The sequence below is a fragment of the Bolinopsis microptera genome, chromosome 2, assembly GCF_026151205.1.
Source record: "Bolinopsis microptera isolate Bmic1 chromosome 2, MBARI_Bmic_1.0, whole genome shotgun sequence".
Classification (NCBI taxonomy): Eukaryota; Metazoa; Ctenophora; class Tentaculata; order Lobata; family Bolinopsidae; genus Bolinopsis; species Bolinopsis microptera.
The window spans coordinates 5,144,549-5,254,769 of NC_087073.1; the positions used below are offsets into that span (position 1 = coordinate 5,144,549).

Here is a 110,221-nt window from a genome sequence, read left to right on the forward strand (position 1 = left end):
CGCCGATCTGCATCTGTGGTTGAGAGAAGAATTGTTTGATGCGCGGCGCGACCCAGTAGTGCATCGCGCTTAAAAGATTGTTCTAATATACGGATCCGGAAAAGTCAATGCGGCACTCGGGTCTTTGGTATTGTCGTCGGTATATTGTCCATTATCTACGTTCTGCTTTCATAGTTTAAACAATATTGAGTTCTAAATATACAGCTTTAAACCGAATAAGTATGAATGAATGAAATACCTGACAATCTACACTCCTATAAAAATTTTAAAAAGCATGAGTTACTCGTAGTAGGGCCTGTCGTGATATCATGGATCGCTTAGGTTCCACCAGGATCTGGTAGTCCTCATAATTCTGCGGCCTCTATGTGTCGTCATCTCGCACAACTCCGAAAAACCGTTGTGAGTTTGGCATGTGAAAATTTGCAGCCTTCCAGACATCGATTGGGTTAACGAGTTGTCGTACGTCACCTCAAGATCGGGTGACAGGGGGCTGAACAGGCCAGAACCCAATTGATTGGGTCTGAGGTCACGTGATTATGAGCCTGAGGTCACGTGACTATGACGTCACCAGAGCTCGTTCTCCGTTTCCCGCTCTTTGGACCAGGTGAGCTTGCATGCATGTGAAAGTGGGTGTAAGTACAGCTGTACTGTAGTTACATCCAATTACCCCTAATAGAACGAAGATTTATTTTCTGACAGAAAGCTAGAAATTTACCAAAATATCGAATTTGTTCAAAATTTATTTTGATGACCACTCCTGACCTAAAATTGCACGAGAAATCGATTAAACTTGGTTTCAGAACTCAACAATGCTTCCTTATGCCTTAAAATCCATGTTTTATCGATACAATAAACATTTTGATCCTGTGGATTAATTAGTAACAGGTAACAAATGCACAGAAAAAACCATCGTACTTACATTGCATTCTTAACGGGTCGATTTCGAGTGACCAATAATCGTCGTGATGATATTTATACGTCATGCGTTCCTGATCATCATCAGCAATCAAGAGACAGGAGCGGCGGTTGCTTCAAATCAATGCCTCAATGGTTTACGTTATTTTGGTGAATTCGACCCCTGTTTTAACGGTTATCAGACTTTGTAATTGAATGTATTGAGGATATCTTTACAAATAAGAGGACCAGTAAATAAAATTGCCACAAGTGTTTCTCTCACTCACTTTCGATAAGACACAATGAAAATTCTTACTTAACCATAAGATTCGGAATTTTTCAACCGTTGAAGAATATCGGAATTTTATAAAATCTAATCACACTTATCAACCTTTGAACGGTTAATCGAAAAATTGTGAATGATACCGCTGCAATTGTCTTATCAATTATATGTATAAAAACCTTGCGTTAGGTGGCAGTTAAATGAGGAATGAGTTGTTAGAATGACGCGACGGTTATTTCCAATGATATCTTTGTATTGTATTGCAATTTGTGCAATTTCATTGTGTCTTATCGAAAGTGAGTGAGAGAAACACTTGTGGCAATTTTATTTACTGGTCCTCTTATTTGTAAAGATATCCTAAATACATTCAATTACAAAGTCTGATAACCGTTAAAACAGGGGTCGAATTCACAAAAATAACGTAAACCATTGATTTGAAGCAACCGCCGCTCCTGTCTCTTGATTGCTGATGATGATCAGGAACGCATGACGTATAAATATCATCACGACGATTATTGGTCACTCGAAATCGACCCGTTAAGAATGCAATGTAAGTGCGATGGTTTTTTCTGTGCATTTGTTACCTGTTACTAATTAATCCACAGGATCAAAATAAGATAAGATTTAAATTTATGCCTCTCTGGGCATCTCATATACAAATATAATTACTTCAAAACTGTACAATTTACGTTTAATTATTATATTAAAATATAAAAATTAAAAGAAGTTAACTGAAAACTTGGCTGATAAGTGCCTAAGTAAGGCCTTTTAAATTGACCTTCTTCCTCTTAGCTATTATTGGATTATCTTTCATATAATTTACATAATTACTCCTGTGAGCTACAGTAACATCAATTCTATCAAATATATCATATGAAAGTTCCCAGTGATGACCAAGCTTATTAGCTCGATATCCATGAAGCCGAAAGGCATCTAATCCCCTCTTGAAACCAGTAACCGACTCACTAGCTTTCACAAGTGGTGGTAGACTGTTCCAATAGCGCAAGACCCTTTGGGCAAAGAAATCAGTCTCATTTGTGGTGAATCTATGAGTCTTTGATCTAGCAGCAACAGTCCTACCAGAACGACCAAATAAATCGGAACCATAACCCACAAAGCCTTCCTGGATCTTGAACATCTCAATGAGATCTCCACGAACCCTGCGTTCAAGCAGGGTGGTGAGGTTCAGCTTATCCAGTCTCTCTCTGTAAGTCATGAGTCCCAATCCATCAATCATACGGGTGAACGATCTCTGGACACCTTCCAATTCAAGAATCAGTGACCAGTTTCCATGCCTAGCCATCGGAGCCCATGCCTGTGAACAATACTCTATATGAGGCTTTACTAAAGACTTATACAAGCCCAGCATAACGCTTGTTTCCCTCGATATAATATTTCTTGTAAGCCAGGCAATGGTACCATTAGCTTTAGCAATGCACTTTCTCACATGATCCTCAAAGTTGAAACTGGTGTTAAAGACCACTCCAAGGTCCTTCTCGCTTTCAACACATCTCAAAGGCAAACCACCAAACAAGTACTGATTCTTAGGATTACAAGAACCAATTTGCATGACCATACACTTATCTACATTAAAATTTAAACACCAACGAGACTCCCAAAGTTCTAGCAACTTCAAATCAGCTGTTAGATTAATAAAAGGATTAACAATCATTTTAACATCATCAGCAAAAAGTTTGATGATAGCTTTGATCCCTTCTGGAAGATCATTTACAAATAAAAGAAAGAGCAATGGTCCCAAAACACTGCCTTGGGGCACTCCTGAAAGTATATATTTAATCTCAGAAAATGCATCTCCTACTTTAACTTTCATAGACCTCCCTACTAAAAAGTTTTCTAAAATACCAATAATCTCCTCAGGAACACCAACATTTCTTAATTTAACTAATAAACGGTGGTGTGGTACGCTATCAAAGGCCTTAGAGAAATCAAAGTATAATATATCAGCACAGCCACCTTCAGCCAGCAAGTCATTGACAGCGTCAATAGACTCCAATAGGTTAGATAAGCATGACCGACCCTTCATGAAGCCGTGCTGTGTGCTACTAAGCACCTGTTCAACACCGTCGAGAATATACTCCCTAAGAAGCTTCTCATAGGCTTTGCATAGTATACAAGTCAGTGACACAGGCCTGTAATTATTAGGACTATGTACTGACCCCTTCTTGTGCAAGGCCACAACAGTGGCAGTTTTCCATACCTCAGGAATATACTGCTCAGAAGCACAGGCACTAAACAGCAACACAACCGCATCCACAAAGGAACTGTTCTCACTTAAATACCTCAGGAGTCTAGGATGAACACCATCAGGACCCATAGCTTTACTAATATCTAGTGATCCCAAAATCTTGGCAACACTTTCAGGGTGCACCATAAATTTACTCCAGAAGTAATCATTATTACATTCTGTGTAACAATCTTGAGGCAGAGGGCCAGAAGGTTCAGGTTTGAAAACTGACTGGAAAAAATCAGCTAACACTTCTGCAGTCTCAGAGGGAGACTTGGTCTCAGAACCATCATCTGTTTTGAGTCTTTCTACAGATTTTCTTAAAACACTTTTAGATTTAAGATAATTAAAAAGAGGTTTACAATTTAACTTAAACAATTTAGTCACTTTATTCTCATATTTAATCTTTGCCTTAATCTCAGCGTTCTGGTACATCCGCTGCTCGTACTCGGCTGTGTTAAACATCACCATCGTAGGATTCTCGTCAAAATCCTTCCATGCCAGGTCCTTGCACTTTCTTTTCCTAACCAGACTAGAGCAATCCCAGGGTAACCTCTGTAAGATCTCCCCACCTTTAGTTGTTTTAAGGTGGGTGGTTGGGACACGATCTGAAATGACACTAAGTTTTTGGTGTAATTCTTCCCACATCTCTTCGACCTGAAGATCTTCTCTTGAGTACCCCCAGCTGATGTCTGATGACTGTGTGTTAACGAAGTCCTGATCCACCTTATACCAGCTTTTCTTCTTAGATGTAAGGAACTCGACATTGTTTTTAACTTTCAGCTCAACCAGTAGTGATACATGATCGCTTTTACCCAGAGGAGCAAGGATATCAACATTGTTTACAAAACAATCATTATTGCAGAAGACCTGATCAAGCAAGGAGCATTGAGTAGTATCACCAACCTTCCTGACGCGTGTTGAAGACCCAGTGACATACCACTTCAAACCTTTCCTGGTAAAGACATTCAAGAATTCTGATTCCATCAGCAACCTTCTGTCACATGAGTTTGGTGGGCGCTCGACTATACTTTTGTCCCAGTTAACATGAGGTAGGTTCACATCACCAACTATCACCAACTCTTCATCCGCATTAACTGGTAAACGTTCAAGAGCACCTAACAGGCCAGCATTGTCCTTCATATCAACAAGTGAAGTAGACCGATACAGACAAACAACATTGAACCTAACAGAGTCGATAACAATATTTACTGCAAGTGATTCAAGACCAGTAAACCAATCCAATCGTTCTACCCTCAATGCTTTGTGGACATAGATAGCAGATCCCCCAAAACGTGTATCATTAGGTCTGTCTGCACGAAAGAGGTTGAAATTAGGAATAGACACTTCAGCGTCAACAATATCTGAATTTAGCCAGGACTCTGTCACACAAATGATCTGAACATCGTGAGTCTCTGACAAAACCATGAGTTCCGTCATCTTATTGTACAGGGAATTAGCATTAGTGTACAGCATCTTGATACCCTGTGATTCCTTCACGCAACTCGCTACTCGTTTTTTGACTTCACAGCATTCTGGACAACATCTTCTTTATTATCCACATGCTCTTCATTTGTTACAGGAGCCACATCAGTTTTGAGTTCATTCTTTATCACTGGTTTAGGCGCAGCTACTGGCTTTCCCTTCTTCTTGAGATCAGCCTCGGCCTTTCTCTTCTCTCGAGTATTCCATTGAACATCTCTGTCTGCTTTGATCATGTCAGGGTTTATCCACACGTCATCTCCTTGCTTGCTACCTCTGTATACAAAGCCACGTCCATTATTGTGCATATAGCTTGCTCTCTCTTCACTCTTTAGAACAGCTATAACCATCCTGCCTCTGAACTTGTTACGATTAATACGTGAAAAATCTCCAACTCTTTTTGCCGACTGAATATCACTTGTTGTAAGGTCAGTTGCATGCTGACAAATGATGTCCTTCAGCTCAGCCTGGCTCTCTGTTTCCTTTCCTGAATCCGGCAGATTAGACACAACTATGTGTTTGACTCTCTTCAAACGTTGCTGCATGTTTGCATCAATCTGTTGAGTGATTGTTGACAAAGCAGGGCCTGATGCTACCTGGACTACCTCAGTTATCAACTTGGTTTGATCTCCACTGGCTATTCTAGCCCAACTCCTCGTAATCTCTGCATTAGCTGCACCAACCAGCGTACCAACAAGGGAGTCCTGCAATGACTTCTGGACACAACTACTCACTGCCTCTGTCACAGAAGCTAGACCCATCTGGATCTCTCGTGCAACTGTTTGACCAACTTCCATAGACACTTGAGTCTCCTTCAGTCTCACTGGCACCTCGAAACAAAAGTGACAATTCCACTGGGTCAGTTCCTTGACTGTCTTTGTTGTTAGTCCTTGCATCCCAGCGCAACTCACGTGCCACCACATTTCACATGATGAACAGCCTATCCACACATCTACTCCCTTTCCTCTCATCGTCTCACTCTCCTCAACTCCACATCCGTGACACTTGTCTGCGCTCATTTCGTTCGTCTTATCATTTTCAGAACTGGCTGGGACACTATCAATGTGCCCCGTTTGCCTGTCATTACCATTCATCCCTGAACTCAAATTATTTGTTATATAGTAGTGTTGAAAGTATTAAAACTTTAAAGTATTAAAATGTTTATTGTATCGATAAAACATGGATTTTAAGGCATAAGGAAGCATTATTGAGTTCTGAAACCAAGTTTAATCGATTTCTCGTGCAATTTTAGGTCAGGAGTGGTCATCAAAATAAATTTTGAACAAATTCGATATTTTGGTAAATTTCTAGCTTTCTGTCAGAAAATAAATTATATAGGGGAATTATTCAAACAATATACACATAATATAGCGAATTGTCAGAAAATAAATCTTCGTTCTATTAGGGGTAATTGGATGTAACTACAGTACAGCTGTACTTACACCCACTTTCACATGCATGCAAGCTCACCTGGTCCAAAGAGCGGGAAACGGAGAACGAGCTCTGGTGACGTCATAGTCACGTGACCTCAGGCTCATAATCACGTGACCTCAGACCCAATCAATTGGGTTCTGGCCTGTTCAGCCCCCTGTCACCCGATCTTGAGGTGACGTACGACAACTCGTTAACCCAATCGATGTCTGGAAGGCTGCAGATTTTCACATGCCAAACTCACAACGGTTTTTCGGAGTTGTGCGAGATGACGACACATAGAGGCCGCAGAATTATGAGGACTACCAGATCCTGGTGGAACCTAAGCGATCCATGATATCACGACAGGCCCTATACTCGTAGTGATGTATGATTTCTTTGTATCACTATAGTGGAGTTTGTATCACTATAGTGGAGTTTCTACGATACAGGGGGAGCCGCGCACTCGTGCACGGCGGGTCATACAACGTATGACAATGATTTCTAGAAACTTTAAATTAAATTTGGCGCTCACAGGTCCTCATGATCATGTGATCGCCGCATGAGGTTCTGTAAATGCGCAGGGCACCTTCAAGCTTAAATTGTTCACCTTACTGAGGCAGTCAACCAACGCGCGGCCTAATTTTTATGTTTTATGATATGATATGTTTTGATTTATATTAATAAATACCAAAATTTAAATTTGTTTTCCTAAAAAATTTGTTTTCCTCTAAAAAAGGATCCCCAACAGTTGTAATCAACTTCAATCGATGTATTTTCGGACGCTGATTCCGAATCACCCCCATGATATTTGTATCACGCGGTGACCCCCACTGTCGCTTCACTATAGTGTATCGACACTGTATCGTCTTCGACGATACAGGGGGAGCCGCGCACTTCGTGCGCGGCGGGTCATACAACGTATGATAACATGATATAAGGGTAAAATGCTCCCCTGACGAGATATTGGCGATAAACTGTCTCGATCACGTAATGTGACCGTTTAAGCTAAGGAACTTAGTTTAATTTATCGTTAGGCTCAGGGTTTCAGCAAATGCTTTTGCTAAGGGTTGGGTTAGGGTTAGGGTTGGAATCAAATTAGAGGGTTCGGTTTTCGAATAGTCGTTCAGGACCAGCTAGAGAACGAATTGAAAAAGTAACATGACAGTCGAGTGTAGAGTGATTAATCATCATGCACTATTCTCCGCTAAATTAATAAGCTAGCTTCCGCTGGCTTTTGTATAACTTAAATCGGGCAATACGGACCACCTGTGTAACAGGTGATATCCACACAATAATTGCAAATTATTTGAAACTGTTTAACGGTTGATACTCGTAAAATATTTGTCCAACTCGGAGCGCGTCCTTTGCTCTATCCAGATCGCCCTTGCGCTTGCAGTAGCGCGCGCACGCCTCTTGACTTGTAAAACAAGCGCGCAATCAGCGGCGCGAAAGCACATGTGACATGGTTAGGTGAGCGCGTCCTGGTAGGTTATAAACCTACAACAATTAGTTGTAATATTGTGATCATGTTATTAAATTAAAAACACAAAAATCTGAAACTACTGATAATGCATATATAGTAAGTGAAGTAAAATAAAGTAAGGTAAAATTTATAACATCACATGCATCACGCACAGATGTTTACAAAATATCATCGCACTATATATGTAAAAACTATATAACAAATATTTCCCCATCATCATTAATTATTTATTAAATGCCATATTTTAAAAACGTTTATCAAAACATTATCCTATTTTAATAAAATTAAAAATTATTTAATTTCGTCAAATTTTTTTTTTTTCAGATATTGCTTAATGGAATGATTATTTTCATAATGTGCATTTTAAATATTTAATATGCATTCTCTGCTTCTTTTTGTTCCCCAGTGCAGCGAAATAAATTTGTTACGTTTAGCGGTATACACTACAGTGTATAATAGTTAAAATTGAGGCGTGCCGCGCGTAATTTTGCCATCTTTCGAAAAACTATTAAAATCGAGCGCTACAGTACAGTTTTAACATTTTTAGTGTAATACCATTATACTATTAGTAATATTGTTTGTCTATAAGTGTCTGTGGTCCTTGTTTTATATTCAAATCAAATTCGGCTTCTTACGATGTAACCATTATATTTTATACTTGGAGCCACTAGGCCAAGGGTAATTTTTGATTGTTGACAACAGTGATTTCTCTCCGTGGAGACAGAGGTGCGAGAAAAAATATTGTTGATATAAACAGTCTAGATCTTAACTTGGAGCCACAAGGCCAAGGGTAATTTTTAATTGTTAAGGGAATTTTTCTGAATTCTTAAAGGGTTGATTTTATATAGGGTCATTGCTATATTATGTGTATATTGTTTGAATAATTTTATTAATTTTTGATTGTTTAGGAAACTTTTTTAATTCTTAAAGGGTAGATTTTATATAGGGTCATTGCTATATTATGTGTATATTGTTTGAATAATTTTTTTAATATTTTATACTTAAGCTGTTAGAGTAACAGAGTTGCTATATTCACGTTCATGAGAACAGATTAAAATTCAAAAGCCAGCCGGATAATTGATTTCAATAAATTCTCACAATTATTTTATTTAGCCTGATATGAATACTGTGCAATAGCAATTGCCGTTCACTTCTAATACAGTAGGGATGAGTAACTGGAATACGATTTGTTCCTTTTTTGTCTACTCTTCCTGTCGTAATTCGTACAATTTCTGCCACTCTAGAAATAGTTGTCCTCATTAATTTGTTTGAGCTAAATGAGTCATTTCTTCTTATTATACTCTGGTTGTATCAGGCGTGATTGAAATCGTAATTGAATTTTAAAATGTTCAGAGTTTTCATTCAAATTAGTTCTTAAAATACTAATGTATGGATTAAAATAATATTTTTGATATTTTTGTGCGGTGGTTCGTGTAAGGGAACTTGTTCTGATTGTGTAATACGAATTCTCCATAGTCCTTCTCCCTTAGTTCTTGACACATTTCATTAAGATGACTGTCTGTTTTACTACTCTTTATAATAACATAAACCCGCCACTCAAAGGGTTTATATAACAGATCATCCCGCGCTAGCAGGATGATCTGATAAACACATACGAGTGCGCGCAGCGCACGAGTTTTGTGTTAATATGTAATCCCGAAGCGCCAGCTGAGGGATTACATTTATTTAGCCCTGAGCGTGAAGTGTTTATGGATTATAATTATCTCCGGCGATTTCGACAAGGGATTTATACTTTAGAAGAGAGTGATAAAATAGTTTTTATTTCTGAATGTCAAACCGATCTGTCATAGTGGAGCAATAGCTTGAACGTTAGCAGGAACAAGAGCTGGAAGGAGAGCAAGCAAAACAATACTATTTTTAGGGCACGGACAATGGTAGCTGGCTAGTCGCCAACTTCTCACGCCACGCGTTGGAGAAATTCCAAGAATTAGCTGCTTTGGCAACGTTCCCAGGAATTTGCGTGTAAAAGAAGTGGACGGTTACGATGTTTCATATCACATGGTGCGCTTTCGTGTCACGTGGTATAGACTCGGCGTATGCTATTGGTGGCACGTGGTACGCACGTGACGCGCCCACGTGATCGCGCGTCTAACTGTTCTACTATTATCGAGTTCTAATCAGCAGTATCATTGATTATTTTAAGTCGGAGAATTGAATGATAAACATCAGTTACGACTAAAAAGCGGGCCGGGTTTGTACAAATTTCCGGGGCGGGATGATATTACCTTGAGATGTTTATCTAACAGCGGGCCGGGCTGAGTGATAATATGATCCCGCGTCGAAATCCCGGAGATATTCATAATGCATTGTGGCGTATATTGGTCTGAAGCACGGCAATGAACTCCTTTATTATAATCCAAATTATCAGCCAAGTGAAGGATGTGCAATCTGTAGTTCCATTTATGTTCCGTGCATGAAGTTTAGGTGGTACAGCAAATTTTGTTTATGTCAATGGCCTGTAGTTGAAATGAAATGTCCTGTAGTTAAAATGACTGGAATTGTCTAATTTATTGTTCATAAATTGATTGTTCTATTTGTGACTTTGTGAGATTGTGTAACTAGTATAATAAATCAAGAGGCTTGCATATAATGAACATATTGACACGGGTGCAGAGTTGAGTCTGTACGGAACCTAGTAGTTTCAGATCCTTGTTTAACTTGCCGTACAGCAAGGTCATCCACTACTTTAGCCCGGCGAGGCACATAACTCCCTCTACAACTCCATGACAAATGTGAAAATAGTAAATTTTTACTTTCTTTATTGTTATTATTAGCTATTTTAGATTTAATAATAATTACCTTCTTTGTGTTTGAACATTCTTTTTAGTTTGATAGTATTTTCAATATTTAGCATTAATTTCTCGATCTACAGTTTAGCAAACAGCTACAGAGTTCATACATAAATAGGTCATAGTTGTTTAATCCTTCATAACCACCTCCCAACGCTTCTTATTGGTTGATGAGGAAGGTGGATTTTATTTATTGGTATAATGACCGAGACAAAACTTATACAGCAATCAAACAAAAACTCTGGTTTTATGGGGGCTGGATCATGGCAATTGATTTTATGATCATTTGTTAAATAGTGGGATATTTATTAGTTAATAACAAAAAATATAGGTCTTAGACAAAATCGTCCTCTTAAAGGTTTGCAATAATAATGTGTAATTCTATTACATACATGTTACATGTTACATGGTAAGGTCTCCTCCTAGTCATTGGAGTGGCCTGCATCACACACATCGCGTTGGCGGCGTAACATATGTCTCTTCTGTTGTGTTGTTGTCGATGTTTTCAACACCTGTAAACTTAGCAGCATCTTCGAGTACGCAGGTCTTCCAGTTCTTACGGGGTACGGTCTACCCCTTGACCTCTTTCCATAATTTGGCTTCCAGTTCAAGAGAAACCTTGGTAGTCTAGAGTCTGGCATTCTAACTACATGTCCATACCAACGTAGCCTGGCAGCACTGATAAAAGTCTCAACTGACTTGATTCCAGCCCTCCTAAGAACTTCTTCGTTGGTCACATGAAAGAACCATTTAATCCTAAGGATCCCTCTCAAGGAGGTCTGATGGAAAACCTCGTTCAAGCGTTTCATCTGATTTTTGGTGGTGTTCCAGACTTCAGCTCCATACAACAAGATGGTGACTGGTGAGGACAGCAGCCCTATAGATCCTGATCTTGGTTGGAGTCTTTATAGTTCTGCTATTCCAAATGTTCCAGAGCTGATGAAAGGCGCCATTAGCCTTCTGGATACGGACATCCATACGGACATAATGTGTAATTTTATTACTCACAATTACCCATTTCATTTCACACAAAATTATCAATTTCAAACTTTTTCTCAGAGTGTTCATGGGATTGTTTTGAAACTTGGTAGGCTAAAACTGAACATTATTTACATAATTTCAGTGCAGAATTTTAACTGTGACAGAAATTCATTGGGTATTTGTTAACATTATTTATCATATTTACTTGCTTATATAATATTTACTGACCGTTTTGCTCACCTAGGCTGTTGTCATGGCAGTTGAAAAAAGTACGAAAGAAAGAACCAAAGTAGTCCTCAGACACATCCCTCCTGGATTTGATTCTGAAAGTTTGCTTGAACTATTGGTTGCAACTGTGGTTCCATTTCCTGAGCATGACTTTTACCACTTTGCCCCGGCTGATTACTCCCTGGCACCTTATCTCTCATGTCGGGCTTACTTCAACTTTCTTACTCCTGAGAGTGCTTTTTTGTTCAAGGATAGATTTGATGGCCAAAAATTCATTGACTGCAACAAAATTCAGTCTGTAGGAATTGTGGAATATGCACCTTTTCAAAGGATACCAAAGCGATTTAAAAAAGATGTCAGATCAGGCACTATTGATAAGGACCCTGAGTTCATGGAGTTCTTAAAAGAATTGAAGATTGAACCTGAGGCTCCCCCAAGCATTGAAACAATCATAGAAGAAATTGAAAAGCAGAGAGCTGATAGGGCTGAACGACAGAGCAGCACAGCATTATTGGAGTATATAAAAACTAGACGTGAAGAGCGGGCCCTCTCACCTCATAGCAAACCTCAGTATGTTCGGAAAGAACGACCCACGAAGGTTGAAGACCGTGAGATACACCGACACAAAGGTGGTCGGCCTCGTGGACGTAGTAACAGTGAAGAGGATGGCTGCCAAGGCTATGACAATCGTGAAAGGCATAGAGCAGCAGAATTCAGATCAAGAAATAATGTAAAACCTGAACGCAATCCTAAATCAGATACCAAAGGAGGTAGACCTGAAAAAGCAATTTATGTTCCAGGCAAAAAGAAGTCAGACGAACCAGCTAAATACATCCTATCATCTTCAACACGGGAGAAGAGTGATGTATCCAAAGCAAGCAGAGATGATGAAAGTGATAACAAACGCAATGAAGAAAGACAGAGTTACAGACGGGACCGGAATGATGCAGACAAGAAGGAACCCACTGCTGAGGCAGTTAACACATCCTCAGAACATGACAAGCGGGAAAGACGAGAAGTGGGTAGCAGTGACAGGAGAGGACGGCGAGGAGATGATCAGCATGACCAGGATAGAAACCAGGATAGAAACGGTTACAGGAGAGGAGATGATAACAAGGAGTACCGAAGAGATGAGTACGATTCAAGAAACAAAAGAGGCAAGGATTACCGACGTGATAGTTATGATGACAGGGACAGAGATTATGATAGAGGAGATCGAGGAGATCGAGGAGATCGAGATGATTACTTTGACCGTAAAGGGCGTGGTGGGTATCGTGGTGGATATAATAGAGGTTGGCGTGATGATAGAGGTGGTAGAGGCAGAGGCAGAAGCAGGGGCAGAGGTCGTGGATCTTCTCGAGGTCACAGTGATAGAGGTCACAGTGATAGAGGTCACAGTGACAGGGGTCACAGTGACAGGGGTCACAGTGACAGAGGCCACAGTGACAGGGGTCACAGTGACAGATGAGAAGCATGAATAGGCGTCAGCCATGCAAAAAGCCAGCATCTCTTCTGTAAAGTAAAGTAATATGCTAGGGACATGAACAGATAATCTGAGGTGTTACCTATTTCCATAATTTCATTATCTTGGTTTAAAATGGAATGGTAGTATACTTGTTTTAAAATAAATTTGATTGTTTAACTATTGACTGTTGTAATGTTTGGACGATTGAAATAGATAATATAACCGTGTTTATCAATCCCATGATCATCATATAATATGTTTATTGAATTTCGTAATCTTACCTTTGATCAATTTAAAATTTCAATCTTGTTACTCCTTAAGAAGCTAACAACATCAACAATTACGATTTTATATACAGATCTGTCATCTGAGTTATTGTTTGCTTAATTTCTAACGTCTCTCAGTAGAGATGGCGCAGTGTGATACGCCACAAACTGCCAACAGTTTTGAGGTAAAAGGCCAGATATTTGATGTTGGTCCACGTTACTACGACTTGAACTACATCGGAGAGGGTGCTTATGGGATGGTTTGGTGAGTAAGCTTATATTTTAAACCTGGTAGTTTTGATACTGTTAATTGAATTTTGATTGGAAATCTCTGTAACTGTAAATTTATGATCTGAAATGTTAAATATTCTGTTTGCAACCAGGAAAATGTTTCAACATGTTTACCATTCTTTACAGCAAGTTTTCTATCTGTTAGTGATACTATATTTTGATTATTTCAGCTCTGCGCAAGACCGTGAGATGGGTTCAGTAGTTGCTATAAAGAAAATTAGCCCGTTTGAACACCAGACATATTGTCAGAGAACCTTAAGAGAAATAAGAATCCTCACTCGATTTCAGCATGAAAATGTAAGTCTCATTGTCGTGAGTTGCTTTAAATTAATCCGTCATGGAATTTATTAACTATCAGCTGTAGACGATGTGTCAAGAGTTATGATGTAATGACGTTCGGCAGAATTATAAGCGGTCCAGGATTCAAGGATATAAATGAAAAACCATGGTTTCGGTTATAGACTGGGGGGGGGGGGTCCAACTACATTTTTGTACATGGCCACCAGATTTTTGCCAAATGTACATGTACAAAAATGTACAAAATATGTTTTTTGAGTGAGCTAGCCTAGTTTTTTCCTGTTTGGCCACCAGATTTTTGCCAAATGTACATGTACAAAAATTTACAAAATATGTTTTTTCCTGTTTGGCCACCAGATTTTTGCCAAATGTACATGTACAAAAATGTACAAAAATGTACAAAATATGTTTTTTCCTGTTTTTCCTGTTCCGTTTCCAGGGATTTCCGATTTTTTGTACATTTTTTTGACCATTAATGTACATTGCCAAATGTACGCTAAATTAGTGTACAAAAATGTAGTTGGACCCCCCCCCCCATAGACTATAGAGTTATAATACTAATTTTAGATGTTACGTAGTGAAACACTTGAATGTTAAGCCGAATTATAAGGATATAACTGAAATAAGATGGTTATGTTGTTGGCTGTGGAGTTATTGGAGGTGACGTTATGTTGAGCACTTTATTCCTTTTAAAATAATTTATTTTATTTCAGATCATTAACATAATGGATATCATTAGAGCAGAGAAGATGGAGGCTATGAAGGACATGTATCCTTTTTGAATCTGCAAAAATTAACAGCTAAAATATTAACGATTGCAAATATGAAACGTCATAATATTTTATACCAAATTGTGATAAAGCGAAATTGTTGATTGATTCATAGATGTAAGAATTTTCCTTAACTCCAAAAAAACAGATACATTATCCAGTGTAAAATGGAAACTGATTTGTACAAGCTCCTTAGAGTTCAGAGACTGAACGTAAGTATTTTATTTATCCAACAATTTATTTTTGAGATCAAACAACTTATATTTAAAGTTCCATAGCTGCAAATTCTTTTCCTATTAATTGACTCGGAACCCCCCATTCGCATGCAGTATGATTAAGATTATAACCCGTTCGCGTCATATACTTAACAATAACTGTTTATATAAATAAGGTAACAGTTTGATTAGTAAGAACGTCCCCCGGGATCAATCAGCCTGAATGATAGCAATTATATAATACATTATACATGTTCAAACTACGTACGTTCGTAACGTCTATGACGTATCACCTTTTGTTAGGGTGCAGCGATATGATAGCCATAATTAATTACATATTCATTATTCCAGGGCAAGAGATAATAACCACAATTAATTAAATATTCATAATTTCAGGGACAAGCGCTGAGTAATGACCACGTGTGTTATTTCTTGTATCAGATTCTGCGGGGTCTGAAGTACATACACAGTGCTAACGTTCTGCACCGGGACCTCAAACCTTCCAACCTTCTGCTCAACACTACCTGTGATTTAAAGGTACTTTATAAATCACAATATCACGTGACTAACATTTTCTCGTTTTTAACACTAAAAGTGGTCAATTACGGGAGAATTTTCATGAAGAGAAAGTAGTCATTATCAAAGTTCAACTGTTGTGGGATGATGTCGTGTGGGGAGAGCATACACATCCGGTCTCACCGTTTCGGTCCGTATTATATCCAGCTTCCTTTTAAAGTTTAAAGACACGTACACGGTACAATGAAGGTGCCTGTAAGCTCGTCTCTTCACCTTACGTTCTCACACACTGTACAAATATTTAACAGGTGATATTTTCACGTTAAACCAAGTGTCATCACCTTATCGTGGTGACAGCACCGCTGTATGCCCTCCCTCTCTCTCTCTCTCTCTCTCTCTCTCTCTCTGCCTCGCCACTACAGCACCGCTGTATGCCCTCCCTCTCTCTCTCTCTCTGCTTCGCCACTACAAGCTCGCGTTATACTTGAAGATATAGAAGCGTCCTACCAAGTAGTACTACTTGGTAGTGCTACTAGCTAGTAGTGCCTTGTAAGGGCTCAATTTCACCAGATTAACACAGGTCTTTACCCTATCATTATTATTATTAAAATTATCATCAGTAGTCACTAGTTATGCACACAAGGTGACACAATCCGTCGCACTGTAATCTCGTAAAGAGGTCTCCTCTCTGAATAATGGTGTTGTTTAATGGTTTAATTGATCTTATTCACCAGCTCCCCAGCGGCAGCATCATGGTGGGACACTGATCTGTGCATTAAAAACAGCAACTCTGATAGTACTTTCTCTTTCTGTGGAATTGAAGTATTGCGCTGTACAGACTGTGCAGCACAATAGTATCTCTATTACATTATACAGGTTTTAAATTCAGTTATATGTCATGTTGCACAACAAGAGAGAGAGATACTATCAAGGATTCTCAGCACGACGTGACTACATCTTAGATTATGTATCCCAGCTCTGTGAAAGTAGTAGCGCAGGTCCTGATTATTTGTGTAACTAAAGCAATGATATTATAGGTTCGACTTTATCTCATTTGGAGTGGAGCCAAGTATGGTATAACACAAAGATGATTATAAATCATAATCCCCTAATCGCGCCCGTGTCTGTGTGTGTGTGTGGTGTGTGAATATGTTATTAAATGAGAGCTTGGTGGTGCCTCTTTGTGAGACTGTGATATTGTACTTCTAATTTGTGAGGTATGAGAAGTTTCTAGAACATTCCTCGCTGGCAGCACAACTACTCACATCTACTCAGGTCACTATTTCAATTGGTACACTAGTAATAAGAGATCGGAATGCTACATTGTGTACTTGTTTACACTCAGTCATTATGGTCTGTTTTTGAGCCTCACAGACACAATTGATTTTCAACGGGTCTGAACAATGGAAAACTTAGTTTGAACAATTTGTATCTTATCGGCTGCTGTAACATCTAAACGACAATTACGACTTTTCTTTCATTTACGTAAAATTATAGTAATGATGGGTGGTACATTAATCTACATGATGAAATGTACAGAACAGTGAATGGTCCGTTTTAAATTGTCAGATTTGAGTGCTCGATGTACATTATCTCACAGCACTATAACATAATTGGAACGATGCCACGTTTAGTATATATCCAACATTTAACGTCATGATAATATATCGAAGTAATATTAGAAAGTCAAAATTATGATCTGATTTGAAATTACGCTCAGAACGTTCAAGTTTACCAATATCTTTTAAATACCCTAGCTGTTATGTGTCTAGTGTGTTAAAAATTATTACAAATTGTGTTAAAGATTATATAACTTAAATATATTATGTGTGTAGTACGAGAGTAAGGTATTATCACTCCTACACACTTGCTGTTCTAGATGGAAAGTTCTGAGAGAATATATATTTAACTTCCTGTCATAGTGTCATAATGACAAAGCGAGAACAGAGGCACATTTATTTAATACTTTTAACGGAAATATATAAATTGTGTATTATGTTTAGTAATAATGTGTATATAATATATTGATATAAAGGCATTGTAAACTTTAAACTGTATACACACTCACACTCACACTCACACTCACACTCACACTCACACTCACACTCACACTCACACTCACACTCACACTCACACTCACTCACACTCACACACACACACACACACACACACACACACACACACACACACGGCGAGGAGTGACGAGAGAACATGTTCTTGTAAGGGGGAGCGATTATCCTATAAAAAGGTAGGCTACAATAGCATTACAGATCGTACTAATTATACCTCCCACTCTCTACATATATTTACCTTATATACCAATAGTCAGTGTAATAATAGGTGGTGTATTCAGTTTGAAGGGAATTCAAATGTAGCAGTTCGCATTCCAGCGAATTACTGTCCATTAAAACTCAACTGTGTTAAATACAGTACATAATAATATGTTAACACTGTGGGATGCCGGTCTCCGGTCAGCATACACTCATGTCTGGAATCTGCGTCAGTGTGCAGAGTCACGTCATCGATTACTTATCAATACATTAGCGTGTCCAGTGTTACACCTGCAATGTTATTAATAAAAGCCATTTTGGCGAAACACCCTCTCGTCAGCCATGAGTCACGTGGTTGATTGATAAATGTTACTAACTAAATCCAAGGTGTTATCACCCTTCACCATATTTATCCCGCAAATTTTCGTTTTTCACCATCCAAAAATAGCAAAAACGCATACCACGTCACTTTGGTCCCTAAGTTGAGCAACTTCCATGACAAGAATCGAGTTGAGATGATGACCTCAGACCCACTCTCAGTAACACACCTTTTTCAATGAGGGGCATTAACACTATCATTTTAGTGAACTACAATTCATTGCCAGTAATTAAACATGACCTCACTAATTGTACACAAAGTTGCGTGGTATTAAATCCTAGAAGTGTCTGTCACGGACAAGGGCCGAGTATAGAGCGTAACAATAATGATATTTGTAGAGCGCTGTGTAACAATAATGATATTTGCAGAGCGCTGTGTAACAATAATGATATTTGTAGAGCGCTGTGTAACAATAATGATATTTGTAGAGCGCTGTGTAACAATAATGATATTTGTAGAGCGCTGTGTAACAATAATGATATTTGTAGAGCGCTGTGTAACAATAATGATATTTGTAGAGCGCTGTGTAACAATAATGATATTTGTAGAGCGCTGTGTAACAATAATGATATTTGAAGAGCGCTGTGTAACAATAATGATATTTGTAGAGTGCTGTGTAACAATAATGATATTTGTAGAGTGCTGTGTAACAATAATGATATTTGTAGAGTGCTGTGTAACAATAATGATATTTGTAGAGTGCTGTGTAACAATAATGATATTTGTAGAGTGCTGTGTAACAATAATGATATTTGTAGAGCGCTGTGTAACAATAATGATATTTGAAGAGCGCTGTGTAACAATAATAATATTTGTAGAGTGCTCAAGTGCTGTGTAACAATAATGATATTTGAAGAGCGCTGTGTAACAATAATGATATTTGTAGAGTGCTGTGTAACAATAATGATATTTGTAGAGCGCTGTGTAACAATAATGATATTTGTAGAGTGCTGTGTAACAATAATGATATTTGTAGAGTGCTGTGTAACAATAATGATATTTGTAGAGTGCTGTGTAACAATAATGATATTTGTAGAGTGCTGTGTAACAATAATAATATTTGTAGGCCCCTGGTGAAAGAGTTGTAATATATACGGTGTAATTGTTCCGTTTTCTCTTACAAATGTGTGATCGTTTGTCTACATTTAAATCTTATCAGCTGCAGCTGGTACACACTACACACTACACATGATATATTAATTTATGCACGGTACATTCATTAGCTGAAACTTTTGCTCTAAGGTTTTTGCTAAAGGACTACAAACAGATGATCGTCATTCTTGTGCAACTGTTCTCAATCTTATTACCTAGGTTTTAATGGTTATCTAAAAATAGCTGTTATACCAGTGATTTGACAGTTCACCAATTTCATGAATTTTTGATTTGACAAAACCAATTTCAGATTTGTGATTTTGGATTAGCGAGAGTAGCGGATTTGACAAAACCAATTTCAGATTTGTGATTTTGGACTAGCGAGAGTAGCGGATCCTCATCATGATCATACCGGGTTCCTGACAGAATACGTCGCTACCAGGTTAGTTCAAAGTAACATTCACTCTACAAAGAGAGGAGAAATTGCTTTCAGGAGGAAGAGGAAGTCACTTCCTTTTGGCTGAACTTGTCTCCCGTCTCCCCTCCTACGCATCCCTTCACCCTTGAACGGATAATGAAGTGAACATGATCCCCTGTTTCTTTCGCCCCCGAATATTAGTTTTATTCAGTATAATTTTCTTCAACACCAATATTTACAATGCGGCTATTTTAGGAAACGTTAACAGTTATCCCCTTCCCCATGGTAACTAGAGACAGAAGCGCAATGACAACCAGAACCCCTATCTGTGCAGCTGGTATTAAGTACTCCTTATTTTACAACTTTTACACTACAACTTAGAGTTTGTTACACAACTTGTTTCTTTCAGGTGGTACCGGGCACCGGAGATCATGTTAAACGCCAAAGGTTACACTAAAGCTATCGACATTTGGTCCGTCGGTATGTACAACATATTGAAACACTTCAAACCCAGCTGCATAGTCTTATATTGTTGACTTAAAATTTCATCGCAATAGTTGTGACATTTTTCTTCAAATTGTTGCACTTTTTAAACTTTGGAAGACAGTTTGATTACTCGAATGACCATCAAATGCGATGAATTTCTCACACATTTTAATATTAATATTCCTGATAAACTCTACCCGATAAAATATGTCAACTCAGGTAAAACGTACTATCTGGTTTGAACTTTGAAGTGAGGTATTACATACATTACATACCTCACACTCAGTATTAACATACATTACATACCTCACACTCAGTATTAACATACATTACATACCTCACACTCAGTATTAACATACATTACATACCTCACACTCGGTAGCTCGTATGGACGTATGTTGTACACATTCCAAGCTGAATATATTACGCTCAGCTAACAATATGTCATCACACTGAATTACCACACTTCTTTAAAATATAATCTGACTTATCATCTCCCTGTGATCACGTGACTTCTCCGTGATCACGTGATTTGTACCACGTGTGAACCGCGTGGTGTGGATCGGGCTCGGGATTTATATAATCCAGCACTTTTAGTGGAAGTTGCTAGTTGTACACGCGAAAAGAGAAATTGTGGTTCTTCAAGTTTGCTATAAGTTGAAGGGAGTGTGTGGATGTTGTTGTGTCACTACTTAAAATACACCCTGTAATTACTGACTACCCGTTCAGACGTGTGTAGTTCCTAGTGTTAAATGTGTTGGTTACAATCTTGTAACACGGACATGGTTACTTTCCTGTCTGCTAAAAGTAATGAATTTAACGTAATCAGCTCATTAACAGCCAATTAGCGCTCAATTAACGCTGTAAGACAGAATCCTGAGTACTGTACATAGTGTTCCATTATCAATAACTGCAACCTTAAAATATCTGCTGGCCGTGCAATGCGGGTATTGACCCCGGGAGATATAATATTAACAGTGTTATAATATGTACATAATATGTATTTGTGTGCCCTAGAGTCATGGGGTATCGAGAAAGTTATTAATTAAAATTGGTATTGGATCGTGTGTTTCCGCACGCTTTCTTGTATACTAGTTGAATTGATAAATAACTGGGTCATTTTGTAGACTTTGAAAGAGGAAATTAAGTTCCATTCAGATCAATCATTAGCTGAATAATTATTATTTGTAAGTCGAGATATGTGATGATATATTATGTAAATCGTAAAAAGTAGTAAAAGTGTCCTCTGATTCATTACACAAGTCTCAATATCCCGAAATTAGACAACAACAAAATACAAGTTTCCGACAATAAATTCCGCAAATATATAATTGTTCTCCTCCCCGTATATTGTCCAGATAGTGCTTTAACTACTGCTATTTTCAGGTTGTATCCTAGCTGAAATGCTCTCTAATCGAGCCATCTTCCCTGGCAAGCACTACCTCGACCAGCTCAATCACATTCTTAACATTCTGGGATCTCCCAGTGCCGACGACTTGATGTGCATCATAAATCACAAAGCCAGGAGTTACCTGCAGTCACTTCCCCCTAAGGGCAAAGTACCCTGGAGAAGACTTTATCCTAACGCTGACTTACAAGGTACTAGTTCTAGAACATATTTCATTAAATCTTATTAACGCAGACTGAAATCTAGAAGTTTTATGTTGAAAATTACTGTGCTAGAATGAACGAGAACAGCTGATGCCACATTTAGCCTCCTGGCCCTTACGTCCCAGTGACTCTCTGACGAAATGCCGGATGGAGAATTCCTTATAGTACCATTTATTGTCGGATATTATATTACATCACCAAACCATTCTGGGTGTTGCCCATCGGCTTTAAATTCTATAAAAGGGCTTGGTGACCTCAACCCGGTGACCTCAGCCGCCCACACAGCACTGAATTACGATCCAACCTGTGAAAGGTCTACATAATCTAATAATCTCGGATCATTGTGCAGGATGAGCTGAACGTTATCAGAAGCTCTATCACGCATTGTTTAGATCTTATCCAAACTATGACATAAGTTTGTGGAAAACTGGTTTAAAGCCAGTGATACATTGTTTGTTACCTAAAAAGGTGCTTCATTGAGGGTGCGAGCCCCAGCATTACTGTGTGTAGTTATGATAGCCTTCCATTTGAAACACATTGCCTTGAATATTTAGGATTACCTGATATAGCCTAACGAAAATCTGGTTATTTTCACGACAAAAAACTAGAATAGCTGTAGATGATTAGAATAAAATTTGTTGATGTCTCTAAATTGGCTGCTCTCTTGTTTGCGTAACGGGAACGCGCGAAGCTTTTAGTGTTGTGCAGCGCCAAGAAGAAAAACGTCGCGTTTCTCGATTTCATATCACGTACGCTGTGTAGTTTTTGTCCTGTTATTCAGAACATGTTGTGACTGGATTAGGGTATTTAATCCAGGGCTCCAGAATCATACGATCCTAACTTGCTCTGATGAGGCGATAAGGCGCCAACCCTTATTTTATCACTGTTTCCAAGTGTACCTTAGCCCCAAAAGTCATTTCATCGAGATTTCAGGGTATTTATGATCCTCGTTTCAGCTCTGGATCTACTTGACAAGATGTTGACATTCAACCACCACCACAGAATTAATGTTTGGGATGCTCTAGCTCATCCTTACCTGAGACAATACTACGACCCCCATGATGAGGTAACCGGAATTGGAATCTAGTGTCCCAACTTCTATACTTCTATATGATATTGGTTTCACTGACAACTAACAACTAACAACTAACTAACAACTAACAACTAACAACTGACAACTGACAACTGACAACTTGTCTGTTGAGATCAGTGAAATTTTCACCCACATCTCGTTTTTATGTGTACTGTGATCAAATGAGATGGTTGTAAGCCGTTTTCTAAGTGCCCGATTTATACTGAGTACTGACCACACGGCACACTATCAAATAAGATCGAGATTATTATTTTGTAACACGCTACCTTTTAACAGCCAGTCGCAGATAAGCCATTCACTCTTGAAGCGGAGGTAGATGACGAGCCAAAGGAGATTCTGAAAGCCAAAATATATGAAGAGAGCTTAGGCTTCCCTAGCACCTGTTATAACGGTACAATATTAAGTTCTAGGTTGACTAATGATCATTGTCCCCTCGCTCAGGGACTTTTATACATCAGCTTTTTACAGAGTGTCAAGTTGACACTATCTTCATCTTGTGTACACTATCTTGCAATGGTTTCTCCAATGGTTAGAGATTCCCTGTTTCACTAACTTTCACTTCAGGTGAAACACCTTCGAAACCTTAGACGCGGGAAGCAGATAGTAGAGATTTTAACCGGCGGCAGAACCTCGTGGTGGGCAGATAACTTATTATATCACGAATACAAAGTTGACAGACAGTTCACATTGTTCCTAGTATCAAGTAATCGTCGTCCACGGCTCTGCTCTATTTTTCATAAATATTTTGTTTTATTGTCATGAAAATAAACTTATCTAAGGAATATACGGACGCATTGTTAGGTTCAATATTATTTGACACCTTGAACGGACGAATATTTAAATTGGTTGTTGGTGTGATATAATCGGGGTGAAAAAGCCTATTTTGAATGAGAACCTTTCTTTTCTATATAACTATTAGGATTCTAATGATGATGATGTTTGTTAATTCAACGTGTCCCGGGGCGGGCATGAAATTTGTTTTTAAAGGAAGATCTTTGGCGGAAAGATCGCCATATTATTCGAATGTTAATTTTTCATGCATGTTTGATGACACGTTCATAGTGCAACATCCATTTTTACCGCACAATTACACACAGAGTTACACATTTAGATTTGAATTGCATACTTTATTTTTTATACGATTTCCTGAATAGAGAGCTGCAGCCATAATAATATTTTACTAACCTACGTAACCTGGTAATAATCCGCTTTAAAATGAGATTGATTTTAGAATAATCATTAATCTACCTAATATTTTCTTTTAACCCAATCAAATATTCAAATTGCTGTGCTGACTTTGCAGATAAAATATGTTCAAATTTGTGTCTAGTAGATTGTATAGATAATTAAGATGTGTTGCTCAGTTGCTTGTTTCAGTCATATAAACATGGCCTAAAGCTCAAGCAATTCCAGATAGATTGGCTATTTCATTAGTTTAAACTATTATCATATATAAGTTAACGACATATTTGGTTGGCGATAAGTCTGTGGCAAATTTCAACATAACCTATTTTTAACCTCACAAGATTTCGAGAGTAAGGAACTTCTTATCATATCATATGGAGCTTGTGTTTGAAACGTGAAATATGCCACTAAGCTTTATCAGCCTCAATTGTATATACTTTAATGAGATTTGGTAAAAAAGAGCTTGATAAAGTGATATAAAAGTGATAAGATATGCACAAGTTAAAACATAACTCATAGCAAGTGCTCCTTAATCGGTTTTAATTTTATATTTGTTGAATATTTCTCTGAATCTCAAAACGGCTTTAATTCTTTGTATTAATGGCAACAAATTGTGATGAATTTTGAAATGAAATGCTCCTTTTAGGTTGTTATCACCTCATCAACAAACAGTACTGCGCCCATCGGTAATAATCGTAGAACGATAATACTCTAAGGAAATCCTCGTTCCCTGAACCTCACTATAGCCAATGCACTGATATGAGTTGATATGAAGTGTTACAAGAATGTACTGTGTAGTCTAGAACCGTGGAGATCTTGTAACTGGATATTATAGCTGTGTCCCTACTGATCACAATTCACAGCTGTGTTACTAGTTTACTGTTATCCACTTTCTGCAGTTCCTTCTGTTCGGATAGTGAGGTGATGGTAACCACCACCTCGGTGGAAACTAACTGGCTGTATTATGGGTCGTACTAACTACTATGTATCATTATTTCTTTTACAAGCCATTTTCTATCGATTAGGTCACCAAAATTAAACAGTGTAACTTCACTTAATGATCAAATAGTCTTGTTATTAAACATTTTGACCATATAATATTATAATTACACCAGACTGTAGAGTGTAGATACGTATCAGACAAAATTTAAACCCCACGACAAATCACCAACTTATCGTCTCGTTTGTTGACCAGATGGCGGCCCTCTTGACGCACATTAATTAGGATTAGAGTGGTAGGGTATCCGCATAGGGGCGCCACTAGAATGTTGCAAAGGCCAGATTACGATAGATTACTGATAACTGAAACATACGTCATACGATAGATATACTGATACATCGCACACCTCTATCAAAATATTACCATCCGTCCAATTCCATGCCATAATGAAGAACGAAGCTGGCCATACCAGGGCGTATAGTACTGATAACTGATAGAGCGGCACTATCAATTACTCCACTGATTGCGGAGTAATACAGTCTGGAGAAACTGAAACATTACTGTAACCTGAACCTCGGACCTCCTCTGACATCAGGTGGCATGAGTATGGTTGTTGGCAGGTTCTTTCATGCCATGCCTCAATCGCTATTGTACCCCATCTTCCTGTTTCGGTAGTCTTGCAAGTCCTCCTTCTAGACTCCCGAGGTCTGTTGCGTTGATATTAATTGTTATTTTAATGTTAATATGGTATCTACTTGTGGAGTCCTTGAGGGTAGCTAACAGGAGTTACCCTCTGAGGACATGGCGAGAAGGCTTACTGCAGGAGGCCAGCCACCGTCGACCTTGGCAGAGAGAGAGAAAGATAGAAAGAGAGAAAGAGAGAGCAAGTCGTCAGTCTGAGTGGGAGTTGTATCGTGCTAGTGTCGCCCTGGAAATGGTTTTTACTAACACTAACGGAACCTCACATAATCTGTTGAAAAACTAATTTGATGAGAGAGTGATTAGTCTACTTGAAACGAGGCTATTTTGTGGCTATTTTGTGGATTAGTAGTTCGGTATTAAAAGAATGCGAGAAATTTAGTTAAATCTAATTAGACATTAGAACGAGCTGAATGGCTGACGTCATCATGTTAACGTTACGATACAGTAGTGTGTTCTCGCATGCTTCTACGTCATGAATCTTCCTTAAATGTTTTGAATATGCGACTATTTTAAATCACTAAGCAGTGCATAATTTCGATGCTCATTTATTTTTAAAGTTTTAAACACTTGCTCCGATGACTTTTCTGCTCACGCCCTTTTTCCAATATTTTCAAATGTATTTAAAATTTTATTGAAATAGCTCAAATAGCTCAAATAGATTCATCGGTATATCATTTTGATTCATTGGTGTTTTGGATTTGTCCACTGCTCGCTCTAGCTCAATTTTTCTCAATTTTTCTGAATATCAGCGCCAGTTAAAACTTAAAATCATTGTCAAATGTCAATGCCATTCTTCCTGTATATAATAAAAAAGACCACATCTGCGACAAAATTACTACAATTGCTCCTCAGTACAAGTGTTTGCAAGATAAGATAAGATAGATCTCTCCCGGTGGCAAATGTCATATTTCCACTATTAGCTACCAATCAACTGGAGTACTTATCAAGCATTAAGTATTGCATTAAACCATCCACTCTTACTTTTTATATTACTGCTACTACTACTACCTTAAAGTTACTACTGTTAAAGATTAAGACCTAATTGTAAGAACGTGCAGGAGCGATGCATGGTGGCATTATGTTCGTTTAGATCAGTCTGCTGTCGTCTTCAACATTCCGCCAGAGCTCCGCACTTGAGACAGTTATAGCCGTCAATTTATTGTTCCACGAACATTCACTGCCATTTCTTGTTTGATTATGTGTCCCTGTTTAGGAATAAGTTTGAATATGCAATATTTGTAAGGAACTAAAAATATTAGACTATACATACTCCTCTGCAATTCACTCATTCAGCTGTAAAGTCAGAATCGATTTCTAAACCAGAAATTCCCTTGAGGTTTGACGTGCCATGGAATCGTCAGTTTAGGAATAAAAGGCATTGTGTCTCGTCTTGGTAATTTCTCATCTCCTATATTTTGTTTATATCGAACATCTTTTTAAATGAATAATGCGACTCGGCCAACAAATTGCAAAATCGATTTCCTGGAAGCACGGCGGCCATGTGCCTTTGTAATTGTACCCTTTACCTTATACTCAGTACGTAGTACAATGTACAATGTACAATGTACAATGTACAATGTACAATGTGTACTATTGAGATGCTGATACGTACTCTAAGTATGTGATCTGGACTATAGTATGTAATACTCGCTATGACTTCTCGTCAACTGCCAACATATTATACTGTACATTGTACAACAAATCACCCGACAATTCACTATATAAGTATATATACTAGCAGTTGTATACTCTGTCAGCTGCTGTAATCTCTCTGTGTATTTCTGACCGTTTTACTCCCCTGTCGTCACAATACTGTACTTACTGACTCTCGTGAACCTTCGTTTTGGTATTGAACAGCCAGCCTTGCTCGTTTACAGCTTTACTTCTTCGAGAGTTTATTGCATAATATTTCGGGTGAAAATTAAGTTAATGTGATTATGTTTAAAGCTGCAAAGTACCTATTTGACCACATTCCTGAATTAATACCTAATTTGTTGAGACACTTGTCTTTAGCCTTTATTTTACCAGTTTTGTAGTTGCTTGTCTATCTTATCACTCTGCTTTCCTGTCCAATTTTAATGAAGTATGCATCATGTTTCTGATTCTGCCCTTCACTCCAGAATATAGCAGATTCTTTTAGCAGTGGTTAAAGTAAGAAATGGCCGATGCAAGTGATCGGTTATCATTTGGGGATCCGTCCCAGAATACCAAGATGTTCGGAGGTCTCTTTGTGTTGCTAGCATCTTGGGGTCTAGGAGGGAACTTGCTGCTCTGTGCTCTGATCTACCAGGGTAACTTGTGGACCATGATGAACAGGGGACTGATGGCTGTTAGCGCGGTGAGTGTTAGTGTTATTTCCTTATTGATAATTGGTTGTCTGATTACTATTGTACCTTGTAGGGTTCACATATTACGTCAGCATCCTAGGGTTTCGAATTTAGCCGAAATTTAATTTTGACCTAACAACCATGAGTAAAATAGTTGACGGAGGGTCTTAGAAAATTGCCAAATATTTGATATTGCTGACGTTATACTTATATGTAATATATGTAAATAAACCCTTGTCCGGTTATCCCTTGTATGCTTTGTAGTCGTACTACTGACGGTGGATGGCAGTGGTATCGTATATCACTGTTATCAGTAACTTGTTGTTATTTTCATGCCAGAATCTGTAAATTAGTATCTCAGCTAACACGCCATATCATGCCCACAGTTGGGGATATTCCAGTCTGTTTTCTGTCTTCTACCAATCGGAATCAGTGGTATTAACGAGGCGTGGGACTTTGGTGATGTGTGGTGCTCAGCGTACCCCTACCTCTATAGATTCTCTCAGGTTAGTACTTGTAACAGGACTCTTCTCATCGATGTGCTGGTTTAAGAAGGAAATTATCTTATTTTGAATAACATTTTCAAGATAAATACCATCTTTCAAATTTAAATCTCTATTACTTGTGTAATAAAATCCGGATTACTTGTTTCATTTAATTTCTAAAGTGAATGTAGGAGTTACTTAGTCAAACAATATTTCAGATAAGTTTGACTTATATGATAGCACTCTTACTTTTCTACAACATCATGGCCCTACGGACCGACAACAACCCCTCAAAAACGCTTAAAACCTCTTCACTGTGGGCTCCTGTTGTCATCTTCCTTCTACCATATCTCATCCTTCTACCTCCTGCTTTGGTACGTCGAGTTATTTCGTTTTTATGTATAATACCAAGTATTAACTTTTTCAACAATGCATAGTGCCACTGTTAATGCAGGTGTTGACTGATCTCTCATTTCTGAGTGATCAGCCACCTCTCACTTACTAATCATCATGCTACTGACTATTCACTGATTATTGCTCACTATTTTTACTCACCAGGTGTTTCTGTTTGCTCACTGTTTTTACTCACCAGGTGTTTCTGGAGGATTTTGGTGTGACTGATATCCAGGAGGACAGATCTAATCTCCACGCATGTACGATTGTTGTTACAGATGAATCCGACGGTTACCAGAGTTTTAGGGCTGTCGAGGTAAGTCATAACCCTATACCAATTACCAAGATACTTGTACTTCAATCAATTTCTACCCCAAATATTGAAAAAATAAACGAGTTAGTTACTTAGTCAGGGACGTTTAGTTTGATATGCCTAGTGTCTTATCGACTATGTTGCTAACATTGTGAAATAACTTTGTTAAAATTGAAACATAATAGCTAACTGAATTGTCATGCTTCTTACAGGTTGACTTATCAAATATCAACAATGTTTAAAAGTTGTTGTGAGCGTGCACAGTTTTACAACAATGATTGAGCTAGTGATGAAGTCCATTGTTAAACCAACATACTGCAGACTGTGTTCGGGTTGATAATACCATACATTGGGGTGATCGTGCTGTTTGGGTATCTAGTAGCCCTTATTAACCAGAGAAAGGATAGCAAAACCTGCAATATCACTGACTCATACGAGTTTAAAGAATGTGATTTACCTACAAGAACATCTACAGAAGTTCTCAGTGATAACAACTCCGGTAAATTTTATGTATTTTTAGTTTTTCTTAACTATTTGATCGCGGTTCGGTTCATCAGTATCAGTATAGCTCAATTTATTAATTTCACTTGTCAATATTATGCATAATATATAATTGTCCATACTAGTACTCCATAATTTATATTACTATACTGCAATTTTTCGGACCGTTTTCACTCTGAAGGATTTCAGACTCTGATGTCCTGCGATCAAGCTTTGAACTCATCTTTTTGAAGCGTAAATCATCTAATTGTTTGAAAAGTTATGTTTTTGTGTTGGTATTTTATTGCCTGTGTTTACACTTCACATGTAGTATCCCAAAGTTATTATTCGTTCTGTCTATGTACACTTCTATCCCATTTGTATTTCGTAAAAACTGCTGACTGTTTTGAAATCTGTGTGTCAATGATAGCGGTAGTATTATTTATAATTTGTTTTGACACTTAACCTTAAACAGAAGCGGATATACCAGTGCACATAAACTACAACGGTACACGAGATGAGGCTATGTCCCCCGTACACACGATGGAGAGTCTTGCTGCAAGATCAGATAAGCATACTGAAGTAGTCATCTACGTCCTGACGGGCACTTTCCTGCTGGTCTTCGCTCCTTACGTTAGTATACTCATTTTTCATTAATGGTTACCATCTTTTAGTTACCCAGTATCATAGTATTGAGTGGAAGGTTTGTAGGTTAAACTTTTTGAAAACACAAATTATGCCTCGTTGAATAGCTTACACGCTTATATCTGTCCCTGATATGTAGTCCTCCTACTTACCAACACTTCTCCCTGCAGTTGTATCAGACCCTAAGTGAACTAGCAGATCCGAACAAGATAAAAGAGAACAACAGTCTCTTCAGATTCCTCTCCCACTTTCTCTCGTACATGGTGGTCCTAGTTAACCCCACCATCTACACTCTGCAGTACCCCACCATCAAGGAGTCCCTTATGAAAAGAGATCTTCTCAAGTTTAACAAGTGAGGGAAATTCCCCAAAGAACAGCAGAGCTGAGCTGATGAAGATGAAAGTTATCCAAGCAGTTAATATGACAAGACTTTGTCTGCAACTGGACTTTGTCAGCAGTTATTTTCGAGAAATGACCGACTGATGAGTAGGACGAATTTAAGTAGAGGATGCGGAACAAGATCCCAGAACATTCAATATAAGGACAATTAATTTGTCATGAGAACCTTGCTATTTAGTAGATAGTAGTGAATTTAAACAGTTGTAGAAGTTTCGTTGACAATTGACAAAGAAAAGAGTTTCATAAATTTTACTAATCAAATCAGCAATCCATTTACAAACAGTAACGAACATTATTTACAAATAAAAATCTGAACCTTTGAAAATGTTTAGTCAAAACGATCAAGAGTCAAAATTTATTGGACCTTCGACTTTCACATGCTTCAAAATTTCAATCACCATAAATTTAAATCATTTAATAATACAAAAACATGAAGATAAACTAATCCATGTCTAAAGCGAACTCGTCATCATATACTAACTTATATTTACCATTGTCCCTAACTTCCATCCCGAAAAACTCTTTAACTTGTTCGATAAAGAACTCATCCCCGAGATCCCAGTAGAAAGTGAGCACATAAAACTCTGCTGCCCACACAGCGGTCCACTCACTGAAAGCAACCTCCCAGTCGGTTCCTTGATACCCGAACGCAAAGAGAACTCCTAGTGCGAGGCTGAAGGTCAGGTTAACGAGGGATAGGAATTGGCGGACGGTAACCCAGGCTGTTCTCTTCTCCTTGGTCAGCTGAGGGGATTTAGTTTTAATTACATTGTCTGGTGGTTTATGTAATATCAGTAGAATGGTTGTTCGTTAATTGTGATTGATCATCTTACACTGATAAAAATAACGTATGGTGCCGGTAGATTATGTAATTTAGCGTGTCGGCTTTTTAAAGTTTCTGACATACTCAGCAGTCAGCTACCGCCTAAGTATTATATCTCTCGAATCAAACCTAAAAGTTCGGAACATGATGTTGACTGTAATGTGAATATGAATATGAATAGTTTGTTGGCAACCGGTACTAACGAAAAACACATAAAACCGCTAACCTCTCTCTCCCACTCACTTAAACATCATCCTCCTCATCATTACTAAGTCTCTTGTAAGTATGCTTCCTTGACCACTTGTCCACCTTGACTTGCTCGATGTAGTAATCATCTCCCAGGTCGAAGTAGAAAGTACCGATGAACAGTTCGGAGCAGATGCAGGCACCCCACTCACACACGGGTATCCTGCCAGCATCTACCTTGTCTTTCACCACCAGAAGAGGAAGAGCATTGTGAAAGTGAAAACTGCGATAATGACAGCTAGGATCCTGCGGATCTGGACCCACTTATCTGCCTGGGCCCCGACTAACTGGAGATGTGGACTTGTCAGGAGTCAGGACAGAGATAGTTTGGAATTTGTATCAGTGTTTTATGTGTAAAAGGTGGGGCATTATGGACGCATTTGAAGGAAAAAAAAGTGTTTACTTACAGGAATTTCCTTAAAGCTGCAGACGATACACCAGAGAGCAAAGCATACGAAATACATGATGGCACCAATGTAATGTATCGTCGGTTCTTCTTCACAATTACAGATTGCTAGTAGCATTAACCCGATCGAACAAGGGAATCCTAGAACCCAAGCAGTAACTTTGGACGCGTAAATCTTACCAGAGGTTTCTACGGATTATATATTGGTGAATTACAAGGTTTCAAAGAAAAGGGGCTTTAAATTAACGATTGCTCCATAATCATCAGCCTGTCACATGTGCAGTGTACATGACTTACCGTGCGTCCTTCACATATTTTCTAAACAATTCTAAACAATCTAAATAATACAAGAGAACGCTATTTTCCTTACCTACAATCCACACAAAGAGAAACATGACAGAAGCAGCAACAACCAGACCGATAGAGAATACGTACTTTTCCGGGACACCCACCCCACAATGGGATATCATAGGAATAGGCCACAGTTTAACATGGCCGTTGTAGAGGGATATGGCCCAAGAGGCCACGGTTGTGGCAAGTACTAAGAAACATTGTATTGCAGCCACGTATCTTGATTGGAACCAGTTTCGTTCAGGGTCAGGACCGTAGTCGCTTGTCATGGCTTATTTCTCTGTTTTAGGATAGCGGGAGTTAGCAAGTGTAAGACTGAGCCTGAGAATGTATGACACAGTCGATAGAATAGAAAATGCGTTTCACTGACATGGTCAAGAACTCCATCCCAATGAAGCCGTGTATTTATAATCAGTCATAGCTTTTGGATCTAGAAAATGTAAATTATTTTTTCGATATTTGTAAATCACTATCAGGCTTTCACAAATGTTTAAAAAATGGACATGTTTCAGCAAACTAAAGAACTCTTGGCGATAACTGGCGAAACCTGCTTGAAAGTAACCTAATAAGCTGATGTAGAGATAAGAAGTTCACAAATCTGCTTCACATGACACATTCTGTGACGTCACAAATACACGAGATTAAAATATTATCGCTCCAACTCAAAGCACATGGTTTATATTCACATCAACTTCGCCCTTCGCTACAAATAGATAAAATCCAGGCGAAATCACAAGCTAGGCTTAACTTGTTTACAACGGCCTGTCTCACATACAAAAGTGAAAGCAAAGCTGTCCTCGTAAACAGGTCTGCTGATACAGATAACCAACATTGGATTAACTATTCAATGTCGACCCCCTGCCACAGAACAGCCCACCCACCACTATGATCACGTGATCAGGCCATCTTTCTCTCTGGCTGATCTTTCCAGTATTCTCACACCGGTCGCCATCAATAAATTCGCTTGAATGGAATGAGTTGATAGATGGTGATTGGTGATAGTTTGTATAAAATTCATGTTCCCAGTTCCGATGTCACGATTGTTCCATAATTCTTATGTTATACAACATGTTCATAATATATAAATATAAAGAATATTCATTATGTTATGCGAACAGTGTAAAAATACCCCTAACTAGCTACTCACGTTGAGTTCCTTGAAGCTGCAAAGTAAGCAGTAGATGGCAGTTGTGAGGAAGTAAGTAATAGCCCCAATGTAGTGAAGATTAGGTTCCTCCTCGCAGTTACACACCGCTAATACCATCAGACCGAGGGAGCTTGGGAAACCGAGCAACCAGGCTGTTTTTCTTGAAGAGTACACTTTACCAGCACATTCTGAAAAAGTGCAATTTTAAACGCCTGATTTGTTCGACTGTTGATACAAAATTCGTTTTTATAAGCTTGTTTGTTTGTTTGGGGAGCAAGAGGGGACAATTATATGGAACCAATATTTAAAAATGTTTGTCACGGATGTAAAATGATGGCGAGACTACAAACCTCGTATTAAAATATCTCTGTGAACGAGATCTGCTTTTTAACAGTTTAGGTAGATAAATAAGGTAAGGGCACAGAATTGTGTAGCAGCCCTCTCCTAAAGATTAATAAAAGTACTCACCAATAATCCAGATGAAGAGAAACATTAGAAAAGCGGAACACACCAGACCGATCGAGAAGACAAACTTTTCAGGAGGGTGAACTCCGCAGTAGGAAATCATAGGAATAGGCCACAATTTGACATGGCCCATATACAATGCTATTGCATATGATGCCAGGGTTGTTCCAACTGTTAACAGACATTGTAGCAAAGCAACATTCTTGGAGTGAAACCAATTCTTGTCTGGGACTGGTCTCGGATCAAAGTTCTTCGTCATATCCAAAATCTTAAGAAGAATGTTTAATTATCAAATATCAACACTAACTTTAGTAAATCTGAGTGCAGATTAGACAAGAAATCGATAAAGAAAGTTGTAATGATGATTAATTCGTTGAGGAGAGAAGATCGAACGATTATATTGTAGTAAATGTAAGTAAAACAAAAATATGTATTATAATTATTATTAACAAAAATCATTACGATCCCTTGCGCTTCATTAATACGCGGAACCTTAAGTAAAATTAAATTCATGATCGAATTTATATTATCATATTATATGACAATCGCTATCACATAGGGAAATTCGAAGATTAAAACGTGATAAATTCTTCGAACTGGAAAATCATCCGTCATTACTGAAAACTGATAGCTAATTCTAGCAAGTTAAGGGTAATAATATACACAACAGAAGAAAAATTGAAAACCGGTACCCGCAAATAACCCAATTTTAAGAAACAAAAAGGAGATAAGACTACATAGCATTGTAGCACTTTCATTAGATCAGCCTGTAGTGTCATATGATATCGTGCGAGACATGGTCACATGTCACACGATATGTTGCAGAATGCACGTACAGGTTTCTTCAGCCACGATTTACTTTTAGTTCCATTACTAATTCGATTAAATTTGATACAGTAATGTTCAGTGGGCCAGTAAGGCTTAATCCTATCTGTTTATTAAGTTACCAACTTACATATGTTAAGTCAATTTGTGCGTCTCTTAGCTTAGCGTTACTAACGATCTCGCTAAGTTAGTTAGCCGTGAGCTTTTCCAGAGGAAAAATATGATAAGAGACCATCCCATTAACCAATTAATCATCATCAATTAACTGATTTATTGGTTTCTGGGCAAAAACTTCATCCAATCTGTCAAATTTGTGTTCAGAAAATTTCATATTCGAAAATGGGACAGAATTTTGGAAAAACAACTTTTCGTTTTGTTTCTGCTATGGCCTTCCTTCGACCGAAATCAAACTTTTGGCACCTCAATCGTGTCATATACCATCTATAGTTGACTTACGAATTGGTTGCGGGTGAAATAATCAGTCAAAACTGTAAAATTGCGGTCATGGAAATTTCATCTCCAAAAACCGAAAATAGGACAGAGATTGGGACAATATGATTTGAATTATAACTATAAGTAAGATTATCCCTCCACTTTCCACAAAAAACATAGGATTGTCACTATTACAGTCAACTGAGTAACTAGAGACTTCTGATTTTCTGTGTTTGACCACCAAATATGCTGTTGAGCAGTAATTTGGGTAACTTATACATTGAAGCGAATGAAATCTTGCTGTAAATTATGTACATATATATGATATATCTTATCATCCCTTGACTCTACGTACCATTTTCCAAGTCACTATTTTAAAACGTTATTTCAATGTTTTAATAAGCAATAACGATTGCTAATTACTTACCCTGGCCCTGGAAGAGAGCCAATTGAACGATGACTTCAAACAACTACACGATATTTGGGATGCACAACAAAGCAGAAAGATACTCCTGGGCAGCCTACCATATCTTCGTGCTTCTCTCATCCCTTATTGGAGATTCTCTAATCCTATACGCTTCTTTCCACAAGGATGCTTTTAAACTGAACAAATTCATAATAACTGTGATCCAGCATATCGCAATTTCTGATCTCGCATACACTATATTCAGTGTTTTTCCTGGAGCTGTGTCCCTGATCGCTGACGACTGGGTCTTGGGAAGTGCTATGTGCTATGCTAGAGTTTATTTGGGATATTTTATTTATCCAACGGGAATGTTTCTTATTGCTGTCTTAGCAACTAGCAAGTTCCTCCTTCTAAAGTATCCTTTTCGATACTCAAACTGGACCAAGAAGATGGCTCATCAAGTTTGCTGTATTGCCCTAATTCCACCTCTTGCTTTTCCAATTCTCTTCCTAATTGTCTGCATCATTGCTCTCCTTCTCCCCATCGTTGTCATCATCAGTTCCACTATCCCTACTCTGAAGTATCTACTTGTTGCGAGGAGATCTGCACGACGAGTCAGTGGAAGTGTTCCATGGCAAGGAACTCTAGCGTGGTTCTTACTGCTGTTGTCAACTGTTTTTCTACCATGCCAACTCTTGTTTATAGTTTAGGTGTAAGTTTTCGTTTTGTCCAAGAAGACCTCTCAAGCTTATTTTGTTTTCGTTTTTTCCGAGTGGCTAAGTTCCTTCTTATGATAAACATTATGTGCAATCTGTACATCTACACCCTGACGATTAAAAGCTTTCGGAGGTTCTTGTTCACAAGAATTATCTCCGTTCTACAATTTTCCTTACAAAGTGAACAAACCCACCGGAACATGGAACATATTACAGGTGAAATTGATATGTAATCTTCATTCATTATTTAAATCCTAAAACATAAATTTCGTTCGAACAATCACAAAACATTGAGCATTGAACTTGGGAGATTCCATGCGTAAAATCCAACAGTTCCTCCGAAGGTTGGGTCGTATATAAAACCGGTCAGATTTAGATTACGAAGACAAGATATGTATAAAAGACTAGATTTTAATCCTTGCAAATATTCAGGAGCTGACGAATATGAACAGGGGAAAAGAACAGCAGAACGGAGCAACTTACAGAGAAACGAAACAGTGGTTTAGAGAAGACGGGAAAGAGCTCTAAGTATTGAACTGTGGCCTTGGGAAAAACATTTAAATACATTCTTGAGTCAATCAACTGCCATGAATGGTTATAAGGTGATAACATTTCTTCTGAACATATCCTATAGTACCACATCTTTGAGTAGAATTTTAAGAAAATGTTACCATTTTTCTTAATTGTTGTCTTATAGGAATTTTGTTGGTTGTCTTATAGGAATTTTGAAAATCTTATCTTTTATTCTTGGATATTGATTTCTAATGTTAATCAAATGATTAGATCTTTGTCTGTAGACTCACCTCTACAGCTTAGTCATAAATCAATACATATTACAATTTTCTATTTAGTTTTCTTCATAAAAGCCGATAATCAAGGACTAAATAGCTAAATAGATATCAAGTTTTTATTGCTAGGCGAAAAAACCACTTCTTGAATAATGAATATACAATGTATATGAAATTAGTTAGTTATTTATTCCAACGGTGTGTTGCAAGTTGTTAATCATTTTTATCCAATTTTGGCTTATACTTGTAACTTATTGTAACTATTCTATTTCGCGAAAATTATAAAATTCGATTGTTGGAAGTGGAAGCCACGTCTATTCAACCTTAAATTTATTTTACATACCTTGGCAAATAAGCTAGAAACCCCATTCTTAAATATTTCAATAGGTCGTTAAATGTAGCATATGACCTTAAAAATGTAAACATGTAATGACTCATGCAGTAAATGTATTATGTAATATACAGCAGCAATATTGTACGGTTCATGATTTAGAGGGTTTAACTATAGTTTTTATGATTAAGCTCTGATAAGCTGACGATTCCCCACGTACTTGATTTTATATGCGTAGGAGTTGATTATTGATAACAAGTAAATTTTTCCTAATGATCAATCATAAGATTTACGAAGTATTGAGAACTGTGTGACGCTTGATAGTCGGAAATCTAGATTAAAGTTCCATGCTCAGATCTGTACAAATCTTATCGTGATTTAACGGCTTGAGTATTTTTAGTTCTGGCACGACAGAATGATTGAGCGATTTTGCAAAACGGAGATTTAAGTACTTTGATAAATTTTAAAGATGGACGGAAATATTTCTTGATATATTGTGTATCCCGGATATGAATGATGAATGATAGAATTTTTAATTAGACTAGAAGTAGACAATTATTATAGACAATGAAGATTTTTGATAACCAGTAGGAAGGGTGAATTTATTTTGATAATTTGAAGGACCGATCCCATCTTGACACGTGACGTTTAAATATACTTGTTTTGGAGCGGGAAGCTCAGAGTTCGTGAGAGCAGTTCAGAGTCTTTGAGAGTTTCAGGATTTCCAGAGCTTGAGAGCTGAATATTGTAGAGTCCCTTTGTTGGTACACTATTCATTGATTTCTTGTTGATTATTTAGCGAGTTTCAGTTGTTCCCCAAGATTCGACAACCTACTAAAACTAAACAAAGATCCCAATAATTTAGCAAAAGTTCCTCTGCCTCACTACAATATACAACAAGATACAACCGGAAACGATTCTAAATCAATCTTTTTTCGGTTTCCAGTTAGCCGGCCCATAAACGGCGTGTAGAAGAGAACATATTAGAATTAAATACTGGATTTTCAAAGTGTCAAATTTTCTGAACACAAATTTTACAGATTGGATGAAGTTTTTGCCCAGAAACCAATCAGTCAGTTAATTGATGATGGTATGAAACCAAATTGAGGTACTGGGAGTCAAAATCCCGAATAAAATTGCAAAATCATATTGTCCCAATCTCTGTCCCATTTTCATTTTATGAAAATGAAATTTCCAGGACCGAAATTTTACAGTTTTTACTGATTATTTCACCTGCAACCAATTAGTAAGTCAACTATAGATGGCATATGACACGATTGGGGTGCTGAAAGTTTGATTTCGGCCGAAAGAAGCGCACAGCAGAAAGCTTAACAAAACGAAAAGTTGTATTTTCAAAAGTCTGTCCCATTTTCAAATATGAAATTTTCTGAACACAAATTTGACAGATTGGATGAAGTTTTTGCCCAGAAACCAATCAGTCAGTTAATTGATGATGGTATGAAACCAAATTGAGGTACTGGGAGTCAAAATCCCGAATAAAATTGCACAATCATATTGTCCCAATCTCTATCCCATTTTCAGATTTTGAAGATGAAATTTCCAGGACCGAAATTTTACAGTTTTTACTAATTGTTTCACCTGCAACCAATTAGTAAGTCAACTATAGATGGCATATGACACGATTGGGGTACTGAAAGTTTAATTTCGGCCGGAAGAAGCGCACAGCAGAAAGCTTTAAAACAAAACGAAAAGTTGTATTTTCAAAAGTCTGTCCCATTTTCAAATATGAAATTTTCTGAACACAAATTTGACAGATTGGATAAAGTTTTTGCCCAGAAACCAATTAGTCAGTTAATTGATGATGGTATGAAACGAAATTGAGGTACCGGGAGTCAAAATCCCGAATAAAATTGCAAAATCATACTGTCCCAATCTCTGTCCCATTTTCAGTTTTTGAAGATGAAATTTCCAGGACCGAAATTTTACAGTTTTTACTAATTGTTTCACCTGCAACCAATTAGTAAGTCAACTATAGATGGCATATGACACGATTGGGGTACTGAAAGTTTAATTTCGGCCGGAAGAAGCGCACAGCAGAAAGCTTAACAAAACGAAAAACTGTATTTTCAAAAGTCTGTCCCATTTTCAAATATGAAATTTTCTGAACACAAATTTGACAGATTGGATAAAGTTTTTGCCCAGAAACCAATTAGTCAGTTAATTGATGATGGTATGAAACCAAATTGAGGTACCGGGAGTCAAAATCCCGAATAAAATTGCAAAATCATATTGTCCCAATCTCTGTCCCATTTTCAGTTTTTGAAGATGAAATTTCCAGGACCGAAATTTTAAAGTTTTTACTAATTGTTTCACCTGCAACCAATTAGTAAGTCAACTATAGATGGCATATGACACGATTGGGGTACTGAAAGTTTAATTTCGGCCGGAAAAAGCGCACAGCAGAAAGCTTAACAAAACGAAAAGTTGTATTTTCAAAAGTCTGTCCCATTTTCAAATATGAAATTTTCTGAACACAAATTTGACAGATTGGATAAAGTTTTTGCCCAGAAACCAATTAGTCAGTTAATTGATGAAGGTATGAAACCAAATTGAGGTACCGGGAGTCAAAATCCCGAATAAAATTGCAAAATCATATTGTCCCAATCTCTGTCCCATTTTCAGTTTTTGAAGATGAAATTTCCAGGACCGAAATTTTACAGTTTTTACTAATTGTTTCACCTGCAACCAATTAGTAAGTCAACTATATATGGCATATGACACGATTGGGGTACTGAAAGTTTAATTTCGGCCGGAAGAAGCGCACAGCAGAAAGCTTAACAAAACGAAAAGTTGTATTTTCAAAAGTCTGTCCCATTTTCAAATATGAAATTTTCTGAACACAAATTTGACAGATTGGATAAAGTTTTTGCCCAGAAACCAATTAGTCAGTTAATTGATGAAGGTATGAAACCAAATTGAGGTACCGGGAGTCAAAATCCCGAATAAAATTGCAAAATCATATTGTCCCAATCTCTGTCCCATTTTCAGTTTTTGAAGATGAAATTTCCAGGACCGAAATTTTACAGTTTTTACTAATTGTTTCACCTGCAACCAATTAGTAAGTCAACTATATATGGCATATGACACGATTGGGGTACTGAAAGTTTAATTTCGGCCGGAAGAAGCGCACAGCAGAAAGCTTAACAAAACGAAAAGTTGTATTTTCAAAAGTCTGTCCCATTTTCAAATATGAAATTTTCTGAACACAAATTTGACAGATTGGATGAATGTTTTTGCCCAGAAACCAATTAGTCAGTTAATTGATGATGGTATGAAACGAAATTGAGGTACCGGGAGTCAAAATCCCGAATAAAATTGCAAAATCATACTGTCCCAATCTCTGTCCCATTTTCAGTTTTTGAAGATGAAATTTCCAGGACCGAAATTTTACAGTTTTTACTAATTGTTTCACCTGCAACCAATTAGTAAGTCAACTATAGATGGCATATGACACGATTGGGGTACTGAAAGTTTAATTTCGGCCGGAAGAAGCGCACAGCAGAAAGCTTAACAAAACGAAAAACTGTATTTTCAAAAGTCTGTCCCATTTTCAAATATGAAATTTTCTGAACACAAATTTGACAGATTGGATAAAGTTTTTGCCCAGAAACCAATTAGTCAGTTAATTGATGATGGTATGAAACCAAATTGAGGTACCGGGAGTCAAAATCCCGAATAAAATTGCAAAATCATATTGTCCCAATCTCTGTCCCATTTTCAGTTTTTGAAGATGAAATTTCCAGGACCGAAATTTTAAAGTTTTTACTAATTGTTTCACCTGCAACCAATTAGTAAGTCAACTATAGATGGCATATGACACGATTGGGGTACTGAAAGTTTAATTTCGGCCGGAAGAAGCGCACAGCAGAAAGCTTAACAAAACGAAAAGTTGTATTTTCAAAAGTCTGTCCCATTTTCAAATATGAAATTTTCTGAACACAAATTTGACAGATTGGATAAAGTTTTTGCCCAGAAACCAATTAGTCAGTTAATTGATGAAGGTATGAAACCAAATTGAGGTACCGGGAGTCAAAATCCCGAATAAAATTGCAAAATCATATTGTCCCAATCTCTGTCCCATTTTCAGTTTTTGAAGATGAAATTTCCAGGACCGAAATTTTACAGTTTTTACTAATTGTTTCACCTGCAACCAATTAGTAAGTCAACTATATATGGCATATGACACGATTGGGGTACTGAAAGTTTAATTTCGGCCGGAAGAAGCGCACAGCAGAAAGCTTAACAAAACGAAAAGTTGTATTTTCAAAAGTCTGTCCCATTTTCAAATATGAAATTTTCTGAACACAAATTTGACAGATTGGATAAAGTTTTTGCCCAGAAACCAATTAGTCAGTTAATTGATGAAGGTATGAAACCAAATTGAGGTACCTGGGAGTCAAAATCCCGAATAAAATTGCAAAATCATATTGTCCCAATCTCTGTCCCATTTTCAGTTTTTGAAGATGAAATTTCCAGGACCGAAATTTTACAGTTTTTACTAATTGTTTCACCTGCAACCAATTAGTAAGTCAACTATAGATGGCATATGACACGATTGGGGTACTGAAAGTTTAATTTCGGCCGGAAGAAGCGCACAGCAGAAAGCTTAACAAAACGAAAAGTTGTATTTTCAAAAGTCTGTCCCATTTTCAAATATGAAATTTTCTGAACACAAATTTGACAGATTGGATAATGTTTTTGCCCAGAAACCAATTAGTCAGTTAATTGATGATGGTATGAAACCAAATTGAGGTACCGGGAGTCAAAATCCCGAATAAAATTGCAAAATCATATTGTCCCAATCTCTGTCCCATTTTCAGTTTTTGAAGATGAAATTTCCAGGACCGAAATTTTACAGTTTTTACTGATTGTTTCACCTGCAACGAATTAGTAAGTCAACTATAGATGGCATATGACACGATTGGGGTACTGAAAGTTTAATTTCGGCCGGAAGAAGCGCACAGCAGAAAGCTTAACAAAACGAAAATTTGTATTTTCAAAAGTCTGTCCCATTTTCAAATATGAAATTTTCTGAACACAAATTTGACAGATTGGATGAAGTTTTTGCCCAGAAACCAATTAGTCAGTTAATTGATGATGGTATGGAACCAAATTGAAGTACCGGGATTCAAATCCCGAATAAAATTGCAAAATCATATTGTCCCAATCTCTGTCCCATTTTCAGTTTTTGAAGATGAAATTTCCAGGACCGAAATTTTACAGTTTTTACTGATTGTTTCACCTGCAACCAATTAGTAAGTCAACTATAGATGGCATATGACACGATTGGGGTACTGAAAGTTTGATTTCGGCCGGAAGAAGCGCACAGCAGAAAGCTTAACAAAACGAAAAGTTGTATTTTCAAAAGTCTGTCCCATTTTCAAATATGAAATTTTCTGAACACAAATTTGACAGATTGGATGAAGTTTTTGCCCAGAAACCAATTAGTCAGTTTATTGATGATGGTATGAAACCAAATTGAGGTACCGGGAGTCAAAATCCCGAATAATTGCAAAATCATATTGTCCCAATCTCTATCCCGTTTTCAGTTTTTGAAGATGAAATTTCCAGGACCGAAATTTTACAGTTTTTACTAATTGTTTCACCTGCAACCAATTAGTAAGTCAACTATAGATGGCATATGACACGATTGGGGTACTGAAAGTTTAATTTCGGCCGGAAGAAGCGCACAGCAGAAAGCTTAACAAAACGAAAAACTGTATTTTCAAAAGTCTGTCCCATTTTCAAATATGAAATTTTCTGAACACAAATTTGACAGATTGGATAAAGTTTTTGCCCAGAAACCAATTAGTCAGTTAATTGATGATGGTATGAAACCAAATTGAGGTACCGGGAGTCAAAATCCCGAATAAAATTGCAAAATCATATTGTCCCAATCTCTGTCCCATTTTCAGTTTTTGAAGATGAAATTTCCAGGACCGAAATTTTACAGTTTTTACTAATTGTTTCACCTGCAACCAATTAGTAAGTCAACTATAGATGGCATATGACACGATTGGGGTACTGAAAGTTTAATTTCGGCCGGAAGAAGCGCACAGCAGAAAGCTTAACAAAACGAAAAGTTGTATTTTCAAAAGTCTGTCCCATTTTCAAATATGAAATTTTCTGAACACAAATTTGACAGATTGGATAAAGTTTTTGCCCAGAAACCAATTAGTCAGTTAATTGATGAAGGTATGAAACCAAATTGAGGTACCGGGAGTCAAAATCCCGAATAAAATTGCAAAATCATATTGTCCCAATCTCTGTCCCATTTTCAGTTTTTGAAGATGAAATTTCCAGGACCGAAATTTTACAGTTTTTACTAATTGTTTCACCTGCAACCAATTAGTAAGTCAACTATATATGGCATATGACACGATTGGGGTACTGAAAGTTTAATTTCGGCCGGAAGAAGCGCACAGCAGAAAGCTTAACAAAACGAAAAGTTGTATTTTCAAAAGTCTGTCCCATTTTCAAATATGAAATTTTCTGAACACAAATTTGACAGATTGGATAAAGTTTTTGCCCAGAAACCAATTAGTCAGTTAATTGATGAAGGTATGAAACCAAATTGAGGTACCGGGAGTCAAAATCCCGAATAAAATTGCAAAATCATATTGTCCCAATCTCTGTCCCATTTTCAGTTTTTGAAGATGAAATTTCCAGGACCGAAATTTTACAGTTTTTACTAATTGTTTCACCTGCAACCAATTAGTAAGTCAACTATATATGGCATATGACACGATTGGGGTACTGAAAGTTTAATTTCGGCCGGAAGAAGCGCACAGCAGAAAGCTTAACAAAACGAAAAGTTGTATTTTCAAAAGTCTGTCCCATTTTCAAATATGAAATTTTCTGAACACAAATTTGACAGATTGGATAATGTTTTTGCCCAGAAACCAATTAGTCAGTTAATTGATGATGGTATGAAACGAAATTGAGGTACCGGGAGTCAAAATCCCGAATAAAATTGCAAAATCATACTGTCCCAATCTCTGTCCCATTTTCAGTTTTTGAAGATGAAATTTCCAGGACCGAAATTTTACAGTTTTTACTAATTGTTTCACCTGCAACCAATTAGTAAGTCAACTATAGATGGCATATGACACGATTGGGGTACTGAAAGTTTAATTTCGGCCGGAAGAAGCGCACAGCAGAAAGCTTAACAAAACGAAAAACTGTATTTTCAAAAGTCTGTCCCATTTTCAAATATGAAATTTTCTGAACACAAATTTGACAGATTGGATAAAGTTTTTGCCCAGAAACCAATTAGTCAGTTAATTGATGATGGTATGAAACCAAATTGAGGTACCGGGAGTCAAAATCCCGAATAAAATTGCAAAATCATATTGTCCCAATCTCTGTCCCATTTTCAGTTTTTGAAGATGAAATTTCCAGGACCGAAATTTTAAAGTTTTTACTAATTGTTTCACCTGCAACCAATTAGTAAGTCAACTATAGATGGCATATGACACGATTGGGGTACTGAAAGTTTAATTTCGGCCGGAAAAAGCGCACAGCAGAAAGCTTAACAAAACGAAAAGTTGTATTTTCAAAAGTCTGTCCCATTTTCAAATATGAAATTTTCTGAACACAAATTTGACAGATTGGATAAAGTTTTTGCCCAGAAACCAATTAGTCAGTTAATTGATGAAGGTATGAAACCAAATTGAGGTACCGGGAGTCAAAATCCCGAATAAAATTGCAAAATCATATTGTCCCAATCTCTGTCCCATTTTCAGTTTTTGAAGATGAAATTTCCAGGACCGAAATTTTACAGTTTTTACTAATTGTTTCACCTGCAACCAATTAGTAAGTCAACTATATATGGCATATGACACGATTGGGGTACTGAAAGTTTAATTTCGGCCGGAAGAAGCGCACAGCAGAAAGCTTAACAAAACGAAAAGTTGTATTTTCAAAAGTCTGTCCCATTTTCAAATATGAAATTTTCTGAACACAAATTTGACAGATTGGATAAAGTTTTTGCCCAGAAACCAATTAGTCAGTTAATTGATGAAGGTATGAAACCAAATTGAGGTACCGGGAGTCAAAATCCCGAATAAAATTGCAAAATCATATTGTCCCAATCTCTGTCCCATTTTCAGTTTTTGAAGATGAAATTTCCAGGACCGAAATTTTACAGTTTTTACTAATTGTTTCACCTGCAACCAATTAGTAAGTCAACTATATATGGCATATGACACGATTGGGGTACTGAAAGTTTAATTTCGGCCGGAAGAAGCGCACAGCAGAAAGCTTAACAAAACGAAAAGTTGTATTTTCAAAAGTCTGTCCCATTTTCAAATATGAAATTTTCTGAACACAAATTTGACAGATTGGATGAAGTTTTTGCCCAGAAACCAATTAGTCAGTTTATTGATGATGGTATGAAACCAAATTGAGGTACCGGGAGTCAAAATCCCGAATAAATTGCAAAATCATATTGTCCCAATCTCTATCCCGTTTTCAGTTTTTGAAGATGAAATTTCCAGGACCGAAATTTTACAGTTTTTACTAATTGTTTCACCTGCAACCAATTAGTAAGTCAACTATAGATGGCATATGACACGATTGGGGTACTGAAAGTTTAATTTCGGCCGGAAGAAGCGCACAGCAGAAAGCTTAACAAAACGAAAAGTTGTATTTTCAAAAGTCTGTCCCATTTTCAAATATAAAATTTTGTGAACACAAAATTGACAGATTGGATGAAATTTGTGCCCAAAAACCAATTAGTCAGTTAATTGATGATGATATGTAACCAAATCGAGGTACTGGGAGTCAAAATCCCGAATAAAATTGCAAAATCATATTGTCCCAATCTCTGTCCCATTTTCAGTTTTTGAAGATGAAATTTCCAGGACCGAAATTTTACAGTTTTTACTGATTGTTTCACCTGCAACCAATTAGTAAGTCAACTATAGATGGCATATGACACGATTGGGGTTCTGAAAGTTTGATTTCGGCCGGAAGAAGCGCACAGCAGAAAGCTTTACAAAACGAAAAGTTGTATTTTCAAAAGTCTGTCCCATTTTCAACTTTTCAAATATGAAATTTTCTGAACACAAATTTGACAGATTGGATAAAGTTTGTGCCCAGAAACCAATTAGTCAGTTAATTGATGATGATATATGTAACCAAATTGAGGTACTGGGAGTCAAAATCCCGAATAAAATTGCAAAATCATATTGTCCCAATCTGTCCCATTTTCAGTTTTTGAAGATGAAATTTCCAGGACCGAAATTTTACAGTTTTTACTGATTGTTTCACCTGCAACCAATTAGTAAGTCAACTATAGATGGCATATGACACGATTGGGGTACTGAAAGTTTAATTTCGGCCGGAAGAAGCGCACAGCAGAAAGCTTAACAAAACGAAAAGTTGTATTTTCAAAAGTCTGTCCCATTTTCAAATATGAAATTTTCTGAACACAAATTTGACAGATTGGATAAAGTTTTTGCCCAAAAACCAATAAGTCAGTTAATTGATGATGATATGTAACCAAATTGAGGTACTGGGAGTCAAAATCCCGAATAAAATTGCAAAATCATATTGTCCCAATCTCTGTCCCATTTTCAGTTTTTGAAGATGAAATTTCCAGGACCGAAATTTTACAATTTACAGTTTTTACTGATTGTTTCACCTGCAACCAATTAGTAAGTCAACTATATATGGCATATGACACGATTGGGGTACTGAAAGTTTAATTTCGGCCGGAAGAAGCGCACAGCAGAAAGCTTAACAAAACGAAAAGTTGTATTTTCAAAAGTCTGTCCCATTTTCAAATATGAAATTTTCTGAACACAAATTTGACAGATTGGATAAAGTTTTTGCCCAGAAACCAATTAGTCAGTTAATTGATGATGGTATGAAACCAAAATGAGGTACCGGGAGTCAAAATCCCGAATAAAATTGCAAAATCATATTGTCCCAATCTCTGTCCCATTTTCAGTTTTTGAAGATGAAATTTCCAGGACCGAAATTTTACAGTTTTTACTGATTATTTCACCCGCAAGAAACCTAATTTTGGAAAAGCCATTTCTCGGTAATAGTAGTGTGAATGATCAGATTCTCATCTCACCAATTATTTACAAGAAGACAGCTGCATAAACAGGTTTACTGAGCTTGTGAATTTGTATTATATTTTGGATGTTGGAGCAATAAAACGATAATTTTGGATAAAAATTAAAACAATACAGAATTTACTTCAGCTTCTTCTTTACTCTCAAGTCTGAGTTATGTCCGCATTTCCTCTTCCTGCAGTTCGTGGCCCTCGGGTGGAGACGAGCGTAGCACTTTCCTGAAGTATCCAGTATTATTACAGATACGTTTGTTAGTGATATTTGAATGTGCATCTCCCCTGTTTTTGTTTTAAAGTAGTATTTTATCAGCTTTTTTAAAAGAGAAGGTGTTAGTGGGACTAGGGTGGGACTACTAAAAATCTGACAAAAACCAAATTAACTTACGGCAAATCATCTTTTCGCAGTTGTACTTGCTAGCCAAGGCACGCATTGAGGGTTCGATGATTCCTGAAAAGATAGCAAAAGTTATGATCCATCTTAGTTAAATAACAATTTTAAACCTCGACATAAAAGTTTATTTATAAAATAATGAAATTTGTTAGTTATTAAAACAATGAAATTCACTCTTCGGTCCAAAAGGAGAACACGTGACCAGTCTAAGGGGGTGTTTCAACCAGAAAAGATAGAAACTAATCTTACTGACCTCCTCTAAGTCTGAGTACCAGATGAAGGGTGCTCTCCTTCTGGATGTTGTAGTCACTCAGAGTTCTACCGTCCTCAAGCTGTTTGCCAGCGAAGATAAGACGCTGTTGATCTGGAGGGATTCCTGGGGAGGTGGTATATTGTCAAACAACGAACTTGTAGGTCACTTCCCATGAAAGAAGAAAGTGATATGATGATTTAATTATTTGAAGACGATAAGAATGTGCTGATAAATTTGAAATTTCATTGCATCATAGATCAACAAATATTAGCTGGATTTTAAGAATAAATAAAAGCTTACCCTCTTTGTCTTGGATCTTGGCCTTGACATTCTCGATAGAGTCGGAAGGTTCGACCTCTAGAGTGATCGTTTTACCCGTGAGGGTCTTCACGAATATCTGCATGGCTAGGTTGAGATTGGGTTAAGTAACGGAGTAATCGGTGACTAGGGGGCTGTTCGACAATTTGTTGTTTGATATTGAATACAAAGTAAAAGAGTCCAGACAAATTTCAATACCAGAAATCAGAATACAGTAAAATCCACTGCATCTAAATTGTACATGATTACTCATTTAAGGAAAGCACAACGAATGAAACGCAAATATTTGTATACGATAAAATTGGCATACGATGAAATAAATTATGCTTTGTATCCTCTGCTCTTCCTCTTGCCTCTTGCCATCTCGTGGTTCCTGCTCCTAAGCCTCACAAATGGTTTGGCATGAGTTTTGGGCAGACCTGGTGCTCCGAAATGCCTATTAGCTTCACGTCTGGTTCTGCGACCCTGCATGATGATGGTGTTCTGACCGAGAGGTGCCTCCACGGCCAGCTGCTCGAAGGTTATTATAGATCCTCCATTCTTTACAATCCTAGAGACGGTTTATGTTAAAATTAAATTGATTACATTGTGTAATTTTATAATAGATAAATCAGCGATCTGTGCTGTTAGTAGTATCAATCACTAAGACAGAATCTCTGGGGAATGAAACACCATAATATGGTCTGAAAGTTACCAAACGTACCTTGAGCGAGCTCCCTCTGAGAGGCGGAGAGCACAGACCTTCAGACCTTGAGGAATGTCAAATACCCTCTTATCGTCAGTGATGGTACCGACCACAACTACAGTCTTTCCTAAAGGTTTAACAACATGTTAGATTATTATTCCTTTTTAACGGACGTTATTCAACGCACGGAGCTATCAGTACCCTAATCAAGAAAGCACAATAAACAACTAATCTTATTTAAATAGACATATATCGAACATCTATGAGTGTAAGGAAATACCTTCTCTTCCTCGACACTTCATCTGTCGGGTGATTCTAGCGAGAGAGATGGCAGGTCTGTTTTGTCGAGACATAAAAAGTCTTCTCAAGATAACCTGAACGAGGGTTTGATGAATTAGCGAATAGTGAAAAAGGAATGATTTTATTAGAGGGTCCCGCTTCCAAAGAATCAACCTCTATGAATAATAACTAATAACCCCCCCCCCCCACCCCCCTCTTCACTAAGATGGCCATGGCTTGTAAACATACCTGGTTGAACTTGGCGGCTGTTCTCCTGGAGAGGAAGCGGTATAACTTAACCAGAAGACGGAGATACACGTTCTGGGAGACTGGCTCCTTCCGGTGTACCTTCCGGTCCTTTTTATGGTTTATATCGATACCCATATTGAGCTATTGGGAGGAAGATAGTGAGGATAATTAAAAGATAATTTCGAATTAACAAATTTGATGTGTAAACAGTAGATAATTGTGGAGCAGAACTGATCAAGATCACATCATACAGACTTGATATAGATAGTGGTAGCTGGTCCATACTTGTTTAGACACGTGGCACCGATTGACAAATTTGATTGGTAGTTGGTGAAGATATACATTGATATTTCATACCGACCTCAATTAAAACACAAGAATAAGATCAGTTAAAATAATAAATTAAATATATTTAATGATGTAAGAAAATTGAAATGCTATCCTCGCGACTAGAGAATCATGAAAGCCACCAAATAATAACAAAGCTCGAAAAAAAGTAAAATTCAACGTTCGTTTCATGTTCATCTGTTACATACTGTCAGTTTCGGTTGTAAAATTTAGGCAGCCGAAAATGTTCGGCGCGATCCATTCCTGACTCTGTTTACAGTACAACCCGATAAAAAGGATTAAACATCCCTGGCCCTGGTGGAGCGGTTTTCAGTATTTAGGAGCAGGCTGCTGGGTGAGAAGTATTCCGAACCTCTGCTTGGTCAGGATCCTGTGTTTAGAGTATTTGTCATCAGGGCTGAATCTGGCTGGGTGAGCGGACAAGGTCGGTTTTCCGGAGGGAGCTAACTTCTTCAGAGTGTACACCCTCTTACCCTCTTCGTTTAGATAATACTGCAGATACATGCTAAAATGGTGAAAAGATCAGTTCGAAATAATTTTGAATAGTTCAATCGACTCAAAAATATATTTAGGGATTTCATTTTCTGACACATAGTTGTACGAATTTCCACTGTGACGGGATTCACGAAATAAAAGTCTAAGCTTGTAAAACGTACAATATGCAAAAAATAAACGACCAATTTGCCTTAAACATTCAATTACCATTCAAATAGATACGGGCTTCAATTATCTAAAATCATTATCATCATCACCGGAAATTCGACCCATTTTGCCGGACGGGTTCCTTATGCTTAACCGTATCATCTTTTCCATTTCACATAAAACAGGTACATATCTCATGATAGCACAATTCAGTGTTCGCTAATGTAGCTATCTCACGACTTAGGTTGCAGACGAGAGTGAAGAGAGTTGACTAAACCAGACATTTTCCCGATGATTCCGGACATTTCTTCTAGTGACCACTCCAAACTGCTCGTGATCCTACTGTCTACACTGTCATCCTGCGGAGAGATTGTGTATCAGAGTAACTAGGAGCACTATCTTTATTTGCCAGTAGTAGAGTGGATATAGTTCACGAGGGATGGGAAGTACAATTTTGGAAATATTTGTATAAATACCTTGTCGATGGTGAGATTGTCGAGTTTGTGTTTCATTGCAATAGAGTGACAGTCATCGCAGAGCAGTTTTATGTCAGCTAGAGTACTCTTCAAAGAGCTCATTACTCCTTCCACTATGCCGCGTTTCTTGCGCTGAATTCGCCCCGTAACTCCGCAACTTAGACACAGAACAGCGAAATATGCAGTCTGAAAATACCGTAAGTTATACTCTTTCCCTATAATGATAATGTGAAACCACCTTCAGTTCAATTATAAGAAAAGGGGTAGTTAACTATATCATTAAACTCAAAAAGACGAATTTTCTGGAAACCTGAATGAGCGAGGAGAGGAAGGGCAGTTTGGAGCTGTTAATCGTATCGTCCACTATCAACTCTTTCCTACTTAGCGTTATCAGCTCTGAAATGTTTTCATCTTATCATTTATTTGATATACATACTTTTAGTAAAGTGACAATACAACCAAGCTTGAAGAGGGAATGTGATGATATTTTCAAACCACAGATAACTGAAAGTTGTGAACAAGAATTACCTGAGATTTTGGATGTGACATTCTCTAGGTTGAATTGTGCTTGTTTGCCATGAATGCAATGCCGAATCAAGTTTGTTGCTTCAACAACTGTAGATGTTAACGTTTCTAGAAACAGCTTCCAAACGTTCATGCTCTGAGACATCATGAGATAAAGTGGGTACCCCTGTAAAAATTTATATCACATTAGGCACCCTTTCTGTAAAAATGTTAGTTAGAAAATTTCGAGTGGAAATAAATTCATATTGACTCCTGCAAGCTATGATTTTAAGTTCAATTATATATTTGAAAGTTCCAGAGCAACTTAAATGGATCGAATAAAGGACATCTCTAACCTCTAAAACAGGTAATTTTCCAGCTTTCTCCACGACATCAGATTGAAACAGAGCCACGAGCGTGTCTAAAGCTTCACTTTCTTTGCTGGTAGTCGCATCCTGTAGCTTAAGAAGTGAAGATAACATGAAGTGTCGCATGCTAACGTAGAGTGTGTCGTGAGAGTAGCTGGTTGTGGATTGAAGTGTCGCTATTTCTTGGTGTCTCGAGTCGCATACCTCGTTCACAGAGTAGTCACGGTTATCTACCAGATTATCTGCCTTCACACTTGTTATTTCTTCGCGGGTTGCCTCTAGTAAACTCTCTGAAGTAGTTAATTCTAGTTTAAGCCAAAAAGAATAAAAAGCCTTATTCCTTTCAAAACACAGCAACTATTTCCGAATCAATCACCGCATTTACTAGATAGTCTATAGTGCGTAAAAAAGGTATCTTTTCCAATTTTTCGAATTACCTATTTGATCCCAGGAGTTTGCGGAGGAAAGTACAAAGGACAGCCATAGTTTGTCAAGTAAAAAGACCGACTTAGACATGCTGTAAACTAGGCTCTTGTGCAGGTCGAAGAGCTCGGCAACTTTGTTGAACTTTCCACAGAGATACGACTTGACGATGTACTCCAGCACCTGAGAGAGCGTTACTTCATGACAAGTACTACAAAACCAATCCCTGATAAGGGTTACTGGACAGTACATAGTATTGCACATTCCATGAACATAGTACAATCTGCACAGAAGATGGGTAAAGATAGCGCGTGAGCCGCGCATGCGCGCGAAATTTGTTAGGTCAATGCTTGTAGGAGCGCCGTTATGAATAGAGAATGTCGCTGCGAGCTACAATAATGCAGCAAAATCTGAGAACCGCAGAACATGGCAAAATGCTGGAAAGGATCAGTTTTTGGTACCTACTTCTCTCTCATTGGTTCTATAAAAAGCTTCCATCTGTCTGGCTTGTTTGTCGGCTCTATTATATGCACCAAGTGGCATCAGACTAGAATACAGTATGTGTGCCAGTGAATCTAACTGTATAGATTTCGTATCCAACCCTTCGTAAACTTCAACCTGAATGAGCACCAATAAATATATGCAGCGGTTACCAAATGATTCAAATTGCACTCTAAAACTTTCAATTATATCCAAAAATAGAAGATAACTTACTTACTGCTGGGCCAATAGCGCCGAGATATTCGTATAACCGAGTAACGAGAAGACGACAGGCCGAGGCCTCTGGAAACTGCTCTAACTTGGTCATCAGCAACCTGGACAATAATTTTAAAATAAGCTCTTTAAATCTGAAATTAGTTTCCCAATCGGGTAAATTTAAATGAAATAGTTCTTTAAACTCTCCAGATGAGGGGAATATTTACTGATAATTGTTAACATCTAAGGATCTAAACTGTGCAATTCAGAATAGACTTACTTGATTGAGTCCACTATGTCAGGTTTGTTGCCCGAATCACATTTCTGCCAGGAGTAGAGGAGAACAAAAGCGTCTATGTAAGCACATCCAAGATCCCCTGATAAGAATTGGTAAACTTAACAATTAGGATAGATATGAGTATTGAATGATCGAATCACTTACAGATCGTATTAACGTAATACAAAACGAGGTACACAAACTAAAACCATGTAACAGGACTGGTCATGGTTATATCCCCTACCTGCAGCGAGGGGGAACAAACCTCTTTAATCGTGAACAATAACATATAAACAAACCTTCTAAAGTTATGTTATGAAAGTTCTTGATCTCCTCCAGCGCGATGAACTGCTGCTCGGATTCCAGAGCTTTATACTTGCCCACGTGATGGAGTAACATGTGGAGAGTGGCTAGTCTCTGCATCGCTTTAGTTCCGTTACTTTCCTTTACTGATACTCTGTACTCTTCTAGTATCTGTATCAACTCTTGTTTCTCCGCGTCCTTTAGTCGGTCTGAGAAAGTTCCAGAACTATGAGAATAATGTTGTAATCACAAAGATGATTTACTTATTAGATAAGCATGTTATATACATCATACATGTGACACACATGTATCAAATGAGACTAACGTGGCCAATTAAAACAAACAGTTCTCACCAATAATCACTCTGAGATCATCATAACAACAGAGCTTGTGTCCGAACTTCTGCACGTACTCCAGCACGAGCAGAGAAGGCGACGCAAACGCGCACATTTCAATATTTTGCTCCTTGAGCCTGACCACCAGCTCCGCTTTAGCTAGCTCCGGACCTCGCACTGGTCCTGCATCCTCGGCTACTTTCAAGAGTAGACCTGTCATGTCCTGAACACTTGTATCCGCTCTGAGGGGGAGTTATTGTGTAATAAGAATGTCAATTTGTAACGTAAAGTCTGATCAACTATTATGCAATAGTTGATCAGAGACTGGGATCAGAAAATTAGAAAGCGAACCCAGAGAAAATATTTGAACTTTTACGACGTCGTTGGAAACTACTCATGGAAACTTAACCAACTAACTAACTAACTAACTAACTAACTAACTAACTAACTAACTAACTAACTAACTAACTAACTAACTACCTAACTAACTAAAAACGGCAAACGATATGCTTACTTTTCTAGATTTACTTGAAATTCTGGATCATGAAGAGAGGTTGAGTCTGTTAAAAGTTTGAAGGACGTTTCAAAATATCCTCTGTAGAAATCGTAGCTGTCTGGCCTGCAGTTAAATATACGTAATGATTAGACATAATATACGATATAAAGATTGGAAATTCATTGTTGATAAATTCAGCACAAAAGTAAAATAGGAAACAAATAACGAGGACACTCACTTACTCAGCAATTAAAGCTTGTTTGTAAAGAATGTTGCATTTGTCGGTATTTCCCAGCAGATTATGATAATGTATCTTCATTCTGAGACGCTCTCTATCATCAATGATAACGTTCTTGGGGTCCCCCAGTTCCTCAACTGCTTTCTCATACATCCCCATTAGTTCTAATACCTCCAAATACAATCTGAAAACTGAAAGCACACGATCAGATACTATCTTACCGGGAATTCTTATCCAGTTTCTCTAATATTTACCGAGGAAGAATCCATGCTTAGCTAACTGTTTAATTTCGTCCGAAGTTGTATTTCCTGTGGAAATTATATCAAAAAAACTAAAGCTCAATTTGTCTCACCTTCCTCGGCCACTTCTTCAGACTTCTCCTTGCTCTTCTCAATAATCTTGACCGCCAGAGGAAAGCACATAACTTTACCCAGGTCAGGGTTGTCCTTACCCATGAATACGAGACTAACAGCGTTCCAGTAGCTGTACGCAGTGGTGGACGTTAACTTGTGTAACCGTGTTGCTATCTGGGAGGAGGCGGTTTAAAGGTGGTTAATTAGCGGGAATTATGTGTCAATCCGAACCCCTCAGGTTTGGAATCTTGCCAGGAGAGGGACTGGGATGACAGTGTGACATTCCGAATTTATTTTATACTAAAATGGAGAATAACTAAATAGCATCATTACGGCAATCAGTAAACTACATCCTGTATTGTGGTGTTCTAGAAAAATTAAAAATGTGTACTAGAAAATTAAAGATGAATTATGTACATAACTAAACAGTATAAAATGTAACTCGTTATGTACCTGTTGCTGTTTCTTGTACTCTTTGATTCTAACGTATCCCATAAAGAGTTGTGTTAACATGTCCTCACTGTTTGGAGTGTATTTTAGTGCTGTCTCGTACAGCTCTGGTATCAGTTCAGCTGCAAAGTTATTTTATCAAAATATGAAATCTTATTATACGGAACAGATTAGGGGTATTTAAGAAGCATGGTATAAAAGAAGCATGGTATAAAAGAAGCGTGGTATATAACGAGCCATAACATTTTGAAATCTGATCATATTGATATGTCAAAACTTAACCGGCTCAAAAGATTCTCCCTAATTAGTATAACTACTTAAAACACTATTAGCTTTTTAATTTTTTTAACTTTCGTGTAAAACACTAACGTTGTAAGAGTTCCTTGTAACAAACACTCATAGCTTGTAAAGTAGACTCGTCTAGTGGGAAATGGGACTTAACCTCCTCTAAGAGGGCAAGGGCATCTTGACATTTCATCAATCTCACCATAGCCAGCGCTTTCAGGACCTAATAAAACATTGACTTACAGCTCTGGGGATTGTGGCCTTTTTAAACATTGACTAATCTGTGACTTTCAATTTGGATAAATAGCGAAAGGTTATGATCTACAATTGTTCTCTAAACATGGGGTATATGAACGTGAGATAAGATCTTATTCCTGATTTCATTCAAATAACATTCTATAATCTACGATCCTTGCTATGTTATATTAGTTCACCTTGGCACAGTGGAAATCCTTCTCTTTTTTCAGGATCTTGTCTGCTCTTTGGATAGCTTGTTTGTTGTTGAGGTTGTCCAGCGCATCTGTTAAAATAAATTTAAATTATAAATTACAATTAAATTATCTGATGAAAAATCTCAGAAATCATAACATAAAATTAAATCTAATTGATCCATCCAACAAATAAGTTTACAAATAAACAAAGTAAATCAGTTGGGAAATCATAGAAAACAAAGCTAATAAGCAGACAATTAGTCTAATAGCTGAGATAACTCACCATAGAGCGGGCGTAGTTTTCGTTCCGTCTGAGGATCTCGTCTGTTTGCCATTACACTACCTTATCAATTGTGAAAGTTTAATTAATGATCGAATGATTCTTCAAATATAACACGGTATTAGGATTCAATAAGTTCATTTCGAAACATACTGAAAGAATACAAGTATAAACGACAATAAACGGGCATTTGAGTGGACAGTATTTGTTTCTAACACTGTGGATGATAACAGCTGATTTGTTATCACCTCCTACTTCATCTCTCTTTCTCTTTCTCTCTCTCTCTCTCTCTCTCTCTCTTTGTAATATCAAATAACTTAAAAATATGACCGTCCAAAATATCACCAATAAGACAAGTATTACTTAAGTGAAAATTAAATTAAAATTGCAAAATATTAACATGTCATAATTATTATATGCTATGTATAGGCTTTGCATAATGCACGTAACATGATGAGCAATTACACAGCACATGGTCGGGACACTTCGTAGTGATGTGCACCAGTCAGATTTAACTTAATCAATTACAAGATATTTTCCGGTGGAATGAAATAAAATACCCCTGTTGTCAAGGTTATCGGAGGCTCACAATGACTTTTGTTTCCAGGCAACCCCACAGTAATTGCTCTTCCTAACTCATATATCGGGTTCGTTACACATCCACTCTCATATTCTCATGCAGTTGACTTTCTCTGGTCACTCTTAAGTTTGCTACGCCATTTCTGTTTGATTGTGCTTCGTTCAGTTAGTTCGATATAAACTCCCTTAATTCTTTTGTATTAATTTTTAAGAACACAATAATGCAACATTTGCAGTGCTACCTTTAGGAATGCTTAGTTTAAAGCGACTTTAAAACGGACAACCGTAACGTATACTTGTATATGAAATACTTTGGTGTAAAGCACGATTGTGAGTAATATTGTTGCCCACTGAGTTAAGATGTCTTGATATTTGCGCCCTGTGTCACTGATACCTAGTCATGGTTATGATGTTATAAGTTTAACTTCATAAATATTTCCAATATAGATAAGACAACAGATTGAAAATGATGAAAAGAGACAAAGCTGGATGTAACCAAGTTTTTCAGGTAAATATTGAATATCTAGTGCGTTTTTAGATAACGTACTGTGTTCTAAAGACTGATTTCTGCAGCTGAGTTCCGTGTTCTCGATTATTACTTTCATTTGGATATAAATTTGTCCCATCAGTGAGCTAACTGATGAATTGCTGCCTCATTCCCAGTAAATCACCACATTAACAGCAAGAACACTTCGAGGAACCTTAAAAAACCAATTACAGCAGCCAGGTTTGTAACATTTAAAGATCGAACTTCATCTTTAAACTTGCAAGTCGCTAAATTAAACAAACCCTAGGACCAAATTTGGAGAGATTACATTGGTCGTGAGTGGTGGAGCACTATAGAGTGGCCCAAAAAATACGGATTTTTATCAGAGGAATCAAAGCTTCTCCAGAGGAACATTCTTCATTGTAGGTTAGTTTCCTGATCACCGTCAATAAGCTACCTCAGGGTTCTGTTAAGTTCTAAGCTGTTTTGTGAAATAACATGTGATATGAAATTAAAATTGTAGAGGTATGGTGAATAAGGGTACAATTTTATATGAGGTTTTACCATATAAATAGAAAAACAGAACTTAAAAAACACGACAGTCTGTACATGTATTGTTTACAGAAAAACGGGAGAAATGAACTCAGAAGCAAGCTCGGCATCTTCAAGCCCAGGAGATACTGAAGAAATTGCAGAGGCACCAAAAACCCAGCACCCACTCCCTACCTCTACTGCTCATATGATAGGTTGGACACTGTCAAAACAGGTGGGTCAGCTATAAAACATGTTGAAATTTAAAATACTGTAATTACAAAAAAGGGATGACTTTGCAATATAATCAAAAAAAAGATTTCCTATTTATATTGGTGTGATTTTGACAATACAATTAATAATTTCGATTTTTGAAATAAATACTGTATATAACAGAACTTAATTGTGATTGTTTCTTCTAGGAAAATCCGGAATATAAGAATGGCTATAGCTCCAATGTCAAGTACAGAAACTTCTTGGATCCCCCCACCAAACACGGAAGAAAGAAACTGGAAGAAACACTAGGAATTCCAGCAGAGGCAATGAACTAAGAACTACTGTCAATTCTACTCAGGATGTTTACCATAGTAACTTTATAGGTTTAGGATATGAGACTTTTTTGTCATTAATTTTAAGGTTGGAGTGGACTTTATAACAGATATCGTTTTAATTTCATTGAACACGAGTTCTTATCTATTTTAAACCTTGTCAAAGAAGTGAAGACTGCCCTAGGGTAGCTTTTATCTTAAAATATAATCACTTCTTATCAGTTCTTGTAAAACATTCTTTCACATCATAAGCAATTGATCAATTTTATTAGTTCATCGTCTCTGTTTGACTTAGCATGGGATTGCAATAAAAATATTATTTTTTGTCCAAATGCATGAATGGAACTAAGTAAAGCTTAAACGAAAATTATATATCCGACAAAAAATCCATCTAAACCTGCGTACCTGTAACCAATTATGTAACCATCACTGACTTTGAGACATCAACTAGCACGTGATTAGCACTATTTACAAGCTATACATGTATAGGTGTGAGTTAAACTCAACCACATGTTAACCAATTAGCACAAATCATCCTATTAAGGGCACCATCCTTTATTAGGGTGATTCAGAATTTCCCAACAAGAGAACTGCAAGTTGTTTGGGGATTAAAGCTATCCTTTAGATCATTCCAAAACAGAAAAATATGACTAAGATCATTCTTAAGAGTATGCCCAGGCCAAGCCCATATTTTTGCATGAGCCTGATTTTTTGATACTCTAATTGCATAACTAAATTATGTAAAATATTATTCCAGAACTATGTAATGCACATACCTTACGAGACATATTTAAATAGTACAAAAAAACATATTTTCACCTATTTTCCTTAATTATGACTTAATTGATTTACTATCGATATAGTAAGTTATAAATATGATTCATCATACAAATGAACACTAGTGTCCGATCATGAATTGCTTTAAGAATGTTCCATTATGAATAAAGTAAGCAAGCTCTGTCACCACTATATTGGCCACGGCGGTATAATTTTGGGAGTAGTGGAAGATTACAGACACTTAGTACAGGGAAATCCGTCTGAAAAAATCGATCTGCTGACACACGAAGCTTTCAGAGGATTTTTGACGTTTTTGAGTCCCATTAGGTGCCCTTTATGGCTGACCAACTTTTCCAAACTTTTCCACGTGGCTTAAGGCCACTTTTTGCCACTTTACCACTTTTTACCACCTTTCTTGTTTGTCGAATATCTTTAGTTGTGAACATCGTAAAATGTTGCGAATCAATCGAGTGTGTTCATATTATCAGGAAGAAAAACTTTTGTTCAAACAATTTTTACGTCAGATAATAAGGTAATTGGATAATTATCAATTAACCAATTAGCAAAATTCTAAAAAATTTTTATTGGCTAAAAATGATCGGAATAGCTTAAAACACGGAGAAAAGTAGTTTTTAGAAAAATTGTAAAATTTTTCACTTACATTTTTTTTTCGAGACTTCGAAAAATTTCGAAAATTCAAAATATTTTTTTCCGCCAAAAGTGATCAAATTGCATGAAACGCGGAGAAAAAAATTTTCAAAAAAACTTTAATATATTTACCAATATTTTTAGTTGGAGTTCAGTAAATCTCGGCAGATTTTAGTAATAATCAGGAATTACTAACTCTAAGTGGAAAGGTCTGAAACTGAAAAACGTTAAGTTTAACCATACGATCGCGATATAAGAGTTTCATAACTAATTACAATACAGCCTTATCGATTTTCACAGAAACTGCACCAATGGCACAGTCAAGATCGAAACGATAGCATGCTGTACTGTCATTTTATTGATTTCAATGATGAATCAGTGGGGTTAAGATAATCACATTTGTAATAAATAAAACCTCTCTGTACCGTCAATTGTGCTAATCTAAACCGGCCTACCTGTATTACCAGACCTCTTCTTTTCCTCAACAATCAAACCGAGTTGTTCATATCGCATTTGGTGGGTGATGTAAACTGAGTAGTAATACATATCGAGCTATATTCAATCACAATACGACACAGTACGTGTATATTATATGGCTCTTAATGAGGTTTATGAAACGCTTTATACTGTGAGAAACCCGGTATAGAGAGGTTTTACAGTTTATCACGAAAACGTCTACTTGGTCTCATGGCTCATTTACAGTTCGAAGAAGGGCAAGAACAGATCAGGGAAACTGAGGAACAGCCAGGTCCAGGAAGCAAGTGTAAATACACCTTCCAACATCTACTGTGACTGTTTTGTATTGTACTGCATACCGCAATTCATTTGCGGGATACCTCAAATCACCCCCATATGTCAGGGTCAGCTAAAAGTAAAATCAACAAGGGTAACATACGGGAAAGGGTAAGATTTAGATACGAGTACAGTGTCGGGCAAGGGGTAGTAAAGAACCGGTAATAATTAATTCAGTGAAATGTTCCACGAGAGTCAGGATATTTTGGAAATTGCTAATAGAGACAGATCCTGATCAGGAAGGATTGTTAATGTGACTTATTGAGGATATTGATTTGAAATCCGGACGTCGTGAAGTAAAAATACAGGTTCTTCCCGCAGGATATTCGGGGCCCATGATGATCAGCCCGGGATTAATGTGGGACAGATCGAAGACTGACAACTGAACCCAATTGAATCTAGTTCCCACTAACTAATCAGCTTAATTGGTTAGGGTTAGGGTTAGGGTTAGGGTTAGGGTTGGGGTTAGGGTTAGGGTTAGGGTTAGGGTTAGGGTTAGGGTTAGGGTTAGGGTTAGGGTTAGGGTTAGGGTTAGGGTTAGGGTTAGGGTTAGAGTTAGGGTTAATCTAAATGTCTAAATTGGGTTCAGTTGTCCGGTAGCCCGCTCTTGCGAGTTGACATTCTAAGCTTTCTGGTCTTTTCTCGCCTTCTTTGAGCTGTCAAAGAGCCATGAGACCAAGTGGACGTTTTCGTGATAAACTGTAAAACCTCTCCATATCAGGCCTCTCACGGGAGAAACGAGAAGTGTACGGTATAGAACGTTTCATATATAATAATAATATAATATACACGTGTTGCATTGTGTCGTATTGTGATTGAATATAGCTCGATATGTATTACTACTTAGTTTACATCACCCACCAAATGCGATATGAACAACTCGGTTTGATTGTTGAGGAAAAGAAGAGGTCTGGTAATACAGGTAGGCCGGTTCAGATTAGCACAATTGACAGTACAGAGAGGTTTTATTTATTACAAATGTGATTATCTTAACCCCACTGATTCATCATTGAAATCAATAAAATGACAGTACAGCATGCTATCGTTTCGATCTTGACTGTGCCATTGGTGCAGTTTCTGTGAAAATCGATAAGGCTGTATTGTAATTAGTTATGAAACTCTTATATCGCGATCGTATGGTTAAACTTAACGTTTTTCAGTTTCAGACCTTTCCACTTAGAGTTAGTAATTCCTGATTATTACTAAAATCTGCCGAGATTTACTGAACTCCAACTAAAAATATTGGTGATTTAAGTATTCTTGAAACGAAAAATTGACTAAGTTTTTTTGAAAATCATTTTTCTCCGCGTTTCATGCAATTTGATCACTTTTGGCGGAAAAAAATATTTTGAATTTTCGAAATTTTTCGAAGTCTCGAAAAAAAAATGTAAGTGAAAAATTTTACAATTTTTTCTAAAAACTACTTTTCTCCGTGTTTTAAGCTATTCCGATCATTTTTAGCCAATAAAAATTTTTTAGAATTTTGCTAATTGGTTAATTGATAATTATCCAATTAACTTATTATCTGACGTAAAAATTGTTTGAACAAAAGTTTTTCTTCCTGATAATATGAACACACTCGATTGATTCGCAACCTTTTACGATGTTCACAACTAAAGATATTCGACAAACAAGAAAGGTGGTAAAAAGTGGTAAAGTGGCAAAAAGTGGCCTTAAGCCACGTGGAAAAGTTTGGAAAAGTTGGTCAGACATAAAGGGCACCTGATGGGACTCAAAAACGTCAAAAATCCTCTGAAAGCTTCGTGTGTCAGCAGATCGATTTTTTCAGACGGATTTCCCTGTACTAACTGTTGGTTTTCTTCAAAGGCTCAAATTCAAATTGTTTACAAGATGAAACAGCTTATCAGGGAAGATCTTTGTGTTTAATTTTTACAAACATTGGGTTACATTTTTATAAAATAAGGAGATGAAAAAATTCCCAAATACTATGATTTAATTTGGGGTACGAAATGTGTCAGTTTTTGCAAAACAATTCCCATATTTTCGTTCCCAAATCATTTAGGTCACCGGAATTATGTCGAACATACATATGTCTTTTAAGGTAGTTAGAATTATCATAACATTGAATGAGTTTGAATAGTAGAAACTAGAAATATGTTGTAAGTCTTACATGTTTGTTATTCCTTTGAAGAGTTTATCTGTGTTGCCACCTGTGTCCTTGATTTAGGATTTTTCTAAAACCTTTTCCTTAAGACCCCCACAACAAACTGGCAAATCACAGTTAATTCAGCTTTTTGATTTGGATTTGAAGCACTCATCTGGCTGGCGTAGATGTGCATGTATCCTATGGCTGTTGTTAACCACCTCACCAACCCATGGACCAGTGGGCTACCATGCTAGCATAGGCACAAAATTGACTTTCTTTGGGGTGTCCAACCCCAAAAGCCCTAAAAACCCATTCCCAAAATGAAAATTTGAGGTTAAGTTGGGGTTTTAGGGTATATTTGGGTTTTATAATAGAAGAAATTATTCAAACAATATACACATAATACAGCAATGACCCTATATAAAAATTCTTTAAAAATGGTACAAATTTTAAAAACTGAGGTAAAAAATAAAACCCTTTGCAATAATATATAACAAATTCACATCACAACAAAAAGCAGTTTAGACCCCCATCCAACAAGCATTAAGCACTTCATGACCTTTTAGGGTTTAGGAGTGTTGATCAGGTTAAGGTCCAAATCACTTATCGCCGTGGGTGGAAGAGTTCTGGTACCTCTGTATCCCCTGATAGAGATTATACAGGTTCTGAGTAGATCAAAGCGCAGTCTGCGTCTGACAAATGACATCACATCACAATACCGTTGGCCTTTCTTAAGGCTGATCTTTTCAGCGAGATGTTTTAGGAACTGAGAAGCCATCAACTGCCATTTCAAACTAATTACAACACTACAAATCTATTACATTTATTGAGGTATGACAATGGAAAGTCCGCTACGATGATAACAAACAGCGGTGAAGACAAGACAGCAGAAACAGAGAGTGTACAGCTACCAGACACCTGTGATCCGGAGATATCTCAACACCTGTCTTCTGAAGGTATTGCTTATGTTACACCTGTTGTTTCTCTGTTATGTGGAATCTGTCCCAAAGATCTTATATCAGAACCTTGTAGCATTCAATGTGATTCCTGTAAGACATTTTTCCATCCTAAATGTCTTGGCAAGTCTGCACCAGTGGACAGTGAACGGTGGGTTTGTCAGAAATGTAGGGATAATGTAGAGAACCAGCAGATCGTTGATGCTCCTGACGAGGAAAATGATATCTGTTATAACTGTCCCGTGTGTAGGAGTGTTGTGGGGGATTCGGATAAGGCATTGGGTTGTGATGGCTGTGAAGAATGGTTCCATGCACCTTGTTTGTTTATCAGTGAAACCGAGTACGCTGAGATGGATAATGAAGAGATATGGTTTTGTGATACTTGTCAAGCAGTGAAAGCAAACAAAATTAATTGGGGCTCAATGGTTGGTGAAGAGTTGATAGCTGAGAAAGTCCAAGCTGTTTATCAAGAGATGGTGACATGGAGAAAGAATATTTTCCTAGTTCCCAGAGGTAAATCAGGTAGCGACTTTATAAAAGAACTGACTCGGCTCATCCTCTTATTTGCAGATGCTACCAAGTGGGAAAGGCTATCGTTCGCACTGGTTCATATCTTCTTGCCAATCATGTTGCAAAAACCGTCAAGCAAGTCAAAAGCAAGAGACCATGTAACATATCTCACCAAGCGTTTGGTTAAATGGAAAAATGGAGAACTTGACGATCTAATGATGGAGTGCAGGAGTATTCAGAAAGCCTTGGTGCAGCAACAAAAAATCAGCGAGGAATCCAGGAAGAAGAGTTTCTGCCGACTAATGCTTCTTGGGAAAGTTAAACAAGCCACCAAATATGTTGACAGTTCCAATGACACCTTAGGAGTTCACAGCCTAACAGCAAACATTAAACAGGTCCTTGGGGAGAAACACCCTCCAGCTGTTAAAGCAGATCCAGTTGTTCTGCACCCTCACAGTACTCCTCCACCTCAGGAAGTGATATTTGAGAGGATTGACGCAAGAGGGCTTGTTTATATTTGGATGGATCAGGCGGCCCAACACTAACGGACTAAGATTTGTGGAAGCATATCATCTGCAGCAAATCATTTGGCAAAGCATCAGTGACACTTGCTGAGTCTATAGCAATTGTTGCAAGGCGCCTTTGTAGAGAAGATATCCATCATAGCTGTCTGAAAGAGTTCACTGCATGCAGATTAATCCCTCTTGATAAAGGCCAGGATAAGAACGGGAAACCTGGTGTAAGACCAATTGGAATCGGCGAGATATTGCGCAGAATCATTGGAAAAGCAGTTATAATGTCTTTCAAAACTGATATACAATATGCTGCTGGCCCACTGCAGACCTGTGCAGGGCTCAAATCAGGAATAGAGGCTTCCATTCATGCAATGAGACAGATCTGGGAAGACAGTGACACTGAAGCAATACTACAGGTTGACGCTGATAATGCGTTCAATCGTCTTAATAGAGAAGCAGCCCTTCACAATGTTCATGAGATCTGTCCTCCGCTCTATCAGTATCTAAAGAACCACTACCAAAAGCCAGCAGACCTGATCATTAATACTACCGAGGACCACTACCAACTTAAGTCTGAGGAAGGTTCAACTCAGGGAGATGTAGCAGCAATGGCATTCTATGCGTTAGGGATCAAGCCTCTAGTAGATGACCTAGCCACAGCCTCCAAGCCCAGTGTTTGCAAACAGTCTTGGTATGCAGACGACAGTAGTGCTGGTGGAAAGATTGAAGGTATTAAGATATGGTGGGATACGCTGTTGGAGCAAGGACCAAAGTATGGATATTACCCAAAAGCCAGTAAGACCGTCCTGATTGTGAAGAATAGCGAGGACCTAGATCTTGCGCAGAAAGTATTCTCAGGCACTGGTATTAAAATCGAGTCCGAAGGAGAACGCCATTTGGGTGCAGCAATTGGCAGCGAAGCTTTTAAGAACAAATATGTCTCAGATAAAGTCCATAAATGGTGTCAGGACATCAAGCTGTTGTCATCAATTGCTGTTGAGGAGCCCCAAGCTGCTTTGACTGCATATACTAAGGGAATTTGTCACCGGTGGACGTTCATTCAGAGGACCATCCCGGGTATAAGTCACTTGTTTCAACCATTGGAGGATTGCATCAGAACAGATTTTATTCCAGCAATCTTGGGTAAGAACGTATCAGACTTGGACCGCTCCATATTTGCATTGCCAGTCAGACATGGTGGCCTAGGTATCTCCAACCCAGTTGAAAACTGCAATAGAGAATTCACAGCCTCAGTCACCATCACAAAAGACCTCACAGACCTGATTATCAACCAGCAAAACACCCTTGAACATTACAACATGTCAATTCAAAATGATGCTATAAAAAGTCTCAAGGCAATCAAGGAGAAACACTTATTTACGGTTAGCAAATCAATAGAGGACAGTGTAAGAGATCCCAACCTAAAGAGATCTTTCCAGTTCATCAAAGAGAAAGGTTCAGGATGTTGGCTTACTGCACTTCCATTGAAGAGATTTGGCTACTCCCTGAACAAGATTGAGTTCCGTGATGCTCTGTACTTGCGTTATGGTTGGGAGATCCCTAACACCCCATTTCACTGTGCTTGTGGAGAGAGAAATAATGTGAATCACACACTTATATGCAAGAAAGGTGGCTATGTTTCTATGAGACACAACAACATCCGCGATCTAAATGCAGAGCTGCAGCGTGAAGTATGCAGAGATGTAGTGACTGAGCCAGCATTGATACCCCTTGATAATGAAGAAATTGTTGGTACCAATGCTGATAGAGCTGCACCTGATGTATCCTCACGAGGTCTCTGGAGCACATTTGAACGAACATTCTTTGATGTCTGTGTTACCCACCCCAACTCACCCACATATGACAAAAAAGATATGGAACAGATCTATAAAGCTCATGAAATGAGGAAAATGAAAAAGTACAACAACAGAATCATCCAGGTGGAAAAAGGCACCTTTACTCCACTTATATACTCAACAAATGGCGGATGGGGTCCACAAGCCACAAGATACCACAAGAGACTCGCTGAAAAACTATCCCATAAGAGAGGAGAAGACTATGCGGCTATTATGTGTTACATGCGCACCAGGATTAGATTCTCAATCCTCAGGAGCACACTGATAGCGGTCAGGGGTGAGAGAGGGAGACGGCAATCGTATACATTGCCAATCAGTGTAACTTCGTTTAACTTGATACCTGCCACCATGGACTATGAATGCTTCTAGACACTATCCTTTTGATATTGAGATATTGGTATTTCAGATCACGTGTACATTGTTCCTTTTTTTACGACACAGTAATTTATTGACACTCACAGCTATAATTTTAATCATTGAATCAGTATTTTTATCTGTGCTCTGCGAATGCATCACATGAATCAGTTTTTTAATCTATTAACTTATTACACATTTGTGCTCTGCTTTAGCATCACTTGACTATTAAAAAAAAGAAATTGTTTGTTCAGGCCATGACCTTATAGTCAGCCAATTGGCCATTGCTATATTATGTGTATATTGTTTGAATATTCTTTTCTTATTTTCTAATCTTCAACTGCCATTCCTCCTGTAGTACTGAACACCAGTTAATAAAACAAAAGTTTTAACTCTGTCATTGTATTCACGTTTTTTGTTTTTCTCGTGAGATTGGTACATCTGCGAGATTCTCTTGTCACTGTTGGACTAGGCTTGAGGGTGAAGTACCCTTACATCTGTGAATGCCCTGTCCAGCGGCGACCAGAGCGATCTCGATGTCCAGTCTTGCACCATCTTGTCTATTTGTTCCATGATAGTTTAAGTGTGTGAGGAACGGAGAGAAGCTGAGGTTTTGTTTCAACGTCTTTGCAAACAGTGGTTAGGAGTTCAGCTATTGTATCTCTGAGTGAATTGTGTCTAAGTGAAACGTAGCCTCCGATTTTGCAGGTTAGAGTATGGTTGATATGGTTTTGTTTTCCACATACACATAGGGGACTTCTGTGAGCTAAGTAAGTAAGTAAGTAAGTAAAGATTATGACATTACATCATCACAAGTGTCTAAAAATATCATTGCACTAAATAGAAAAATAATTCAAATAGACATATTCTTCCAGCAACATTAATAATTTATTAAATTCAATTTTATTAATTAATAAAATCTAATGCATTATATATAAATAATTAATTAAAACTTCCCAGTGGAATAAAGATTTATAAAACGTTTCTTCGCCACAAAAGGATGAAACCAAAGATATTCATTATGTGTCTCCTTATTGCTTAAATAACAGTAGACTGTAGACAGTGTAAGATTATATCTGAGTGAGAGGGCATCAAAGAATTCTTGTTTGTTGAGGACATACCCACATGCTTTTAGAGGGAGTGTGGATAACCAAATGGATGCTCCTTTTGCGCTGAGAGTTCTATTTGTGTGGATGGGGATACCTCACTCATAATAGTTTCACGTTGCTGTTTGTAAAGCTCTTCCTTATGCTTCTTTATCTCACTTATGATGTCATGTTGCAGTTCCTCGTTTGGTTGGAAAGTAGTATATTGTTGAAAAACTGCTTCTGTGAGCTGTTTCGTGGCATTTACTGAGTTAGAGTACTCCATCTCTGCTGTTGATGTACAGTCTGGAATGCTCAGCCCACCCATTCTTGCGGGAAGTGAAGCTATTTTTCTGATCTGATCAGGCACAAAACTTTTGCCCATAATGGCTGTAGTAAAGTCTTCCTTGACACAATATTCCAAGAGTTTAAGGTGATCAGAAATCCCTGGGGTGGTACGGCAGACAAAGTTCCATCTTTTAGAGGTTCCATAGATGAAAGCGGAGTTCGTTTGCAGCTATATCGACAAGCCCTAGAATGTCTGCTTTCCAACTTTCTGTCTCCTTTAATACGAACTCTTCTACCCCTTCTTCTGATCCAATATATGGGTTTTATAATTGGGTTTTATAATTGGGTTTTATAATTGGGTTTTTATTACAAAAAAATGTTAGAATTGATATTATTTACACCTTCATTTGAGACCAAGATATATGTTACCCTCCATCATCCCCATTATCAATTATGATGTGTTATTTGTTTTAAGTATTATTGTATTTTTTGGGTTTTTAAATAATTGGATGCAAAATTACAGAAACGAGAGGAAAAACCAAAGGACCCCAAAAAACCCAACTCCAAAATGGGAATTAGAGGTAAAATGGGTTTTTTGGGTTTTTTCGGGGTTGGACACCCCCTTCCTTTAAATCCTTCAAGCAGTAGGTTTCCTGTTAGTCAATAGAATTCCTGACTTGATGCAACAAAAAAAAGCTTGCAAGTTACAAAAGTGGCGTCACATGAGAAATTTTTACTCTACCCAAAGATTGCCCATTCTTTATTATCATGGACTTGAGAGTCCTAAATGTGGCAGCTTTTGAGCATTTAAACTATGTATTAATGCTTTTCAAACAAAGTTACAACGAATTCTTCATGTAGTGCATCCTGGGTTTGGACAGGATGTGCCCGTTTAAAATATTTTCATCACGTTACACTACATAATTCTCAATAAATGCAATAGATTTGTAGTGTTGTAATTAGTTTAAAACTTCATAATGTTCAACCACCTAAGAAAAACATGTTACTTTACCATTTTCAGGCTTCATTCTCTGGCATGTTTTGGGGTATCTTTATCTGGTTTTATCGTTATTAGTAAAAGGAGTCTGATCCAGAAACAGATTCAGACTCAGAGTTCATGCATTGGGCGTGGTCTCCTAGGTGTGGGTGGTATTGATGAATCCGAAGTGGTTGAGGAAAGTGATATTGGACTAAGCGATTATGAGGGTGACAGTGACCGGAAAGTGAAATTTCTTATTATGCCATGAAATATAGTCAAGAGTATTTCATAAGACAAAAATTGAACTTCAAGGATTATGTGAGATGAACTTGTATCACGTGGTGACCCCCACGGTCGCTTCACTATAGTGTAGCGTCTTCGACGCTACAGGGGGAGCCGCGCACTTCGTGCGCGGCGGGTCATACAACGTATGACAAAGATGAACATGTTGGGGGGGCAACGTTTTGTAGATTAAGGTAGATTAAAGTAGAATGTCATCCATTTTTTGGCGAATTCTACTCTACTTTATTCTACTTTATCCTACTTTATTCTACTTTATTCTATTTTATTATATTTTGGCCCCCAACGTTTTGTAGATTAAGGTAGATAAAAGTAGAATGTCATCAATTTTTTAAGCGAATTCTACTCTACTTTATTCTACTTTATTCTACGTTGCCCCCCCCCCCCCCCCCCCCCCCCCCATAGTAGCTTGCATGAATGACATCGTCGTTGATCGGAAGTGTTCGTTTAGGGAGGGTTGCTGCTTCACCAACAATATCATAGACAGCATTCAACCCCTCTAGAGAAATCGCTAAACGCTACAGCGATATTCATTTCTTATGCTAAATTCAAAATGTTAATGCCTAGTATTATATATAGTTGATGATTGTCCAAAATTAAGGTGGCGAATTAGGCGAATGTAATCATGAAGCTTTAATGAATAAACAATATTTCTGAGCACTCAGCAAATTGTGAAGCTTAGTGAAATTGTGTGGCATGCACGAATAGTGGGAAGGTGGTGAGGGTGGGGTAATAATTTTTTTGCACTAGGAAGGCTCACCTGTGAAAGTTAAGTGAATATGCTGCAGTTGATACATGTTTCGTATCCAAATATCAGAGATATTATGGATACACCATGAAGGCACATCTCTGCGCGGCGTAAGTGAATTAACAAGTTCGCACGGTAAATTTTCTTATTTTCCTGGCCTTCGGCATGCAACGTATGTCAATGCAACGTATGTCAATGCAACGTATGTCAATGCAACACGTATGTCAATGCTGCAGTATCAGTTGATCTCAGTTGTTTAACGAGTACGAAGTAAAAGGTCGTTCAAACAATATACATGCATTCATTTAAATCAAGTGATGCAATTGGCAGATAAGAGCACAATACACATTGCTCTATATATATAAGCAGAGCCCTCTCGCTTGCAGTAGCGCGCGTCACGCAGTACTGAGTACGCGTATACACCTGGCTATGTGAACAATACACAGGTAACTAACATTTTGCACTGCTATCGATATAATATAATATGAAATATAAACATCCAATTATATAAATATCTATTCCACCATAGAAGTGAAAAAGTTTCTGATAGAGGAGCCGGTCTTCATTGGTTTTTTGACATACGTTGCATGCCACATACAATGCAAATGAAGGAAATCGGACTTTTTAGAGGGACGCATCTTCTCGCCACCACTTCCGTAAATCGGCGAGATGCACCACTGGGCCTCGCCGAGCTGGGAAGGATTGCAGACATCGTGAATCAAATGGTACAATAAGATATTTGCAATTTGATACTATGTATCAAATTGGTTCAACATTTACGCTTTTGCCAGATCGAAGGATGGTCACCAGTCACCTTACCTGGGGACCCCAGGCTATTATGTTCATAAACATACTACGAACATACTACTATACGAATAAAGATTCGGCGGAATGACAGGCTGAGCGCCGCCCAGTAACAGTCACCTAAAGGTTATTAGGTGGACATAACATCGGACACACTGGATGTAAAAACCATCCCTTACAAATACGTTTATTTTTTGTTTTTGTACCCCAAAATAAATATGTTAAAAATAATATATAAAGGAAAAAAGAAAAATGTAGGCTTGCAATTTTTTTTCAAAATTTGGTGCGAAACTCACAAAATTTTAAATTTTAGTCATTAGCACCTGACGCTCATTCTAACGATTGAAAAATGAAAAACGCATTTAAGTTTTTTATTTTTGTTGTTTCTTGATTAAAAAATTGTAGCTGCATGCTGCGCGCCAAATCTACACACTCGTGAGTAATGTAAAAATCATACAACCTATAAGCTGTAAGCGTGGCTATGGGTTCACATAACCATGAGTTTTTGTGTACTATTATATAACGTGACGCGGTTGTTTTACAAGTTTGAAGTTTTACTGTAATTAAAAGACTGCAAAATTGCAACTGCAAATATCCTCTTTTGGGTGCCATTGATCATGAAAACTTTGTTGGGGTGAAACAAGTAGGGGCACTGCAGCAGTAAACTTTTCCATGCAAATTTCAAAAATTGAGTTAGAATTATATGTAATGCGCGCCGCGCATGTTTTCAGTGGTGTGCCTCGTTTATTTTGTATGTTAACCGTACTGTAAAAATCGAGCGCTACATGAACAACCGGTCGTGTTATAGCTTGTTCTTAATTTCTTTGAATTTACAAACCTATCGCTTCGCATGAATCATGATTTATATTTGTTTTATATTTGTTTCAAAACTTTCACATATAGAATACAGCAATGATATGATTAAAAAACGACATATTAAAGGGGCACGTATATGGTAGTAGTATGTGAAGGAGGGTTATTTAAAACCAGTTATTGTATGAATACTAAAGCATGATTGTGATGTCATTTGTAATTGTCAAATGCTACCCGACGTGACATCTCATCGATGGAGCCGGTGTAGCTAGGAGATAGATTAGGTGCAAGGGAATGCATACAAAGCCGTACATTGCCGGGTCATTGTTATATTATGTGTATATATTATACTTTGATTTCTCTAAGGCTTTTGATAGTGTACCACACCACCGTTTATTAGTTAAATTAAGAAATATTGGTGTTCCTGAAGATATTATTGGTATTTTAGAAAACTTTTTAGTAGGGAGGTCTATGAAAGTTAAAGTAGGAGATGCATTTTCTGAGATTAAATATATACTTTCAGGAGTGCCCCAAGGCAGTGTTTTGGGACCATTGCTCTTTCTTTTATTTGTAAATGATCTTCCAGAAGGGATCAAAGCTATCATCAAACTTTTTGCTGATGATGTTAAAATGATTGTTAATCCTTTTATTAATCTAACAGCTGATTTGAAGTTGCTAGAACTTTGGGAGTCTCGTTGGTGTTTAAATTTTAATGTAGATAAGTGTATGGTCATGCAAATTGGTTCTTGTAATCCTAAGAATCAGTACTTGTTTGGTGGTTTGCCTTTGAGATGTGTTGAAAGCGAGAAGGACCTTGGAGTGGTCTTTAACACCAGTTTCAACTTTGAGGATCATGTGAGAAAGTGCATTGCTAAAGCTAATGGTACCATTGCCTGGCTTACAAGAAATATTATATCGAGGGAAACAAGCGTTATGCTGGGCTTGTATAAGTCTTTAGTAAAGCCTCATATAGAGTATTGTTCACAGGCATGGGCTCCGATGGCTAGGCATGGAAACTGGTCACTGATTCTTGAATTGGAAGGTGTCCAGAGATCGTTCACCCGTATGATTGATGGATTGGGACTCATGACTTACAGAGAGAGACTGGATAAGCTGAACCTCACCACCCTGCTTGAACGCAGGGTTCGTGGAGATCTCATTGAGATGTTCAAGATCCAGGAAGGCTTTGTGGGTTATGGTTCCGATTTATTTGGTCGTTCTGGTAGGACTGTTGCTGCTAGATCAAAGACTCATAGATTCACCACAAATGAGACTGATTTCTTTGCCCAAAGGGTCTTGCGCTATTGGAACAGTCTACCACCACTTGTGAAAGCTAGTGAGTCGGTTACTGGTTTCAAGAGGGGATTAGATGCCTTTCGGCTTCATGGATATCGAGCTAATAAGCTTGGTCATCACTGGGAACTTTCATATGATATATTTGATAGAATTGATGTTACTGTAGCTCACAGGAGTAATTATGTAAATTATATGAAAGATAATCCAATAATAGCTAAGAGGAAGAAGGTCAATTTAAAAGGCCTTACTTAGGCACTTATCAGCCAAGTTTTCAGTTAACTTCTTTCAATTTTTATATTTTAATAGTTTATTAAACGTAAATTGTACAGTTTTGAAGTAATTATATTTGTATATGATTATTATTATTAAATCTAAAATAGCTAATAATTTATTAAATTATTAACAGGCCCCTTAACGTGGGCAATAATATACGCTTTTTAAATTATATAAACAAATTGAAGTCTATTTTTCCAATGTTGTTAAGTGTCTCTTTAGATCTGTTTTGGTCTTTTCGTGGGAGTTCCCACATTTGTTGGTTGAGAATGCTCAACATAACATACATGATGCTTGACTGCTTTATTGACCCGGACAGGCACCGGGGGCAGACATCCCAACACCAGTGCGTTGGGACATAGTGTTGGTCTGCTTCAGGACGTGTTAGATCCTAGAGAAGCCGCCATCCCCTCTACTGCTTTAGCTCAGCGGCAGCATGAGCCCTGGTTTCCTGCCACATTGGTACCTCTGAAAGTACAGAAAAGTGGTGGATTTCGGGGTCCAGGATTGTATATGAGATGCCCAGAGAGGCATAAATTTAAATCTTATCTTATCTTATCTTATATTGTTTGAGTTTTTTGCCTATAAAGCCGTACAAGGTTGTAAGAGCTTTGAGAACAATCGATATCATATTATGGCACTAGCTATAATGAAACTGCGGTTTTCTGCTCACAACTTGAAGATGAAATTCCCTTTCGGTATACAGTATATAGTACCAGTGTATGGTACAGTATAGCACAGTATATAGTACAGTATACAGTATATAGTACATCTTCATTGCAGTGTACTGTAAACAAAGAACTGTACTATGCAAAATGAAATAGTATGATAAAACCTCAGGACAATACCATTAACACCCAGGAAACTATCAAATATTGGTACAGTGTGCATCAATTACGAGCACCATATAATTAATGGTACACCAGTACCCATCTTTAATCAGATGCCTCTGTTCTGGATAGCATGACCTGATGTGTAACGGCCTACATCTATGGTAGGTCTCTCTGGACACTAAAAATTTCGTGTAATCGTTCGCATTTCGTGTGGTAGTCACCACATGCATGCTTCTACCTATGGTCATTGTCAATTTTGCTTTGCCCATTTTGCTTACTTTTTGATTTAAATTTTTGAGCAGGTTGATAAAGAGCAATTTAATCCTTTCTGATATCATTTTCATCTGAAGATTCCGAATTTTCTGAATTCTTTGGAATGAAGTTTCTATCTCATGTGGAGCAAAAGTTATGACCTGGTTTTCGATGTGGAGCAAAAAAGTGTGGAGCACCCCAATAAAATCTATGCTTTTTGACTATTTTGATCGCCATTTAACAAATAGATCCTGGACGTTAATTGCAAAATATTTTCACTGCCAAATCATAAAATGGACCTCAGCCAGTGTGGAGCAGTCGAAATATCCTCATATTTTTCGTCTCAACCAGGGGTAAACATTACAGTAGAATCTCCGTCTTTTCACAAAATCTTAGTTTAAAGGAATACGCACCAGATAACATTATCAATAATGGTACACCTTGCTCAACCGATGCGGAGCACGAAACTATTATACCTAAGTTGGGAATACTGATTGGGAAGAAACTGAGTTTTGAAAGTGAGTGTGATTAAAAACGATAAATACATCTAATCAGGCCATAAAAATATCATTTTTTCTTGTGATTATGTTCAGACCCCCTGACTCTATTCTTTGGAACTGCTGATAAACCTAGTAATGCTCAACCATGTGGAGCAGAGGACTTTTACTGCATAACATGACTCCTCATCGGCTGATATGACTTGGATGAGAAATTAGAATGAGTATTTTAGCTTTTACAATAAATTACTAGCAGAACAGATTGAAAAATTGTATTTAATAGGCTCAACCAGAGAGGAGCAGAATGGAATGATAGATTGATAACACAACTATTTGTAAGGATCAGTGTTGTTATATTAGGATAAATGAGGAATTATATCATCAATACTTAAGAAGCTGTTGATGTATGTAGTACTGTGTCCTTTAAAGAGAAATATGCCACCGCCCACCATAGAAAAAGACAATATGCTCAACCGTGAGGAGCAACAGGCTTTTCTACGGTAAAAAGAGTCTCCATGATGGTCGATCTGTAGCCAATTTGTACGTAATGCAATTTAAAGTTTACTGATATACTTTAAATACTTTTCTTACCATGATTGGGCCATGATTGATGTTCCAGAACTGTTCAGCCAGAGTGGAGCAGAGCTAGAAATGACATGTCATGTACGGGATTCCTCAACTGCCTAACATTTTATGAAGATCTCTCTTGCATGCAGTTGTAGAATGAAGTAGTGAGCTTCGAAAATCTAATACAACAGAAATCATCTCTGCTCCACACAGGTTGAGCACTGAATAGTTCCCGTGAAGTAAGTTTATTGACCACCAATATTATAACATATTTTCTCTAGAATGAATAAAAATAATATCCCATGAAGCACTTAAAAGTTGTATCGATTGATCAAAAGGAAGACCTCTTTTTGCTCCACATGGTTGAGATAGGCTGTTCTCGACTAAAGAGTCTGCATCAACGGTGAAAATATAGATACAGGAGTCAAGATGTAAATCACAGAAGTCACTTTATCTCAACCCAGAAAGAATTTAAAAGTTGGCAAATTTTTAACCATTTTGGGCTCCACAGGGTTGAGAGAAGTGTACTGAATATAAATATCCGTTTCAGTACTCAAAATAGAGTTAGTAAGAGTTACCAAGCTAAAAAAATCTTACAGATCTAAACAAAAGCATTATGAAAAGCTAATAAATTAAAAATTTACAAATTTCTACATTGCCAAAACCTCGCTCCACGTCGGTTGAGATATGGTGTGTTATCGCAAATAGTCAAAAACTCTTGAGAGGGGTTTCAGCTAAAAAGTTCATAGAGTTTCAACCAAAAACTTGACTGTTTAGCGTATGATTTTTGGTCTTGAAAATTGCCTAACTTTCAAGCTACTGCTCCACACAGGCTGAGCATTAAAAGTTGTCTCAACCGGTGCTTTCTGTGTAGATGGGACCTTTTTCTGAGAGTCTCAACCTGTTTTGACTGCCAGATTCAGTTACCAACGAGATTGCAAAAAGTTTTAAAATGTCACTTTGAAGCACTGATATGCTCCACATTGGCTGAGTAACACATATAGATTACATGTTAAAGTGTCCAGTGAACATTTGTTTCCATCTGGGTGAAATATTAACAAAGGGTGAACACCAGGTGGCATGCTAGCTCACTAAATAGCTCAACCGGTCAAATTGTACCAATTTTGGCAGTCAAATTTGGGCAAAGCAAACTTTACAATGACCCTATGCAAAAATGCTTATGATGTTTGTAAGCTCACTGAGGCTGTCCAGCTTCTGTTTACAGTTTTCTAGAGGATTATAAGCAGGAGGGACTTTTCGAATCAAATACTATCGACTGTTGAGTGTTCTGCTCTAAGTTTAACCATAACTTCATCAATAGGTTACATGTCTTCAGAACCTGAACCCTCCTCCCGAGGAGAGCCAGCAGTCAGAAGTCAGATTGTTGATCCCCGCAGTACCAATGCAGCCTCAGCCTCATCATCGTCCAGACCTGCAGGAGGAGACAATGCAGATCCCACTCAACTGATGTGCAGACGATACATGATTGGAAAATGCAAGAAGGCAAGAAAGTGTCCTTTCTCTCACAGTATGGATCATCTACCTACAACTTTCTGCAAGGACTACATTTTCAGTGAGTGTGGCTTAAATCTGTTTTTGAGTAGTTTTTATCTTATCGTATCATTTTTGTAATGTGTATTAATTTACTGTGCTCCTATCCTGTTTTATTACTGATAAATGTTGGAGAGTTCGATAAATCAATAAACCTTTCAGAGTATTGCAAGTATGGGTCAAGATGTACAAAGCGTCATCTGAATCCTAAAGAAGAAAACCGTAGGGAAGTCTTACGTAAAAAATACTCAAAAAAGAAGAGGATGACCTGGCATGATGCCAATGAGTTTGAACCAGGAATGCCAAATCACCTCGATCGTCAACCTTTACCTCCTGGAGTTTGGTCAGTATGAACTCTTATTATAATTGGTGTAATTATATTCTTATTAATAGACGTAAAAATCTTACTTTCAGTAAATTTGTAAGATTATTATTAATTGCTTTGCTGTACACACTAAACATGCAACTCTTTTCCCCCAGCTCCCTTGAAGAACTAAAAGACGAACCACTTTGCCAACATGCAATAGAAGGGAACTGCACAAACACAGACTGTGTATTCTTACACGGATTCCAATGTGATCACTGCAAGAAACCGGTTATACATCCCTTTGATAGGATCCAAGGTCGAACTCACGTGGAACTTTGTTCCAGAACTGCTGGGGTAAGTTAAACAATTAGCCCGTTTTTTATTGTTTATTACTACTTTTACTAAACAGCGTAAGAAATGGTTGTTAATTCTTAGTCAAATTCTTAGTTAAATATGTTACATGGCACAGTGTGCAATAAGCAGGTCGAATTTATTTTTAGCATAGCTAAAAGCTTGAGCAATTATATGTAATAATTAATCCACAGTCTACACATAACTGTTCTAAAAATGCATTCCACAGATGCTGAAAAACTATCTTCAACTCATCAAAGACTCAGAGAACGAAGAGTGTGGGATATGTTACGACAAAGTTCTGTCAGCTGACAAGAAAGAAGAGGACAGGAAGTTTGGCCTGCTGCCAGGTTGCATGCACAAGTTCTGTCTGTGTTGTATAAGGAGATGGAGGAATTGCAGTGAAGGCGCTGTGTCTCAAGAAAACAGGTAATTTAACTGGCATTTTGTTTTGAGAACTGTCAAGTGAATGTTTCTGCAAGGAAAATGTGCACTGAAAGTGTACTGAGTACTTTAACAATTAACACTTCAATTTCCACCGTGTCGGTCTAACTGACTTGAGTTGGAGAAGTATATTTTGACTCAATTGGTTCGTGTACACATGGAGAAAAGTTTGTTTTTTCAAGGTAATTTGTCCTTTTCTAGTGGTAGTTATGTAAATTTTGCATTATTACTTGTGTGCAATATTGAGATGGAAGACGATTCAGATATTACTCTATCAGTGTGTTGAGTGAGTGTCAAAAATGTGCAAGATGTTCCGCAGTATAATCACTAGCAAACACTTAAAGATTGTATAGATATATTTTGTAAGCAATGTGTCACCTTCCGTAAGCAACCGGCAGCATTTTCAAATCTGATGCATTGCCCTCCTATACTGCAAAAGTATGTGTTTCCTCTCCATTTTGAGACGTACAATTTTCACCGACACAATTATCATATGAAATAGAATGAAACAGGGTACTTCTCTCCCGCTCATACCAATAGTAAATACTGAGAAATATAAAATGATAATGTCGGCGCATCTTTCCGAGAAAAAAAAAGAAGTATCAAAAACTAAACGATCTATCTTGGTTAGCATTTAAACCCTTGGGATTGTATAACCCTTGGGGTACATCTTTTCCGTTTAAACTGAACCAGATTCCCGGAATTCCTCAGCACTTCTAGAAAACTTAACTAACATCACGTCATCTCCCCAGACGAAGTTGCCCTAACTGCCGACAGAAAAGCTACTTCGTAGTTCCCTCACAAGTCTGGATCGCTGAGGGAAACCACAAGAAGATCTACATAGAAGAGTATAAAAAAGACCTGAAGAGGAAACCGTGCAAGTATTACCGTCACCAGGGAGACTGTCCCTTCTCCAGCAACTGTTTTTACTCCCACGAGCATATTGATGGTCAGGTGAGATATTTATTGTGCGTTTCTTAGTACATTCCGCGCACGATGATAAGCTGGACCGTAAAATATAGCTTATTTAGTTTAAACGGTCGGATTTGAAAATCATCGTCTTATTTTGTTCTTGTGTCTAGGTTTTGTGACATGATAAAGACAAGGGAAGTTTTATATTTAGTGAAGAGTATATTTGTTGAAAGAAGAGTTTGAAAATGTAGGGACCAGCTCTGGGTTTTTTGTGCACGTGGGGTGCATCATGTACAGTTAGCTGAATTTTGGTCACGTCCGTATGACTTAAAACTCAATAAATTATCACTGTTTTACTAAATTTGAATAGTACTAAGCCCTCTTAGCTTTTTTACATATTGGAATCATGTTTCACTAAATATACAGAGAAGCTAAATTGAACTGTTATGTAAATCAGTAAATCTCAAAATACGCGATAAAACAGTAAACTTAACAGACTTGCTCGTGGGTTAACTCGAAATCAAGTTTCACAAAAAATCAGGATGAACTCCCTTCTGCTCAAACGAGTTGAGAAGTGTTAATAATAAGGTGTGTGAAACTAGTTAACTGTGTAACTGGTTATTATATGTTGTGTTAGTTATAGTAGTGGGAGTGTAACATGTAACATGTATAATGTATGTTAGTAGTGGGATTGTAACATGTAATGATGTAACATGTAATATGTAAGGATGTAAATTGTAAGTAGCATAGTGTGAGTGTATACTGTAAGTAGTATAGTGTGAGTGTATACTGTAATTAGTAACATGTCTCTGATTGCAGGGTGAAGTTTACACTCCACGAGGGGACAGAAGCGAAGACACGCTCCAGTTAGATAACATCGTACTGGACGAAGATAGAGCCCAAGATACTATCAGTGCTCGGATTATCCAGGTTTTTATTTCCATCAATCACTGAGGTTATCCGCTGTGGAATATATATATTTGAGCTGAATGGGAATTTTGGATCCCATGCAGCTGCCTAATAGAACGGTAATGGAATGAATTTTAGGAATTTTAATAATTTACATAACATCAGTGAGTGCTTTTAAAAAATCTGAATCTTTGCAGGTTAGAGAGACGCTGAATGCTCTCAGAGTATCGCACAGAATGACAGAGGCCGGAGATTCTCTATCTAATCTTATGCGAGAGGTAATTTGAGATATATCAGAAATAAAACGTTGACTGGATTACATGACTGGGTCCCTTTTACTGCACTTGGAGCAGCCTTTAAAGAGCAGCACAATATAATGACGCCTTTTTTCCATTCACATAACAATTTATGTTTCAGCTCCCCGAAATCAGAATAATTTAAAAGTTAAAATTTTAAAGAATATTTCAAGTTTCTTCTAGGATGCTTTTCAATGATTTTGTTTAAAATAACAGCTGTGTTTCTCAGATCGACCAGCTCCACGACTCACTACGACTGATGGGGCTCACTCAGAACAACGACAACACCCGGCAATAGTTAATAATAGCATGTAATTTGAAAGAAGCCCCGAACATTGGGAACAGATAATGTGATGTGATCTCGGCAGATCACGTCACGTTTTCTTGCTCCACTGGGAATGAAACATTATGAAATTATAAAGGACAATGTACCGTATCGACTGATAATCGCGATAACCTTGATAATATATATCATTACAAGTTTAGAGGACGCAATCCCTCCACTTGTACAATGTGCAATGTGCATTGTGCACCAAGACCCTTTCGAGGGTAAGATAAGGTTTTAGTAAAAGAGCTCTTGAGTGTACTAGGTAAGTTGTGGGATGAGGGTCTGAGCTTTATAGTTTCAGTTCTAAGTCATGAGATAAGATAAGATGATTGACTTACAGTTCTGTGTGCGTTATTCCACGTTTAAATAATATATGATGCAATGTGGCCTTAAAAATAGGGCCACATTTTCATCGGTTAAATAGTTAAATTGATATGTCCTCTTTAAGATAAAAATATATCTTAAACCCTGAGATAATTGATGCATTAATTGAGTGTGTGCCCTTGAGACTTAACAATTTTATTTTCTGGCCTATACTGATACTGCTATAGAACTTGGGGAGGAATTGTTTTCCGAAACTTAGTGGTATTATAGCAATCATAAGACCGTTATATAATGAGATATTAGCTTCGGCTAATTTCATTTACATCGGAACTCACAACTGTACGTGACTAGCAACCCACTTGTACCCCTTAGGCCTCTACATTTAATTGGTCACGTACTGTTTACGAGGTCTAAACCGTTATTCTGCGCAGGTTCCTGTCTAGACCTGACAATTTGCACATTAATTATGAGGTAAGTTAAATAACTAGAGCCCTCAGGGCCTTATAAAAAGTAACAGTAAACTTTTTTGGAAAATTTCCAAATTCAAATGAAAGGCAATGTTATGTAAAGTTAATTACATACTAGGGCTCAGAGGTAGGCCAAACGTTTTCCCGATGAGTATAAAGCAAAAGATTTTTGAAATAAACACTTAGAAAGGAATTGTTCTATCGTAATAATGATTCGAGTTAAAGATAAATATAGCGTTATAACAGACTAATGACTATGTGCGTGCATTGTGCAATTCTACTATCAGAATAATGGATAGGTATGTTTGTAATTTCTGATGCCATATGCTCGTGTTGTTGACTTAGTGTATAGTTATAGAGATTTAAGGAAGTTTTAAGCTTTGTAATTTCAATATAATAATACCGGTATATATATAATGATATAGTTGTTTGGGATCATTGTTTTATATAAATCTACTTATTATGTATTTGAAATGTGTGTGCTGCTCATGCAAATTTGTCGGCTTTTTTCAGTGTAAGATGACAGTCAAGTTTTACTTATCTATTTAGCATTTCCACTCTGTTTTACACTTCCACATTTGGTAGATTATTCCACATATTCACTGCTTAAATAAGTAGAGACTTTTTGAGACCTTTATCTAGCACTTCACAAGCTCATGGAAACAGCGCATTATATGTGCATTATGCGCATATGCATTATGTGCATTATGCGCACCTCTCATTATCATCAGGATATAACTTAAACGTCATGATATCCCAAGAACTATTCTACAACAACCTCGTAAGATACCACATCCACTCATCAAAGTGTATTGTAACAGATATGAGCTAGAATTTTCTTATCTAAATTTGGGGTACAAAAGTGATGCGTTTTTTGTGATTGGTTGAATCAATATTTAAAAAACACCTCTGGTGAGGTGTTGGTTTATTTTCAAACATACAATTTTTTTTCCAGGTTAAAGTTCATGTTAACGTTCATTCAAATTTTTCATTTAAGTTTAAACTTTTATCTGATAAGTGATACATTTTCCCGAAAATTTCTTACCATTGCTGCATAATATTGGTTATTTTGTAGTTATGGGTTCGGTTATAAAGCACTTGCATAATATACGATATCGATATTGTTTATTATAATTGTAAATTTTTAGTTAAATTGTTACCTTTTACACGAAGCTGTGGCAGCCAACATTTTTGACTCACATTGGTGCTTGATTAATGAATAATTTGAATGATAATGATACGATACCATTGCAGCCGCAGCAGTATGTATAAGGTCAAATTTCCAATTTGTTAAACATAATTACAATTGTATGCGTTTTACTTAGCGTCATTAATCATCATTGTCTATCACTGTGCTCGTGACCTTTTGAATCAAGACGTAAACGAAAATTATTCCTGTAACTCTAGAAGGTTCGATTTCATTCTGTGAGCTGTACTCAATTGTAAACGTTACATCGTCGTTAATTTTCTTGCGATAACATTAATTTTGTTAATTAAACTAGTGAACTTATTATTTTGTTAATTAAACTACCTATTAGGTAGTGATGGACGACTTGAGAGAGCCATGGTACGTAACACGTTAAACTAGAGACTGGTAGTAGATAAAGCTATCAGGAGTACAATCGAGTGATGACACGAATTCTCAATTTCTATACCTACCATTCTTCTATTTACACTCCTAACTATAGACTAATTTCTAATAATATAGTTTAATAGAATAGAATAACTGTACACTTAATAGCTAACATTTTGATAATATTTCAGTCCATACAGAATCACAGATGATTGCGGAGGTGCCTTTACGATGGGTTGCCTGGGTGGTGCAGTTTTCTCTGCCATCAAAGGGTTCAGATTAGCTCCTCCTGTAAGTTGATATGCCTCCAAACATTATCAGTTCTTATCATCGACAATATTAGGGGCGCAGTCTCATACGTATTTTGTTTTTTACAGAAAAAAGTTCATCTTTAATTTAGGCGAAATAAATTCATGACATAATTCTCAAAATATTTATTTCATTCGATTAATGCTTCAGGGAATCAAATCGAGGTTAACTGGAATGACGACATCTGTGAAGGTGAAAGCCCCTGTGCTTGGAGGTTTGTAATATAATTGGTTGATAACAAAAAAATATTACTATTCAGCACTGCCACTAAAATTAGCATAAAACGCTTTATTTTGATTTGCGTTTGCGTAACCCGCATTGCTTGTCTGTTAAGTAAATATGAAGGGAGCTCGCACTTAAAACTCGCGTTGATCTAAGCTAAGCTATATAGCGCAGCTGCGCGCGCGGCTTACTATTCTATTCTAGCTAAACAACATACAGGGTGTACCGTAGAAAATGTGACTTTTTTCCACTTCTGTAATTTTTTACAAAATCAAACTTCATAGTTATTTTTAACTAAATTTTGTTGGAAATATATTTGAATTAATGATAGTAATAAAAAAAATTGTTAATAATTAAGAATTTGCTCAAAATATCCACCCTTCTTGGCAAGTACGTATTGCAGTCGACTATTTAAATTGTTTATTGCCGAACTAATTTGAATTTTTCCAATCTTCCGGCACTCCCTCCTGATGTTCTGTTTGAGTTCCTCCACTGTTTTTGGGTAAGGGTTGGTGTAAACCTTTGATTTTAAATACCCCCAGAAATAAAAATCGAGAGGATTCAGATCTGGGCTATATTGGGGGCCATAGGAATTTCGAGTTCCTGGAGATTAGCCTCTCCTCACCAAACCTCTCTGTCAGCCAGTCAATGGCGACCCGACTGCAATGAGGCGGTGCCCCATCTTGTTGGAAAGTACATTTTTTTAAGTTGCCCTTCCTTTTCAGAGCTGGTATAACCTTTCCTTTGATCAACTTTATATAATTATCTGTTTTTATTGTCTCCGCTACCCCCTCCTTGTCCTCAAAGAAATAAGGACCGATTAAACCAGCATCTTGGCCAAGTGCAACAAAAACAGTAACTCTAGCCCTTGTTTTTGGAGCTTCCACCGAGTCATGTGGGTTTTCACTGCCCCAAAATCGCATATTCTGGCGATTAACATACCCTGATAAGTGAAAGTGGGCTTCGTCCGAAAATAATATGTGCTGTAGAAAATTTTTGTCGGACTCAATCCGATCAGACATGAAATTTGCGAAATCCACACGTTTTTCCTTGGTTACTGGGGTCTGTTTTTCCCTAAGTTGGATCTTGTAAGGAAATTTCTTCAGTTCTGTTCGTAGCATCCTCCACGTTGAAGTCTTAGATATCCCAAGCTCCCTTGACAAGCTTCTGACCGACCTTCGTGGACTGAGTTCGAGCTTCTTCTTGATTCTGTCAAGATTCTTAATTGAAATGACACTTCGGGATCGCCCAGGCGGAGAGATCTTCTTCAGTGTGTAGTTGGTCTGGAGTTGGTTCACAACCCTCTTTATCTGCTCGTTCGACAGCGTAGGGACCACAGTGGACCACTTTGACCCACGGGATAAAAGTAAACGTCTCACACGAGCAGGGCTTCGGCCATTTTCAAAATATGCCTCTATTATGGCCATTTTCAGCTCTATAGGTAGCACCATTACGAAACGAAGAGTTGAAAAAAATCAAGAAATAACAGAGACTTGATACTTGGTATACACCAATTCGATACATATTGACACAGTGTGATGAAGAGTTTTTAGCAACTGCTCCTTCATAAAAATTTTTATTTTTGTTCAAAATAGTCACACTTTCTACGGTACACCCTGTATATAACGTCATGTCATGTGACCATGAATTTACTTTTATCAATTTTCTAAATCCTGACCATTGTATTTTCAGGAAACTTCGGAACATGGGGCCTCACGTTTGCGGCTTGTGATTGTACTCTGATTTATCTTCGAAACAAGGAAGACCATTGGAATTCGATAACTGCTGGTGCTGCTACTGGCGGACTTTTGTCCATACGAAGTAAGAGAGCCTTCTTTAATTTATCTTAAATACATCCTTGTGTCTGTCCGCCTGTTAAGCTCCTGTCCATTCTCTATGTAATTGTCTGTTTTAAACGACGAGATCTCAGGCCGAGTGCGATTGGCACTCTTACACTGTACACACTACGCAGTGGAATGCAATTAGTGAGTGGGAAACAATTTTCCATACCTCTTAATCAAAAACTGTTTCTATTCCAGGTGGTCCACAAGCAGCAGTTACATCGGCTATAATTGGGGGTGTTTTGTTAGCCATGATTGAAGGTATCAGTATAGCACTGACACGCATCGGGGCTGAACAATTTAAACCAGGTGTGTATTACTTCTTTTCACTTTGATTTCGATATTAGATATTTAAACAGTGAACTAAAACTGGCATTACAATGTTTGACGAAGATAAAATTTGAAATGCACTGTACATAATATTTCAGTTATGCCAACGTTACCGGACGCTGCCTGACAAACTCTCAACATGGATGTCCATCTCTTCAACTTTGTCTCCCGTGGCCCTCTGGACGGACATTTTAGTAAATTTCATTTATTGAAGCAGGACTCTTCAAAACAACATCAGAGATGTATCGTGAAAATGAACAAAATTAAAACTGTGACTCCCGTTAAATTATTGAACAGATTGCGTTTTAATTTATAGTTTTGTACGTTTTCAAGTTAATAACATCACTGCTTGGTATAACGAAATTTCGAGTTTGACTTCAAGAATCTAATTGTTTCAAGATATCAGCTGTGATAATAAGAATGGCTGCGACCGTATTTAAAAACCAATTATAGTAAAAATGTCTCTGGAGAGGGTCCAGAAGAGCCAAAATTCGGCAAAAGTTATGTGAAAATAAGCCAGCCTAGGGGTTGGGAAAAGCTATTGTAATTTCAAAGTAAAGTGGCTCACAGGATGGGTCGGACAGGGCAAAATCTAGGTCCCTTGTGTGTTGTGGTAAATTTACCCACCATCCTGCATAAACATTCAAAGTCACTCATTTTTACTAGTCTTAATTTTAGGAAATCAATCTAGATTGTTCAAATTAAGTCACGTACCATCGTTCAATGTATGATGTAACTTTTAACGATAACAGATAAGCAAGACGTGAAAGTGAACGCGAAGGGTAGTACGTTAAATTACGTACGTGAAATGGACGGCACGTGCGCGGAAAAGTCGTGTTTTCTATGATCTTATTGCGTGGCGGCGTACGTAAACAGTGTGGCAAATTTAAAACTTGTTCCTTGGTCGGCGTAATCCACGTGTTATAACAGCTGATTTCTTGCCAATGAGAAATAAAACGAACATCTTTAAAGCAACCAGTGTTAAAACAAGAATGAGCTAAAACGCTTCAATAAATTAATGCGACCATTTTTTTGAAGAAAATGCAGCTACACTGCCGGTAAGAATGAGAAAATATTATTTTCATAACTGGAATAAGTCCTGTATTCGTTGGCCACACGTTTGGCTGACGGCAAGAATCTGTTGAAAATCTCGAGTGACTTGGGATCGAGTGAAGGTGCGAGTCTATTAGCGATATCCTCAGTTGTCTTGAGTCTCAGTAAAGTGGCAATGGCTACCTCTGACGAACTTCTGACGGCTGGTATCTTCTTTGTAGTGCTGTCGATTAGAGGGATCATGAGAGATTTCACCATATCATCTGACAGGGGCTCCACCCCAGAGATATTTATCATGTGAACCATGTTGTTGGCAAAGCTCCGCACATCGTTGCTGGAGCCGTGACCACAATTCTTGACCAGAAGGGACACCACTTTGCTCAAACACTCCACATTTTCGCCTGATCCCTGTAGATGGATAATCAAGCGTCCCGCGGCGTAGTTAGCAGAATTGCAAACTTGTACATTATCTGAATCCATGAACTTGAGGAGTGATGTCGTTAAATCTTCGATGAGGTCCATTTTGCTCATACGAGTAGGAGCGTAACGCAATAACCCGGCTATCGCTAGCGTTTGACCGTGTCTTATCTCTTTGCTGGGTCCCTGAGGAAGAATCTTATCTCTGACCAGTTTCTCAAGCTCCTCCTCTTTGAAGAACGTAGCTAGAGATCCAATACAAGCTCCATTAGCAGTTCTGATAGTATCCTCTGGAGCACCTAGATGGTTGGACAGCGTCACCGAGATAGACAGAGCTAGATTCTCACCCATGTTGGCGCCCCCAATGAACATGGTCCCCTGAAGTGCTGAAAACATTGTCTCACGAGTGCTGAGATTCTCGTTCTTGGTGCCGCTGTGAATGTCGGTAAACAAGTTGTCCACCCTGTTATGGAGGGAGACTAGTTTAGTGAGAGCTGTGACACCTTTCTCCCGCACTTCCCGTGTCCCGTCGTTCAGTGACTTCATGAAGGTCGTCTGAAGTTGAGATAAAAATGGTTTCAGGGCAACTTTCACCTTGTCGATGAGAAGGGACAGAGTGTCAAGGCAAGCAGTTTTAATGTTTGGAGTGTATCTCTCGCCCAATACTCGAATCAAAGGTCCGGTTATTTGTACAACAGATGGTTTCAGAGCTGGCTGGCTCGTGTATTGTATCGCCTCTTTGAGACCAAGTATAGCTTGCTCCTTCAGATCAGGACTACCGTTCAGAATACCCTCTCGATATAACGCAACCACAGTGGCTAGCCCTTTAGGAAGACAGAATCCAGGGAGTGTGTATGTTGGATCACGCCTGTTCTTAGGATCAATGGCTTGATAGATGCACATTTTCAAATCAGGAACTAGTCTCACTTGATCACCTGAAGCAAGTCGTTTAGTGGCGGTGTTGAACGCATTCCAGCAGTTCTTAACAACCTCTGCGCAAGGGTCACTAAACGCGGATATCAGACACTTCCACAAGACAGTGATGTGTTCTTCAATTTCAAGATACTCGTTCTTACAAAGGGTTCCAACCAAGATAGAACTGTACAGTCGCATCTTTGTCTCCTCAGACTTCAGGGTGTCTTCCAAGATATCCAGGGTATTCTCATGACCGTCTAACTCTTTGACGGAAGATATGATCAGATTAGCATGATCCAACTCCTTCTCAACCTCGCTTTCCTTAACCTCGCAGAGTCCCTCAAGTATAGCAGTAATAATGGTGTCCAGATGTTCATATAGTGCTGTTCCAGCAACTGAGGAAAGTGAAGCTAAAGCTCCGATGTTCACAGGCTTCTCGATCAGTTTGGGAACCATGTAAGGTAAAACAACCTTGCTCTTAGCCTGCATGATCTCTTGCAATGCTCCGATCAGGTACTCAGCTTCCTCACCCTCTATCGTCTCCATGGCGGCTAAGAGAGGTGACAGTATCTCGTCCAGACATTTGGTTCCCAGAACGTTGTGCAGTGCTGCAAATGTTCCAGCTGCAGCAGTTCGTACATCAGGATCAGGATCTGTGAGCGCTGATTTAATTGCTGGCAATAGCTTGTCACTGTAAATCTCAACCTGTTCTTTGGAGGTCGCAGCAATGATTTCACTAAGTCCAAGACAAACTCCCTGTCTTTGAATGACGTTGTCAGTTTCAAGTGCCATCTCTAAGATTGGTACAACTTCTGGGAGAATCCTGTCGCTCAACTTCTTGACAAGATCGCCAAGAGTTCGACTTGCAACCATCTTCTTGTCGTAGCACTCACTGGCCAGACATCCCAAGATAAGCTCGATCATCACAGGCAGAATCTCCTTCAGAGTCTTAGGAGTGTTTGTAACAACAATCTTCCATATGTGAAGACCGGCTTGTCTAACAGCCAGAGCCACATCAGATCGAGCCATGTAAAGACCAGAGAAGACCCTGTTTCGTCGCTCTTCACCCAGAACACTGATGATGAGTCTCTTGGTCTCGTCGGTTCCAAAGTTGTCGTCCTCGTCACCCGTCACAGTGGACTGTTTGCCGGTGACACCCATAATCCTGTAAAGCAGATCTCCCAGGAGTTGGCAAGATGCCAATCTGATCCTGTGGTTCTCATCGAACAGTCCCTCTTCAAGCTGTGGTAAGAAGAGGTTTATTGCGGAGTCTGCGTACTGCTGTACAATCCTCTGTCCTGCTTTGTAGGAGGTATGTCGTACAAACTCGCTCTCAGACGCCAAACCATTGAGAATAGGCGTTAATATTGGACCGATGAACTCAGCGAAGTCATCTTTCATTGTCATAGGGAAGTAAATAAACAACATCAAATATCCTTCTCTAATGTGAGGAAGCAGAGTTTCATCATCCAAACAGATGAGAACTTCTGACATTGTTCTCTCCAGTCGTTCAGGTCCCAGACCCACCATCACTTCACTGATACCCTGTGCAGCTCCAGATCTGTCTACTGAGCTCTGCTCTGAGATCAGGGTAACCAGCAACCATTCCATCAGACCATCAATCTCACCGATACCCGTCACCAGACATCCCAGTGCCCGGGCCGAGTACAGCCTGACATCAGGAACAGGGTCAAGAAGAGCAGACTTTATCCCCGGGATTATTGAACCAAGGTACGGCTTCAAATCCTTCTCGTCCGTTAAAACAAGCATGTTTCCAATAATCTGAGCGGCTGCTTTCTTTGTGTCTGTTCTTTGCTCGAAGGACCGACACACCACTGGTACGATCAAAGCTAGAGACGGAGCGTCTATCTTGTGAACGAACGAGGTTTTCATGAGAGCTCTTAGACACTTATCAGTATGTTTTGAAGGATCAGACAGAGCACCTAGCAACAGATGTACGATTGCTTGAATTTCTGGGTTCCTGATCACAGAGCCGATCTGTTTGAGAGCAGCTTGACTTGCTCTTTGAACCTTGGTGTGAGAATCAGCCATTACTTCGATAAGTTTAGGAACTATGTTAGGGAGGCAGGATGATAACTGTTTGGGGTTACAGTAAGCCATGGCACCCAGCAACTCGACACTACCAGCCTTGGTCCTCCAGGCATCATCAGTCAGAGCTTTCAGGAGGGATGGTAGAACAAGCTTCACTCCGTGTCCACTCAGTTTAGCCATTATAGCTTTAGATGCCTTCTCAGTGGCTTCTCGGACGTATTGATTACCGTCTCCGAAGCAAACCAGTAGATGTGGCAAGACATTGATCACATATGGTTCAAACAAAGTTCCCATCATAGTACAGAGTTGTTCAAACGCCATCATGGCTCCTTCTCGGTGTTTGAAGTTCTTTTTGTTAGTGATAGCCTCGATCAGAGTAGGCATGATCTCCAACTGTTTCAGGGACAACAACCCCAGTCCCTTGACTAGACCAGCTAGTCCGTGTGCAGCACCTCTTCTCTCTCCGTAGTTCTCTGATTCCAGCAGCTGGTAAAGGATCCTCTGAATAAGCTGTGGAGCTACGTCCTTGATAGAGGGAACCAACGGAGCCAAACACTCGGCTACAGCAACCTGTACCTGTTCTGAGGGAGTAGAAAGTGAGTCCATCAACTTGCAAACAATCGGCTTCACTTTGGGATCATCTTGTTTGAGATGCTTTGCCAGTGTTGCCATCAGAATAACCACATTCTGTTTAACCACATCTGTAGCTTTTGAGTCGGGAGTGTTGTCTAGGTAGTTCTCAAAAACAGGCAGGAGCGTATCAATGACAAGCTTGCCATGCACGTTGATAACTTTAATACCAACATCTCTCATCTTAGCTTGGACAAGTATGCAGTTGTCAGAGAGACCTCTAGGAACGATAAGACTAACAAGGTTCAACAGTTGTTCGTTTACAAGGAACGGAACTATAGAGGCTAAAGCTTCTGCTATACCGGCTCTTTCTTCCCATTTATCAGCTGGAGCTGCAAACAATACTCGTCCCATGTCATCTAATATTGGTTTGGGAATATCAGATTTCTTAATGTACAGATTTACAAGCTTCTCTAAAACCTCATCAATAGAATCGTCCAGTTCTTCTAAGATGTTAGCTAGAGCTTTGCCAGCTGCAATCTGGAGGTGTTCCTGTGGACTAACCACGTGAACTAGCAAACCATCACAGATTCCAGCGTGCACTTTAAACTCACAGGAAAGATCGGACCACAGAGCTGTACCGGCAACCTGTACATTGCTCACCACATCAAACTTAGACATCCAAACAGCTGTACTGAGCCGATTAGCGAGTGTATTCGCAACAGAGCTCTCGTAAACCAAGATGCTGAGAGCTGTGCTGAGGACTTTGAGTCCTAGGAGGATGTTTACTCGGAGCACATCGTTAGGAGATGTTAAGTAGTCCATCAGAACTGAAACCTCACCATCACCAGCTATCGCACAACCAGGATCTCCGTTAGAAGCACTACAAACTTCATGCAGAACGGAGAGCAGTTTCGTACCAACAGGTCCAATAGGTTTTCTCTCGAACGTTGCACAGGACATCCTCAACAAGTCCTCCATCGGCATGAAAGTGGGACCATCAAACAGGTTATCCGCTGATGCTCTTTTCTTGAGATGCGCTAGAATAACATCCAGAGCAACAACAGCATTTTCTTCATAGTCCTCCGAGGTCATCTTGGATTTTTCTACGATGTATCGGAGGAAGGGGAAAGCAAGAGCAAAAGAAGCAGAAGAGAGCGTGAATCCTGTTACGAGCATGCGCTTGAGCTGTTCCACACATCTTACAAATGCATCTTCTAGGGACTCACCAAGCCAGTCAGGGTTTATTGAGCACGGTGGATCGTGAAGACGTACTGTCAACCGTCCCAGCAGGAACCCTAGGTCCTTAAAAGTAGCAGGAAATACTTTCAAACACAGCTTTATCAAGAGGTCAATCGCGTGCTTTGCAGTAAGGGGGAAATTTAGAATTTCCATAGTCGCAGACGAGATTCGAGCAATACTGTGCATGATGTGCACAATGTCAGCGTCCAAACAGGCCATCATGATGTTGTTTTTCTGGTTGAAATCCTTTTTCAAGGTCTCCACATTGGTTCTGATACCTTCCTCTACATCGAGCCTGAAATTTAAATCGTCTTGCTGTTTCTTTGTCAGTGTCATTCCCTTTTGCTTGGCCAACTTAGCCTCCACCTCCATAGCCCACTTTTGATCCTCAAAATTGTAAAGCCTTGATTCTCGTTTGATATTTCTGTCCACGACCACACTCTTTTCAAACTCTTCTAACAGAACTGTTTTCCACAGAGTTCCTGATGGAGTACGGTGAATCTCTAGGTCCTCCTCAGTGATACACTTGATGGCTGGTTTCTCGAACACGTCTAAACAAAGTGAGAAGAAGGGAGTGATGAGGGTGAGGCAATGTTTGCTGAGGTGCGAGACGAGACTGTAGCTCTCAGGGGTGTGATTCGCTTGAATCATTGCCAGGATTTCTTGTGCGTACGTCTCTCCGAACTTGTACAGATCAATACCACAAACACTGGCGAGGTATTCAAACAGTCCGTTACTCTCCGGTTTAAGGTTTGGAGACATTATCATGAGAAGGACATCCATGTAACACCTCTCTTTGGTTGCTGTGCTCAAAGTTGCCACGATGGAGAAGATATCTTTGATGAAGTAGACAAACTTCAGAGCTCTATGAGGGTTGTCGTCCGTTTTGCTGTAGTTAAGAACGTTGGAATTTAGGTAACCAATGACAATAGCAGCAAGACCCTCGCTACTCTGAACAAGCTTCTTCACAGCTGACTGAGCTGCTTTGATGCTGGGGTAGGTCTTCGTTAGAACTATGTCAAGAAGGGTGAACATCAGAGATTTCGTCAGATCCGCTCCAATCTGACCTTGGAAAAGGTAAATGAGCGGCTTGATAAAGTTCACAAAAGCAATGGCTTCATCGTCATGGATTGCAGACAGAACTTTACCAAGTGCGCCGACAACAGTGCTTGACAGAAGTTTCTCCTTTACTTTTCCCAACATAACCTCAGAATCTCCCAAATCTTTGCCAGCAAGTTTCATGAGAAGTGCTCCAGCTGCTAAACCCTCCACTATTGACAGTACGTTGTTTGAAGCTGTCTTATCCACCACTGTCAGTAGCGAATCCTCCAACAATTCAAGTAAAGATAGGGTATCATTTTTGAAGAAAGAGTCTGCAGCTAAGAGATATGCTATCCTGGTGTGGGCTGTTCCTCCCTTTATAAAACCTTGTTTGAACAGTTCAATGGTGGACTTCCCGACGGTAACTTTGATCTTAGCACCCCACAGGGCCAGAGAGTTAATACTTTCTATTTGTGCTGTCTCGTTGCTCTCTGATTTGAGGTATGCTTGATATTTACCGATAACATGTTCGATAATTCCCTCTGATGCGGCTTGAGATGAGGAGAGTTTGCCAATAAGTTTGATGACCATAACTCTCTGCTGATAAGCAGCAATCTTACCATGACAGCCCTCCAATATCTTGAACAAACCATCAACTAGTCCAGTAATAGCGGAGCTGTCGGAAACTTCTCCGAACACCACAACAAAGCACGGCTCTACTCCCTCGTGTAGTAGTGGGTTAGAGGACGCCAGCAGGGGTCCTAAGATATCCAGGAAATCTTTAACATACCTGCTGAGGTCGAGTGTCAGAGCTGAGATTGCCTCGGTGAAGGCATTGACTGCAAACTCTGGAGTCCGTAAAGCAGCTCTCTTCATTCCCGCGATTATCTTTGCAGAAAACATCTCATGAGAGATGAGGGACAACATGGCACTGGCAGATCTCCTTAAATGTGGGTGAATGTTGCTTTTAGCCAGGAACATAACCTCAACATACTTATCAAGAGCTTTGGGGAGGACACTCTGTACTTTCTCTTCGGCCCCGACCTCTTTAGCTGTGATGAGAAGGAAGGAAAGGAAAGAAACAGTCCAAGCTGACACGTCACCAGACAGCACAGCGTCAATATACTTCTCCAGAACATCAGTCTTGTGAGAGATACTCTTCAGGAATATACTCCGCAGATATGCGAGCTTCTTGGGCTCCCAAGTTCCGGCTGTAGCTGCAAACGCAGCGCTCTGAATACCAAGGAACATGGAGAGAGCGTTGGGGGACTTTAGGAACATTTCGGAGAGGTGAGTCATGACGGTGAGGGTGGTAGCAAAGAGGGCCCGCCCGTTCATGGCAAGAGCGGGGGCGACATGGGGAATCTTCAAGTTTGGTATGGCGAGTGTCATGGCTTTTGTTACAACCGACCCAGCTTGTTTTGGGTTGGCCTTGCACCACTCTCCAACAAACGACTGAAATGGTAGAGGGGGGTTAATAATACAGGACCAATTAGTTTCTGGACAATATATTACTGGACCAGATAGGTGGAGACATTTTGCACTACCGTACAGGCCGGATCACAGGTACAATAAAAGGCGAAATCTACCTATCTATCTGTTCAATCAAACTCCTGGCTAATTGTGATTTTAATAGACCTAAATTTAAAGTCTACCTAGAAGTTTCATTACACAGCCCAAACAGCTCGAGTCATTACAACGGAAATGACACGTAATATTAAAGGAGCATTTCTTTTGAACTTTATGAGATAACACTGCTTATCAGCAACGGGCACACGCTTTACACGCGACTTAGATTTTATTTCAGTGTGGCTTTGTTATCTTTTGTGTGTACCTACTACACCTCTCCCTTTATTCTGTGTCCCGGTTAAATCTTGAAAATCTATTTTATCCACGAAACTTTGGACTTATAATCGCCGTATCAGTGATTAAACAAGAAAACAGTATAGATCCAAAATTGGTCATACTCATTGATCATGGTATTAAATCCATGAACTAAGTGAGATTATCTGTTATTTGACGTTAAGGATTCAAATAATACATATTTGATAACTTTTCTTAGTTGTCAAGGTATGAAAAATAAATATGTTATAATTATTTGACGGTACTTTAGTTTTCTGGAATTAAAATCACGACCTTTCCAATGATGATCACGTGACTATATTCCCCTTAGCAAAACGTGTGATCGCATAAAGTCATGTGATCTATGTTCCAACTTGGTGACTCAATCAAGATATTACATTCTTAATCTGTAACTCTAATGATCAGGTGACAAAACGTAACCTGTGCATTTAACTGACCCTGCAATGATTCGTGAACTCTCTCTAACGAGACCCAATCAAACTTGTTCTAAATTTAGAATTCCGCTCGTTAGCCCCTTATGATCACGTGTTAGTACGTAATAATCACATGGTCTATCAAAGGATTTTTCCAGTATATAAGCCGTCATCATTTCAGGGAGAGTATCAGTTGTCTATCTCTTCATTACAGTTTACATTACTACTTCCTCAACAATACTTACTAAACAAGTGGACATGTCTCTTCTCATTGACTTCAGACTCGCCTATGACTTGGCCTCCATCACCTATCCTGCTAAACCTCCCACAACCCGATCTCTTCCTAAACTTCCCACTACATTATCCATTCCTAAACATCCCACCGCCCGATCCCTTCCTAAACCTCCAACCACCCGATCCCCTCCCATCTCTACAATCAAGAAACTGGAAACAGCTCTTCCTACAGTAGCAGTGATAGAAACCTTCCACTTTGGTTCTCCTGCAGTCTTACCTCCAAACCTCCCTTCCTTCCTATCACATCAACAAACCCCACTTAAGTTAACCACACCTCAGTTCAGATTCAGAAGACACACTACTTCTTCCAAACCCTACATCAGAACCACCCAGGACTTTAAACCCCAGAAGGCTCCCTGTCCAGCTCGCTCCAGACATCAGACCGCTCCCCCTAGCTACCGGAACCTGGACCCTGCACTGTTGGAGCTCCTCAACCACATCACTACTTTGTACAGATCTGTCTGGAGGTACATCAGGGATGGGTTCAGCCTAACAGAAGCTCTGGATCACTACCATCTCACTCCCGACATGTGGACTTACCGTAGACTGATAGCAGAGACCTGGATAGCCTTTAGGGATCCCTACATTGCTAAAATCCACTTCCTGACGAGCTTGTACGGAAGTATCCCACGTGGACTGGTGATGCATGCTCTCACTTATGCTGCTAGCAAGACTCTCAACCATTGGGCTAGAAAGAGGAAACTACACGAGAAGAGACGAGATGGAACTCTTATGTCTATGTAGAGATTTGTAGAAATGGTGTATATATATTCAGATTTACTCTTTTTCAGAGTGTAAGATTTAAAAATATCAGGATTCAGAATTACTATGTAACTTCCAATTCGATGTTAATCAACTAATTTAGTCAATTAGGATTGTTTATTTCCAATTAACTGTTTACTTATAATTACTGTTTTTCTCGTTACAAATCTAAATCTAAATTTCATAGGAAAAATAATAATACACTCTAATTAAAATCACCTGAATGGCAGCGATTGATTTCCTGTCATCGTAACGAGTAAGCGCACAATACAGGCAAGTCAGTAATATCTTAGCTTGTGAGTCATCCACCCCTGCTTTTACAAGAGCTGTCAGCTTCTTCAGGGTATCGCATCTCCCGCCAATTGATCCCTGAAAGTGCAAATTGGTAATTGTAATCTAAAAATTGCACTCTGGCTTGCTCACATGGCATTACAAAGGCAAACACTCCTTATGCTGAAAAATATACACTGAACTAAATATACTGACCGTTTGGCAGCAAAAAGTGTGATTCTTACCTGTGTAAGAAGATATCGGGTTGAGTCTGAAATAATTTGTGCTTCTTCTTCCATTCTGATATCTTTACATGCTACCTAAGTAAAAATTGTGAACTTGATATACGCAAGCCTAACGAGGTGTATACATATAATATTGCAAATGGGAGGGAGAATGGTCATACAGAAAGTACAATACAATTCTTATTTTTTCAGATAAACAGTATTAAAAACAATGTAGATAACTGGACATTTTTAAATCGCCGATATATATTTTAAATACATTATAGGCAGTAATTGCTCAGCATTCATGTAATAGCAAAGTCACTGTTGTGTAATATCAAATTACGATTTTAAATAGTCACGTGATTACACCTGCGATAAATAAAACAAACAACATCCGGCTCTAAAAGATAAATAAGAATAAATTTAGTTAATAATACGGAAAATAGAACTGCTTCGAGCCAATTACATATTTCATTACACATTACATCAGCAAGATTTTTATCAATTTCGAAACCCCTCCCCTGTAGGATATTGATACTATATGTGAACCCTACTAAATACGATTGCCTGCAAATTCCAGAAATGGTAGGTACAAATAATATTCCAGACAAATAATATAACAGCTCTTTCAATAATGTAAAAAGCAGTTGAGCTCAATCAAAATTTCTTTCGTCAACTTAAAAAACTATCTGTGATTATCGAACAGTCCTTTAGTGTTACATCAAGCGTAGACGTAGCTAAACCGACTCAAGTTCTGAGGTAATGTGGAAATAACGGGGCCATATCCGTTAGAGTTGTCGTACAGTTCGAAGAGTGGCGCCGCTACCAACTTGTAGTTTCTGGGCACAGCAAACATTGCTCGCTCGGGTAACCTGATGGTATTAAACTGTGTAGTGTGTAACCAGTACGAATTTCTTTGACCTCATTACTTACATCCTGACAAACAATTTCAGTTTATTATGTCATAAATATACGATTTCATGTCTTTAATGAAATTCGTTTTGCAATATCGAGCTTTAAGCTGCCAGCTTTATAGCATGGAAGAAGGGTATGGGTCGTAGTAACTATATGGTATAAACGTTGCACGAGAAATAACGACAATTATTTTATAAACGAATCCTACAAATTATTGTAAAGATAATCGTATTATCTATGCTTAGTTGTGGACTGTAGTGACGGATTTATGAGAGGAAATACCAATCTGTGAAAATATAAAACTTTTATCCTACTGTAACTTTCCGCGAAAATTGTTATTCAAAGAACTATGCATCATTCCCCATCATTTTATAAGATCCTTGGTTCTCATACATTATATGATATATATTGTCAGAAAGCCAGTGCCTCTGAATCTATACCAAAGTCTAAATTAAAACAAGACATTTAATCGGTCAGGAACAGACTGTTAAAGATAAAGCAACTCTTTCTGTCTGATACGAAAAACTTTGGCAGGTTAATTCAGCAGAAATATTGTCAAAGAAATTTTAGCACAAAAAGATTATCAGAGTCTATTCATAACCAGAAAATCAGAACACTATCGCTTTCCTTTGTGCCAGTAATCACCATATTTGACATAAATGCCACATTGTCAGGATATAAGTGTTATGCCGTGGAAAGGACATGTTTTTACAATAGTTGCAATATTATATTATGTAACGTGCCTTAAAGACTTATTACTATTTATATTTATAGCAGACTATTATGTAGACGTAATGTATCAAATATTCGTACTAGGAAAGCAGGAACAATAATAATACACTATCTGGGGATTAATATCTGGTAAACAGTAAGCAAGGCGCACTCAAATTATTGAAAAAAATTAAACTTGAATTGAAGTTCACCTGCCAGCTGAAATGAGAGTTTATGGTGATCCTTATTATGCAATATCCATTATGCAAACAGTAAGGGGACTAAGAGGCACAGTTATCTCTGTTGTGAGGATACAAGTAAATGCACTTACGGAGATTAAACTAATTACTAAACTGAGATTAAACTAATTACTAAACTATATGTCCCAGCTAGTAGTAGAGTAATCTGCAGGTTTTAACAGAAAGTAACTTTGATGTCCAAATAAATCGAATCTCTAACCTGACTAAGAAGAGACGCCTGTGCTCCTTGGGTTTAGTGACGTGTGGAGGAATGTAAGGATATTGGGGAGGCTCGTAGTTAGGTCTCCACCAATTACAAATCATCTCATCAACTCCCCAGTGTATCGTGTCTCCTTGTCGACCAAGGGTATCTGATAAACACTTCTTTAGGCATTCCACTTCATCTTCACCTGGTAGCACTTCTGCTCCTGCATAATGTCATGGTTAGATGATTGAATAAAAATGTAATTTACAGTATTACTTTAAATCACAAGTTATTTATTAAATTAAGTCTAAAATAACAATTGACAAACCAGGGAGTTTGAAAAATGATGTCCCCAGCTGCAAGAGAAGGACATGAGGCAGATTGTGTTCATGGACTAGCAGCACACCCTCAACAGTCTTACGCATTCCAATTGATCCGTATTCATCTCTCATACGCTGAAACCTTGCAGCTACAGATGCATCCTTTTCATACTGGGGCTCCTTTGTTCCAAATGTGTAGTTTGACAAAGGGTATAGCTGAACAACTCTCTCATTAACTACTGATGGCATCCTAAAGAGGGATACTGATTGAGAAATGGAATTATGATAAATGTGATAATATGATGATTATACAGCTGATACGAAGCAGGATGAAAGTTCAATGAATCAAATATGAAATTAAACAAAGAATGAATGAAACAGAATAGTAGAATATGGTTCGAAAAGTTGGAAGAGATTGTATAAGACGAAAATTTTATGGTTGCATGATTACAGCTGTATTTATCAAGCTTTTACATATTTTAGGCTGTCGAATCTCCATGTTTGCTATTAATTCTTGGACAATTTGGCCAAATCGTTTGATCACTTTATGACAGGGACAGCTTCTTTGGGTGCTGAGATGCACAACTCATTCTCAAGGAACTGATTTTAACACATTAGAGCCGGCACCCAGCCGAATTTGCAGTAGTATAAAGCTGATGAGTTAACAGAAACTTAAATCAAAATTTTCAGTTATTAGTCGGGAAAATCGGTGATCCAAGAGATTAAAGAAACAGACAGCTGAGAAAAAATTGAAAAGTTTTCTGCTGATGAAATTGTTTTTAAATATTGTATTTGATAATTAATTAATGTTGGTGGGGAAATATTTATTATATATGTATTTTTTCACACAGTGCGATGATATTTTGTAGACATGTGTGATGATGTGATGTCATAAATTTTACTTTACTTTACTTTACTTTACTTTTGATACATGATACTATAATCAGCTGTACAATTTTACGGACGAAATGATCCCAGGGGGGGACTCCCAACCTACAGCTTATAATATAATTATTTGTTGTTTGTAAAGTGCTGTTGATTGATTAGTAAACTTTATTTAAATGTACCTTTGTCTCAGTGGTTAATTGGATAGTCATTATATAATACAAGTTATTTTACCCAAATTCAAACAACCTCTCATAACTTGTATTATTGAGTGACCATAACTGAATTATTTGATTATGACTTATTTTACTTACTCTAAATCCCCTTGTGGCAAGCTCGTCGACTACAATTGTTATTTACTCAACCAGCTTTCCACAATGTATCCTTACCCAGGAATCCCCAATTCCCTTAACCCCACCCTCTAACCCATAAAGCAATTCCAAACGATACATATGCCTCATCAAACCACCAAATCTAATCAACAACATCCACCACCTCACCTACCCAACCATCCACCCCTTAAGCAACTTATTTCACTATGTTATATTATGTTTCAATCGAAATCAATTCTTCCTTATGCTATATCTAATGAAAAAATAGTTACTAAATAGTTTTAAGTAATCAATGTCCCCTTTTTCCATTATAAATCAGACGTCCACCCATGATCTACTCATTTCAGGTGCAGCTAATTCGCCGGTGGTGGCAGCCCAGAGGGCACTCAGCACATCCCCCTGATCAATATTCTCAATAAAATGAGCGGAAAAAGACTTGACAGAAACTCACCTAGGACCCCCACCTCCTTGATGAGCCCCCACACAGAGAAAAGAACCAGATCATCCAAGAGTGAAAGTGAGAAACGAAGTGCAGTCGTAAACTCTACCTTTGAAAGAACCCCTAGCAATAGGAGCCTCCTACAGACGTCACTCCTCAAAAATGGCCGTGCTTCACCTCTGGCAACATCAATGTCAGAGTCTGAAGGAAATGTTAGTGATGACAGCACCAGCACATCAAAGCCAAAATCTAAAGTCGTCAAGTCCAAATGCCCCTGCTGCAGAACCTCTGGGGGTAAGTCTTGGCTTTTGACCTGTAAGGACTGTGGCCAGGTTTGGCACTCTCTATGTGCAAACTTGAATGGTGCTGATCTTACCCAGAAGGGGATTGATTCATTGCTTCCCAACTGGGGCTGTCCCTGGTGCTTTGTTGCCCCATACCCAAGACCAAAGCAGCATAAGTCGGCTAAGTTAGCAAATGCATTGCAAACAACTTGCTATGCAAACCAAATCTCGGCTGAGGTAATTGAGTCCCTGGAGGGTATAGTCGAGCAGAAAATGAAGCATATCACCCAACCCACGACTGACTTCATTGCATCAATACAACATCAGCTGACAGAGCTGACCCAAAACATAGCATCCTTAAAGAACACTCCTAACCGTCCTCCTCCTCCTCAAATGAACGACTACGATCCCCCACAACCACCACAACCCCCTAGGAGGGCCCCAATTCAAGTAGAAAGTGTCAGTTCAATCAACCTGGTACCTGATATAAAGCACATGGAAAACCATCTAGAAGACTACATCACAGAGAAAGAAGAGAGCGACCTCATGAACATGCTACAGAATCAACTCGCAGAATTCTCATTAGAGGGGCAAAGAAATGTACTTCAATATGGAGAGCACTACAAGTACATGGGTTCAAAGTCAAACCCTTTGGTGATGCCTGAACCCATCAAGAAACTGATGGAGCGTCTCAACAATGAGTATGGGTCTTCACACCAAGAGGAAAGGCACCACTACAGACTAAACTCTTGCCTAGTGAACATGTATGATGATAAGGAGTCAACTCTCCCAGAACACGCAGACAATGAGGGGGATATTGACCCAAAGTCATCTATCTTCACCATATCTCTAGGGATCCCACGTCACCTTCAGTTTAGGAACTTACAGTCTGACGAAACAATGAATGTCAAATGTAATAGCAGAAGCATGTACCAGATGAATAGGCATAGTCAAGACTTCTTCAAACACACCATCAAAAAAGAAGATGATGATTCTGTCCCTGACGGCATTCGCTTCAGTCTAACATTCAGGGCCATCCATTGGTCAAACTTCAACTCAACTATTCTCATAGGGGATTCTAACTTTGGGCCGATAACATTCGGAAGCGGCAAAGGTAAACTTGGTGAATCGACCCCTGGCCTCAGATCTTGGGCTCCTACAATAGACTCAATAGACCCACTATCATGCACATCATACCGTAATGTTGTGCTAATGGTGGGCACTAATGACCTTAAGAACAAAGTTACAGACCAAAAGGTCAAAGAACTTTATAAGCAATATAAAACAAAACTTAGTCTGATAAGGAAGTACAACCCTAAATGTAAAATATTCATATGTCCAGTACTTCCCACAAAATCACACGACAAGAACCGTAGAATTTTTATGTTTAATAGATTTATTGCTGAAGATTTATGCCAGTGTGACCTTAAAGTTATCCTAGTTGAAGGTTTTATCAAGTTCCTAGACAAGCGAACAAATCTTTTAGATTATGATCTTGCAAAGACTGATGTTGGAGATGAACTCCATCTCAATAGAAAAGGCACCAGCATCCTTGTTGTCCTATTAAAACGCTGCATCTTTCAATTTAAATCTAGTAAAACTAAATTATCAAGCAGTAGGTTATATTCTAACGCACTCAGAGGTGGCCCACCAAACCCTGTATAGATAAATGACTCCATCAATCAAACGAGAAATATGCGACTGCTGCAACAAAAACGTCCTTATTGGTCAAGGATACTTGGAATGTCAAAATTGTCCCAAAATAATACACAAATTACGCTTCAAAAATTCAAAATTTAGCCAAGGAGGCTCTGGACACTTATGTACCAACTGCTTCAGTATTAGTGTCATGATCTACAATCCCTTTAAGGAACTCATAGGACTTGACAAAGAGTCTGATGATAAGTTCTACTCAGAAGACTTCCTGGAGTCTTTTGACTGTATTAACCAAGCATCCACAATTTTGGAAAACTGTAAGAGTTACAAACTTAAATCAGTCCATGAAAAGGTCCCTAATAACTCTGATTTTAGCACAATGTTCTACAATATAGATGGAAATCTATCCAACTTTGACTCCTTTTCTGCAGAAATGAGCATGCAAAAACTTACTTACTCAGCTATTGCTCTTGCTGAAACAAATGTTAATCAAAACAAAGGTGATCTGTACAAATTAAGCAACTACTCGCATTTCTATAATGATAAAATTCCAAATAAAACAAAAGGAACAGGTGTCTGTTTATATATCCACTGTTCCTTCAATGCAACCATAAACGACAAGCTTATCAGTACAACTAAAAACCTTGAATCACTCTTTGTTACTGTCAATAAAGGGAGTGAAAAAGTTAATGTTGGTGTGGTTTATAGATCACCCAATGGGGACTCGAAAGAGTTTCTCAATGAGTTGACACACCTGAAGTCACTCTTCCCCAAAGACATAAAATCTATAATTTTGGGAGACTACAACTTTGACCTTCTAAAGAGAACAAATCCCACAACTCAAAAATTTGAAAATTTGTTTCTTTCATTGGGATTCTTTCCGCTCATCTCATTACCAACTCATTCCACAAACATTCACCAACATTCCTGTATAGACAATATACTCACCAATGACATTGAACACGTCACGATGTCTGGGGTAATTGATGACATGAATTCCCACCACAAACCAATCATAGCCATGTTCAACCTTTGCATGCCTAAGAACGAAACTTCTTCTGACCAAAAGCTACTCCAACACTACAGCTTCTCCAAGAAAAATTTTGATACTTTAATTACAGACCTTGAATCCAAAGAAGATATCCTGGCAAACAGTACCAACTTTGAAACCTTCTTTGACATCTTCACACATACAATTGACTCTAACTGCAAACTAGATAAACCCAAAGTCTCCAAAAGAAATCCAATTAACAATCCTTGGATGACAGATGGAATTTCAGAAGCTATTTCAACTAAAGAGGAGCTGTATGATGACTGGATAGCCTCGAAAAAGTCAAAAGAATTTAGTCCAGATGGAAATATTGATCTTCACACAAAATTTTCAAACTATCGTCGATGTCTTAAAGGTGTAATAAAAAGTCAAAAAAAGAAATATTACTGTACTAAGATTATGGATCATCAAGGAGACAGCAAAAAGACTTGGGAAGTTATCAATGAATTAAGAGGAAAATGCAAAAAAACCATAAAGCCTCAATTCTGTGTCGACGGAGTACGCATCACAGAACGTAGACTCATAGCCAACAAATTTAATGAGTACTTTGCCTCAATAGCGTCGAAATTGAATGAACAAGTTGATGGGGAAATGAAAATTGAGCCACTTCCTTCATTTGTTGAATTGTTACCAAAAACTAACCCAAATTCAATGTACTTAACAGACTGCACTGAGAGTGAAATATCTCATATCATTTCTGAGCTACAAAATGGCAAAGCTAGTGATTTCCCCATCAGTGTTATTAAAAAGGCCTCACACATTCTCAGCCCAGTGCTTTCCATACAATACAACAACCTTATGTCAACAGGATGCTTTCCTGCCATCCTTAAGATAGGTAAAATTAGCCCCATCTACAAAAAAGATAACGAAGAACACTTACAAAATTATCGTCCAATTTCCACTCTCCCAATTTTCGGTAAAATTTTTGAAAAGGTTATCTACTCACGGCTTTATGGTTTTCTCTCGAGTCAGGGAATACTGCACGATAGCCAGTTTGGGTTCCGAAAGGGTCATTCAACATCACATGCACTCAACTACTCTATTCACCACATTCAGCAGTCACTCAAAGCCGGTAATCATGTTTTAGGAATCTTTATCGACCTAAGTAAAGCATTTGATACAATAGATCACTCAATACTTCTCAAAAAATTAAACACATACGGGATCAGAGGACGGGCACACAAACTCCTGGAAAGTTATCTTTCCGACCGTAAACAATATGTTGGTGTGCTCAGTGAAATATCTGATACTCTACCTGTGCTTTTTGGAGTGCCACAAGGGAGCTGCTTAGGGCCCCTTCTGTTCCTAATTTACATAAACGATCTTACAAACTCTGAAAAGAACTCTAAATTTGTTCTATTTGCTGATGACACAAATATCTTTGTCGCTGCAAAAAGTAAAAACCTAGCATACAAAAAAGCCAATGATGTCCTAAATTCCGTACACCGCTACATGCTTGCCAATAAACTTCACATAAACACTGGCAAGAGCTGTTACCTTGAATTCTCAAACTCTCGATCCAACAAAGATGAAGATACACCCTCTGATCAAGAAATCAATATCAATGGCATACCCTTGGAGAGAGTACATGAAACTAAATTCTTAGGTGTAACAATCGATGAAGACCTAAACTGGAACGCACATAGAAGGAAATTAGCAAAAAAACTAGCCAGCTGCTGTGGCATGCTAAATAGAATTAAAGATAACATTCCCACATCACTCCATAAAGATCTATATCACACTCTGTTTGAAAGCTATCTTGCATATGGTATAACTGTCTGGGGAGGGGCATCTAACAAAAAACTTGAACCTCTGTTCAAAGCACAGAAAATGTGTGCCCGCATAATGTTTGGAGATAAAGAAGCATACTTGGATAAATTTAAAACTAGTGCACGATGCAGACCCTACGCGGAGCAAATCCTGGGCAAGGAATTCTACAGAAAGGAGCATACAAAACCTCTCTTCAACACTCATGAAATCATGAATGTGCATAATCTGTACTTCTACCATTGTGTTAATGACATCTTCAAGGTCTTGAAATATAGAACCCCTATATCACTATACTCCCTCTTTGAAACATCTGGCAGACTTGGCAAAGAGACACTCATTCTCACACCTAAACCATCAGACAGCTACATATACAGAGCAGGGACAATATGGAATACAGTACGACAAAATCTCATGCTAACTACATTCACCTGTTATAAGCCCAATCACCTCAAATCATCCATAAGAATCACCATCACTCACACTCAAAAGGAAGGAGAACCAAATGACTGGAACTTAGCCTTAAACAGCGTTCGACAAAATTCAAAAACTTTAAAATTGACCTTGCCTAGATTACTTAAGCTTGAAAAAGCGGTAATATCTTAGCAAAATATAGCTTGCAGCAGCCCCATACCTTGTCATGAACATAATATCGAAACTACCTCTGTGATCACATCTTTCTCTGGGTGCAAAATGAATATTATATATATTATATAGGTTTATTAGTTTTATAGAAATCTAAAAGTTCTATAGAAATTTATTATATATAAGGATTATAAACATTTTATTTGTGTGTTTTGTGTTATGCATTTTTATACCTACGGGTATATGGCCCCCAGAATATAGGTGGCCCCCAAAATATAGGTCATGTTAGTGGATACAGTTCTAACCAAGATAAGCGATACTAATGGGATCTGTTACTGCTAGGTTGGAGTAAAACATGTAACTAATGTTTCTGGATAAAAATTTTGGACCTACATGAGGTATTTTGGTATATTTGGTCATGACAGCGAAAGATTTAAACGATGTTGTCATTTTCTAGAGGGGTAAATATGGCGAAAAATTGTCATGACAAAAATCTGTCCAACACATGCCATTAAGACTACTGGTATGAGTATAAGTATTATTTTAAGCTATCTTTTCATCGAGACATCTGCAAACTGACAATTTGGAAAAAAGTTATGGCCACCACAATTTTACGGGCCCCCAGAATATAGGTCTATACGACCCCCAGAATATAGGTTGGTCAAAAACCCTGAACATGCCCAAAACCATGCTTTGGGATGCTCTACTTGTAGCTACTAGTCTCCTGAACCCACATATCAAGTTTTATCAAAATTGGATAAAAATTGGCCGAGTTATGGGATAAAAACAAAAACCATATGCCCATATACGGGCATACACACCAAATTTGATCGATTTTGGTCCATAAATTGGTCAAATATCAATATTTTTGAATGAAACCAACTTTATATGGAAGGTAAGCATATATTACACATTCTCTATGATTATCAGCTCAATATCTACCTAACTGTGGATTCTGTGTTCAAATAATCGCAAAAAATGAACAAAATCGCCCATATCTCAAACTGACTTCGCTCAAAACAATAGAACTCAATAGGGTTTCAATATTTTCACATGAAATTTTCAGAATCAACGTAGAATTGTCTCATGACCTTAAGTTTTGGGACAGAATTTTGAGTTAGGCCTTTAAAAAAATTTGGCGGCCAAAAATGTCTGATTTACAGTCATTGAGGTGCACATTGTATTGATACAGATAAAAACAGCCCCCCTCAATCATATCTAGGGACACTCCTTCAATCTTATTTAAGTATTTAGTTAAGATCCCTACTAAATTAGTGCATGAAAGCTTTTTAACTAGTAAAATTAAAGATTTACTCATTACGGGTATATGGCCCCCAGAATATAGGTTTTAAAAAAAAAATAGCGACCAAGATTCTGCATTTTCTCTGTCACCCTGAGCATTAAGGAATGTGGGGTAGTGATGAGAAACAGTTAAAGAACATATGCTGAAGAGATGGCATCATCAAAATGTATGAAGGTGGAGTATTTGAGGACGATTTTTGCATACCTATATTCTGGGGGCCGTAGTTTTTGATTTTTTGCTATTAAGTATACTCTAAACCATTTCAATTTAGTATCTGGAGCCATTGGCATCATCAATACAGTCTCAGCAACATATTCTGACTGCATATAACTGTCTGTGACAATTTTAGAACAACTTAGGAACAGATGTTTGGACCTATATTCTGGGGGCCCTGTTAAAAAATGGTATTTTTACAGGTGAAAAAAAAGTACACTTAAAAACCTAATAATTATTTTCAACTACCCAAGAAACATTTAAAGGGTTATTATGTACATATTTACAGCCCTAAACATGCTTAGAAGTAGTTTTAACACCTGTTTCTAAGTGCTCAAAAAGCGACCTATATTCTGGGGGCCATATACCCGTATACTATTTTAGAAGATATTTTTATAGAATGTTAGAAGTGCAGTAGGGTCAGTTTCAGACGAATTAAGCATAAATGACATCATTGCCATGTCTGAAGTGGTTTGTAAATGGGCCATTGTTAGCCCCAAGCGTTTTGGTCCCTCATTCCTGCCACTCAGCATTGCCTACTGTAAAGTAGAAATTTTTCTAAGATAATAGAGAAACTGACCTTGTCTCACTAAATTCAACCACTTACCATAATAAAAATACTAACAACCAAATAAAGTTTTTTAAATAATTATATACAATCACCAAAAATATTTCCTCAAGTTTACTTCTAGCTAACTAATTCGTGGTTTAAGCTCTTATTTTATTTATGATTAAAGGAATGTAAAATAAAACTTTTCGTTTCATTGAAAACTTTTCGTTTCATTGACACCTTTCACAAGCAAGAGCTACTTAGGCCTACTTGCTGTGAGGTGTCTCAGCTACATGATATGGGTTGGGTGTCCCCCCTTTTTTATTAGCTGGCAGATGAACACGATTTTTGGAACAGAACCATCAAGATTGATGTACTAGGTGTCAAATGTGTACTATGTAACTATGACCTCCAAGGAAGCTCACAACGAATACACAAGTACTTGTAGGTTTACAACCTACCAGGACGCGCGCCGAGTTGGACTCGTCGACGGTCCAATATATGGAACAGATATTTTACGAGTATCACCCGTTAAACAAGTACAACATACTGTTGTCGAATTCAAATTATTTGCAAAAGTAGAAAGTTACTCTTCTTAAAGGGTAAAAATGTATATTTAGCGCTTTCTTATCCTTGTTATGTCATTCTGTTATGCCAGGAGGTACAAAAAAGATACGTAGCGAGTTGGAATGACTTGTAGTACAAAAATTGTATCTTTTAATTAAATGTTCTGTCAAATAGTACACGGAGGCACGAAGCGAATAGCGATGGGACAGTGAAGAAGCGAATATTTATCCGTACAGCGCTCGATTTCTACTGTCGATTCAATTTTTCATGCGCAGGACGCGAGTAAAAATCGTGATCGTGAGGAATGCCGATTTAATTGTTAAAAACATTGTTGATATAAACAGTCTAGATCTTAACTTGGAGCCACAAGGCCAAGGGTAATTTTTGATTTTTTAGGGAACTTTTGTAATTCTTAAAGGGTAGATTTTATATAGGGTCATTGCTATATTATGTGTATATTGTTTGAATAATTTTATAGTTGTTGAATTTAATTGTTAATAGCGCTTTATAGAGAGCAAACATTATTTTAACGGGTGATACTTG

The 110,221-nt window shown here is 38.1% G+C and overlaps 12 protein-coding genes across 15 annotated transcripts; 5 read left to right on the top strand and 7 right to left on the bottom strand.

Moving 5' to 3' along the window:
• Positions 1 to 11,839: 11,839 nt before the first annotated feature.
• On the top strand, positions 11,840 to 13,506 carry LOC134826296 (regulator of nonsense transcripts 3A-like). The gene has a single exon (XM_063838626.1). It carries the CDS (start codon positions 11,845 to 11,847, stop codon positions 13,285 to 13,287), a length of 1,443 nt encoding a protein of 480 aa, XP_063694696.1. The 5' UTR covers positions 11,840 to 11,844; the 3' UTR covers positions 13,288 to 13,506.
• A 182-nt stretch (positions 13,507 to 13,688) lies between these two features.
• Positions 13,689 to 24,752, top strand: LOC134826297 (mitogen-activated protein kinase 1-like). The gene is made up of 11 exons (XM_063838627.1): positions 13,689 to 13,815; positions 14,012 to 14,138; positions 14,852 to 14,907; positions 15,057 to 15,120; positions 15,520 to 15,660; positions 19,743 to 19,822; positions 20,208 to 20,278; positions 21,671 to 21,883; positions 22,852 to 22,961; positions 23,265 to 23,379; positions 23,553 to 24,752. Exons 1-11 carry the CDS (start codon positions 13,694 to 13,696, stop codon positions 23,573 to 23,575), a joined length of 1,122 nt encoding a protein of 373 aa, XP_063694697.1. The 5' UTR covers positions 13,689 to 13,693; the 3' UTR covers positions 23,576 to 24,752.
• On the bottom strand, positions 18,559 to 19,508 carry LOC134811959 (uncharacterized). The gene is given in 3 exon segments (XM_063819127.1): positions 18,559 to 19,110; positions 19,113 to 19,358; positions 19,503 to 19,508. Coding segments are annotated over 3 exon segments (804 nt in total).
• Positions 24,753 to 27,939: 3,187 nt separating the features above from the next.
• On the top strand, positions 27,940 to 31,095 carry LOC134811291 (uncharacterized). 2 transcript variants are annotated; one of them, XM_063818067.1, is made up of 8 exons: positions 27,940 to 28,153; positions 28,529 to 28,648; positions 28,846 to 29,001; positions 29,220 to 29,336; positions 29,655 to 29,832; positions 30,024 to 30,068; positions 30,289 to 30,446; positions 30,629 to 31,095. In XM_063818067.1, exons 1-8 carry the CDS (start codon positions 27,974 to 27,976, stop codon positions 30,812 to 30,814), a joined length of 1,140 nt encoding a protein of 379 aa, XP_063674137.1. In that variant the 5' UTR covers positions 27,940 to 27,973; the 3' UTR covers positions 30,815 to 31,095. The 2 variants fall into 2 exon arrangements, with proteins under 2 accessions (XP_063674137.1, XP_063674138.1); XM_063818068.1 differs by lacking the exon at positions 30,024 to 30,068.
• Positions 31,096 to 31,256: 161 nt separating this feature from the next.
• LOC134811292 (transmembrane protein 150A-like) lies at positions 31,257 to 35,049 on the bottom strand. 3 transcript variants are annotated; one of them, XR_010159783.1, is made up of 4 exons: positions 32,703 to 32,959; positions 32,334 to 32,521; positions 31,924 to 32,213; positions 31,257 to 31,601 (listed from the first exon to the last, which is right to left on the bottom strand). XR_010159783.1 is itself a non-coding variant. In XM_063818069.1 (3 exons), the coding sequence occupies exons 1-3, from the start codon at positions 34,552 to 34,554 to the stop codon at positions 31,299 to 31,301; spliced, it is 747 nt and encodes a 248-aa protein (XP_063674139.1). In that variant the 5' UTR covers positions 34,555 to 35,049; the 3' UTR covers positions 31,257 to 31,298. The 3 variants fall into 3 exon arrangements, 1 of the variants encoding a protein (XP_063674139.1); XR_010159782.1 differs by having other exon boundaries at positions 31,907 to 32,213; XM_063818069.1 differs by lacking the exons at positions 31,924 to 32,213; positions 32,334 to 32,521; positions 32,703 to 32,959 and adding exons at positions 33,831 to 34,018; positions 34,299 to 35,049.
• A 12,940-nt stretch (positions 35,050 to 47,989) lies between these two features.
• LOC134811733 (ubiquitin) lies at positions 47,990 to 48,973 on the bottom strand. The gene is made up of 4 exons (XM_063818766.1): positions 48,843 to 48,973; positions 48,543 to 48,665; positions 48,284 to 48,346; positions 47,990 to 48,117 (listed from the first exon to the last, which is right to left on the bottom strand). Exons 1-4 carry the CDS (start codon positions 48,943 to 48,945, stop codon positions 48,020 to 48,022), a joined length of 387 nt encoding a protein of 128 aa, XP_063674836.1. The 5' UTR covers positions 48,946 to 48,973; the 3' UTR covers positions 47,990 to 48,019.
• Positions 48,974 to 49,145: 172 nt separating this feature from the next.
• LOC134811732 (large ribosomal subunit protein eL18-like) lies at positions 49,146 to 109,684 on the bottom strand. Its single transcript, XM_063818765.1, has 5 exons — positions 109,673 to 109,684; positions 50,074 to 50,215; positions 49,826 to 49,919; positions 49,564 to 49,672; positions 49,146 to 49,410 (listed from the first exon to the last, which is right to left on the bottom strand). The coding sequence occupies exons 2-5, from the start codon at positions 50,206 to 50,208 to the stop codon at positions 49,182 to 49,184; spliced, it is 567 nt and encodes a 188-aa protein (XP_063674835.1). The 5' UTR covers positions 50,209 to 50,215; positions 109,673 to 109,684; the 3' UTR covers positions 49,146 to 49,181.
• On the bottom strand, positions 51,065 to 57,061 carry LOC134811730 (N-alpha-acetyltransferase 25, NatB auxiliary subunit-like). The gene is made up of 18 exons (XM_063818764.1): positions 56,982 to 57,061; positions 56,702 to 56,787; positions 56,352 to 56,490; positions 55,986 to 56,104; positions 55,532 to 55,706; positions 55,184 to 55,370; positions 54,960 to 55,064; positions 54,464 to 54,687; positions 54,107 to 54,319; positions 53,811 to 53,907; positions 53,553 to 53,649; positions 53,300 to 53,452; positions 52,849 to 53,017; positions 52,400 to 52,701; positions 52,068 to 52,230; positions 51,850 to 51,935; positions 51,540 to 51,725; positions 51,065 to 51,422 (listed from the first exon to the last, which is right to left on the bottom strand). Exons 1-18 carry the CDS (start codon positions 57,031 to 57,033, stop codon positions 51,297 to 51,299), a joined length of 2,679 nt encoding a protein of 892 aa, XP_063674834.1. The 5' UTR covers positions 57,034 to 57,061; the 3' UTR covers positions 51,065 to 51,296.
• Positions 57,975 to 59,399, top strand: LOC134811316 (uncharacterized). The gene is made up of 4 exons (XM_063818091.1): positions 57,975 to 58,065; positions 58,352 to 58,470; positions 58,669 to 58,810; positions 58,998 to 59,399. Exons 1-4 carry the CDS (start codon positions 58,024 to 58,026, stop codon positions 59,124 to 59,126), a joined length of 432 nt encoding a protein of 143 aa, XP_063674161.1. The 5' UTR covers positions 57,975 to 58,023; the 3' UTR covers positions 59,127 to 59,399.
• Positions 64,249 to 83,599, top strand: LOC134811065 (uncharacterized). The gene is made up of 9 exons (XM_063817777.1): positions 64,249 to 64,278; positions 77,695 to 77,946; positions 78,087 to 78,267; positions 78,405 to 78,585; positions 78,812 to 79,011; positions 79,779 to 79,980; positions 80,758 to 80,868; positions 81,045 to 81,125; positions 81,373 to 83,599. The coding sequence occupies exons 2-9, from the start codon at positions 77,700 to 77,702 to the stop codon at positions 81,439 to 81,441; spliced, it is 1,272 nt and encodes a 423-aa protein (XP_063673847.1). The 5' UTR covers positions 64,249 to 64,278; positions 77,695 to 77,699; the 3' UTR covers positions 81,442 to 83,599.
• LOC134812041 (stalled ribosome sensor GCN1-like) lies at positions 87,503 to 97,758 on the bottom strand. Its single transcript, XM_063819227.1, has 3 exons — positions 97,675 to 97,758; positions 97,379 to 97,528; positions 87,503 to 95,282 (listed from the first exon to the last, which is right to left on the bottom strand). Exons 1-3 carry the CDS (start codon positions 97,726 to 97,728, stop codon positions 87,585 to 87,587), a joined length of 7,902 nt encoding a protein of 2,633 aa, XP_063675297.1. The 5' UTR covers positions 97,729 to 97,758; the 3' UTR covers positions 87,503 to 87,584.
• On the bottom strand, positions 98,050 to 100,296 carry LOC134826591 (cleavage and polyadenylation specificity factor subunit 5-like). The gene is made up of 3 exons (XM_063839020.1): positions 100,055 to 100,296; positions 99,742 to 99,949; positions 98,050 to 98,528 (listed from the first exon to the last, which is right to left on the bottom strand). Exons 1-3 carry the CDS (start codon positions 100,293 to 100,295, stop codon positions 98,378 to 98,380), a joined length of 600 nt encoding a protein of 199 aa, XP_063695090.1. The 5' UTR covers position 100,296; the 3' UTR covers positions 98,050 to 98,377.
• Positions 109,685 to 110,221: the final 537 nt, after the last annotated feature.

Coding starts and splice junctions, on each gene's coding strand:
- LOC134812041 (XM_063819227.1), bottom strand. CDS start 97,728: ATGGAAGAAGAAGCACAAATTATTTCAGACTCAACCCGATATCTTCTT. Junction 97,529..97,674: donor CCCGATATCTTCTTACACAG/GTAAGAATCACA, acceptor TTGCACTTTCAG/GGATCAATTGGCGGGAGATG. Junction 95,283..97,378: donor AATCAATCGCTGCCATTCAG/GTGATTTTAATT, acceptor CTACCATTTCAG/TCGTTTGTTGGAGAGTGGTG.
- LOC134811291 (XM_063818067.1), top strand. CDS start 27,974: ATGGCCGATGCAAGTGATCGGTTATCATTTGGGGATCCGTCCCAGAAT. Junction 28,154..28,528: donor GACTGATGGCTGTTAGCGCG/GTGAGTGTTAGT, acceptor TCATGCCCACAG/TTGGGGATATTCCAGTCTGT. Junction 29,833..30,023: donor TCTCAGTGATAACAACTCCG/GTAAATTTTATG, acceptor GAAGGATTTCAG/ACTCTGATGTCCTGCGATCA.
- LOC134811732 (XM_063818765.1), bottom strand. CDS start 50,208: ATGGGTATCGATATAAACCATAAAAAGGACCGGAAGGTACACCGGAAG. Junction 49,920..50,073: donor CAGCCGCCAAGTTCAACCAG/GTATGTTTACAA, acceptor ACCCTCGTTCAG/GTTATCTTGAGAAGACTTTT. Junction 49,673..49,825: donor GAAGTGTCGAGGAAGAGAAG/GTATTTCCTTAC, acceptor TTAAACCTTTAG/GAAAGACTGTAGTTGTGGTC.
- LOC134826296 (XM_063838626.1), top strand. CDS start 11,845: ATGGCAGTTGAAAAAAGTACGAAAGAAAGAACCAAAGTAGTCCTCAGA.
- LOC134811065 (XM_063817777.1), top strand. CDS start 77,700: ATGTCTTCAGAACCTGAACCCTCCTCCCGAGGAGAGCCAGCAGTCAGA. Junction 77,947..78,086: donor CTGCAAGGACTACATTTTCA/GTGAGTGTGGCT, acceptor TAAACCTTTCAG/AGTATTGCAAGTATGGGTCA. Junction 79,012..79,778: donor GCTGTGTCTCAAGAAAACAG/GTAATTTAACTG, acceptor TCATCTCCCCAG/ACGAAGTTGCCCTAACTGCC.
- LOC134826591 (XM_063839020.1), bottom strand. CDS start 100,295: ATGCCATCAGTAGTTAATGAGAGAGTTGTTCAGCTATACCCTTTGTCA. Junction 99,950..100,054: donor ATCATTTTTCAAACTCCCTG/GTTTGTCAATTG, acceptor GACATTATGCAG/GAGCAGAAGTGCTACCAGGT. Junction 98,529..99,741: donor AGGCGTCTCTTCTTAGTCAG/GTTAGAGATTCG, acceptor TAATACCATCAG/GTTACCCGAGCGAGCAATGT.
- LOC134811316 (XM_063818091.1), top strand. CDS start 58,024: ATGATGAAAAGAGACAAAGCTGGATGTAACCAAGTTTTTCAG. Junction 58,066..58,351: donor GATGTAACCAAGTTTTTCAG/GTAAATATTGAA, acceptor AACAAACCCTAG/GACCAAATTTGGAGAGATTA. Junction 58,811..58,997: donor GTTGGACACTGTCAAAACAG/GTGGGTCAGCTA, acceptor TGTTTCTTCTAG/GAAAATCCGGAATATAAGAA.
- LOC134826297 (XM_063838627.1), top strand. CDS start 13,694: ATGGCGCAGTGTGATACGCCACAAACTGCCAACAGTTTTGAGGTAAAA. Junction 14,139..14,851: donor CTCGATTTCAGCATGAAAAT/GTAAGTCTCATT, acceptor ATTTTATTTCAG/ATCATTAACATAATGGATAT. Junction 15,121..15,519: donor TTAGAGTTCAGAGACTGAAC/GTAAGTATTTTA, acceptor TCATAATTTCAG/GGACAAGCGCTGAGTAATGA.
- LOC134811292 (XM_063818069.1), bottom strand. CDS start 34,554: ATGACGAAGAACTTTGATCCGAGACCAGTCCCAGACAAGAATTGGTTT. Junction 34,019..34,298: donor TCTCTTCATCTGGATTATTG/GTGAGTACTTTT, acceptor GCACTTTTTCAG/AATGTGCTGGTAAAGTGTAC. Junction 31,602..33,830: donor GCAGCTTCAAGGAACTCAAC/GTGAGTAGCTAG, acceptor AAATCCCCTCAG/CTGACCAAGGAGAAGAGAAC.
- LOC134811730 (XM_063818764.1), bottom strand. CDS start 57,033: ATGGCAAACAGACGAGATCCTCAGACGGAACGAAAACTACGCCCGCTC. Junction 56,491..56,701: donor AGGATTTCCACTGTGCCAAG/GTGAACTAATAT, acceptor ATGTTTTATTAG/GTCCTGAAAGCGCTGGCTAT. Junction 53,908..54,106: donor TCATAACATAACTTTAGAAG/GTTTGTTTATAT, acceptor AATTCTTATCAG/GGGATCTTGGATGTGCTTAC.
- LOC134811733 (XM_063818766.1), bottom strand. CDS start 48,945: ATGCAGATATTCGTGAAGACCCTCACGGGTAAAACGATCACTCTAGAG. Junction 48,666..48,842: donor CAAGATCCAAGACAAAGAGG/GTAAGCTTTTAT, acceptor CCACCTCCCCAG/GAATCCCTCCAGATCAACAG. Junction 48,118..48,283: donor CTGCGAAAAGATGATTTGCC/GTAAGTTAATTT, acceptor TGGATACTTCAG/GAAAGTGCTACGCTCGTCTC.